The following is a 137,648-nucleotide window of genomic DNA, read 5'->3' on the forward strand; positions in this document are numbered from 1 at the left end:
ATGGAGCCAAAACCTTCTTCCAATGCCTGCAAAAAAGGAAAGAGAGATTTTGGTGGAGAAAACACCAGTGGGGTGTCCTTAAAACCCTCCAATGGTAAAGTTAGGATTATAGCTCAATTACGTAATAATTAAGTAATCAATGCTTCTCTGGTTTTCTAGAGTTTTTTGTGTACCTTTCCTCCATTTGTGATTTCTCATATTTAAAGAACCACAAGCAAACTAACCCCAAATTAAGGGATTAAAATCCAGGGAAAAAAATGCAAGTAAAAAATGGGTGGATGACATTAAATTTTTTAAAAATAGACAGAGAAATTATATAGAAGGTATTAAAATTAAGGGAAAATAATGGAATAGAAATATAGAACCCATATTTGAGGGACCAAAAATACAATTTACTCTCTCTCTCCCTCTGTTGCATACTATTTTTTATTGTTATTGAAGGTTTAAAAAAAAATGAATAGGATGAAATTCAAGTCTAAAAAAAAAAAGAATGCAATTTCTATTGTAGTAGTGGGTTATCCAATTGACTTAATTGAGTTAATTAGATAACTCAACTGCAAAATAAGAGTATTTCATTAATAAATTGAAAACAAATTAGGAATGTTATTGCTTCAAAAAATCCAAAGACAACTTTTTTTTTTTTGAGAATGAATCCAAAGACAACTTAAGATAAGTTAAGGTTAAAATAGGATTATGACGTATATGTTAAGTTTATCACAAAATACAAGAAGAATTTATTTTTTTTATAGGAAAAGTACAGAAGATTGACCTCAAAATTTGGAGGTCACGATCGTTTTTTATGAGACAAATAGAAATGGACAAAGATTTCCTGCACACAAGGCTGCAGCAGTTGCTGCATACAGGGACAGATGTCAAACTAAAAGAGAGACACATGTGCAAGGTCATGTGCGATGCACATGACCAATTCTAAGAGAAAACTTCTGTCAACTCTAACGTTAATAGGTTCTCTCTCTCTAGTCTTTCTCCCTCAAGTACACGGCAACAATTAAATCACTCTCTCTTCAAAACCCCTCCAACACCTCTATCTTCAAAATCATCAACGCCTCTTTCCTCTCTCTTTCTCATCCTCCTTCTCCTTTGGGTCGGATTTTGACACGATAATCAGGCGAAGAAGAGCCGAATCCGAGGACGAGTATGACAGACCTGTGGGCGAGGGTGAGGGCCACGAGCCAACCCTCCTTCCCGGCTCATCCAAGCTCAGCTCCTCTCACGCAATGCAACCCAGATTCGTAATATTGGTGCTCTAGTTCTGCCGCCTCAATATTTCAGTTTCATTTTCCCCTTTTCTAGATTCTAGACTATATAAACTTATCAATCCTTCTTTAAAACTTGTTAGAGATATATACTAAAAAAACTAAAACTATATCCCACACATTGATTGGATCGAATTGGAGCAATATTGCTAAGAAGAAAAGGGGGAAAGTAGAGAATATTGTTTCAAGGCTTTTGCTTCTTGTTGAAATAATCAATACGCTCATTTTTAAGTTCTGGGACAATTTTTCATTTTATGGGAAAGGTACACTTCATTTGCTTTACTATGGTTTTTTTTTTCTTTTTTCTTTTTTGGAGATTGAAGCTGAGAATTTTATCTAGAGAAGGTCTTCATATTGGCTAAGGGGAAGGAACAGTGGAGACATGGTTAGTGGGATCGGCCACCTAAGCATGTGGCAGTGGTTTTTTGGCTGGAGTTTCTGATAAGAACGAAGGTCAAGATGAGAGAGAGAGTGATTTGTTACTGTGTACTTGAGAGAGATCGTTAACGTTGAGAGTTGACAGAAGTTTTCTCTTGTGCGTTGCACATGACCTTGCACACGTGTCTCTCTTTTTGTTTGAAATCTGTCCCTCTATGCAGTAACTGCTGCAGTCTTGTGTGCAGGAAATCCTTGTCCGAAATAATAGAAAGGACATTGGTGTATTTTTAATAATAATAATATACTAGTAAAAATATAGTGTGCTGCAGGACTTTAGTTATGAATTAATAATAACATATTAGTAAAAGTCTAGTGCGTTGCATGACTTTAGTCATGAATTTTATTATATCTTTTTGGTTGAGTATTTTAGAACTCGTTTCTAACTAAATAAGTTATTATTATTATATAAAATGCATAATTTTGTATATTTTTCCTTATATATAATATCTCTAATTAAAATGATCAATACAAACTTTTTAAATTTTTTTTATAACTCCTTGTTTGTATGAAGATGGTGATTTGAACTCAAATAGTTAAATCTTTTTTAATACTTGCATAAATAAGGTTATCCTAAAATAACTAACTCTAATTTTTTTTTTTTTTTTTTTTGAGAAACAACTAACTCCAAACTTAAGATTAAAAAATCAATTGTATTTATACACCTAAAAGAAATTTCATTTATAAGTTTTATTTTGATATTTAAATTATCTGTTTTAGTGTTGATTTTATTCAAATGGTTAACATCATAACTTAAGCAACTTGAGTAATGTCTCTAATTATATTGTGCTTTAACCTCTAAGAATACATATATTACTATTACAAATGAAAAAAATAATAATTTAACAATTAAAACATTTGAAAAAAAAATTAAGCCAAAAATCCCAATTCATTAATGAAAAACAATCTGAATTTCCAAACTTTAAAAAAAAAAAAAGTTAACTAAAGATAGACTTACATAGGAATTTGGACCGACAGATCTAGTTTAGCCAAATATTGTCTATGATCTAAAAGGATATAGGAGGAATTCTAAATTGAATTTAGTTAGACTTTTGAAGAAATACAATCATGAAAAAGTTCACAAGAACCTTAAATTATATGATCTAAAAGGATATGGTAGGAATTCCGCATACTAAGAAATTAATACAAAGCACAAAAAAATAATTAATATAAAAATAGATGAATATTGATAAAGTCTTAACAATCAATAAGTAAAAGTAACTTGAAATCAGATTGCACTAAAGCACATGAAAGAAATGTTTTGAACTAGATTTTTCATAGTGATAGTCAATTGAAAAAAATCAAAACACTTACAAACTAAATACATAGAAAAACCTATAACACAAAAAATAGTTCAAAAGTTGAGAGTTGAAAAAAAAAAAAAAACTTACCTAAGAGAAGCAAAGAACTTAAATGGGTGCCTCTTATTTTGCTTCTTTATAGTAGAGTTCCTTTAACATAATATCCATACATGAAAATTTAGAAACAAATAACAATAAGTAAGATTAGTTTATTTAATCAAAACTATTATATACAAATGCATATGCACAAGTTGCAACTTGAAAAGAAAAAAAAACAAAAAAAAACAAAAATGTGGGGTGTAAGAAGGATTCTATGGAAAAACCACTAGTGAGTGTATATAAGTTTTGAAATTTGATAATAGATTTTTAGTTGGAGTAGGATTTAAATTTTTGAGACTTAGATGATAAAGTTTTAGCTAAACTAAATTATAATTGAATCTTATCCCTTGATTTAAGAAAATATATCATAACAATTAATAAAATAATTTTAAAAAAATAATTAATAAAATATAAGATCAACTTATGGGGAAAAAGTGTGTGGGTGTTGTGTAGGATTCCAAATTTCAGTTTATAATTTATTTATTTATTATTTTTTCCTAGGGAAGGAAATTAAAAAAAAATTATAATAAACTTTTAGTTTGAATAAAATTTAAATGATAAAGTTTTACGTAAAGTAAACTATTGTTAATTTTATCCCTAAATTTGATTAAACATATCCTAACAATTAATAAAAAATTAATTTAATAATTAATGATAGTAAGTGTTTATTAGGAAAAAAATTGTTAGAGAGAGAGAGAGAGTGTGTGTGTCATATAAATTTATTAACTCCTATTAATTTATACAATATGTATATCATTCCAATACAAATACATATGCATAAGTTGTAACTCGAAAAAACAAAAAAAGTGTGGGGTGCAAGAGAGATTCTATGGAAAGAACATTGGTGAAAATATATAAGTTTTGAAATTTTGATAATAGATTTTTAGTTTGAGTAGAATTTAAATTTTGAAATTTAGATGCATGTTGCATGTTTTATTAAAACACTTATTGTTACTTTATCTAATGAAATTGATAAGAACAAATAAGTTGTTGTTGCTTTCAAATGAAACTTAGATGCAAGTTACATGTTTTGTTAAAAAATTATTGTTATTTTATCTAAAATGCAAGTTGCATATTAACTGAGGATGTTTGTGAGCTTTGCAAACAAGATCCCGAAGAGGCGAAGACTCGCTCCATGTTCTTTGGCTTTGCCTAGAAATTTCAGGGGTATGGGGTTTTGGATTCTAAGTGGAATTTTTGCCACACAACAAACTTAACTAGATTCTTGGACCTAGTCCAATATGTGATAGAAGAACAGAAGGGTTTAGAAGAGTTTGGTATGTTCATATGGGCTTTATGGTTCCGTAAAAACAGATTGCGGATTGGAGACAAGCCCTTTTCGATTGGAGATGTCCCTTTGATGGCCAAACAAACTTTAGCTAATTTTGTCTAAACTAATCCCGTGGTTGCTTTGAGTGTAAGGGAGTACGCCTCGGCCAAGTAAACCATGGCGGAGAATAATGGAGTCGCCACTTAAATTAGGTCTAGGAATTATATTGGGCATTTTGGGCCAATCACTTACATGCATGGGTCTACATACTAGATTATGGGTCTGAAGTTTGGGTACGGCTTGGGAACGTGTTAAGCACCCAAGACTGCCCCGCTTGTGGGCCGGCTTCCATTATGTGTTGCTAGGCCATATTTAATTAAAAAGTTTATTAAGAGAGCCCTAATCCTTAACCTAAACATACATCATGCACTTAAGGAAATAACACACACAATATATTAAAGATCACATCACAAAATAAAAAGAAACAAATAAAATACAATCAAACATATACTAAAAAGATAAAGATAACAATTAAATCACACACATAAGGAAAGATTATAAAATAAACCAAACATGGCAAAAAGATTCAAACAAACATGGAAAATAATTATATACAATTAATTAACCTAAACATAGTCAAACAAAATCAAATATCATGTGAAAAATATCTATAAAAAAAAAAAAGAATTTTTCCCTAATCTGGGTTCGGGGTGCGCACGTAAACTCATCTATGTGTATGCATGGTTGAACCATACGCATGCATACTCGATGGATGCTTACGCATTCTTTAGTACAGATCCGAAAAATTACATTTTAGAGATTAATCAAACAAAGATATAACATGTGAATTCAAGCAAGTATGTCAGAACCCTAAACACTAAACTAACATGAAGTAAATAAAACAAACATCAACATAAACAAATAATTAAGAAACGCAAAATCAAACAATTAAACTAAACTACATTAAATAAATAAACATGTTAAACTTTACATAAAACTAAAATAAAAATAAAAAACAAGAAAAACAAGAACAAACTATAGACAACCTAAAATCAGATTAGAACATATCAAAAAGATCATAACATCAATCAAACATGATAAGAACACTTATGATAACATCAAACAAAGAACCATGTGAATCCTATGTAGCAAAGTGAGAAATCATGGAAAAGAGACTCACCTTGCTTTAGAATCACATGTTTGAGATAGTTTAACGAACCCCTCAGTGCCTACAACATAAATATTAGATTAAGGGAACAAGAATAATTAAAGAACACAACAATAGTTAGTCAAGAACAAAAGATTTTGAAAAGGTTTAAAAAACAAAATTGGGAAACAAACTTTTTGCCTTAGAACTAACTAAAGAGAGCTTTTTTATTTTTAAAAAACGTGCAAAGGTGAGTGTTTGGAAAAGAGAACTAGGGTTTTAAAGAAGATGATGGCCAAAAAATACTCTCTCTCTCGCTTGGGTTTTGATTGGAGATATAAAATGAATATTTATAAGTTAAAATTAGGATTTTCAGAGCTTTTTAATGATTTTTGGACGTTCTCAAGGGTCTAAGGACCGGCCCACATCAAAGAATGATGTGTTGGGCCCTTAAAAATGAAGTTTCACTGCCCATAAAATTAGCTTGCGTACGCATCTTTCGAGAATTCTTGATACTTTTTATGGTCCACCTTTCCAATGAAACAAATGGAACTCAAAAATTCTTTGTAGATAAAATTTTATGATCAAAACAGTAAGCAAATGTCATTTTTTTCAAAATCGTTTTCAACGCGATTTGAGCACTTTTGTATTGTGATTACTTCTAAACTATTGTGAACTCTTTAAATACCCTTGGTTGACATATGCCAAGCTCGTCATTAGGGCCAAGGTCCAAAATTTATTAACGGGTACAAAATGAGGTGTCTATAGTTGCATCTTCACCTTCTGCTGTCCAATGAAGCCAAATTCAATGGTCAAAGCTAGCTCCCCCTTGGATTAAAGTTAACTTTGATGGCACCATATTCAAGGAATTAGGAACTGTAAGTGTCGGAGTGGTTACCCATGATTCTTAGGGGTTGGTTCTAGCATCCATGTCTGAACAAATTCTCCTACCTCAATCTATTATTGAAGTGGAAGCCATTGCTGCAGTGAAAGCAGTACAATTTGCTCAAGAACTTGGCCTTCCTTTGGTAATTTTTGAGGGTGATTTTGAGATAATCATCAAAGCTCTCTGCAGTGAAGATGATTCTTTCTCTTCTTATGGTCACCTTATTACTGAGGCTAAAGTTAGTCTGGATTCTTTTCTTAGTTGTTGCTATTCTCATATTCATAAACAAGGTAATTATGTTGCTCATAACCTTGTGAGAAATGCTAGACATGTTAGCGGCATTTCGGTGTGGATGGAAGATGTTCCACCACCCATCAACTCTATTCTTTTTGCTGATTTTGGCTAGTTTACTTCTCTAAATGCAAGTATTTTCTGCTCAAAAAAGTTGTTGTCTCTATCAACTGAAGTTAGATGCATGTTGCATGTTTTGTTAATGTTTAAATTAGTAAGAACAAATAAATTGTTGTCTCTATCAAATGAAACTTAGATGCAAGTTGTACGTTTTGTTAAAACAATTATTGTTATTTTATCTAAAATGCATGTTGCATATCTTATTAAAACACTTATTGTTATCTATACTATTATTTAAGTGGTTTCGCTAGTTTGGGATCCTTATTTTTTTGTTCAAAAATGCCCTTACACCCTATAAATAAGTAGAGATAAAATTAAAGGATAATCCAGTAAAAATACAACTCTAACTCCTACTAAAACATTGCCTAAAAAATATGGTCACTTTTCTATTGATTTTCAAATTTTTTTATCTACTTATAAATTAGATTCTCAAAATAGAAATTATATATATAAAATAGAGCACATTTTTTTGCAAAAAAAAAAATAGCCTTATCTTATGCATAAAGCGTGTGTGATGAGGCTAGTTTTATCTAAAGAAATTGATAAGAACAAATAAGTTGTTGTCTTTATCAACTAAAATTTAAATGCATGTTGCATGTTTTATTAAAACACTTATTGTTATTTTTATCTAAAATGCATGTTGTATGTTTTGTTTAAACACTTATGTGGCGTTTGGTACGGGGAATCCACATTACTCCTGGCATCTAGATTCCCAGGAATGTGATTCCTAGGAATCACTTTCCTAGGAATGTAGTTATTCCTATGTTTGGTTTTATTGGGAGATTCCCAGGAATGTGAAATGATAATGTTTGGTGTATTCCTAGGAATCTTAAATGAATTATTTGTTTTTCCTATTTTGTCCTTAGATTTGAATGTGAAGTACCAAGCCCATTAAAAAAAAAAAATCTTCCTTTAAATAAATAATGAAAAAATATATATAAACTATTAATTAGTCCTTTAAAAAAATATCTTACTCTAAATAGATAGATAAAAAACATTATATAAACTATCAATTAGTAACACATTCATTAAAACTGTGATCTAACATTTCAAAATGACAAGAATAATACAAAAATAACTATTAGCAGAGTTATTTATCCTGCTTATGTTGTTTTGGCGGGAAAAGATAAAGACAAGAGAGAAGATATTGATAATTTGTTTTATACTTTATCTTAATTGCTTAAATGATAAGGAAAAAGGGTTAAAATTGTCAATTTATAAAAAATACAATTTTTTTTAAGTTTGAGAATTTGGATTCCCACCTGTTTTAAAGGGAATCCACATTCCTACTGAGAGGGGTTTAAGGATTCCCCTGGCATCTGATTCCCTAGCGTAATTTGCAACCAAACATGGGAATCTTTAAACATTCATAAGAATCCTAAAACATTACCCCGTACCAAACGCCACCTTATCGTTACTTTATCAAAAATATTGATATGAACAAATAAGTTATTGTCTCTATCAACTGAAACTTAGATGCATGTTGCATGTTTTGTTAAAACACTTATTATTATTTTATAAAAAAAATTGATAAGAACAGATAAATTGTTGTCTTTATCTAAATTTTTTTTTTATCCAAAATATTGCTGTAATTTGGTGAGCCACAGCTTACAAAAAATTGCTTCAATTTAGTAAAGCCGTAATCACGGTTTCTAAACCCAACTTTTATTATATAACTAGTATTATGCATGTGCGATGCATGGTTTAATAAAATAGTAAAAATATTTTTAAAAATTAAGTTACATGGAGAATGTATATTATGTAAGTTTTTTTTAAAAAGATATTCTAAAATATTTTTAAAAATTATGGCAAGTTTTAAATTTCTAAAAGCTCTTGTAGTAAAATTGTAATTTAATTATATCTATCTGTGTGTGTGTGTGTGCCACTTAAAAATATTTTCATTATACTTGCTAACATGTATAGTAGCAGAAGTGCTAATGATATATAAATTTCTGGTATATATGACCAAAACAAATTTCATAAATTACAAAAATGTAAGTATTTAAATTGCAATGTAAATATTTACCTATAAATTATCAATCATAGTCATTTTAATGTTGCTATAAGTGAGAAAATAAATTTTTTTTTTAGAAGGGGAAATAATTTGCTTAATCAATTAAGAACATCAAATAAATAAAAAAATCAATAATCAAGATGAATTGCATTATCTAAAGTTTTTTTTTTTAAATCATATAATTTAAGCAATAATTGAACTACATTAATAGAAAAATAGATATTCATAAAAAAAAAATGAAAATAGTTCTTCTTACATAAATCTCCTAATTTCATATGGTAGATGAGTTCCATCCCAACTAGATTCAGTGATAAAATTTTGACTGAAATAAAAATTCCATAATATATATATATATATATATATATATATATATATATATATATATATATATATATATATATATATGTGGGGGGTAAAAAGATCCTGATGGGAACATGGGCCTTTTGGGCCGTGTTAAGGAAGGCCGACCTGACCCTGGGTTTGGAAATTGTTAATACTATGGGTCGGCCCATGCGCCGAGGGTCCGAGGACCCAGCCGAGGGTGAACTTACCCTCGGACTGACACCAGAGAACCCGGGACTTCATGGTACAGGTTAGGGAATGACACGGTCAAGACCAATGGTTAAAAGGGGTGAACCCTTGAATGCCCCAGAAGCACCAGTGTTGAAGAAATGTCAAAGACAAAGGCTGCTACCTCCACATTAAAGACCCTGCACCTACCACCCTGGCCGCATTAATGGGGAGGTGACACTTAAACAGTGGAAGGGGAACTTCTAGTTACTGTTCAAAGGCACTAAGAAAAGAAATATCTATACTAAGGGAGGAGTTGGGGGCAACACGTGTATAAAGTATTAAGAAGAAGAGTATTTAAGAAAGGACCTAGAACAGAAATGAGGACGGAACTTTTTGTAACCTAAAAAGAAAAAAATACAAAGAGAGAGATAATATAAGAACAGTTCTCGGCTTACGTCTGAGGAGACCTATTTACATTACTCTTTGCTGTTTCCTAATACTGGCAATCTTTAGTTTGTCATTTAATCTTCACTCACTTCTAACCTGGGTTTCAAGCCCACTCTCTACAAATTTTCATTGTTTAAGGCTCATTGGGCCTGAGCCCATAACTGTTCTTGGGTCCAGGTGCAATTGTGCACTTACAATATATATATATATAATTATCTAAACCTTCTAGGGTACCACAATCCAAATAATTTCAAAAATAGATAAATAAAAGTGCATAAAGAGAAACAAAAATTGTATTGCAATGTAAATTTAAAAGTTTACATATAAATTACTTGTCTAGCCATTTTGATATTGCCATAAGTGAGGAAATAATCTGCACAATCTATTAAGAACACCAAATCAAAAAATACATCAATAATTAAGATGAATTTCATTGTGTAAAATATTTTTTAAAACATAATAAATTCAAGTAATAATTGAACTATGTTAATAGAAAAATAGAAACCCAAAAAATAAAAAATAAAAAGAAGATAGCTATTCTCACCAAGAAAAATCCAAATCTTTCTTTCCTTCTGAAGTTCTTCACTTACTTTTGGTTTTTTATTGATTGATTTTAGCATTCTTAACTAGTAGAGTAGAGTAGACTTACAAAGTTTTAGTTCAACTCACATTGTTTTTTTTTTTTAATCCAAAAAAATTGTAGCTAATAGGTGTAGTAATATAATTTAAATGAAAAAAAGATTAGATGAAGATGAAGATTTTGGATTGTAATCAAATTAAGAAGAAATAGACGAAGAAAAGAATTTGGATTGTAATTAAATTAAATATTTTATCAACTTAGAAATTATGGGAGAAGAAGATAAGAAAAAAAATTATATCTATTTTTTTTTACGTGTAGTAATTTGGTATTTTTTTTAATGGGTTATTTTAGCATTCTTAAATAGATTTAGTTCAACTCAATTTCTCTTGGATTCAAATTTAAATTTTGGAGGTGTGAAAAATAATCACCTTAACTCAATCATATATCACGTTGCTTTTTTTTTTTTTTAATCTAGAAGAAGATAAGAAAAAAAATTATAAATATTGCTGCAATTTAATATGTATTAGACCTCTTTAATTGCAAGTTGAAACCTTATACACTGTTTTTTTGGGAAACAAAAATCTCACAGCCCAATCCATAGAAGCAAGTGTTTGGATACAGAGGAAGTCGGAGTAAAGATAGCATACTTTTGGCGATCATCAAAAAGTTGTCCAACCAATCAAGTCTAAAGTTAATCTAATTTTATTTCAATTCAAATACATAATCCTTAAAGAAAATTGCATAGAGACATATTAAGCACAACAAATGCAATTCAACTGTAATCAGATTAAGATTTGTATCATGTGAAGCAAATTTATCCCCAATTTATTTAATTATATCTTTCCCAATTCTAAAATCTCTCACACCTCCACTTAAAAAAAAAAGTAAAAATTACATGAATTATAAAAGAAGTAGTTGATATGAAAATAAAACTACTGCTTTATCAAAAAAAAAAAAGTTGATAAGAGCGAAATTTAAGATATATTTTATCAACTTAGAAATTATAGGAGTAGAAAAATTATATATATATATATATATATATTTTTTAAATCTAAATTTTTTTTGCAATATGGTGAAGTCACTTGGCGCAACTATGACGTCTAAAAAAAAGTAAAAATTACATGAATTATAAAAGAAGTAGTTGATATAAAAATACAATTGCTACTTTATCTAAAAAAAGAAAAAAGTTGAGAAGAACGAAATTTAAGATATATTTTATCAACTTAGAAATTATAGGAGTAGAAAAATTATACATATTTTTTAAAATCTAAAAATATAAATATTTTTTACAATATAGTGAAGCCACTTGGTGCAACCACGACGTTTAAAAAAAAAAAAGTAAAAATTACATGAATTATAAAAGAAGTAGTTGATATGAAAATACAACTGCTACTTTATCCAAACAAAAAATTGATAAGAATGAAATTTAAGATATATTTTATCAACTTATAAATTATAGCAGTAGAAAAATTATATATTTTTAAAATCCAAAAATCTAAAAATTTTCTGCAATATGGTGAAACCACTTGGTGCAACCACGACATCTAAAAAAAAGAAGTAGAAATTACATAATTATAAAAGTAGTTGATATGAAAATACAACTGTTACTTTATCCAAAAAGAAAAGTTGATAAGAACAAAATTTAAGATATATTTTATCAACTTAAAAATTATAGGAGTAGAAAGATTGTATATATTTTTAAAATCTAAAAATCTAAAAAATTTCTACAATATGGTGAAGCTACTTGGCGTAACTATGACATCTAAGCCCAACTTTTATTATAGAAGTAGTTGATATGAAAATACAATTGTTACTTTATCCAAAAGAAAAGTTGATAAGAATTAAATTTAAGATATATTTTATCAACTTAAAAATGATAGGAGTAGAAAAATTATATATATTTTTAAAATCTAAAAATCTAATTTTTTTTTGCAATATGGTGAAGCCACTTGGCGTAACTACGATATCTAAGCCCAACTTTTATTATTTAGTATATGATATAATATGATATGATATAGGCGTAAATGCACATTTAGTCCTTACATTTTGATTTTTTTCCATTTTGGTTCCTACATTTTAAATTTCACCACTTTTAGTTCCTAAACCAATTAACGCGTGGCATTTAAGTTCTTTCTATCAGCCAACAAACGGAAAAGCATATGTGGCTGATGGAAAAATAAAATAATGATATTTTTTTACACATGGCATAACCCACTTCAACACATGGCTTTCTTGCCCCAAACCCAATCACGTGTATGTCACATGAGGCACTCAGCAACCAATCTGGCACGTAGGCAAAGAAAAATCCCCAAATCAGACTTAAAACCCTAAATTTGCCTCTCTCGAACCGTCAACCTCTCTCTCAAACCACCATTATCATCAACCATCTTTCAAAACCACCATCTCTATCACTTAATACCCATACTTTTCAAATAGTGGAGAAAATGAAAGCTGGGAGACCTTTGTCTTTGTGAAAATGTCTTCTCTCTCTTCTATCTGTCATTATTTATACCCACACTTTTCAACAATATGCTTGTTGGCTTAAAATGAATTTTCATAGTAGGGCCATAATGTTTTTGTATATTTTGACTTTTTGACTGTTTGTTGGTCCTTGTATGCATGTGTTTGTTTGTGGTTTACATTGTGGTCCATGTGTTCCTCGTGTGCTTTTGTTGAAGAGAGTTATTGTATGAGGGTTTGTTTTGTGTAATTCAAGTGTTGATAACTATGCATATATTTCTTTTAGTATGACAAAACTATTAAATTAAGTGTTGCATTGTTACTTAAATATTTGATTAAGTGTTGTAATTACCTAATACTTTATTAAGTGTTGTGTTGTCTGCATGCAGAATGGAACATTTTATTAAATATAATATATATTTTGTTCTAAATAACATATATTTTGTTATGTAATTAGCATTGTTTAATTGGTTTTAGGGGTATGTTGCATGTAGAGTGAACTATTTTAATAAGTGCTGTGTTGGTAAATGAGTGCTGTTTAATAAATGGTTTTAGGGTTATGTTGCATGCACAATGGATGAGCTATTTAGTATATCTGTGCATCATGGTGGCCATTTTACTGAGAATGGCCGAAAATATGTGGGAGGTGCAATAGATGTAGTTGATAATTGTGACCCTGAAAGGTGGTCCAAGGTTGAGATAGAGAGTATATGTAGAGACTTTGGGTACACATCTGTTAGTAAGCTGTGGTATAAAATGCCTGGAGTGGACCAAGAACTAGCAGACTTCCATTTGATTGTTGATGATTATGATGCCATGTACCTGACAAAATTAGTGAGGGGTCATGAAGATATTCATGTGTATGTAGAGCACCTAATACATGACCCTATATTAGTTGATGAAGGAGAGGATGTTGGTGAGGGTGTACAACCATTGACATTGGAGCAAGACTTTACAAGTTATTATGAAAATGATGATAGTAGTTATAGTGATGGCAGTGAACATGATGACCATGATGGGGATGATTTTTACAATTTTTGTGATAGTGATGACATGTATGCTAATGATCAAACTTTTAACAATGAGGATGAGCCAATTGAGGTAGATGCTAGGAGAATAGGTGAAGGACCTGTTATTGAGGAGGTTAATGTTGATGTTCCTACTAATGTGGCTCCTTCTCAAGTGGGTTCAAGGAGAGTAGGTAATGAACCTATCATTGAGCACCCACCTGAGGTCTTTCATATAAGTGATAGCAGTGATAGTGTGGGAAGTGATGGTGGAGGAAGTGGCCTAGAAGATGATGTAGAGTTGAACCATGGTGTTAGGGACTTTGTTGAAGATAGTAGTGACAGTTGGGATGGTAAGGATGATGCTGATGTTAATGAACCGGGCCAAATGGGTGCTGGTGTAATGCACTTTGATTATGAGAGCGAGAAATTGCATAGTCTTCTGGAATCATCATCTAATGATGAGCTTGGGTATGATAGTGATGATAAATCTGAGGATGATAATAGGACACATGTGGGAGATGAAAGGGAACGGAAAAAAGAGCAAGTGAGGAAGTTCCCTGTGCTTAAGCCAATGGCTAAGGCTGAGCATATTTCTTTTGAGAAAGATATGTTGTTTACTACACCTAAGCAATTCAAGGAAGTTATAACAGATTATACAGTTCATGGTGGATAGGGGATCAGATTTGCTAAAAGTCATCTGCAAAGGGTAAGAACTGTCTGCCAAGAAGGGTGCAAATTTTTTGCCTATCTAACAAAGTTGCCAAGGGAGAGGAGCTACCAACTAAGGACATTGACATTGGAACACACCTGCTCTAGAAGTTATAAGAATCTTAGGTATACTTCATCATACATTAGAAAGAAGTTAATGAAGAAGGTGAAAAGATAGCCTAATATCAAGCTGAGAGATATCCAAGAGGCTGTCTATGACAAGTATACCCTAAACATAAGTGTAAAAAAAGCAAGTAGGGCTAGGGATAAGGCTTGAGAATATGTTGATGGGGTTTATACACAACAGTACAACCAGCTGTGAGAGTACTGTAAGGAATTAAGGAGGGTCAGTCCTTGTAGTACCATACTTATGAAGGTACATACCTTCCATGATAGAGATTTAGCAACTGAGATGGATTTGGTGTGTGGTTGCCTTATTTTGAGAGGCTATACATATGTTTGGAGGGCTACAAGAAGGGGGTTTTGGCTGGATGCAGGCCATTCATTGGTTTGGATGCCTGCCATTTGAAGAACAAGTGAGGGGGGCAATTGATTACTGTAGTATGCAGAGATCCTAATGAGGAGTATTTCTTACTTGCATATGTAGTGGTAGAGGCTGAAACCAAGGACTCTTGAACTTGGTTCATCAATCTGTTACTTGCAAACATAGGTCAAAATAGGAGATGAGTGTTTATGTCAGACCAGCAGAAGGTGTGTAGTTTATTCTCTAAGACATAGGTCAAACATTGGTTGTTTTTTTCTTCATTTACTCATTGTATCTATCTCTAAGACACATTTTCCTTTGATACTGTTTGTGACAAGGATTGGTGCAAACTTTCATTGATAACTAGCCATAGTATGAACATAGGATTTGCTACAGGCACTCTACAACAACTTCAGGAAGAATCATCCTAGTGTTCTGATCAGAGAATTGTTTTGGAAGGCAACCAAGGCAACTTATAAAGAAGAGTTTGATAGGGTGATGGATGAGCTGAAGGGTATTGATGCTAATGCACATAGTTGGTTGGATGCTTATTCAACAACAAAATGGGCGAGACGCATGTTTGGTGAGGATGACTTGACTGACACTATATTGAACAATATGTGTGAGAGTTTCAACAGCAAGATTCTTACATTTAGGTCTAAGCCTATAATTATCATGGTATGAGTCTTTGTGATCACCTACAGTTAATTAGGTTCATTGTTTGGTACTGTTTTTAGCAGGTGTTGCAATTAATATCTAATGTTTCATTGTACTTGTATGTGCTTATAGCTTAAGTTTATCAGGCTATATCTCATGACTAGGTTTTAAGAAAATAGAGAGAAGATTCTAAGAGTAGAGTCAGATATTTGTGCCAAGGTTCTAAAGAGGTTGCACAAGGAAAAATTGGCAGCCTGTAGGTGGTTAGCTTCTTGGGCAGGGCAGACCTAGTTTGAAGTAAAAAATGGTTTGCAAAGTTTCACTGTTGACTTGGCCACAACACACTACAGTTGTAGGAAGTGGGATATAAGTGGCATACCTTGTGCTCATGCAATCACCTGCATATTTTTTAACAGACAAGATGCTGAGCAGTATGTTCACCCATGTTACCATGTCTCTACATACAAGGCATGCTATGAACCAATCATATCACCAATCAATGGACATAATATGTAGAGACCTAGTGGTGTGACCCCAGTTCAGCCTCCCATCAAAAGAAGACCACCAGGCAGACCTAAGAAGAAGAGAGCAAGGGAACCTAATGAGCCAACAAGTAGGAGAGTTGGCATCTCTAAGCAATGCAAGGCCTGTGGTAAGTTAGGGCATAATAAAAGAAGTTGCAAATATAAGATTGGAAGGAATTCCTTACTGCCAGGCACCGCAAACAGAACCAATACATCTAATAAGGTAATATATGGACATGTGTGCGAAATAGTTGCTTTTCAAAATTCAATATTAATGTGTGTGAATTTTGTAGACCAGCAAAACCAGAACCAGAACCAGGGTAGCCTCAGCCATACTAGGTGCACCATACTAGGCTAGTATGCATAGCTTCAGCTCCAATCCAAGTGCACCACCTCAGTCCAGCATGCATAGCCCATCCCCTCCAAGTGCACCATACCAGTCTAGCACGCCCAACTTCAGGCTAGGTGCACCACCTCAGTCCAGCATGCATAGCCCAGCCACTCCAAGTGCACCATACCAGTCCAGCAAGCCCAGCTTCAGGCCAAGTGCACCATCTTAGGCCAAGACAAGCTCAGCCACTCAATTTACATCATCTCAGACCATGATGCACCAATCCAGTCCAAATGTAACACCTCATGCCAGGACAAGCTCATCCAATCCATTTCAGGCCAGCAGAAGCACATTCATCCACTCTTATACACAGCAGCACAACTCCACTCCAGCTGCACCACACCAGTCAGGCAGCACCACACAAAATCCAGGTGCACATCAGAACTCCAATTGCAGCAACCCAAATCCAAGGCAGAAAAAGACAAGGGTGGTCACATCAGAGACTCTAAAGGCTTCTAAGAATGCATCCATACATGGAAGTAATAGACATGGTGGGAATCAATCATCTGAGCATGGTCCAAGGAAATGAAGAGAGCACAAGTTCATTTTTCCTTTGTAACATGCTAACCAAACATACACTTCCACCACCCACCTAACCAAACATAAACACTTCCACACTCCCCACTTGTTGCCTAACCAAACTTCCACTACTTGTCTAACTACACATACAATTATAGAGACAAATCCCACATATCACCAATAAGAATGCCAAAGCCATAGTATAAAACTTCTCTCTCTTGTAGCATCTTGCAACCTCGGCCTTTAGTTTGATAATCCATTGCCTTTGCTCTGGGATGAGCACCTTACCACATTCACATATCTCATCATCACGCCATTGGAAGAATTTACACTTTCGCTCAACCTGAAATGCAAACCAAGCACTTAATAATGAAACACAAGAAAATTGAAAAATAAAATTCCACCACCAAAGAAGAATTTAAACAAAAAAACTGAAACCCAATAAAACGAAATACTCAAATTGAAATACCTAGTAGTTTGGACAACCATAAAACCTTCTGCCAGGGTTGTTTGCTGTCCACGAAACGACTAACATTGGTTTTTCAGCATAGTAGCACCTTAATGGAGCTCTCCTCCTCAAGCTTGAACTGGTTGAAGAGTTTGCTTCCATCTGATTAGGGACTTTGAAATGGTTGAAGATCTTGAGAGATGGTTGATGATGATGGTGGCTTCAAGTGACAGAGATGGTTTGAGAGAGAGGCTGATGGTTCGAGAGAGATTAAGAGGGTAATTCTAGGGATTCAAGTCTGATTTGGAGATTTTCAGTGGTAGATTGGTTGGTGAGTGCCTTATGTGACATACACGTGACTGGGTTTGGGGCGGGAAAGCCATGTGTCGAAGTGGGTCATGTCACGTGTAAAAAAATATCATTATTTTATTTCTCGGTTAGCCACATATGCTATCTCCTTTTGTTGGCTGACGATAAAGACTTAAATGTCACGCGTTAATTGGTTTAGGGACTAAAAATGGTGAAATTAAAATGTAGGGATCAAAATAGAAAAAAAGTCAAAATGTAGGAACTAAAAGTGCATTTACGCCTATGATATATAATGATTGTAGGATAACATTTGGACCTAAACATGTTTGGAGTTTTAGGTTTCAACTCCTAATAGAAAGATGATGTGTGCCTGGCATATGACCATTTAACTACATTTAATCCAACCAACTAAATAAACTACGTGCATTGCACATGATATGGTCCCGTGCATTTTTCTATTGGTATTGAAGCCTAATCTTCAAAGCCAAACTTTTTCTTTTCAGTAGTCCAAAATGCTATGGAATTACTAAATAAAAAAATGCTGAGCCATTTATTTATATATACTTTCAAAAAATTGATATTATAAAATAATTAATTTTTTACACCATATTGTTACCTTTTGTTCTCTGCGTTTGTTATTTGGCTTGCACTTTTTTGTCTCTATTGTTTAGTTATATTATATAGGTAGAAAAATGATATGTGCATAATATTTTCACAATATTTTTATAATAAATTTTAAGTGGTAAATTGTTACTGGTTGTTATTGTTGAGACAAAAAAGTAATCTTAGTGTTAGGTTCAAATTTGAACTAATAACAACTAACCACTTATAATTTATTGTGAAAATATTATAGACGTAACATCTCAGAGTATATATTCTACAAGGACCATAATCAACATAACAAACAACTTACTATTATCCAATTTATTTATTAAACGAAATATGTCAATACCGATAAGATCATGTGCGCTGGAGAGAAGGATTGGTAGTAAATTCCAATAGAAATGAAAAAGGGTTTTCTGATTAAGAAAAAAAAAAAAATCAGATTGCGTTGATAAACTGATATTGACATGTGACCATTTTTTTGTTTTTGTTTGAAGTTTTATTAAGAAAATGAAAAAAAATGGTAGAAGATAGATAGAGTTGGTGATGTCATTTAGGTGTGAGTGTGTTCCTCAAAAAAAAAAAAAGAAAAAAAAAAAGGGCGTGAGTGTGAAAGCTAAGCACGTTTGAGAAGAGTATAGTTGATTAAAGTTCAACAAAATGAAGTAATAGGAATTTTAACCCAATCATTGAGAATGCCTCACTGAAATCTCGTTGACATATTCAAAATGCAAAAAAAAGATTTAAAATGTGAGACAGACACCCTGGACTTGAACAGCGTTTCTGAGACAGCTGGGACAATCAAAACTCCTGCAATTATTAAAACTTCTCTGCTTTGGAAGCTGCCACGTTGTGCTCAACCTTAATTACCTCAACAATACTCAATTGCAACACCAATATTAATTATTATTGGGTTTTTTTTGGCGAACAAGTATTTTGCTTTTTTTTTTTTTTGCGAGTAAATGCAGTCCTTTCTTTTTATAAGCATCAAGTTATTATTAGAAGAATTGAGTTAACTGAACAACCACATAGTGAATTGAGTTAACTGAAGACCCCCAATGTTTATGAGTTCTCTAGTCATCCGAATTTACGGCATGGCAGTTACTTACTTCAAGTCTATGGAGCCCTTCAAATCTAACGGAATCCTAACCTAAAAGAATACCGTACTTGACTGACGTCTTCCGTTAGTCTGTCAACTCTGTTTATTTTTCCGCCCCACTCTGTCTCTCTGTCTCTCTCTTTCTCTCACATACACTGCAGCACACAGAAGCAGAAGCCATATCCACCTACTCAACTCTCTCTCTCTCTCTCCAGAAAAAGGAAAACCTTTTTTCTTTGATTTTTAAATTTTTTTTTTATTTTCTAACTCAACTGCCGCGAACTTTTCTCGGGAACCAAACAAGATGGCGTCAGAGTCATCAGCAGCAGAAGAAGAAGGAAAAGCTTGGGAAGATGCTCTGAGAAAGATGCTACCAGCAGGTGCGCCATTGCCAGACGAAGAGCACCTCGATTACTCAATAGCCGTCGAATACCAGGGGCCTCCGGTGCCTTACCAAGTCCCTAAGGTTGATCCCCTTGACCTCAATTCCATTCCTGTTCGCGCTTCTACGGTCCCTACTGTTTCGGACCTTTCCTTAATCCCGGTCGCCATGCCGATCCATCCGAAGCACAACAGGTTCAATCGAATCAGAAATGGAAATGGAAATGGAAATGGAGTAGGAGGTTACAGCAGGGAGCTCAACACTCCCGAAGAAAGACGTAGATTCTCTCCTGCTCCTGCTTCTGCTTCTGCTTCGGCTTCGGCTTCGGCTTCAAGAGCTCAATTCGAGCTACAGAGCAGCAACGAAGAAGGACCGGAATTCACGAACGGAATCAGAGAGGTTGAAGACTCGGAGGAGCCAAACGCGAACGGAGAAGGAAAACGAGCACCGGTGGTGACATTCAACACGCCAAGGGATTCGGAGGAGGACGAATCGGACGCGTACTCCAGCGCTGCCGAATTCCCCGTAGGATCATCGCGAGGCGAGAAGGAGAAGTGGTGGTCAAGGAAGCGAGGAGTGTGTAGTAGGTGTGGGAAAGGGAATAGGTTGAAAGAGAGAGAGCCGTGTATGGTTTGTGATGCTAAGTACTGTAGTAACTGTGTGTTAAAGGCGATGGGATCGATGCCGGAGGGGAGAAAGTGCGTGAGTTGTATCGGGCAGCCGATTGATGAGGCGAGGCGAGGCGGGTTGGGAAAGAGTTCAAGGATTTTGACAAAGGTTTGTAGTCCATTGGAGGTTAAGCAGATAATGAAGGCAGAGAAGGAGTGTGCCTCCAACCAATTGAGGCCTGAACAGTTGGTTGTGAATGGGAGGCCGTTGCGGCAGGAGGAGTTGGCTGAGATTCTCGGGTGTTCTATGGCGCCGCAGAAGTTGAAGCCCGGGAAGTATTGGTATGATAAGGATTCTGGCCTTTGGGGAAAGGTTGGTGAAGTCAAAACACTCTTTCAAGTTACTTTTTTTGTTTCCTCTGTTATTTAGTTCATTCATGCTTGTGTTTTTATGCTTTCAATTTGGATTGCAGGAGGGGGAGAAGCCTGATCGGATGATAAGTTCCAAATTGAATGTTGGGGGTAAGCTTAAGCCCACTGCGAGTAATGGGAACACCAAAGTTTACATTAATGGCCGTGAGATCACCAAGATTGAGCTCAGAGTGTTGAAGGTATGATTTGGTACAATTTATTTTCAGTATCTTGAAAATGGGATTGTTTGAAAAAAGCTACATGAAAAAAAAAAAAATGAAGTTTAAAAAAACTTTACTTTGGGAAAGTGTGATTTGGTAATGCAATACCAGAATTTTTGTTACAATAGAGTCATTCATTAAGAATATAGACCAAATGTCTAGCCATGTGGAGTCCTATCCGTTATCAGGAATATTGTTAAAAGAGATTCATACAGATGCATCAAAAGTGCTAATCATATCACATGTTAATAAGGAACAACCATATTTTTAAAGGTTTTCATACCACTTACTAGATGGAGTTGTTTCCTTGTTTAATATGAGAAAGCTCATCTATAACTTAACTCCTGCCACTATTTGGTCAGCTTGGAATCTATACCTTTTGATTTAGTCCTACCCCTTGAGAATTTGTTGTTACCAATCCCAGCTGTTTTTACTGTGTTGGCCTTTTTGGGTATGAGTTGTAAATAGTTGTTGCATCTGAGGGGCTTAAAAACATGCAAAAGTTACTTATCAAACCCAAAAAAAAAAAAAAAAAATGCAAAAGTTCAAGTTTTTCAAGAGACAGTAGAAACAATGCAAATGAGATACATTTGTTCCAATCCCAATGTCATCAAACCTAATATGAGAGGTTACTTATAAAAAAAGAAAAACTAATATGAGAGGTTTAATGGTCTAGGAGTTCAGAAGACCGAAGGGTCAATGTGGAACAATTGGAAAATTCACTTGGAAAATACTTAGCAAATCAGGTTGACTTGCATTACTTACCAAAAAAGGGACTTGCATTTCTTTGTGGAAGTAATCTTGCCTTTAGAGTGGCATAAAGGGGAATTTGTAGAGTGTTTGACATAGATGTCAGAGGCGAAGTCATATCTGAAGGATGCTACTTGTAATAACTTATTAAAGTTGTGATTAACAACTTGAAGTTGCCACTAGATTATGTTTGGTAGGGAAAGCCTTAAAAGTCCAGCCAATGACCATTTGCCCCCATCTTTTTCCTTAGGTTACTAAGAGAGAGAGAGAGAGATCCAAACACATTCCCATAGGGAACATTAGAATATCAAAGCGAATGCCTATGAAGCATTATCTGCCTTTTGACATGTTTTAAAATGGCAAATTAAACCAATCGACTAGAATATTAAAGTTAAACTCCCTAAGTGCTCTCTGCAACTAGGTACATTAATTATTCTCATGATTTGTTTGGAATCAGTAAGATGTCCATATGCTTGCATTCATCATCTCCTTTTCCAATTGACAAGCTTGACACTATTTGTCAGTTTTCTGCACTTCCATTTTTAAGCAATGGCATATGTTACCTGAATCTCTCTGCTACGTCTCCCATATAATCTGGATGATTCATAGGAAAATAGAGGTCAGTTTCTGCATAAATTTTCTGTAAATCACCGTTTTGATCATTTAAATCAGTAGATCAATGCATGTGGAGGGGCACTTAGAGCCATATGCTGTAAATAAGGGTCTCTCTCTGTCTTCTTGAGAGTATCCAATATTATAAAATCTTACAAATCAAGGGGGCAAACTTGCAAGTTTCTGTTTATATCTACAGGCCATTTCATATTCACTGGAAGTTCAAGACATAGATGACTCAAAATATAAGGTCTATTTGCAGAACTTACTTTTAAAAAAGGTCTATTTGTGGAATCATGTTAAAATTTTATAACATTGTCTTTTCGTCTTTCTGTTCGTTCCAGTTGCATTCTATTCTTGTATACTGTTATGTGGAGCTTTAATTATTTTTTAGTGATCAGGAATTTATGATGCATATTTGCTATTTTTTTTTGAGTCATGCTTTTCCCTCTTGTATTTTGAATCTATCCCCCTTCTAATCTCGCTGGCTCTTAAATATGTTGTACTTATTTCACCCAAGTATATATTATAAATAATTACCTTATATGTCTGATAAATTCAAGCTATCATTCATATTTCCCAGCTGGTAAATCTGTCAAAGCTGATTATACAATAGTCTAACTTAATATCTTCCCCCCCCCCCCTTCTTCTTCTTTTTTTTTTTTTTTTCCTTTTATAAAATTTATTGGAGATTTAAGTACTCTTTGTTGAAGTAGTTTCTTAATATCTTCTCGGTGGAAGTGTTATTGCCCTTTAAGCTTAATTTTGAGTGTTTTGACTTTCATTTCAGCTGGCCAATGTACAATGCCCCCGGGATACCCATTTTTGGGTGTATGATGATGGATCTTATGAGGAAGAAGGTCAAAATAACATAAAGGGGAATATATGGGGAAAGGTTCTCTCATATCCATGAATAATCTATATCTCTTGTCAGGTTCAAGTTTCAATTTCAACAAATGGATTTGAGTTGGTTTTTTATACAGTTGCAGTTTGGTTTTTGGTAGGCAGGCGTCCACTCGTTTCATTTGCTCATTACTTTCATTGCCTTTTCCACCTGGTAATCCTCATGAGACGAAAGAAGATCCAGCCGTTATTTCAGGCAGGTCTGTGCCTGAATATTTGGAGCAGGGAAGAATTCAGAAACTTCTGTTATTTGGGTTGGAAGGATCTGGAACTGGCACCATCTTCAAGCAGGTATATTTACATATATTACTGCTTTTAGGAATAAATGGGGGAAAAAAGTACTGCTTTTGTGCTAACTTTAAGATTGTGCATGTGATAAAATTTGTTCACATATTTTTCCTTTGGTGCTGATGTCAATATGCATATTAACACCCCCCCCCCCCCAAAAAATCAGTCAAATTAGGCACTTGTGAGTGTTGTTTCTTACTTTCCATTCTATTTTTATTCTTCTTTTTCTCTCTCTCTTTCTCCTTACAGACATGCTTCTTAAAGTGATTGTTTCTTAAAATATAGGTATTGGTTGAATTAACTCAAGAATCCATTATTTGATAATTATATTGACGCAACTAAATCAAAAACCATACCAGTTTTCTCTGCTTAAATCCTGAGGTATTGTTTGTTAGGTGGGAAAAAGGGAGGATATAAGAGGGGATGGAAAACTGGGAGTGGAGAGGGGGCTTAGGTGCTGTTGACCACCTGGGGTACCTATTCTCATTTGCCAAATATGGGCAAAAAATTGAGAGAAAATTGGCTATGGAGTAAAGGATGGAAAAAACGTACTATTGGCCCTCATGGTTATATACAGTTTTTCTTATTTTGGCATTCTTTTTTTAATTTTTAAATTTTTAAATTTTAATATTTTGAGTTTGTATTTGTTACCTTTAATTATACAAATTCCATGCAAAAGGGTAGTGGATTTGTTAGATTGTTGGAAAGGAAGGTTTGGAAACTATCATAATAGGAGCATATGGGAGGCAATCCCTTCATGTATCATGCAGTGTGTTGGGAGTTGGAGAGAGAAATGCTTGATGCTTTGAAAATTATGAGTCCTTGGTTTTGGATTTGAAAATGGTGGAAAATGTGGTACTAAAGACATTATGACTATAGCTACCATGGGCTATCTTTTTATAACTTACTTGAAGTACAAGATAGTTTTACGTTTTCTTAATTTGTACTTATTTTTTTCTGTTGGCATATCTCATGTATACTTCCTGTGTACTCGGGTTTCCCTTAGAACTTATTTAATAAAATTATTTTATATAAAAAAAAGGACTGATAAGATCTCAATATATTTTCATGACTTATTTTTTTCTGTTGGCATATTTCATGTATACTTCCTGTGTACTTGGGTTTCCCTTAGAACTTATTTAATAAAATTATTTTATATAAAAAAAAGGACTAATAAGATCTTAATATATTTGGAATGAAGTGAAAATATATTGAGATGCTTTGAATTAAAAGAATGGATGGTTAACATATTTAAAATGACAATATAATTTTAACCCAAATGCAATATTTAGAATTTAGACTTTTGTAGGAAAATATTAGAGAAAATTTATGAATGGTTTAATCATGCCTTTTAGGGAAGCAGTTATGGAGTTTCACTCAGGAGGATGATCATCTATGGAGGTAGTTGGTGGTAGTAAATATGGGGTGGGAAGCAGGCCTTGGACTTTGAATCTAGTCCTCATTACACATGATTTTGGGGCTTTGGAAGGCCATTAGAGGAGGGTGAAACTTTCTCAAGATTTTTTGGATTCAAAGTGGGGATGGTAGAAGAGTTAGATTTGCTTGGTTTTACTGATAGACATCTGGCATCTTTATTTCTTGAGTTATTTCAGTTAGCTGTCAACAAAGACTATGTTGATCACTTGCCTTTGCATTCTCCAGTAGCAAGGGAGTTATCGGATGATATATTTGTAGTCTCTTGAGTTTAATGGGTGAGAAATGTCCTTTGATTTTGGTGACAAAGACCGAATTCTATCAGGAAAAGGGCTTTGAATTTGGTATCAGTGAGTCTGATGTAGTAGATTTGGAGGACGAGGAATAGGACCTGTAAGGGGCAAGAGTTTTCTCTAGATGCAATCTCATCTTATAGCGTCTCTTTTCTTTTGGATGTCTTGGATGAAGGCAGACCAACAAATACCTGTTATTTTATAAATTCATTGGATTCTTGATCTAGAGGTGAACTTATGGGTAAAAACCCAATATACTCTGTTTGTCCCCTTTGTATTTTAGTACCATTTTTTATGAATAGAAATGATTTTACTTGTGTATATATACATGTGTGTGTGTGTGTGTTTTATATACAAGGTTGTCACAATAACTATAAAAAAACAGACATATTCCATTCCATTGTTCCTATTAAACATCTAATATGGAAGATAAGAATCCTCTCTTTCCTCTTACTTTTCCATCCTTCTTCCAAACCGAGTCTTGGATTATTCTAAAATGGACATGCATATGACAAGCCTAATGATTGGCAATCAAAAAGTATTTCTCTTTAACAGAGGGTAAGAAATGAAAAGAGACATTGGAGATTGTGTACTCTCCAACAATTTGTTTATGTGGTAGTGATATTCTGTTGAGCATACACGTGGGTGAAGTCCCACATTGAATAATAATGAGAAGAGTGAATGATTAATATAAACATAGATGAACCCAAACTCATAGGCTTAAGCTTTTGGGTTAAGTGGTGTTCCTATGTGTAATTTTAACCTCTAAATTGGACTTTCCCCTTGGTGTTCAGCAGAGCCCATGGTGGTGTGAGGCAAGGTGGTAAGGTGTTCAAGGTCTCTTCTGTAGTTGGAGCGGGGCCAAAGCAAGCCTAAAAGGCCCACAAAAACAATATTGGAAAAAGGCCCAACAAAGAAGTAATGCTAATGTTGCAAGATCAGGGTATGGTGTGAGACCCATGAACATGGAAATGCAGGTCAGTTCCCATGTATGAGCATGTTGGGTTGACAAGTGGTTCTCATGGATGGTGTATGAGAGACCCATGTATGACATGCTAGTGAATGAAAAAGCCCGTTAAGGCAAGGGAGAGCTAGTAGGACTTGAAGACTCATGTGAGGGGGAGATTTTTGGCTATATACATTTGAGTGGAGTCTCACATTGAATAATAATGAGAAAAATGATTAATAGAACATAGTTGGGCCCAAATTCAAAGGCTTAAGCTTTTGGGTTAAGTGTTGTCGCTATGTTTTATATTATCCTCTCAATTGAAATCTGCCCAACATATTCTTTGATTCTCTCTTTGGTAGAAGTGATTGAAAAAGGAGGGATGAAGGGGAAATTGAGAGGAGGTTATCTTCTCCTCATGTGGCTTAGCAAAATGTTGATCAGCTTTGCTATCTAAATATTTGATTTTTCAATTCAATTGCATGATTTCTTTGCATAGCACTAATTCATTTTTAAATCTTTATTATATTTCTTTCAATGCTCAGAATTTCTGTTCTTTTCATGAACAGGCCAAGTTTTTGTATGGGAACTTCACTCCAGAAGAGAAGCAGAATATCAAGCTGATGATTCAAAGCAATATGTACAAGTATCTTAGTATATTACTTGAGGGCCGAGAGCAATTTGAAGAGGAAGTATTGATGGAGAAAAAAAATACTTCTTTGAACGCTGAAGAGCCTGCCCCAGGTCTAAATTTTACTTTGTGACTCATTTCATGTCCATTTTATGGTGGAGATATTGTTCGTTGATTAAGTTGAAGCATCGCTTACTCTTGTGTGATGTCTTTTTTGTTGAAGCATCGCTTACTCTTGTGTGATGTCTTTTTTGGTGCCCTTCACGCTCTGTCCTTTTCCGATTCAAGATCCTTATGGTTGCTTTAAATTATATTTTTACATGGCATAGGAAATTATAATTTGTTCATTGCTCTATAGGAAAGCCTTTGGGAGAAAACAGATTTGTTCTTTCTCTATTTAGATGGCATAAGTTGAGAATAGCTTAACAAGCAAAGAATGGTACATTGTTTTAACATCCAAGAAACTTATAATGGCATCTCCTCTAATCATAAATAGAGGGAAAAAGAAAAGGAGGGGGTGGGGGGGTTACACAATTAGTTCTTGGGGTCAATGTATTATGCGTCTGTGTATTACCTATCAAAATTAGTTCAACTCAACTCAACTAAGCATGTGTGGTGTGGAGATCGTACACTCCAAGAGGTTTTTCTGGAACTTTATTGTATTAGAAGAACAAAGGATTCTTCAGTAGCGGAGGTTATGTGTTGGTCCGGTGGGAGGATTCATTGGGATGCTAAATTTTGTCATCCTCCACAAGATTGGGAACAAGAATCCTTTGATCTATTTATGGATATGGTCTACTCTTCAACGGTGCGGGGATTGGGTCCGAATCAATTGTATTGGAAGCCAGGAAGGAGTAGAGGTTTTGAGGTTAGAGGATTCTATCCTTCTTTCTACCCTCCTACCATCTTATCCTTCCCTTGGAAGATGATTTGGAAATCGAAGGTTCCTCCAAGGGTAGCTTTCTTTTCATGGTCTGCTTCCTTAGGTAAGATTTTAACAACAGATAACCTTCGCAAACGACGTGTGTAGTTCTTGATTGGTGCTATATGTGTAAGAATTGTGGGGAGTCAGTGAATTATCTTCTTCTTCATTGCCCCATTGCTTGTGAGTTGTGGTTGTTGGTGTTTTGTTTGTTTGGAATTCATTGGGTTATGCCTCAAAAGGTTATTGAGTTGTTTGAGTCTTGGCAGGGTAAGTTTGGACGACATAGAAATATAGAGTTGTGGAGAATTGTGCCTCATTGCTTGTTATGGTGTATTTGGCGCAAAAGGAATGCTAGAAGCTTTGAGGGATGTGAACGCTCTATGTTAGAGATTAAGTCTTTTTTCTTACACACTCTCCTCGATTAGAGTGTGGTCTTTTGTCATTTTTCTTGTTCTTCCCTTCCTGTTTTACTTGATCGTTGTAATCTTGGTTATTGATTTATGCCCCCATAGTACATTCCCAATGTACTCGGGTTGGCTGTTTTTCGTTTTTTAATAAAATTTTCGTTACTTATCAAAAAAAAAAAAAAAAAAAAACTCAACTCAACTAAGACTTAATTCCAATTAAATTTGTGTAGGCTCTATGGATTATTTTGCTAGTAATGGTATTGATTTCATGTATCTTTCCTACCATTTGATCCTATGCAAGATTATGTCCTTGTTTATCAAATCTTTTATCCTTCCCAACTACTTCTAGCCACTTTATTTTAGGCTCCCTTCTACCACATTTGACTGCTCTAGCTTGAATTAAATTGTCACTAATGCATTAAGTTTCATTTGGTAGACTGGAATCTGGTATACTCTCCTAACAAGTATGGTGGATTGGGAATTAGGGAATTGACCACTTTTAACCAAGCTTTGCTTGGTAGGTGGTTATGCATTTTATTGAGGATGATTATCTTTGAAGGCTAGTTATCGTTGTAAAATATAGCAAAGCTAGGGGTGATTGAATTTTTAAAGAGGTAAGGAAGCCTTATGGATGTAGTCCTTGGAGAGGTATTAGAGGGGTTGGGAGGAATTTGCTGCCTTCCTTTTCTTTGTGGTAAGGGATGGTCAGAGAATCTGATTTTGACATGATTTGCAGTGTGGAGAACTGGATTTGAAGAATGTGCTTGTTGATTTTTTTGATAGCTAAGAATAAAGATGCTTATGTGTTCTTGGGCTATAGGGGGATGATAGGTATGTTTTTGGAATCGTGGATTCTTTGAGCTTTCCTGTATTGGAGTTGGAACTGGTTGATTTTTGTATGCACTTATTCTGCTCCAATATTTCAGTTGCTGGTGGAATTGATTGTATGAGATGGAAGTTGAACCATAATGGAAAATTTATGGTTTTCTCTTACAATGAAGCCTTAAAAGGATCTAAGAAATTTCCTTGGAAGAGTATTTGGTGTTAACGCATTTTATTTCCTATAAAAAAACAAAAGTATTTGGTGTAGCAAAGTCCCTAAAAAAAAGTGTTTTGCTTCTTTTTTTCTTAATGTATTATTAACCTTGTAAATTGGTGTTGAAGAGCCTTGTACCTTAACTGGTCGACACCTCTCGGTGTTTCCAATACATCAAAGTTTCAAATATTCCCTCCCCTGTTGCAACTATAAAAAAAAAAAATAAAAAAAAAAGAAGAAAAAAACCTTGTAAATTGGTGTTGGTTGTCTGTGTAATATTGAATCCATTGATAAACTATTGCTACACTGCTATTTTGCAAGTGAATTATGGTCTTTTGTAGTTTCTGCCTTTGGAAGTTTTTGGGTGATGCCATAGAAGGTGATAAATATCTACCTCAGTTTCCAATGGTTTTTTGGTCAGCATAAAAATACCAATGGGATGTGACTTCCATTTGCCTTATATGGACCTACTGAAAGACACTGACTTGTTTGGTTCAAAATTAAGCAAGACTCAAATCCTAGTTTCAGGTTAGTAAGTACAGTTGGTGAGGTTCTAAAATGCCCAGTCAATATAAAAAGGTTACGAAAAGGATAATTTCTCAAAGTATACCTTGGACCTACTGAAAGAGACCGGCATCTGAGGTGCAAAATAAGTAAGATTCACATCAAGTGTCAGGTTTAGTAATTATGATTGTGAACCTGATGATCCAAGAAGATATAGGAGACTGGGTGGGAAGATGATATCTGATTTAGTGACAAAGTTTTTGATATATCAATTTTTTTTCCCTTTCAAACCTTCATTCTTGGTGTTAAAGACTGTGCGGAGTTAGCTTGATATGGTCTCAGTTTTATGTCTAACATGTCATAAATTTAATGGAAGCTCTTGATACCTTCTTCTTTGTTCTTGATGTCAAAGAAGTCCTCTTTTTATTGAAAGAAAAATAAATAAAGGCTACATGTACCTAGAAGTTTTATGGCTCTTTGGGAAGAATGAACGAAGCAGTTAACTGTGTTATGAATTTACGTGAAACAGGACCTGATGAAAGAAATGCATGCATCTATTCAATCAACCAAAGGTTCAGGCATTTTTCTGATTGGTTACTGGATACTGTGGCTACGGGAGACTTGGATACTTTCTTCCCAGCTGCTACACGTGAATATGCTCCAATTGTAGATGAAGTTTGGAGGGATCCTGCCATTCAGGAAACATTCAAGAGAAGAGAGGAATTGCATTGTCTTCCTGATGTTGCTAAATATTTCTTAGATCAGGTATGCCTCAACTATGTTTTCTTCACTTGTTTTGCTGTGAAGCATATACCAGTTAATTCGGGATGTTTCTGTGGCATTCTCCTGACTTTTTCTATGCTCCACTAATAGATACTTAGGCAGCCTCTATTTTATCCTTCTTTGTGTTTCTGTTTGCAGTTAATTCATTGCTAAAGTCAATTCTTTTATGTCTTTCTTTTCTCATTTTGATTTGTCATGTTTCCTTGATCACATAGAATTAAATTAGTGCCATGCATGGATTAATAAGAAAAATCATCTGTAAACTAAGAAAATATTTCAAAGATATAATTGAAATTGGACAATAAAATAGATAATAAAAATAAAAGAACAAAAATTGTTTTATGTTAAAAACATAAAGTAAAAAACAAATTTTTATAAAAATAAAAATTATAAATGTTATTACTGTGATAAAGACGAAACTCCTTTTATAAATTTTGTGAAGATTTTGGTATATAGTTTAATATATTTATTTTAAATTTCTTGGAACTTTGATTAGAGTTCTAATTAGAGCAAACTATGTTAATAAATTTATACTTATAGCGCATCAAATAGTGAAAGCACATCTGCGGTGTGTAGCTCTTAAATTGAGCTACATAGTGCAAGCCCGATGCGTAAGACTCAAAGTTTTAATTTCAAAAAAAAAAAAAATACTATGGGTAGATAATTGAAATAATATAAAATAAATAATGAAAATTCTCTTAAATTTTTAGAGACTTTGAGTTAAGCGGAGTAGTTTTTCTAAATTTCGCTAAACTCTAGCTCAACACTTTCACTTCAAGCAAACTGTGTTAATAATTTTAATTTACTTATGTTATGATACTCTATATGTCAAAAGCATGTTGTACCACATCTAACACTAGTATTGAGCCACTTGGTGGAACCACAATTTAGAGGATGCAATATTTATTCTCTATTGTTACATCGTAAGATGCACAACTTAATTTATAACCATATGTAAATTAAAGAAAGTATTTCAATCATGGAATTAATATTGAATAATAAAATAGATACTAAAAATAAAAAAACAAAAATGACTTAAATTTACACGACAAAAGTAAAATGTGTAAGGCCAAGTTTTTATAAAAAATCAAAAAATTATTTTGATTATAAAATAATTAAACATTAATTATGAAGCTCTTTATAAATTTATTGAAATATTTTTAGAATTTAGTTTTAATTGGATGGTATTTTATATTTTTTAAAGAACTTTGGTGCTAGAGTTGCAGCAGAAACTCTTTTACTTATAAATAAAAAATAAAAATTTGGTAATAGAGTTTCATGTGAAGTAAATTATGTTAAAAATTTTGATGTGAATATAATGAGTTTCATGGTGAATGTATATTGTACAATTTGTAATACTTATATTGAGTCACATAGTGTAAGTATAACATATAAAAACCAACTTATATTATTATAATAATAAAAATTATGGTAGATTGTTAAAATAATACAAAATAAATAATGATATATATATATATATATATTTGTTGTATTTCTAGAATCTTTGATTGTTTGTAGAATTTTAACTGCAGTGGTATTTTTTAAACCTTTTGATGCATTTAAAGTGCATCACAGTACATAAGGAGAAACAATGAAAAAAGAAAAGAAAAAAAGATAGGCATCCACTTATGATATGATATTTTTTGGACATGAACCTATATAATACATAATTTTATTGTGAATTTTTTGGCGGAAATCACTATTATAATATAATTTCACAACTATCATATAGTGTATCAGAGGTCTTATAATTTTACATGGAAGGCTTTTATTTGTGTTTACAGGGATGGAGTAAAATTACACTTGCCCCACTTAACAATATCATTGATCATTTTAAAGGCCATAAAAAAATTTATGAATCTAAAATCTAAAACAAAATTAACAAGCCCAAAAAAATTAGTTCAACATTAAAAATTACCAATAGCAAAACTAAAAAAAATTAAACCCAATCAACAAATTTTATGCAAAACCAACAACCAAGACCTTTAAAATGTTGAGTTCCCTTTTCATGAGTGACTGCATTATAATCTAGTAAGAAACAACGATTTTGTGCTTTTGTCTTTGTTGGCAGTTTTTTAGTACTAAATGGATCCTTAATTGGAGTTTCATAATGATTTTTCCCTAACTCCATGTCTTGGCTGGTGTTAATTGAAATGAGTTAAAAGGTTTACGATTTTAGTTGGGTAAATTACAAAAATCCCTATAGTTTGTAATTTACCCAAGTCCTAATAAAAGGTAACCACTTGATGCAAGAAGAGTATAGCCATTTGGCACAACTACGGGATTCTCGGACCTAGCTTATATATATATATATATATATATATATATATATAATATTGCAATTCTGGTGCAGCTTGTTAAAGGTTCATAGCTTTCCTGAATTGGTTTTTCTCCTAATCATTTTTTTACTTTGTCTCTCATGTGATGCAAATGTGATGAACTTAAAAAGTCGTCCTTTATAATATAGTCTGTGATCAAATTGCATCTCTTTTCCTCATAAACAAGGGACAAAGGATGAGGTCTTAGCTTCATTTTTATATGGCACATGAGTTTTCTGTTTACACGTCAGGAAAAACTATTTTTCATTGAAAGAAAAAAAATTCTAAAGCATATTTGGTGAGGGTGTGGTTATCTCTGAAGACGGGTTATTAGCATAAAGTATGGAGAAGCCTGAGGACAGTGGACTTTATAGTCAATGAGAAGTACCTGTAGATGTAATGTACTGAGTAGTAAGGGTGGGTTCAGAGATGTTGTCAGGTTTCATACTTCTTGTGGTTGGGGATGGTAGAAGAGTACATTTTTGACATGATGCATGGTGTAGAGACTGGATTTTGTTTTGAAGAACATTGTTCCAGATTACACTTGATAGTAGAAGACAAAGATTCTTTTGTGCACTCTTATTTGAATTTTATGGAAGATGTAGGGGGGGGGGGGGGGGAAGGTGTGTGGGGACCCATTCGTGGAACCATCATTTGGTTTGTGCTTGGCATGCTTTGCAAAAGTTATGATCTTTCATGTCCTGTTTCTGGGTGATTGATCTGCTTTCTGGTTCCTTTGGGGATTTTTGTACCTTATATTCCTTCATTGTCAAGTAATTAGGAATGGTTTTAGATTTCATTGTTTTTCAAAATTGCAATTACTAGTTTTGGCCAGGCAATCAGGAAATATACATAAGACTCTGGCAACATAATATATTTAGAATTAATTATAATCATAAAAATTGTTTATGATATATTAGTGATGAAGATAGCTTAATAAGTCTGTTGGCATTGTGGTTGAAAGTGAGGTACATGCCATTTGGTTTAGGGTTCAAAGTGTGCTCATGTTGACATTTCTCATAATTTTTGTTTAATTTGGCTAGTATACGTACATATACACATCATATGTGCGTATATATTGTTTAATAGACAGATTGATGTAAACAATGGCATTAGCTTAGTGCCTTTAGCAATTAGACACATGGGCCAGGTTCAGGTTGTATGTTGACAATATGTCAGTATCATGAACCTATTGATTCACAAAAACCATTCCCGTTCAATGCTTTTCTGGTGGGTTGAAGAGCACAAACTAAAATAGCCCAAGAAAGACAATTGGTTAACAAACAGTTGGCAGGGTTTAGGGTATAGGTGATACAGACCAATGAGTTCTAATGCCAAAATTGATGCAAGACAAATCAAAAAAAGATGCAAAAAAATTGAAGGAAAAAAAAAAAAACCTAGGAATACCTAAGCTTGCTTGGAGTCAACACTATTTAAGAAAGAACAATCTAGTAAGAACCTAGGGTTGGATGGAGTTGGTGCCAAACCCTTGGATAAGCTCCAAGAGAAATTTTGTTCATCATAAACTTGCCTCCATAGGAGAACAATAGCAAACTTATTTTACTAGTAAAGTTAAACCCTAATTCCAATGAACCTATAACAATACAATTGAGTTTAAACCAAGCTAAATTAAAATAAAATTTCCTTCATGCTTCCCACATCATTAGGACTAGGGAAAAAAAGTGTGCTGTAAAAGCAAAGAGGCAGCTTATCTTAAGTAGTAATTGAAAATTTGTAGAAAGGATTTAGCAATAATTTCTATGTTGGAATTACAGATTCATACATACTATAATATATATTGTAAATATATTAATTTAGGATGCTCTAAGCCTTAGCATGTAACCAGATTACTGTATTTTGATGTAATCAGACTAGACTATATTATCAGGTTACATCTGTCATAACATTTATATTTTGGTTTGTCATGGAAATCAATAGATTGGATAAGGTTCTTCTCTCTCATGCCTCCAGATGAGGCAATTGCTTTCGATCTGATTTTTAGTTTTTATTTATTATTTATTATCTATGTTATGGTCTAGGATGTGTGGTCCCTCTCACCAATTGACTAAGATGATTTAATGAAAGTTGAGCCTGCTTGAATTGCCTAATGTTTCTTTGTTCACATGCCTAGTTTTTAATATCTCAATGGACATTACTGTTTTTCTGTTTACAGGTTATAGAGATATCAAGCAATGAGTATGAACCTTCAGACAAGGACATTTTATATGCAGAGGGAGTCACTCAGAGCAATGGTCTTACCTTCATGGAATTCTCATTTGATGATAGAAGCCCCATGTCTGAGATATACAATGATAACTTCGAATGCGCACCTCCCTTGACCAAGTAAAACCTCCATTCTTTTCTCCTACTGCATACTGTTGCATCTGTTTGTACAAATTTTCTTGCAGTGCTAAAACTACTTTCTATTGTCTCTTCTCTTTTGGGTCACAGATACCAACTAATTCGCATAAATTGTAAGGGACTGCATGATGGTTGCAAATGGTTGGAGATGTTTGAAGATGTGAGGGCAGTGATATTTTGTGTTTCCTTGAGTGACTATGATCAGATGTGGGCCCATGGTACTGGTCCTTCTCATAATAAAATGCTTGCAAGCAGAGATTTGTTTGAGAGTTTGGTGAGGCACCCTTGTTTCAAAGACACCCCTTTTGTGCTCCTGCTGAACAAATACGATGCCTTTGAAGACAAGATAAACCAGGTTCCTTTGTCAACTTGTGAATGGTTCAGAGACTTCAGCCCTGTGAAGCCTCATCACAATAGTCAGTCCCTGGCACATCAGGCATACTACTATGTGGCAGTCAAATTTAAGGAGCTGTATACTTCCATAAGCGGGCGGAAGTTATTCGCGTGGCAGACACGAGGTTGGGATCGTACATCAGTTGATGAGGCATTCAAGTATATAAGGGAGGTCCTCAAGTGGGATGAAGAAAAGGATGAAAATATGTATGGAATTTCTGGGGAGGATTCATTTTACAGTACAGAAATGAGTTCCTCTCCATATATTAGGCAGGAATGAATCCCTTTTTTGTTTAGCTTGGGTGAGCCAGCAGTTTGAAATGAATGATCGAGGACCTACTTCCCATTTCCCATACTTTTATCTGCTCTGAATATTTGGTAGATATTTAGTGCTTAACATGACATGATGGAGTAAAGGAAGTGAGGTCCGTATGGCTGGAAATGTGCCGTGAGCTGGTAAGTTCAGGATTGTTGAGTACTTCAAAATTAGCTTGATCTGATTTGCAAGAATGTAAATTTTTGGCATAATTTGCTTTCCTGTATAGTATAGATTGTTCAACATGAATAAGTTTTCCTAGGTAAATTTGTTATATTTGTTGTAAATGAAGAAATTCCCTTTTCTCATATCACCTTCATTCTGGAACTCACCAACAATAAATTTCAATGATATGCTTGGCAACTCTCCTTTGAGTCGTCTTAGTGGACTGGATGAGATATATTTTTGGTTTTCGTAAATTATAATTATATTATTACAAATGTTAAACTCGGGTTAGTTATGTATGTTCAAAAATTTTGAGAACCGGTTAAAGTGAAGTGAAGCCGTGCTTGATTTCTTACCTCAATTTTGTATCCAATGCAAAAGACTTGCTTTTAAGGTGTCTGTGAGAGGTCGTTGGTATGTAGCCTTGTCTCAATTTTGGAGAGGCCAATTGCTGAACCTGAACTGAGACACAGCATGGGTGGAGGGCAATTGTCATCATATAGGTCTAACCTCTCTATTTCTAAATAGATTACCACATGAAATCAGTTGTATTGGCTACTTCTGTTTGGATGTGGAGTAAATATTATTACTCTAGCATGACTTCTATTATATCTTGTTGTAAGCCCGGATGACGTAGTATTGATTTGCTCGATTTTGCACGATACTGTATTTGGAGATTGATGCAAACGTGCGTGCAGAGTTATTGAGTGGCGAACGCAGGCAGACACAGATTTTCTAATTTCTAGCAATTCGGCTGGTTAACCAAATGATCTCGCAACAGCTATTGGCCTGGCTCAGCTTGATGAAGCTCATGATACTTCTTTATGACCAACTCTCGTGCCAATTCCACCGCCAAGCTAAGGGGTCCTCCAAATGGTAGGGATAAAGATCTGAAAAGCCCTCCCATGATGGTTTGGCGAATGTCTCTTGCACAATAATTAGAAGAAAGACGCAACAAGGCCTTTGCTACAGTTGCAATGAAAAGTTTTAACGCATGCCCACTTTTCAAAAATCTCTTACTTATAAAAGCATGTTGCAAGGAAGATGATACTAATAGCTAGAGATGTGATCGTGGAAACTGAGACCATGGAAACAGGAAACTATTCAAAATCGAGAGATACCAGACATCTTCTTGGTTGCCATTCGTGATACCCATACACTTGAAACCATGCGGAAGAGAGACACTTTCAGCATCGTACCGACTATTGTATTGCTTGACTCTGGAAGTACTTGCAATTTCACAAGGAAGAAACTAGCCTAATACTGATACTCACAGGGGAGGGAAAGAGGTCATCTTAAGGAGGCATTCAATTCCAGTTCCAAGCTAATCGCATAATGGAGGACCATGAGTACTTACACAAAACTTCAAGCTGAACCTCGGTAAAATTCTTAGCATTCAGGACACCATGATCTCAACAAGAAATAAGATACAGGTGTTAAATAGTAATGACTCTTGAATGAGTTTCAGACCATTTGTAAGAGTCTACCTCCTAAATGAGCCCACGACCATCACATTCCCCTTTAGCTTGGACGTAATCCAGTAGCCTCCAATCCTTACCGCTACCCCTGCCCCTACTACTAAAAGTCTCAGATTGAGAGATCGGTAATTTACATGCAAAACACAGGCATCATCCACCCAAACAATAGTCCCTTTTCATCACCGGTGGTTTTGCGAAGAAGATGGTTCGTGACTTGTGTGTATAATATCACTGTGTGTCTTTCTGGGTTAGCTGTTTGTAAAAGTGCGTTTTTTTTAAAACAATCAATTTTAAATGCCTGTTTTGAAAAAAACAATTTTATAAAATCACAATTAAGTATTTGAAACAGCATGCAGAAAAAGTGTTGCTTTTATTTATTATTATTTTTTTTATACAAAATAAAAATTTTACTTTAACTCAATTTATGTGTATATGTATGAAAAATGTGTATATGTATGTGAAACTTCTATATAGAGACATGAATTCTGGCCCTTGCTCTCTCACATCTTACAAGAACTTTGTACTTATGGAGTGACTATTATATTAACGGGGTGCAGTGGTGAAAAAGTATTGTTCCTATTGATCAGCATTTGGATAGCTTTATCTAAAATTGTTGTTTCAAGTCAACCTACCAAAAAGGACTTAATTAATTAACTCGTTGATAGTCCAAACTTACAAGCATCAAATTTTTGATCATCCTTTCTTAGAGTTAGATGAATGAATACAAAAGGTTGGTGAAGTCAGTTGAATGAAAAAGGTTAATGTATTTTTCTTATGTATCCATCTAAATATCCAAAGTTGGAGGAATCGCAACTGATATCAAAAGAGATTTATACTTCTACTAGCGCCAAACTTGTTCTAGTCCCATTAAATTCTCATTTAGCACCAACCAAGCACACATAATTTTCCCTTTTTTATTGAATGAAGGCCACGAGTAAATTAGTAAGAATAAACAATGTGACTAATGACAAATCAAAACAACCTGGAAATCTGTTTTGGTTTTATTTATTTATTTATTTTTATGAAAACTTCAATATATGATCATAAACCACAACCTGAAAGTCTGTATTGCTTGAACTTTTTGCATGCAAGATGTTATCACAAAGAATCCAAAAGATCTTTGAGCAAGAATACCGAGAAAAAAAAAAATCATCAATAACTCATTTCACTGCATGTTGGAACGAGATCAGACTTCTTCCAACATCCCTTTAACCAATGAATTCTTGTAGGGTCGTACACTTCGCCACATACTTTGTCACAACCCGTATAAATATCAAATTGTAATTAGAATGCACCAATTACACATGGGCTTAACATTAGTGCTTAGTGAAAAGTAATACAATTACGGTTTATCATATGGTTAAGTTGTAGAAACGTGTGTGATCTTAGACTTTTTGCTTTAAGCTTGTCAATTTTGAGAACTGATTCATATTTTCTTTTTGAGAGTAAATCCAAATTTGAGATGGGAAAGGGCAGGTCACAAAAAATTTTTGCATCCAAAAAATTTCAAAATTTGTTTTATATAATATCACAATACATCTTCCTAGGACTAGGGTAATTTTTCCCCAATGCCAAACGCCATCATCTCTAAACTTCCCACTCGTAGTCACAACAAACAGGGCGCTGTTCTTCTCATCGCCGCACACCTCCTCTGCATTCCTCCCTTGTAATCTCTTGCCCCCTTGTCTTCGATAGGCAAATACTTTGAAGGGCAATCCAAACATTATTGATCTAAGAGGTATGTTGTTCCTTCAGTAAAGGATGGTAATGCTTGCTCCAAGATTTAAGAAATCACAAATCCTTTCAAGCAATGAATGGGATGAATCCACTTTCCCTGTCTTTCGGTTGGATTAGATTCCTAAATTTTCTTGTCCCATATAAATTTTTATTTTCTGCCATAGCTGACTAAAATCTCACTCCTTTCTCAAGTCACACATTCATATAGTGTCCAATAGTTCACCACTTATATCAACATGGGTATCAAATTAAGGAAATCAAAGAAAAAAAATCATCAGGAAAACCTATGGCAGAAATATTCTATGGGCCAAGAAAATCCGGGAATTTGATTTGACCAAAAGAAAGGGAAAGTGGACTCATCCCATTCATTGCTTAAAAGGATTTGTGACTGCTTGAATCTTGAAGCAAGCATTATCATCCTTTGTTGGAGATTCTTAATCTTTCTCTGGAATATGGAAAATGAAGTATACTGATTCAAAAATGTTGATTTCATCTCATCATTGTATCCAATGGAACCAAAAACCCAAAAAGAGGGAATATCTTTGCATGCTAAGGTGAAAAAGTTCATCGATAGCCGAGTCCAAAGCCAAGCTATCCTCCTCTCTCAGGTTTTGCATTTATCTATTATGTATAAATTGTATTGTGTGCGTGTTAAAATTATGCATATGGAGAGCTTTTACGTTAGTATGTGTAAAATTTTTTTCATTTTGTATATTTAAAATTTATTTTTTATTTTTATTTTATACACTTATTTTTACAAAATACTCACATCAGTTTGTCTATTATACACATTTATTCAAATAAAATATTCATTTCTTTAATACTGTGAACAGTAACAGTGAAAGTGAGGTAAAAAAGAAATGAGAAAAAGAGATTGAGGAGAGAGAAAAAAAGAATAAAAAAATTATTTACATAGTAAACAGTAACTGTGTATATATGCACGGTTACTGTTCATTTACAAAACCATGGTGTATATTTAGACATTTTTACAAAAACTGATGTGGGAAGGTTTGGGTTAAAATGTGCAAAATTAAGCACTTTTTTGTATTTTAGAAGACTATCCACGAGTTGGTGTGGTTGCTCATGTGAAAGTAAGAAAAATATTTGGGATTTAAAATGAAAAATTTGTTCAATTTTGCAAGAAGTAATTAAATATTGGTTTATAAGAGAAATATTTCTTTTTATTATTGCAATTTGAAAATTTTAGTATCAGCATTTTACAAAACGTTGTAGAGTACTTATTGCAGTAGCTCTTAAAACACTATAATATATTATGGTGTTTTTTTTTAGAATCGATGCATGAGTTTTAAATTTTAAGTAGGTGAATTTAGGGTTTATTAAAATGTTTTTTAGATCATTGCAAAGAAAACTTGAAAAAAAAAAAAAAAATTGCAGCATTCTCAATAAATGTTGCAATGGGGATATGCTATGCAATGGTCCGAAAATCGTTGCAAAACATTTGTAGTGCTCTTTTTGGGTGCGCAGCAGCAAAAAAAAAAAAAAAAAACAAGAAGAAAAAAAAGGCAATGACAAGCAATTGAAGACTTGAAATATAAGGAATTGAATAAGGGGTCTATTTCAGCTTTAAAGTTTGTCCTTAATGAAATCCAATTAACGTTGTCATGACTAGTAATTAGTAACACAAATTCTTGAACTAAAATGGCATTTGTCGCATAGTAAAAAAGAAAAAGAAAATACAAGAATATGCCAATAAGTTGAACACAAATAAGAAATATAAGAGGGAGAGAGATGGCGACTACCAAAAATTTCAAAGAAAAAGTTTTTTAGTATTCCTGATTTCTCAAAGCTACCACTTCATATCACTAGGATTTCTGACTATCAATGTTAAAGCTTTATTTGTATACTAACTTTAATAAGATTCATTCCTATCATTTTGAATTGAACTTTCTTGGAAGCAACTATCAAAACATTTAGGGACAACATAGGAAACCTACAGTGAGGCAATATAACCTTGCCATATTCTTCCATACAACCAAAAGAAAGGAAAAATGTGAGGTTATTGCTTCTTGTCACCAATATAATAAAAAAATGACTCTTGAAAGCTCTCTCTCTCTCGTGAAGAAAAGGATGAACTTGCCCGCGGCAAGAAGAAGGTTAAAGACGTCTCTCATGCTGGATTCAGTGAAGGTCCTAGCTCAAGCCCTTCATCTCCAAGCAATGCCGTTGGCTCTTGGAAACAAGGTTTGTCTTTCAAAGACAAGCTAGTAGGTGAAATACCAGGGGCTTATACTCAAGCTTTTAACATTGGGGCTGTTATGGAAGATGATGTTGACTCTGATGCTGATTCTGATGAAGAAGTGGAGACACTTAGACAAGGGCTGGTTGCTGTAAAATTTTCTAAGGAGTTCAAGCAGCGTATTAGAAGGCCATGGTCTAGAGCTCTCATTGTTAATGCGTATGGAAGGACTGTGGGACTAAATTTCCTTCAGGCTAAGCTTCTTGCAATGTGGAAACCAGCAGGAAGATTGGATTGTGTGGACCTTGGGCATGGTTTCCTCACAAGATTGTCACTGAAAGAAGATGAAAATATCTTGAGGAAGGGTCCGTGGTTTATTGGAGACCACTTCTTGTCTTTTAGGCCGTGGGAGCCAAACTTCAGACTAGTCTCAGCCAATGTGTCCTCCATAGCAGTTTGGATTAGGCTCTATGAATTACCGATTGAGTACTATAATGTGGATGCTCTACAACACATTGGAAAAGCTATTGGTAATGTTTTAAGGGTTGATACATTCACAACAATGGAGACCAGAGGGAGGTTTGCTAGATTATGTGTGCAAATCGATGTAGAAAAGCCGTTGGTCACCGCTATCATGATTGGAAGATTAGAGCAAACTTTGAGTTATGAAGGCATTCAAAAGCTTTGCTTTAAGTGCGGTAGAATGGGGCATAGCAAGGAGAGCTGCCCATACACCATTCGGCAAGAGCCGCTGGCCAGAGAGGTGTTGCGGGAAGACGGTATGGAGGAGGGTGAAGGAGCACACGAAAAGCGTAAGGCCAATAGTCCAAAGAATGGAGTGGGGCCCAATAGTCAAGTGCATGATGCGGTTCAGGAGGTAGTGCATGTAGGTACATACGGTCTGTGGGTTGTCGTAGCATGTAGGAGGAGTGGAACAAAATCTCAGAGAGGTGGAGGGTCCCCACCTAGCCAAAGGAATGTTAGGAACGGGTTTCTAACGGCCACATTATGCTGGATGCACCAGGCATGCAAGGCAGTGACAGGGCCGAGGTTGCTTTTGGTCTAGCAAAGGAAAATAAAAGGAAGCTTTCCCCAACACGGGTATTAGAGGGGGCCCAAGTCGAGAGTTCCATTCAAAAAATTAGGAATGAGGATTTAAAACAGGCCCAACCCAATTCAACCCAGGATCAAGAGCCCAATTTGCTAAGATCCCAGACAGCACTAAAATACAGCTCAGTGAAGGGCAAAAAGGTCTTAGAGAGACAAAGGGTTTCCCAACATTCTTCACTCAGTGCCCTTGATAGTGTTATTGGAAGGAAATTTCTTGGTGAGCACGTGAAGGGCAATACAGAAGAGTTAGTGAAGGATGGTGGGATCTGTGATGGAGATGCAAGCAAGGGATTTCAGTTCAATGCTGCTGTTTGGTCCGAGATGGGTTGTCAATTTAGAGGGGGTAATTGTGGAGATTCTCGAGGTAGTGTTGGCGAAGATAAGAGAAAATCCAACTCGAGTGTTGGGGTGGTTCAGTGGGGAGTTGAAGACAGTATGGAAGTTTGCGGTTCTTTCGACAAAGATGAGTGTGAGGAATGGGTGGGTCCTTCGAACAAATCCGGCTTGGGAGAAAGCTTTAAACCCGTGGTGGAATTTTCTGTAGCAAGGGTGAGAAAGTCTACTTTAGGTACCTCAGACGGTTGCTTTGTGCAGTGTGAATCAAATGGAGTGCTTGGCAGAAAGGAGGTTGCTAGAGAGGCAACTAATTCTCACTTACATTATGGGAAAGGGACAAATGCGGAAGGTGCTAAAGCAGACCGGATGGATTTTGAGGGAGGAGGCGAAGCTGATGCAACCTTTTGTTGAGTACCTAATTCCTACCCACTGTTTCCTCATGAATATAATCGTTTGGAATTGTAGGGTGCCCGTAAGCCCTCTTTTCATAATCGTGTTAGAGAGCTGGTTCAGAATCACAATCTAGCTGTTTTAGTTGTGATGAAGACCCGGGTTGGAGGGGAAAGAGCTAGGGAGCTAACTGATAAGCTTCCTTTTGATAAGGCGATTCATACTGATACCATTGGGTTTGCTGGTGGTCTTTGGGTTCTCTGGATTCGGATAGGGTGGAGGTGTCTTCACTTTCTAACACTGAGCAGGAAATACATGTCATGGTTAAGGTACGGTTTTCTAACGCTACCTGGTTATTGTCAACTATGTATGCCAGCCCTAGGAATGCTGAGAGACAAGTGTTATGGAATAATCTCATGAAACTGGCTGAGCTTCATAGTTTGCCGTGGGTCATAGCAGGGGATTTCAATGAACCTCTATTGGATGAGGATAAGTTTGGTGGTAGGGCAGTGAGTGTTAATAGGTCCCTATTGTTCAAGGAGTGTCTTGATAAGTGCGATATGGTAGATATTGGGTTTTCGGGCCCTCGTTTCACTTGGACGAATAAGAGGGAAGTCCAAGCTTTAATTCAAGAAAGAATAGATAGATTTTTTGTTAATCCTAAGTAGTGCTTGTTATATCTAGAAGCTAGGGTCACCCATCTCACTAGAAGTCATTCCAATCATTGTCTTGTTCTATTGGAGATGCTACCTAGGGCTAATGCGATTAAAAAGTGACCGTTTAGGTTTCAAACTTGCTGGCTTTTGGATGCGTCCTTCCCAAGCATTGTTTCTGAAGCTTGGGAAGGGGGTAGTGGGTTAGCTGATGCCTTAGAAAGTTTTTCTAGGATAGTTGCTACCTGGAACAAGGATCAGTTTGGCAACATCTTTACTAGGAAAAAGAATTTGATGGCTCGGATTAATGGCATTTAGAGGGCTGTTGCAAATAGGCCTTCTAATTTCCTTCTTAATTTGGAGAAAGGTCTTTTGAAGGAGCTTGATTTAGTGCTAAATCAGGAGGAGGAACTTTGGGCTTTGAAGTCTAGGGTTAATTGGATGATGCAGGGTGACCGTAATACGGCATTTTATCATGTTTCGACTCTTGTTAGAAGGAAAAGGAACCAGATTTTGGCAATCAAGAATGTCATGGGTGATTGGATTTATGAAGAGGAAGAGATTAAGAACTTCATTAGGAGTGGGTTTGAAGGGATTAATTCTACATCGCTAACTTGTGCTATTAGAGCTGATCCTCCTATTTCTCAATGGCAGCCTAGACTTACTAAGAAGGAAAAGAAGAATATTAGTGGTGGTGCTTCTAAAGATGAAATTAAAAGTGCTTTGTGGTCTTTAAAACCATTTAAAGCACCTGGTCCGGATGGCATGCATGCAGGTTTTTTTCAAAGGTTTTGGCCAATTGTGGGGAGATCGGTTGTTAGTGAGGTACAAAAGATTTTTGATGACAGGAGGGTTCCTGACTATTTGAATAGAACTCATATTACCCTAATTTCAAAGATTCAAGGACCAGAAACGTTGGGTAACTATAGACCCATTAGTTTATGCAACACGGTGTACAAAGTGGTGACAAAGATTATTGTGACTAGGCTGAGGCCTTATCGGGATAAACTCATCTCTCCTCTCCAAGCGGCTTTTGTGCCAGGAAGAAAGGGAGTAGACAATGCTATTATTGCCCAGGAGATGATCCACTCCCTTGGGAAGAAGAGAGGTAGAGTGGGGTATATGGCTCTAAAAATTGATTTGGAAAAGGCTTATGACAAGCTAGAGTGGAACTTCATTAGAGAAGCTCTTCTTAGGGCCAACCTTCCAGCTGATCTTATTGACATAATCATGAGCCCTGTCTCCACAGTTTCCACATCCATCTTGATTAATGGTGAAGCTACGGATCCTATATTTCCTTCAAGAGGGATAAGGCAAGGCGATCCGCTATCTCTTTACCTTTTTATCCTTTGCATGGACTATTTGGGTCAGCTTATTGAGGAGAAGTGTAGTGCCAAGCGGTGTCTTGTGAAAGTCTCCTAAAGTGGCCCTACCTTTTCTCATCTCATGTTTGCAAATGATCTTCTCTTTTTTGCTAGAGCTGATTGTACAAATTGTTTAGCCATTAGAGATGTTCTTGATGAATTTTGTTTATTATCCGGGCAGACAATTAGTGAGGCTAAATTCAGAGTTTATTTTTCCCCAAATGTGGATAGGGATACTAGGGAGTTGCTGTGTGATATCCTTGGCTTTAGCTCTACCCCTTTTCTTGGTAAGTACCTTGGGTTTCCCCTTAGGCACCTTGGATCTTCATCTCAAGATTACAACTTTATCCTTGAAAGGGTGAAGAAAAAGCTTTCAGGGTGGAAAGCCAATCTGCTTTCTTTGGCTGGCCGGGCCAGACTGTTTTGATTCAAGCTTCTTTAGCTACTATACCCTCCTACGTTATGCAATGCTCCCACCTTCCTAGCAAAATCTTGGAGGGGTTGGATAGGGTAAATCAAAATTTCTTATGGGGGTCTTCTAACACTATTAGAAGAATTCATTGGGTTGGTTGGGATAAGGTCACAAAACCAAAGGAGGAAGGGGGGCTTGGGTTGCAGTCAGCTAAGGGAAGGAATGTTGCCCTCCTTTCTAAGCTAAATTGGAGGTTCAATATTGAAAGAGAAGCACCTTGGGCCTAAGTTTTGAAGAAGAAGTATTGTAGCCCAAGGAGAAGTAGTGCCTCTAATGCGAATAAGCTTCCTTGCTCGTCTGTTTGGACTGCTATGAAAAAAGGTATGGATACCTTTAATAGGGGTAGTAGATGGCTGGTTGGTAGGACAGTGGGTTGAGTGTTTGGGATAGCAATTGGACTCATAGATGTCCTCTTAGGCAACTCATTCAAGGTCCCATTACTCAGGAAGCAAGCTCCTTGGAGATTAAGGACTTCATGTTGGACACGGGTTGGGATTGGGGAAAAATTCCCTTTGAATTTCCTCAAGAGATTAAGATGATGATTCAAGCCACTCCCACTGCCTTTATGAGTAGAGGCATTGATAAATTAGCTTGGGCAGGATCTTCTAAAGGCACTTTTGAGCTAAAGAGTGCTTACAAGATTGCTATAGGTCTCATGGAAGCTTCCCCTTTTTTGGCCAATTGAATTTGGAAAGCAGACACGCTTCCAAGAATCAAGACTTTCCTATGGTTGTATGCTCATAATAGTATTGGGGTCAAGGTGTGCCTTGGGAAAAGAGGGGTAGTTAATGATAACATTTGTCCTAATTGTCAAAGAGGTTCGGAAACTATTTTGCATGCTCTCCGCGACTGTCCTCATATCAAGCATGTTTGGAATCAGCTGGGCATTACATCCATAAATCATGGTTTTTGGAGAAGTGATTTACAGACTTGGCTGTCTATTATTGGTAGGAATAATTGTTCCTTGCTTGCTGCCAACCCCCCATGGAGGATTATGTTTCCTTTTGCTATGTGGAATATATGGAAAAGTAGGAATGGTTTTGTTTTCAGCAATAAGAGTAGCAATCCGAAGCTGGCTGGGGTTATTTTGAACCAAGCTTGGGAGTTTATCCACTGTGTGTCATCTCTGAGAGTTTCAACACGGAAGGTAATGAGAAGCTTTTGTTGGGAGAAGCCGCCTGAAGGATGGTTAAAGCTCAACACAGATGGCTTGGCAGAGGAAGGTAGCGGGTTAGCTTGCTGTGGAGAGGTTATTAGAGATGCTAATGGGCATTGGATTAGCGATTTCAACAAGAGAATTGGCACCACCAACAGTTTTGCAGTTGAGTTGTTGGGCTTAAGGGAGGGCCTTCTGCTCTGTAGAAGGTTGAATATAGCAGCCCTTGTGATTGAGCTTGATGCTGAGTCCATTGTAAATGTCCTAAATAATCCTTCTTATGCTAATAATTCTATCTCCCCTATCTTGGATGATTGTAGAGTTTTGGTTTCTCTCATGCAGCAAATTCAGATTATGCATTATTTCTGCTAAGCTAATTGTTATGCTGATAGACTTGCTAGGTTGGGCTTTAGCCAGGTTTCTGAATTTTCTTTATTTGATAGTCCGCTTGTGGACATGTTGATGTGTATGAGGATGACCTCAATGGGATGTATTTTAACAGGATATGTCTTGAACCTCTTGTTTCTTTTGAGTTTGTTTAATGAATCGTCCTTTACCAAAAAAAAAAAAAAAAAGAAAGGAAAATAGGGATATGAGCATTTGTTGGCTTTAATGTGACACCTTAAGATAGTGCATATATTTATAAATATCCAATCTTGCACATTAAGTCTATGAAGTGGATGATGCTTAAGGAGTTCAAAAACCACACATACACCTAAACCATTCTATTTTTTCATTTTTACATAAAGGAACTTGTAGATTTATTAAAGGTTCCAAACTTTTATGGCTAAAGTGTTAGGATTAGTGCCCTTAAATCCTATTGTATGATGCTATGTATGATATTATGTATGACATTATGTAAGACATGATGTATGACTTAATATTGTGATTGATAAAGTTATTTTATTATTATCTAAAATAATGGTAACATGAATATAGGACATTATCATATAGTCCATGAGATGCATTGTATGTGATTTATGTGAAAAGTCACAGAAGATGTAAATCACAAGTTCTTTGTAAACTCAGAATTTATAGTTCGTAGTCGGTGATGAAATTGGGCATTTCATCTGCGAAGACTATAACGTGTCAACTACGATGATTTGTCTTGATCATGGAAGTGGAAACTTCTAGTTGATATGTTGATATGTTTTAAGAGTTAAAACATATTGAACAGGACCGTTGTGAGATTTATTATTCTTGTAACGACTGTCAAATGAATAATAAATCTCACGACTTCTATTTGCATGAACTCTTAATCCTGAGAGAATAATGGACCTGATCATGAAGTGTAGGTTGTTTTGATATATCAGGAGTGAGATCTGAAGTGACGGTCAAAACCTCAGTATGTTGGGCAGCCACATTTAGTGTTGATGGAACATATATTCTCAAGATGGAATTCATAGTCTCTTGATAGAGATATAAAATATTCCATTGAGATAAGTTTAATGGTTTCAGTTATTCAGAGAGTTAGGCCTAACCACTTTAGTAAGAAATTACTAAAGTATATATTTATGAAATTGGATTTCATAAATATATAATGAATAACTTTAAAGAATTAAACCGGGTACTCAAGGATAAGATGTAGTAATTTACAAAGTGGCAGTTTATATTTATGACTTTGTGTTACTACGAATATTTTATGAAAGGGTTACGTGTATAATAAAGTCTTGGGATATAATTTATTAATAAGGCCTAGAGTGCAATTATATTTATATAGTGGTATTAAATATAATTAATGGTAACTTTGGACTTGTCAAGAGTTGACGGAAAAGCCCAAGGCCCATTGGAGCTAGTGTCTTATTGGTCCCTTTTGGTCCCACTCCAAGCCACACACTAAAGCCCAATTGGAAAGGCCCAATAGGCCAACCCAATTAGATAATCAGTTAGTTATAAAGGGAGAAACATACAGAATTTTTATAAGAAGAGATTAGGAAAAAAAAAAGAAACGGTGTATGAGAGAGTGTGAGACACACTTTCATTCTCCCTTGAAAACTGATTGAGAGACCACACATCTTGGGCGTAAAGTGGAATTAGAGTGAAGATTAAAAGTGTTCCCAAGTGCTTCTAATCTTTGTTTTGAATTTCTCTACACCAAGGTACGCCATCTTGTTCTTAAATTCTGAAATTTACATTGTGCACGTTATCAATCATGAATGAAATAGATCCTAGTTCGTCGCTTCCGCTGTGGGTTTTGCATGAGATGCAAAACCAGAATTTTTCATAAAGCAATTCAAGACTTCACTTTTAGGAATGATAAGGTCAAATCTCTTTGTTTTACAACCATGATGTTAAAAACTATGAGAGAGAGAGCTAAAAATGTTGTCTTAGCATTGTTGAGAATATGTCTTGATTGTTATCAAATTGAAGGCAATTGAGAAACATTAGAAAGACATGGGGATACTTTGTTGTAATTGGTAATGTTGGTTCTAGTGAGTTACAACCATTTGCAACAACTTCAATTGTTTTCTCTTTCAAAAACCGAAACTTTGGCAATAATTGAATAGGCGTGCAATTCTCTACACAAAAACTTATCAAATTAGAAAGCTTATTAATACATTAAAAAAGATAAACAAATTTATTTCCAATTAGATTTAATCCTTCTATGTAGACAATGAGTTAATGTTATAGGGGATTGCTTGAAGATTGTAGTGACTTAATTAAGTTCAATTTGGTTAATGCACAAAAACTTAACAAATCCAATTAGGAAGCTTATTTCATATCCATGATTTAGATGAAGACCCTTACACCCCTACAAAGAAAGTATTTTGAGATTTTTTAAGAGAAGAATCAATAAAGGTAGCTCTCTTATTGCAGTTTCCCTCATATCGAGTTCCTTTAGGTCTTCAAGATTTTTGAAATTTTCTAGCATTTTGTCAAGTTTTGAGCAACAAGATAGAGTGAGAGTATTTAGAGATGTCATATTACAAATGACGCTTAGAAGACTTGAAAGCTTTTTGTAGTTTGTTAGATCCAATTTAAGAAGCTCGGTTAAAAGCTCCATTGATAATGGCAAATTTACTATTATAATCTCGTTCAAATAAATTTCTGACAAACATGACATATGTCCATTACAAGTTTTTGCAATGAAATTTTTTGTTGCAATAAAATCAAAATTGTTGCAATAAGATCTTATTGAAACGGAAACAAAAAAGTTATTTTGCACATTGTTGCAATAAAGTCTGTCACAATAAGTTATTGCTACAAAAAAGTTTTGTTGCAATAACTTTCTTCGTGATATTTTAAAAATAATTTTATTCAAAAGGTTTCATGGCAATAAGTACAATCTTTTAATGATATTTCAATGAAAAAATCATTGCCATATTGTATTAAAATGAATCTAGTTGTTACGACAACATATTGCAACTGACCATGTCATTGCAATGCGTTATGTGCAATTAATTGAATCTTATAAAGTAAAGACGCGTGGAAGTAAGGAAATGAACATAATTTTGGGCTATTGCAATAAAACCAATATATGTGATAGACTTGTTTTATCTACGACAACAACTCATTTAGTTGTGATATAGGTGATGGAAATTTTGAGATTTGTAGTTATCATTCTCTCCAAAAACAATGTGAGTTGGTCTTGGTGCTTAAATGAACTTATGAAGATTGTCGAGTGTAGGAATGTGACTAAGGAAAAAGTTTTTCCCATTTTCTTTGTGAATCCCTTTGATGCACGAAGATAAAGGAACACTTTTGTGAAGACATTTTCCAAACATGAAGAACATATAAGAATAAAGAGAATGTGCAAATGTGGAGAGTTGTTGTATGGCATTTACAAAATTAGGCTTTCATATTGAAAATCTAAGATCATGGATGAAGCTCTAAATCAATTACAATGGGGGTAGGTTTATCTGCAAAGAAGAAGAAGCTAAACCATAGTCACTCTCTTCCGTTCTTGTTAATCAAAAGTCCCTTTCAACTAGAGAGAGAGAGAGCCAATATGCAAATATTGCCTCAAAATGATTTTGAGATTTCAAATTTGAATCCACCATAAAATTTCCGAAGAAAGAAAACTTAGATTTATAGCAGCAAATTTATGATTTCAATTACATGGCATCAAAGGCTTATGCAATCAATTTTATTAATGTGACATTCTTTTATAGGGATGTAGTACGAGGTCAAAATGTTGGCCCTATAGTCACAAGTTACTTTATAATTTCTTGGCATCAAAAGAATTTTTCTTAAAAAGCAACCTCGATCCTGCAACTTCAAATTGTGGTTTAATTGTGTTTTTTAGAATGCGGGTTTGAAGAAATTGCAAAGCCAAATGAAATTTATTTTTTTTGGTGATATCATCTAAGATTGCGCATTTTCCCCTTATAATCCACCAGGTAAAACATACTCTTAGACAAGATCACCATTAAAGAAAAATTTCCCAAAGCTAGTTGTTGATGAGTAGTTGATAGATGAACTATATCAAGCAAATGTTTTTTCGGAGTTGGACCTTTCCTCAAGCTACCATTTGATCTGATCGATAATTTTCCAAATTTGTCATTCCACACTTATATGAAACCTTTTATTTTTTAGTGATGCCTTATAGCCTCACTAATGCACCTTTAACATTTCAAGCCTGGATGAATGTGATCTTCCATATATTGTTCAGTAAGTTTGTTCTAGTATTATTATTTTTTAATAATCATTATTATTTTATGATATCTTAGTATATAATGGATCTTGGTGGGAACAACTTCATCATGTGGAGCTAAATCTATGGAGAGAGAGAGAGAGAGAGAGAGAGAGAGAGAGAGAGAGGTGCTAATTTGGATCGCAAAAAATCAAACACTTAGGTCAACCAACTCATGGATGCTATAATTACGGTTATGATCTATTGTGAGATGAGAATAATTTAAGTAAACAACTACTAGCATGGACTTATTGAGGAGGATACCAATTTTAGTCGAGGCTCTTTCTGTGAATAATAATTCAATCAAAAAATTCATGAATGTTAGTTCTAGAGCCCACTTGGTTTTAGAAATCAACCAAGCTGATTAATCAAGCAAATTTTGCAAAAGTTCAATTTAGCATGTGATAAGTACAACCATATCACAATAATAAAGTACAGTAGAAAAAAAATAAATATGGACATAGTGATACGGTTATGATAGGAAAACTCTAACGAAAAATACACAAAAGATGGTCAGTAGCTTATTGTCAACTAAAAAATTCACTAAAATAGAATTGAATTAAAGTTTACAATATAGAATATAACCTGATTCTATCATTGCTACTTATAGAACTTACTCAAGTGAGCACAAGCAACACTAACCCAGTTGGAATTTTTTACCTCGTAAATCTATTCAATCTCATGAATCTATTCAATGCACGAACGCCCAATCTGTGTCTTACACTACAACAATAGTTTGATGGATGTAGGTTTGTGCAATAACTTCACATAATACAAAAATAGAATCATCAATAGTTGGTGTCGAAGATGATGCTTGGTATGAAATTCTTGGTGCACAACAGCTGCAATAAAATCTCATTCTCTTGTGTTTCTAAACTCATGGGTTCAATAGTTGGAAGTTAAGGTTTTCTCTACGACTATCTAGGGGATTCTACTTCTACGACATTTTTGAAAGACATGCATAATGAACCTTTCTAAGGCTCTCTATTAAGGTTACAAAAACCCACTGATATAACTCACTTTAAAAAAATATGTAAAACAACAAAAAAAAGAATTTTCGAATCTTGATTGATTGAGGCTAGTATAGAAAATAAGTCATCCTTGATTAGTCGAGATGCAGTGAAGCTTGCAGTAGTGATATATAGTAGACTCTTGAGTAATCTCTCATGTCTTCAAACATACTTCTAGATACTATGAACCAATTACAACTCAAAATATAATTGGACATGTTTTGGATATAGGTTGCTAATGACCCTAACAAATGCAAGTTTAAAATCATGAACCGGTAAAGCTAGATTTTAAATTTTGAGGGAAGTTCATAAACTTACTTTTTTTTTTGGTAAAATTACAAGGATTAATTTTTAAGAGCCAGCCCCCTCCATCCCTCAACCAGTGACACCAGGTTATACATTCCCCCTTTAAAACCGAAAATGATAGAAGCTTTTATTTTTTATTTTATTGAGAAAATAAATAAGTTCAAAAGAAACTAAAAAAAGGGAAGGTTTTATGCAGCAATTGCTGCATAATGGATTATTTGGCAGCAAAAAGATAGTGACAAGTGTCTAAGGGTCCACCTGATCATATGCATATTGTATATGACCTTTAGACACATGTTGCTTTCTTTTTGCTACCACATAACCTATTATGTAGTAAAACCTTTGCCAAATTTTTTAAAAAAAAAAATCTAAGAACTTTAATTTTACCTTCAAATCAGTTCAAGAAATAAACGAACTAAGTTTACATTTAACGCTCTGTTTATTTCAATGTAAAATATTTTCAAATGTAAAATATTTTACACCGAAAATATTTTACCAAAAGTATTTTCTTTTTACAGTGTTTGAGTTTGAACTTGAAAATTCATTTGCAAGTGTAAAATGAAAAAAAGAAAATCTTCAATTAGAAACAACCAAACTCAAAATTCTCACCATCCTAAGTTGAAATTATCAAATTTTAATAAGAAACACAGCCATGAATCAAACCACCCAAACTCATATTAGCTATAAAAAAAAAAAAAACAGATTTGCAACCCAAAAAAAAAATCAGATCTGCAAAAGCCAAAAAACATAGTTTTGCATACCAGAAAAAAAAAAAAAAAAAAAACCCAAATTTGCATGACACAAGTGGAGATCTACAAAATTTTTGTATGACAGGGCCTAGCGGTAGAGATTTGTATAAAACGTACCCAGATCTAAAGGGCTTAGGAAAAAAAAAAGAAAAAACCAGATCAGCAAACACAAATTGCAATTTCGATGCTTGACTTGCAGCGAAGAGATGCCATCTCTGGCATTGAAGATTGTATTGCTAGTGGGTGCTCTCCCTGTCAAGCTTGGGAGAGAGTTAGGAGTGGCGGTCTGTCAATGTGATCTCTACGCGTGAGAGATTGTAAAATGTAAAATGTTTTACCGAAATTTCAAGCGTAAAATATTTTACTTTTTTTTGCTTTAATTTTACAGTTTGACCGAAAAATATTTTACAGTTGACTAAATTTTACAACAAAACGAACATGATAAATATGTAAAATATTTTCTTAAAAAAGTTTTACTTCGAAACAAACGAAGCGTTAATTAGTTAATCTAGCTTAATGATAAAGCACAAACTCATATATATATATATATATATATATATATTTTTTTTTTTTTTTGGTATAAATGCATAAGTTTTGAATACTAAACCTCTTATTTAACGAGAAGGTAATTTGCCAAAAACTCAAGTTTGAAATACAATTAACCAAATCAATTTTGAACTTTTCAAACTTACTCAACTCTATCACCGGCCTACAAACCAAAGTTTAAATAGAACCTCGATCCAACCACTCTTTCTTTTTCATCTTTTTAAGTTTTTTTTTTAAATTTTTTTCTTTACTTTTCTTTCAAGGAAAAGTATGAAGAGTACGTTGAACTCCTTTCTACAATGACGACTACGTAATACAATACGTGACTTACATAGGTCTAATTAGATATAATACGTGATTGAGACCGTGGAGAATTGATATAATAATGGTTCATGCCAACTAAATTCTTTTACAAAGTGACGTGACTGCTGAACATGTACAGTTACGTGACACACATTACACAGTTATATAGATATATGTAAATTTGAAATTCCAGATAATTGCTCTAGTAGCAGATAAAACTGAAACATTGTCAGCATTTCTGTCACATACGGGGTTACCTTTTTTATAGTCCCAAATTTACGTGATTCTTACCTGTAGTTTATATATATATATATATATATAAAAGCAAGCAACATATACAAATTTTCACATCTTTCGAAGCAGGTGAGTTAGTGGGCTTTTATTAATTAGTCCTCATTTGAGTTCCTTATTAACGTATTTTGAAAAATTTTAAGATCATAGTCAATTTCTTATCTATTTTCTCAATTATATGATGTAATTGATTGTAAGTGGTGGTAAAAAAAATTGGTGAGATCATATGAAAATAACAATTAACTAATTACAGTTTATCACATAAAATAATTGTGAAAATAGGTGTTATAATTGACTACATATTTTTTTTATCTATCATTAATAATTTGTCGTAGGTAAAATTTTGACAAATTATTTTGTCTATAGACGTTGATTTTATAGAATTCTTCAAACCTATATAACGTGTTCAGTCAAGGAAATTAATTAGCACATAAGTTATAAGGTCCCTTGATGCAATTAGATGGCTATGACTTTGATAACACATATTCATTAATTAAGCTTTGGGGTGCATATTTGGACTAGGATTATGGAGTCTTGGTCAATGCGTCAAAACTATAAAACCCCAGCTCATGTCCTTCGTTTACTTGGTGGCTTTGAACTCAAAGGGCTTACTTTTACTCTTTCCCCCCTTTGACGGTTGGGTTTCATGTATATTTTTCAAACCTTCAACGGTCAATATTCAAGACCTCATAAATCCTAAACAAAAACTCATGCTTTCTCTATTATTCTTTGAATGCTTCTCTATTGAATTATTTTCTATGCTACGAGGTCCGAACTTTGAAGTTGAACACCGTGTTTAAAAGCCTCAAAGCTAAACACAACACGCACATAAAGTTTATATAAACCCCATTTAGACCCACAAGTTTTCCACCAAAAAAAAAAAAAAAACCAGGAAGAAAATTAAATTAGTAAATTCTTTTGCTTCTTTGTGTTCTTAGTTGGTATTCTCAGATTTGTAGGAATGGTTTTAGGTTGGAGAAGAAGAAGAGTCGCTCACCATGCTGGTAAAAAGCAACCTGACGTAGAGCTCGTGGTCCCGAATCATTTTCGGTGCCCGATATCACTTGAATTAATGAAGGATCCTGTCACATTGTCTTCCGGGATAACATATGATCGTGAAAGCATTGAAACCTGGCTTGAAGCCGGGAATTTTACGTGCCCGGCAACGAATCAGATTCTGAGGAATTTTGATCAGATTCCTAACCACACACTTAGGAAAATGATCCAAGATTGGTGCGTGGAGAAACAGAATTTTGGAGTTGAACGCATTCCAACACCGAGAATCCCAGTCTCCCCAGTTGAGATCTCAGAGATTCTTTTCAGTGTTGTAGCTTCAGCGCGGCGATTGGATCAATACAGGTGCTTGGAATTGGTGCAGACAATTGAGAAATGGGGTGGGGAGAGTGAACGAAATAGGAGGTGCATCGTTGCGAATGGGGCAGCTGCTGTACTTGCTGCTGCCTTTGATGCATTTGCAAATGACTCTGTTGAGAGAAATGCAACTGTGTTGGAAGAGATTTTGTGTGCACTGAATTGGATGTTTCCATTTGATGTTGAAACCCAAATATCCTTAGGAACACAAGCTTCTTTACGTTGCATGGTTTCGTTTTTGAGGTGCAAAGATCTTTCACCAAAGCAAAATTCCATAGTAGCATTGAAAGAGCTTGTTTCTTGTGATCAGCACATTGTGGAAAAGCTTTCAGACATAGAGGGGGTGATTGAAATACTAGTTGAATTCATTAGAAAGCAAATTTGTCCAGTTATTACAAAAGCTTCCCTCACGATAATTTTCCACCTGATCTCTTTTCCTTGTTCTAGTGAGAAGATCAAATTAACATTTGTTAAGACCGGTTTGGTTTCTTTATTGTTAGAGATTCTTGTTGACTCAGACAAAAGCATATGCGAGAAGGCTTTGGGTGCTTTTGATGGACTTTGTGGCTGCAAAGAGGGGAGAGAAGAGGCTCAAAGTAATGCCTTAACCGTACCGGTCTTGGTGAAGAAGATTTTGCGGGTATCGGACTTGGCGACTGAGTATTCAATTTCTGCTCTTTTGAAGCTCTGCAAATATGGAGGAAGGGATGAAGGAAGAGTTCTGGTAGAAGCTCTTCAAGTTGGTGCCTTTCAGAAGCTGTTGTTAGTATTACAGGTTGGTTGTGGTGATGAGGCAAAGGAGAAAGCAACTGTGCTTATGAAATTGTTGAATCCTTACAGGGCTGGTTTGGAATGCATTGACTCTGTAGATTTCAAGAATCTCAAACGGTCATTTTGAAATTGTGAAGAAAAATTCTTTATTTGTTGTATTTGCTGATTCGTTTCTAGTTTTTTCAAAGTGCATAATTATTGGTAATAATTTGTTGTGGACCATGTACCAAATTGGTGCAAATATGCCATGCAGGAGTCGAGTCTAGGTTTAATTCTTTCCATATAACACAAAACTTGTATTTATATTTTCGGCCTATATGTTTCAAATCTCAAATTTGAGGTTTCAAGCTTTCCTACAACTAATTAATGAAACTGTAAAGATTATTCACCAATATTGGATCAAAGCACAATCCTGTTTCTCATAAGCTGCTATGGTAATGTTTTGATCCGCTGAATAGCTCAGCGAAGGAATTAATTCATTTAACGGGTAAATTTGGAAGCCTTTATGTTCCTAACATTTCAAAATCTATTCATAAAGTCTCTCATTCTATGAACTAATAGTAGAATCACATTTGCACATCCTCATCTGTTCTAATAACAATTCTACAAACACAACAAATTTCATAACTTGATAAGGTGACAGATTGTGAATCACTATTACTGAATTATCATTAACATTACTTTTATTATACACCAATCACAATTAGTCATCTTAACAGTTGTGAAATTTGTTGTGTCATTAGACATTTTGCTGTTCAAAATTTCTAATTGATTGAGCAATCTCTATTAATATCAGTTGAATTATCAATTGAACGGTTATTTAAATCCAATTAGACTTAGGGAAATGGAAGAACTTGTAACAATCGTTTTAGAAAACTCTTGAGTTACATGTGTATCTTGAGTAAAGCACCATGCTTCCCCATAAGGTATGTAATTTTCTTGCCAAATTAAGAAAATAATGCCACACCATATTGACATGGCTATTATTATCATTTGAAAGTGATCAAGCACTGATTGATTTTGAGTTTCTAACGTGGCTTAGAGAGGAATTGTGGGGGATGCATTGAATGTGAGCCCTTTCGAACGACAGCTTGAACATCACATGTTTTAAACTCATACACCGAAGCTCCTTTTAGGTGTACATGATGATTGGAAGATCATACTTTAGTTTAGTTCTAACTTCCCAATAACGTGTCTATCCTTATCTATCATGGTATGGTAGTGGATCCTTCATTTTCCGTCCATCATGTTTACAGTCACCATTATCACACGCCATCCTTCGCATCAAAGGTAAAAGGCTAATGAAGATGGACCTACCAATGATCAATGTTGAATTATATTAATTATATGTCTTATTATGTTATTTAGGTTTAAGTATGTGGCAGCTCCAAATTTGTTTTTTCAGAGGGTTGGTTAAGAAACCTAAATTAAACCAAATTTAATAAAAGGAGAATTTGAATATATCAAGTTATTGATATTAGAAAAAAAAAAAACACACATACACAAATACATGAAGTTTTACAATTTTTTTTTTCTATAGGTTTTCATATTTTGAAATCGTTACATGATAGTTCATTATCAGATGTCATTATCTATTGTCAATATAGGTAAGTGTGACCATTTTTTTTTTGGTTAAGTTTGTATAACATTTTAATTTTTATGCAGTTGTCATTATCTATTTGTCATTATTTTTTTTTAAACTAGATGACAAAACTCAACTTACTGGCACTGTATTAATTATTGACATACATGGTTACACTCATCCATACATAAATAATATACTAAATGTCTACTTAACAAATCAAATGCTTAAACAGTCACTAACTTTACTATAGTTTTCTAACTTTATAACAAAAAGTTATTATAACATGATAACATGATACACATACATGTAATAGACACACTCGCACACATATAATTTAAATTTATATAAAGAGAGATACTCACAACTCGTCACCCACTATTTACCCTTAGAGTCAAAGATACCGAGAGAGAGAGAGAGAGAGAGAGAGAGAGAGAGAGAGAGAGAGAGAGAGAGAGAGAGAGAGAGAGAGAGAGAGAGAGAGAGCTCTGTCATTTGTGTTGTTTAGTTTCGGGATGAACTGATATGTGTTTTTTTTTTTTTTATAAGAAACTTAAACTTCATTAACAAGAACGAAAAGAAATTACATCATTTGAGAGAACATGTTCTAATAAAGGTTCTCCTCAATCCAAGTAATATATGAGCATGTTTTGTTAACAAATAAGCTACATAATTACCATTCCTACATACATGTAAAACTTTAAAACTATGAAAAGCATATGAAAGGGAAAGCATGGGCTAGTATGTGTTGTTGTTCAGTTTTGAGCTGGGTTGATCTGTTATCAGGGTGTGCAAAAATGTTTTTAAAGGTAAAGTAAAGTAAGATATATATATATATATATATATATATATATATATAATTTTTGGTTTTAGTAATAGTCTAATGATAATGATATCCTTTGTGGTATTTCATATACATGGTTTGAAACTTTGAATCCCACCCCCCTCCCCCACTATCAGTTCCTAAATTAATTGATTGAGTTTATTCTTTTAGAGGTTTTAAATACCCTTGTTTTAATTCCATACAATCATTAAAAGTTTCATTACTAATATAATAAATAAAAACATTCAAAGCCAATAAGTATAATCAGAAATCATTTTATTGAGATTAAGGGAGTTTTGAACAGACTTGACACTAGCAGACTTAATTGGAATGGACATATATACTAGCAGAATGATCTATCTTATTTCATCAAAAGGAATCCTAAAAACAATATAATTGAGAATTTAGAATAATTTCTATGCTAAATGTTTTTTTTCTCTACTAATCTCTTAAATAAACATTTTCAAAGTCCAAATAAATTTCAAAGAAGCAGAAAATCCTAAATTTTCCTAGTCTTGTGCTCTTGTGTTGATCACCTTTGCTGTCTTTTCGTTTCTCACTCTTGCTATCATCTTTGCTTCTATCATCGCGCTTGCTTTCTCCATCATCACCTTTGTTCTTGCTATCTCTCCTTTTCTTGTTATATATAAATATATGTGTGTGTGTGGGTGTGGGTTGGGTTCAAGTTACCCTTGGTGTGATTCTAAACAATGTTACACCACCTAATAACTTATTATAGAATTCATATTTTGGAAATCCCATCGTTGAATTACATGTTTTATATGTTTTTAACATTCTTGCCAATTTTTATGTCAATTGGATGTTTTTTACTATTCAATCCATAACCTCATATTTTATGCATTATTTTAAACTACAAAAATTTGAATTTAAACAATTAATTGATGACATGGCTATTAATTTTTTATTACCATGAAAATTTGCAAATATCAAGAATATACAAAGATAATGTAATCTAATGGTAGAATTGTTAAAACTCGCATTTAATTAAAAAATATTGAGTGATGTAATATTACTTAGAGTTACACTAGGGATAACTTAAACCCACAATATATATATATATATATAATATTTATGAAAAAAGATGATTGAATTTTCTAAAAAGTACTTGGTTTCGAGGCTTCAAGAAAATAAATAATATGCTACTAATCTGTAGGTAAATACTAAAAGACACCACTAGAGACTTTATTTATTTATTTTTATAAAAGATTACAAAAGCACTAAAGACTATATTATTTTATATGCATTTTGATTTCATAATAAAATATCCTTGCTAGGAAAAACTCGGCAGATTTTTTTTTTTTGGTAGGATAAGAGGAAATATCAATCTCTCACATGACCCTTTTTGGCTTTACAGTCTATTATCATATGATAAAGATGTTGGTAACGAAATTTAAATTTGTATGAAATGAATAGACTGCACCATATAGTTTAGAATTGTGGCAGAATGTGACTTTTGAGTCTTCTGACACATTGGAAGTGTGCCAAATGTTTGAAGAATGTCACTTGTTTGTTTAGATGGGCGATTGCTTTCAATCGCTCATTGATTTGGAGAGAAAGAGACTTTTTTTTCTTTCTATTTCTTTTTTGGCACACTTTTTGGTTGAGGGGAGGGGAGGAAGAAAATTGAAATAGAAATATTATAAATAAAACGCATTTACATGTATTGTATATAGGTTTATATAGTGTCACCTAGAAAAACTAACAAAACACAGAAAAAAACAGACAATACATAGAGGAAAGGACAAGCTAACTCTAACCCGGTCCAAAGCCAACCACTAAAGCAAAGCTGCCCTCAAAACCAATTTTTTTAATGTCCTTTGCCCGAATCATATAAGAGTACTTTTGAAAAAAGCACTTCTTGCTGGATTTTAAAGAGCATGTTTAATTTTGTTGGTTAATTGTAATCATCAAGTTGCTTTAATTTTATTGGTTAATTGTTAGCAGCCGACATCCCCAAGTTGATAACCATTTACTCCTATTAGTATGTAACCCATGCTTATGCATGAAAATGATGAATTGTAGTGGTGCTATTGATATTATTTTGGTTTGTTAAACATATAGAACATAATTTGACTAGTATGCATTTGCAGGTACTAAAATAGTTTTTTCTTACAATTTTCATAATATTCCAAGTTTCTCATTACATTATTATTACGTATATAATTTTGAAAATCACTATTGAATCTACATATACAATATCAATTCACAATTATTGTTTGTGAAATTCTACTAAATACAACACAAAATAAATTAATAAATTGGTCAAATAATATCTCTTAAATTGAATGGGGATAGGTGTATGAGATCGTTCAGCTTAATTATAGTTTGTTACGTTCAATATCCTCGTATACAAATATCTGAATAAAAACTGTACAAAAAAAATATATTCATTAGTTTAGAGAAAAAATAATAACAAAAATCTAAACAATTTAATTCTATGGAAAACTAACAAAAGTAAAATCCAATTTTAATTATAATTGAACTTTCTCTAAATTATGGTTTCACACACACACACACACACACACACACACACACACATTAACCTAGTTAGTAATGGACTGTAACTATATATAGTCATGGTATATTACATAAATTACTTTTAAATTTAAATTGTTTTTAGTTATATGATTAGGTTTTTTATGATTTATTTATATTGGAATCCTCGTTTTTTACACTAAATTAACTCATTTGGCACAAACTTTTTTTTTATAAAAAAAAAACTTAGGTTAGATGGGACACATGGGGCAAAATTAAAATCTAATTAAATCCAATTTTTATACTAAATTAACTCACTTGACACAAAAATTTAAAACTTAGATTATATGGGACACATGATACAAAATTATACTCTAATTGAATTCTAATTGGATTTTCTCTCAGTTTCACATAATATTATATATATATATATATATATATATATATAGATATATAGATTACTCAAAAGAAAAGAAAATTAAAAAATAATAATAATGATTTACCCCTCTTCTTTCCCAAATGAGGTATTCATTAATATTTTAAAGAATAAAAATTTATATATATATATATATATATATGTGTGTGTGTGTGTACTACTAATAAGATGATTCACCTATTTTGTCTTCAACTTTGGCGTATCAACATATCTTTATACAAATTCCGAATAACATACTCTTTGGTTTACTTTTATTTCCTATAAAAAAAGCAAAAAAGGTTAAAAGAGTAATACTATCTCATGTACAAAAGAAAAAAAAAATCAAATATCTAATTCCTATCTGTATTTGTTATCTATTTGAATTCAAATGCTTCAATTATGTTTTATAAAAAAATAAAAATAAAAACTTCAATTATGTATACACAAGGAAAAAAAAAAAAAAGTTTTTCTCTCCACTCATTTGTATTCAAATATCTTATTCCTATCTATATTTGTTATCTATTTGAATTCAAATACTTCAATTATGTTTATAAAAAAAATACAAAATTACTTCTTTAAAAAAAAAAAAACCACTACTTCTCGCGTGCTAAAGAAAAAAAAAACCTTATTCTCACCACCTATTTGTATTCAAATGTATGATTCCTATATGTATTTGTTATCTACTTGAATTCAAATACTTCAATTATGTTTATAAAATAAATTACAAAATTACTTCTTCAAAAAAAAAATCCACTACCTCACGTAAAAACTACTCATTCTTATCCTGAAATTTTTATGTTTTTTTGTTTAAATTCTTTAAAACATTCCAAAATTTTTGTTATCCAAATTCTATACAGTTATCACAAATCTTCATCCATCCACGCTAACGTATATCATATTTCTTTTGTTCAAATCTCAAATTTTTTTTACCTATCACAATTCTTATCCTAATCAATAAATTCAAATGTCTCATTAGGTTTTAACTTCTTGCGGTACAAAATTGCCCTCATTTGAACACGTTAAAATTGCATCTACCCACTGTATCTCAACTCCCTTTAGCCACTATCAAGCATATCATGTCTCTCACATTCCTACTTCACAGATTCATTCTAATTTAACAAACCCAACAGTTTCATGACAAAATCAAATGCAGCATCCTTTGAAATCCGCTGAATTTCAATATTTAATGGTACATTATATCTAATTTATATGGAGAAAAGAATTTTTATTGAGTTATGTATTTAAAGGTGTTTGTTGTTAAAGGAGAGCTTGGCAAGAGAGACAGAGATCGTCGACTACAAGCTCGGTCTTAATTTCTATTGAGGTATGTATTTGATTCCTTTGAAATGTTTTGTAACGTTGAGCCTATTTTGATCGATTTTTGGTTTTGCCTTGAGCCTAATTGCACGGGCAAAGTGCGTGTGATGAGTCTAATACTATTAATAACATGATTCTTTATTTGAGTTTCATCATTTTGCGTACTAAAATATTCTCATATAAATTCTTAAATTTCCTAAAATACCCTAATATTTTAGTTGAATAATTTTAAATTTAAAAAAAGCGTTAAAAGAGTAATTTACTTTTCCTAAGTTTTAGACTTTTTCTTCTCTTCTCCAATTTGAATTACCACTTTTTATTTTAAACTCAAAATTTCAAACTTTTATCAACTCTCACCTATAGAAAAATTTTAAAAATTAGGATACTATCCCTATCTCATTTTTAAACATTATTTCACGTTACCTTACTTCTTTCTTAAATTAAAAAAAAAAAAATACTCATAGTTATTTTATATATATATATAGACAAATAACTTGTTCTATTTGAATTCCAATGCTTTTGCATGAGTTTAAAAATAATAATAATAATAATAATAATAATAATAACTCACGTTGAGAAAGATTCTAAGAATTGGCATATGGTAAATAGAACAAGTGTTTGTTTCTGTTCAAGATTTCATGAAACTTGGCCGCTCAATCAAACTGTAAATGAATTGTAATAAAGTTTGTAGCAAACCCGAGTATTTGTTTCTTTCTAAACTGCTTCGCAATTTTGGAAGTTCAAAAACCATTATAAAAGTCACAGGTCTAGGATCTTCCCTGCAAATCAATAATTGAATTATCTTAGGAGTAATTATAGTAACCCCACTTGTAGTTAGGCTTATTTCAATAGTGTCTATCATTGTTTGAATTTTGTTGCTAACTCACTCGAGGGAGCCCACCTTATCATTTCACCGTTAAAAACAGAATAAACATAAAAATAAAGATCTAAAAGTTAGGGTTTGATAAAAATTAATAACCCCAATTCCAAACATAAACTGCAGATCACAAAAACCTAAAACTCAAAGAAAAAGTGTAGCGAGGAGAAACGAGAGAATCATTCAAGGTTCCAAGAAATCAATGTTATAAATTTTAGGCAGTCCTCAAGCCAAGTCAAAATTTAGATACAAATTTTAATGGTCTGTTCTACAATAGACCTTATTTGTATACCAATTTCCCACCTAATCTGTCCACTGAAGCCACCAAAAGATTATTTCTAAGATAAAAAATCAAAATGAAATTAACATCTTGCTTTGAAAGTAAACATAAAATAAAAAATGAAATCGCACCTGGGAGTGAACAAAAATAAGAAATTATTAAATTTGGGTAGGCAAATTCTAAAGACCATTGACCAACGCCTATCCCACCTCACTTTACCAAATAAACCCATATCAACCCATATTAAAATAGGTAGTGACGTAGGTCTCATTACAGTTGAATTTACTGTAATTTCCCCAATTTATCTTACCAGTGCTAAACCAACCCCAATGCCATTCTAAATCCTTGACCTACAAATCCTTTCATGACCGCGGAAGAGAATTGAGAACTCCCATGTGTCAAACCGCTGTGCATCTTCCTCTCTTAACACTTTAAGCAAATTTTCAATGACATGAACCTCATCCAAGACTGATCACTGATCTAACATTAGAGAACTTGAGGTAAACGAAGTCTCCAAAAGCTCAAGGTGAAAAAATAGTTTTCTATGCAAGGCAACAAGTAGCAAGAACAAAAAGAACAAAACAGAAACTGAATTACTTAGTAATTTAGTATCAATTAATAATGCATAGCAAGAAGCTTACAACTACAAAAGAACATGCCACAAGCACATAGTACATGGCCACAATTGAAAATACATGAAGTTCATGACATGATTTAGAGGCAATGTCACTTTTTCATACAATGTGGACAAGTATAAACTCATTCATCTCCAACTAATATCATATAAAAGCACAGATAAGAAAGTTACTGCTCCTTAAACCTCTTCTCCACTGCCTCCAAGCTCTGAATCTCCTTGTAATACTTACAAATGCGGTACACAGACCTGCACCCACGTTCAAAGACATAAGAACCACAAATGACAATGAATTGCAGACTCCTAATAAAGGATCTGATGACTTATGTTGAATGTAGCCTTATCACAAAAAAAAAGATCTGATCACAAGAATATCATTGATTGACAATTACCAATACAGAAGAATTGCTGCAGCACACAGAATGACATTCCTTTGAGCTTTGTATATCTGCATAAGACAACTCCAAGGTAAGCTTATTGAAATATTACAGAGTCATTCTAGCCCAGTCAACTTAACTTACAAAGTACGAACACACATCCATACACAGGAAATAATGTTGACATGGGAGACTGCCAAATCTTGAAAAGATGGAACCAAAACAGGGACAGAATTGAACAGATATTTTTGTTGTTAATGTTTTTTTCCTTGAAAAGATGCTATTCTTTTAAAATCACATGAAAAACAACATTCTGAAAATCATATATCCTTGTCATTTATAAATCTCAAAGAATACAAAAACCACCATACTTCCTAAAATTACAGAAGAAAAACCCTTTAAAATTAGATATTACAAAGTAGGCCAACACGTCATGCGTGTATCCAAGGCCCATGGGCTATGTACCATGTACCTTGTACTCCAATGGCTAAGTAATAAGGTTACTGGGTGAATAAACCCCAGGTCTTGGGTTCAAGAGATGTCTAACACATTCCAAACACTTGACACCTTGTCCCTGAGCATGCTCATTCTTCACAGAACCTGACTACAATGTAGATCCATGTCCTAACTTTTTTAATTGGTAAGTTACGTATGCACCCAATGGGTCTTGAACCCATGACCTCACCCTTTAGAACTTATAAGGGGAGGATTTAGGAAGTGCCAGTTGAGTAAAAGCTCATTAATTAGATCCATGTGCTTACTTGAACCAATATTTGGGTATTCCATTTAAAACCTGGCAATAGTGAAGGCGTTTGTGCATTGGCAGATGCAATCCCATAATTGCTAAACCATAATTAACTCACTGCTTATTGTAGTCAAATTGTTTTGAAATTTTCATTCTTTGAGTTTATTTTAAGGGGAAAAAGAAAGACCCAATTAGGTTCTGTTTGTTTCAAATTCCCTATCAGTAGAAAATCAACAGTATTCTTAATTTTCCTAGACATAGGAGATTGTATCATAGTAGATTCTCTATTGCATACATCTAAAATGCATTTTCCTATCCAAGTTGGGGAAATAAGCCAACAGAAAGTGCAGTATACCACTGTGATAACTCCTTCCTGTTATATTTTAGCTTGATAATAGATTTCTTTGTTGTCTCTTCAAAAATATATATAGTGACAAGAATATTCTCAAAATGTTGAATACGTCTCTTTCTAAACATATTATTGCAATACCAGACCCCTCTGCAGTCTGCACCCCATACCCAAAAACAATAACACTGAGCATGTCCAAAAAAAAATATAGAAGGCATAAAATCCTACATTATGTAAAGAAATTTGACACCACAGGTTTGGAGACAACCCTACTAATTAATGCACAGAGAACTCAAAAAGACTAACTGTTTTATAGTATTAAGGTATGAAACCACACTTGTGGAAAGAGTAATAGTCACAGTTGATCACCTAATTAGTAGGCTTCACATTTACAATAATGGGTACCAGTGCTTCTAAAATACAAAGAGTGACAATTTACACAATTTTCCCTCAAAACTACCCACATCAGTGAGTGTAAAAATGTGTATATTTACTGTAGCTGTGTATAATAATACTTTATTCTTTTCTTTTTTTGGTCTCTCCTCTGTCAGACTACTTCTCGTGCCCAATGTCCACAACAGCAAAGCAGCAGCAGAACATAAGAAGAAGAAGGAGGAAGAAGAAGAAGAGGAGAACCACCCAACCACCAACCCACCACCACGCAACCACCACCAACACAACCCATTTGAACAATTGATAATCCACCACAAAATCGAGCCAAAATCAATAGAAAATTAAACCAAAATCAACACAAGCAATTAGAAAACTCAACTCAAAATCAAGCCAAACCCACCAGAAAACACAACTCAAAATTAATCCAAACTCATCGGAAACCCAACTCAAAAATAGTCCAAACCCACCAGGAAACCCAACTCAAAAAATCAATTCAAACCCACCGGAAAATCCATCCCAAACCCAACAAAAGACCCATGTGAAAAACCCAACTTTCACGGATCCGGATCCGGATCCGCTGTTGGATTTGCTGCCGCTGGATCTTCCACTGCTGCTGCAGCAGCCGGATCTGCCACAGCAGCCGGATCTGCCACCATGTGTGAGTGTTTGGGTTTTGGATATGAGAGAGGAAGAGAGTTGAGGGAGGGCTGGAGATTTGGAATTGAGATTTGAGAGAGAGACAGTTCAGATGAGAGAGAGAAAGCGATATAAATGAAATAGATAGATATTAATAAGTAATATTATTTAACTAAAATAGAGTATAATAGATAATCTGACGTGAGTATTTTGAAAAAGCGACTGTGTAAAATAGAAACATTAGGTTTTTATGGTAAAATAGACGGAAAATTTTAGACGGACTGATGCGAATGCTCTTACTCAGCATTATATGAGAAATACAGACATCAATCTCAAGGTCTAGAATGGAAGCATAGTTGTCTGCATCATCCCCATTATAATTTTCTTTTGATTAGTGCATCATCCCCATTATAATAAACACCCACATATGCAACTAACAAGATATCCAAGATAAATCCCACCATGTTTTCATTGTATGTGTGTCATTGTTACTAAAAATTCATAGTGCAGCAAAGCTCTCATGAAGCACAATTTTTTGTTGAGGGAACACATGAAGCACTTAAGTATGTCCTAGGCAAAAAGCCTAAAATCAGGCACAGCTTAAAGTGCAATGGTGCACACTGTCTTGCAAGGTATGAAATATGTTGAACTATGATATTAATCAACGTCTTCATGAGTTACCTGCCAGTGGGTTTGAACCCCAATACCAAAGCACCACAAGAAGGGCTGGAACAATTGGGGTATCCTTCACTTCATTATGTCTTATACAATTCATGCTCTCTCAGCTGGTATGCTAAATGACTGTTTTTGAGTGGTTGAAATCCTATCATACTAATAATTTAGTTGATTGCATCGTTTCTCATAGTGATAAAATATTTTTAATTTCTATGTGCAACTACAGTTATTACTCTGGGATATGTTTTTTTTTATTCACTCAATCTTGCTTTGGATTTGTGCCTAGGATCTTAGATAACTAGTGGTGGAGGTAGCATACAACTATGGGCTACTCCCTTATGCACGAAGCCCCCTTATAAACATGTCCATATTTGGAAACTCTAGCATTTTTATATCTTGAACTTACCAATGGGTCTAGTGAATATGAATATCTCTCTCCTAGATATATTATGTACAATTCAAGAATGAGAGAGTATGTGTGCACATGCATGTGCATGCCTTTGATAGTTCTTAGTACATTTTACTCCATACATTAATCAATCAATTCCTGCTAGAATTAATTTCTCACTTCCCCCCATAAGTGTCACTTTTTCAATGCAACTTGAGCCTTTGACATCAATCCAACTGAGGACATCAAAATTAGGGGCCGTTTGGTACGGTAGTTTAAACAACACTTTTCAGTTTTTAAATAATATTACACATATTTCTACACACTTTTTCACCCACACATATTTCCAAAAAATACAAATAACATTACTAGAACAACATTACCAAACGGTCCCTTAATATCAATAGAATACATAAAACTACCATATATTTCTCATGTCCTAGTCCCCCAAAAGATTTGAGAAGCTTAAGCAAGGTTAAAACATCCTTGAATGCTATTCTCAAGCAGCTTAATTTTTATTCTTTGATAATTCGATAATTACAATAGGGGTGGGGGGATTTTAAACTTGGATGGCTTCATTGGAAACACCAGGAGATGCCAAAGCTAACAAACTCTTGGTAAAAAAAACCGAGAAAACAAAAAAATAAAAATAAAAACAAAACACAAATCAAAAAACAAAAAACTAGAGAAAACACACACACACACATACAAACAAAAACAAAAACAAAAACAAAAGAACCCAAATTAAGGGGATGATCAAGATGCAGTTCAATGACTACTAAGTCTCCACTCCACATCTTCAAGAAAGATCTTTCATCCAAATTCAAGCAAATAAGAGGAGTACGCCAAGAGACTGCTATAAAATCTCGTCAGACTCTTCACATTGTCAACATTGGAAAGGAACTCTAGAATGAAAATTGTCTCTATTTCTAGAAGCCTTTACAAAGGAGTAGCTTTGACACCAGCTTCCATACCTGAGTATTTTCAAGGTTGCCTTTTGACCTATAAATTCTTTTTGGAAAAAAACATATAATCCAGGCTATCAAATTTTGGTTTTTAGATTTGAGAGGTTTCGACCATATAGACTGGTTCCTAATCTAGGAAATACAAGGATTCTTGGCTACAATAAATAATGGGGCTCCAAAAGTGGTATTAAAGCAAATAGGAGGTACTCCTAGATAGCTCAAAAGTTTACTAATGGGCTCACATGATGATACTTTTACCTTTGATGAGAGATCAATAAAATCTAGATACCAGTCCAAGTATGATGTCAAGGTTGACTCAACCTAAGGTTCCCTTATAAAGAATCTCTCTAGCGCAAATGGGGGAATGAAAAAAAAAGGAATTGTGCTTTAAATGCACCAACAAATGACACAGCTGCAAAACACAAAAGCTGTTGATGGAAGGAGTTCAATCCATTCCAAAGGCGCAAGCAGAGAGTTTTTCAGAAGAATAAATTTAGGAAATAGTTGTTGCCCAACAAGAAGAGTAAGGAGCGGAAATATTGGAGATTTTTCTCCATGCCATAATAGGGAACTCTAGCCTGCAAGCAATGAGAATCTTGGGTCAAATTAAAGGCATTGGTGGTGATCCTCATTGACATGAGGAGTACTCACAATTTCTGGGACGACTCCAACTTGTCCAAGATGCATCTCCCTCTGTCCACAGGTCAAGGCTTTGAATCTAAAATTGATTAATGGAAGAATTCATTGAGTGCTTATAAAGTATCTACATATGCTTCATAGATTTAAACTTGATTAATGGAATATTGAGTGACATGAGAGGCAAGAGTGCCTAGAGTAATGCAGATAGTAAAGAGTTTGAGGAAAAACTAGATTAAATACTAAAAGATTCAAAAATTGTGGTCTAGTTTTGATGTGGGGCCTTCTTGGCACCTTTCATAGACTACTTTATTTACTAGTGAATCTTAGTATTCGGTAAGTTTAGGTGTTGCTGGTTCAATTTAATAAAGTTCTGCTAAAAATAGGGGTAGTTTGGTAAGTTCTAGATTTTCTAGAATAAGCTGTACTAGAGGCCCATGAGTACTATTTTATGTTTTGAGTCGTTTTTCTATTTGAGTTAGTAGTCCATAATTACTTTTCTTTGTTACTAGGAATTCTAGTCTTTCTAAGAATAAATTAATTTTGGAGTCCTAATCCTTCTAGTAGTGATTGCCCTCTCCTACTTAAGTGTGAGTACTTAGAAAATTTTGGCGTTATACCTAGGGTTTATCTTATTGTTTCTTGTTCTATTCATCGTCTTACCTTACAAGATCTCATTGCGAACCCTAATTTAGTACTAAGTCCTAAAAGTCCAACATCAAAATTGTTATAAAAATCATTAAGGCTTATGTCCTGTATCCATATGGTATCAAAGCCCACTAAAGCTATTGTAGTGGACTTTTTTATATTGGTAAGTTATACACACACTAGGTGGGTCCTGAACCCACAAACTTGCCCGTCATTTGGCAAGCACTTGTAAGGGGAGGATGTGCCAGCTGAGCTAGAGCTCATTGGCAACAGATTTTGTACTGCATTATAGAGTGTTCTACTCTTTTCTCTCTTTCTCTCCTCCCCATCCCCCCAATCTCTTCATTGGTGTACTATTACTGCTCACAACACCATCCACAAAGCCCATAAACGGCAATACAAGTCCATCTTTTCTTGTCTCTTAGCAACCCAAATTAAGCCCTTCTCCTTGACTATCAAAACCCTAAAACCCCACATATTTCCCCTATAAATTCACGAATACAGCTTCTGTCCAGACATTTCTGACACCTGTTTGCTTCAAGAAACAATACTCTTTTCCCCGTTCCCCATCATTTCAAAACCTTGGTGAATCTTTGAACCCTAACCTTCTAAAATTCTAAGGTTAACCCACCACAGGCAAATGTAAACAGCCGCCTTATCTATCCTACATCACATTCCCTAGTAGAGCTTCAAAAGAGAAGGTACACACTACACACATAAGACATACATCAACTTTCTGCTAGGTCCTCATAAATCATAACTAACCAATTGTTTGAAAATATGCCAAATGATAACAGAGTATAATAAATACCACGTAAATTTCATCCCTAGCAGACAAAGAAAATTTAGCACTGATTCATTATTATGCATAACCAAAACATACAAAATCCAAATAGCAAATCTGCAGTTAAGCAATTAAAAAACTTCAGTGCAAACTAAACATCCTGAATCTAGTGAAAAGTTGGTATCAGGCCAAATCTTCCCAAACTTAGAAAAGGGAAAATATACATTTATCAATGAAAAAATAAACTGAAAGCATAACTAGAAATTGTTTGGTTTGGATAATAACTATTATTGGGCAAGCTTGCCCAAACCTACTTAATTTATATTAGGATACCAACCATTACCATTGGTGGACAAGAAACCAACTTCATTACAGAATACACACACCTACTTTCAGTGAAACTTTTTTTTTTTTTTGATAAGTAATCAGAAAGCTTATATAGAAAAGAAAAAGAAAGACATACAAGAAGTTCATGATGATGAACAACAAGAGAATGAGAAAAACTACTAGGGAACAAAGCTAAGAGAGGACATAAACACTGAGAGAGAAGAACAATTAGTAAACCCCCAACACCGAGACCATTCTAATAGATTACGCTGGCATAAAAGCTTTAGCTCAAACAAGGTCTTCTCTTTGTCCTCAAAGGAACGGCGATTCCGCTCCAACCACACAGTCCACATTAAGCACCCTGGAATCAAATTCCATATGTCCGACTTATCCTTTCCATGCCACCGATGCCGCAAGAGATCAATTCCGCCACCGATCCTGGCATAACCCAAGGAATCCCAAAGGCCTGAAGCATCGAATACCATAGAGAGTGGGTAACAGGACAGTGCAGGAGAAGGTGGTTAACCGACTCCCCATCCATGCAACACAAACAACACCTATTAACCAAAGGCCTACCCTTAAGCATGAGGTTATCCAGGGTGAGAATCCGGCTATGAGCAGCAGACCACAGAAAGAACGCCACCCGCTTAGGGATCTTAGGTTTCCAAACCCCCTTCCAAGGAAGCCAAGAATCCGAAGCACCCCGGATCGCTAGGTAATAAGACCGAGCATCAAACATACCATCCCCTTTGAGCCTCCAATAAAGGATGTCTCTCCTACTACCCTGAGGGATACGAGCTTGGATAAGCCGGAGAAGAGAATACGAAGCCGCCAACTCCCAATCCTCAAAAGCTCTATAAAACGTTATATTCCACACTCTAACGCACTTTCTCGGAATCCACAAAACTTCGAAATACGTGCATCCTTGACCGATGAACACTCGTAAAGCTCGTGATAGAGAACTTTTAGAGTAGCATCACCAACCCAATTCGTCATGCCAAAAGCGGATACGAGTGCCTTCCCCCACTACAAATGAAAGATGCTTAGAAAAATTCTCCCAACCTTCATTAATGCTTCTCCAAAGGCCGCACCCATGGGACCTCCCGCAAGCCTTAGTCCTCCACCCCCTAGCCCCTCTCCATATTTAGAAGAAATAACACGACGCCACAAAGTGAGTATCTTCGTGGCCATATCTCCACAACCACTTCCCTAATAAAGCCCGATTAAACGACACCACCTTTCTTAACCCCAATCCACCCTTCTCGACGGGAATACACACCTTCTCCTGTGCCACCAAAGGATATTTGAATCCCCCTCCGAAGACCCCCAAAGGAACTTCCTCCTCGAATATATTCCAATCTAGCCGCCACAGCTTTAGGAATAGTAAAGAGTGATAGAAAGTAAGTCGGGAGACATGAGAGAGTGCTCTTAATTAACATGAGCCTCCCACCCTTAGATAAATAGAGACACTTCCACCCAGAGAGCCTCTTCTCCATTTTTTCCAAAATAGGATTCCAGATCAAGGGGGACTTAAAAGAAGAACCCAATGGCATCCCCAAATACTTCATAGGCAATTTGCCTACTCTACATTGTAGCACATTAGCCAAAGCATCAAGATTAGTCACCTCCCCACCTGGGACAATCTCGCTTTTCCCCACATTGACCTTCAAACCCGTGAACGCCCGAAAACAAGACAACACCAGCCTTAATTGATTTAAGCCGCTCCCTAGAGGCCTCACAAAAAATGATGGTGTCATCCGCAAATAAAAGATGGGAAATACTCACCCCAGGAATTTCACATGCTCCCACCGGAAACCCCGAATAAGATTACACTCCTCTGCCTTCTCGCAACACCTCACTTAAAACCTCCATTATCAAAAAGAAATAACAACGGAGATAGCGGATCCCCTTGTCTCAACCCACGAGAGCTACCAAAAAATCCCTCGGGGAACCATTTACAAGGACCGAGAATCGAACGTACGTAACGCAAGCTTTAATCCACCTCCTCCATTTCTCCCCAAAACCCATCCGGCCCAAATAAAACAAGGCCTCCCAGCTTAACGTGATCATAAGCTTTCTCAATATCCAGCTTGCAAACCACACCCGGAATTTTGCTCTTCAACCTCGCTATCCAAACATTCATTAGCAATAAGCAATGTAATCCGGGACCGCCTTCCGCCAACAAACGAATTCGAGTCTCGTAAATGAGATTATCCAAAACCCTTCTCATCCTATTGGCCAAAGACCTTAGACAATGTATAAACACTACCCACCAAACTAATGGGGCGATAGTCTTTAATGTTAACTAAGCACCGCACTTCTTAGGAATTAAAGTGAGGAACGAAGCATTTAAAGACCTTTCAAACGAAGCATGCCGATGAAAATCTTCAAAAAAATCCATTACATCCCTTTCCACGACACTCCAACAATTCCAAAAAAGGCCATGGTAAAGCCGTCAGACCCGGGCTTTATCCCCCTCCATCTCCTTTAGAACCTGGAATACTTCCTCCTTTGTAAACTCCTTCTCTAAAGACTCCCGATCCCCCTCTTCAATACGGGCAAATTCTAACCCATCCATAGAAGACGCCCCACCGCTTCCTTATACAACTCTTGGTAAAAGAGGACTATTCGAGAGCGAACATCATTCTCTTCCTCATAAAGGATACCGTTCACCTCCATCCTTTTAATTTGATTAGCATTTCTATGGGAGTTTGCTAATCTATGGAAAAACCGAGTATTATTATCTCCCTCTTTCACGAATAAGGCTCTCGACTTTTGCCTCCATGAAGTCTCCTCAAGAATAGCCAAGTGCTCAAAGTCCCCTTTGAGATGGAGACGCCGAATCCGATCCTCACTAGAAAGACCCACTAGCTCCTCTCTCGATCTAACCCCATCAACCTGGCCAACAATTTCTTCTTTCTAAAAGCCAAATCACCAAACTCCTCTCTCGTTCCACTTTTTTTAAGTCCGCTTTTAGAGCCTTCAACTTTTGGGCCAAGATGAAGCTTGGAAGAGCCCTCAAACCGTAGCTACCCCACCAATCGCTTAACTCTATCAACAAAGCCCTCTTCCTTTAACCACATGTTCTCAAATTTAAATGCACTTCGCCCACGCCGAACAACACCAGTTGTATGGGGCAAAGTGGTCCGAAAGAATACGGGGAAGCACCCGTTGGGATACATTCTCGAAGTGCTCCTCCCAATCAGAGAGACCAAGGCCCCGTCGATTCTTGACATGCAGGGAAGACCGGAATCTCTAAACCAAGTGAACGAAGCCCCTCTAAAGGTAAATCAACTAAGGAATTATTCTCTATGAAATCTCGAGAATGCGTGCATAGCGGGGCCGAAAGTCTCACAAACCCAAGTCTCTCACTTGGATATCGATAATATTAAAATCACCTACCGTACACCACGCCACAGCCACCTAGCGCGAACTCCGAGACGCCTCCCCCACAAATTAGGCCGTTGCCCATTGTCATTAGGTCCATACACACCCGAACAAGCCCACACAAAATCATCCACCACTCCTCTCGCAATACACCGATGAGAACCGACCCACACTAAAATCCAACTTCTCAAAAACCCTCTTATCCCAAATCAAGAAGACCCCACCTCGAGGACCGTACAAGATCCAAAGCACCCCAATCGTGAACGGGCTACCCCATAAACTCCGAACAAAGACCCCATCAATAGACGAAACTTTCGTTTCTTGAATACACACAAAATCGCACTTCCACTCTTTTAGGAGGTTCTTACACACCTCTCTCTTCCGGGATTATTAAGCCCCCTTACATTCCAAGAAAGCAACGTATCGTCATTTAAAACTACTAGCACCCCCCAAATCAGTCAAAGAGTCTCGCTCTTACTCCTAGCAATGGCCCCTCATAATTGACATCTCGAAATCAGCCCCTTAAGCTCCCTAAGGCCTCGTGTCCCCGACTTAACAGTGTCTCTTAGCCACCTCTTTGTCGTTCACCTTGAGGTACCCGTTCTAGAATGCTAAAAAGGGCCAAACATTGATCTTCATGTTTCACAATAGGGAACCCCACCAATTTACAGAATTTTTTCATCGCCTTGGATACCCAATCCGAGTGTGACCGTATACATTCCTCTCGTGCTCCCTCTACAAATTCCCGAGTCAAAGTACCCACGTTTGGATCAAAAGGAACCCAAAGAGACAGAGGTTCACGATTCCAACACACAATTATCGTTCTCTCCACTGCCACCACCACCGACCACCCCCCATTGGACTCCCTAGGAAGAATGGAGAGCCCAGAATCTACCGAAAATCCCCAATCGAAACCACCTCTTCCACAATTGTTTCCCTTCCCCAAGCCGAACCTCCAACATATTACCCAAATCTACAAAAGGCATCGACCACCGCTCACCGGCCCATTCCTAACCAAGTCCGAGCGCCCACCAAGTCGCCGTGACACCTGCCTCCAAAAACCCCATTCGATGAGGCGGACCGGAATCCGGGCTCGAAAGCCCAGTCAGCTCCTTGCCGGCGTCGATAAAAGCTTTATCGGCGCCGCTAGGGGCCTCACCAACAGTTCCGGTCACTGGGTCTTCGCCACACTTCGTCGCCGGCCACGTCTCTTCCTCCCTTGAACACGAGCCCACTAGACCCACTCTCGGAACCCGATCCTCCATCATCATCTTCATTCTGGATCCCGAAACTACATCAGTTCTCTGGCAGTGGGCTGGGTTCAACATTTTTGGACTTTGACATGGCCTCCACTCTCTACTGGGCTTGGCTGGAACTTTGGGGCTGGAGGGAATATGTTTAATGGGCTTTGAGGGTTTAAATGATTTTGGGCCCACTTCATTTACCTCAGACCACACAATGGCCCAACTCCCGTCAAACCCACGTTCCAATCGCATAAAGAGGTCCAATGCTAACTCAGATTTCTTCCCATCACTATCTATATCCTTTACCGTTGACAAAATCTTCACCCCTAGAAGCTCCCTCTGCCCGAGAGTACTAGCCTTGCAAGAATCATGGTAAGCACATCTTGAATCTGACACAATCTTCTTTCCAACCTGCTCCCTCTGTCCTAGGACACTATTCTTGCTGAGATTGCGACTGCCTTCTGACCAAATCTTCACCCCTCCCAACGCAGCTTTCTTCTTCCCTTCAACCCCTCTGATGGTGGTATTATTCCTCTGCCCCACCACCACTGATGCATAGGATGAGATATCTGTGTTTGGTTTCCCTTGGTTTATCTCGCCACCATGCAAAAGGGATCTGTCACCCTCCGCCGGCGCCTCCACCTCTGTAGCCCCCTTTGTTCTCCGAGAAGATCCCTGGCTGACCAGAGAGGCTGGTCTCAATATTTTCCTCAGATTAATGCCGAAATAGTGCCAACCACAACCCAATCTTCCTTCTGGTATCACTATAGTACCCTTCCGGCGACCATGAAGAAGTTCTGATACCATAAGAAACTTACCATGTGCATTTGACCCCAGTTGAAGGATGTACACCAAGTTACCTTCTCTAAATGTTCTAACATATTGATCAGGTGATTTCTTAGAGTATAAATCCTCCAGAAGGATCATGAGTCGAAGTGCACTCTCCTTCCCCATAAACACAGAACGCATTGAGGAATGTCCTCTCTCAAAAATCCGTAAAGAGAAAAAAGAACCCCCCTCCACAATGGAAATCTCAAAAGTTTTGGATTCAATGAAGAAAAAGGTGGAACCACCCATAACTCAATTCCCCACACAGATAACTAAAAAATCAAAAGGTAAAGTAATTCGAGGACTAGAAGAGTGCTAGAAAATTGTACAAAGTGCTATGCCCTCAGTGAAACTTTTGTTCAAAATTTCATCATGAACTCACTTAAAATGTTCATATCAAATATTTTTGTACTCTGCTTGGAATCCCCAATTCACAATTTCAGTTATCACAGACACTCTAAAATTAAGTCCTAAACATTTGTAAGCTTAAAAAAAATAAAATAAAAAATTGCAATCTTCTCCTAGTTGTCCAAGAGGGAAAATACACACAAAAAGAAACCACATTTCTAATCTCCCATCTAAAATTCGAAGCTCAAATCCATCTTTAACTTAGTTTTATTTTATAATTATTTATAAGTATTCATCTTAAACTTAGTAATGCCACAGAAACTTTCGAAGTTAGCATCGCAATTACAACATCTCGGTTAATCAATTACACTTTCGAAAAGAATCAAAACTTAATTAACAATAATTATATTATATAAATTTCACAAACTTTCAGCATGGTTATTGCTATATATATATATGGAAAACATAGAATTCATTCAAAAAAAAAAAAAAAAAAAATTCAATTTCAAAGCCAACAAAAGAGTAAGAGAAAAGAAGAAAAAGATTACGGTTTTCTCATAGCGATCTCTCTCAGAAGAAGTGCAGATCTCAGAGTTGCACATCAAGCGATGCTCGTTCTTCCAATAAATATCTAGAAACAAAATCACAAAACCATTACAATCTCTAAAAGTCAAAATCACAGGAAAAAAAAAAAGGAAAGAAAGCAAGAGGAGAGACCTAGGAGCTGGAAGCCAGCGAAGGGGACAATGAAGAGAGCAGGTTGGAGAATGAGGGAAACGAAAGAGACGATAGTAGACTTTATGGCCTTCGGTGATGGCAGAGTCAAGAGTAGAGCTATGACCGCCTCCGCTGCCACCACGTACGTCAGTATCATCCACTGCAACGCCATTTTTCTCTTCTTTCTTCTTCCTAGTCTCTCTTTTGTGATTTCTTTCTTCCTTTCGGCTTTGATTTGATAAGATTTGGGTTTTGTTCTTCTTCTTGTTGATGCTTTTCTTAATGACCAAGAGTGTGACAATGTGGACCGTGGGCGTGGGTGTTGCTGTGTGTCTAGAGCCATACTTTCCAAACCGGTTGGGCCGGGTTTGGTTTTGGTCCCGGGCTAGAACAGAGTCATTTTCCATCCCTACTTGTGTAAAAATTGATGTCTATTTTAATATAAGAATTTATTTTTTCTATTTTATATAATTTTTTTTCATAAATTTTGTCACTGTTAGTATAAAGATTTTACTTTTTTTATTTTTTACACAACTATTTTTGAGAAACATCTTCATCAAATTATCTATTTTATACTACATTTTAATCAAATATAATTTTTTTTACCAATTTTTTTATTACCCTTTCAAACCATTTCTCTATTTGTGTATATGAGTAAAGAGATATTAAAAAATAGATCTGCACGTGATAGTAATCATATATATTTACACGGTTATTAGAGTAATAATCTAAATTTTTCATAAGTTTAAATAGATTAATGTGGATGATTTTTAGAATTGAGTGTGTAAAATTTATCATTTATGCTATTATATATTGACTGATGTGAGTACTTTAATAAGTCGGACTAACTTAATAAAGCCCGTATTTTTTCACATAAAAAAATGTTTATACTTCTTTTTTTAATTTTTAATTTTGTGATAATTCAATAATTACAACGAGAAAGAAGATATTTGCTTTTTTTTTAATTTTTAATTTTGTGATAATTCAATAATTACAACGAGAAAGAAGATATTTGCTTTTTTTTTAATTTTTAATTTTGTGATAATTCAATAATTACAATGAGAAAGAAGATATTTGCTTTTTTTTTTAATTTTTAATTTTGTGATAATTCAATAATTACAACGAGAAAGAAGATATTTGAATTATAAATTTCACTACTGAAATTACTTAAAGCTGCCAGATAAGTTACAAATCTCTTAGTATAAATATATACTTCAAATAGAGAAAACAAATAAAATAGATAAATTTATAAAAGTTGAATAATGTATATATATACTTAAAATTTATTGTTTAATAATTAATTTTGAAATCCTACTAGGGGTGTGCATGGAGGTGACAAATTTTACTTAAATTTATTAAGCCATCTATGTATCCATCTAATTTGGATAAGTCTTGATCTAACCTAATTAAACATTTAGGTTAGATTGGTAAAGACCCATTAGGTAATATAATTAAATGGGTTTTAATGGTTAAATCCCTTGGGTACCCACTAACCCATGTAAAATTTAAAGTTTAATAAATTAAAATAAAATAAACGATAAAACCCTAAGTTAACCCAGCCACAAACCTAGCCGTCAGACACCTCTGCTTTTCTTTATCATTGATTTTTTTGGGGTTTCTTTACATTTCTTAGCTACCAAATGTAAATGCTCTCTCTCTCTCTCTCTCTTTCTCTCTCATATTTTCAACCAAGAGACTTTCAGAATCTCCAAGCCCTTGGGTTCCATGTCTCAATTTCTCCAAAAAATTTCGATTACCTTTCAATTCAATTGGGAAAAAAGAGAAAAATTCGGTGAAGCTAAGAGATAGAGAGTTCTTTAGAAGAAAAGCACAGATCAATCAACATGGTCAAAGCCTTCTCAACCTTTTCAAGAGGTTATGAATTTTGTTTTTTATTGGCTTGTTTGGTTTTAGGGAAAATGTAGGAAACAGTGAGAAAAGTGTGAAACTTAGTCAAATCTGAGAAAAAATGTCAAAATAAAGCCTACTTTAAATTTATTTTGCTTATTTGAGTGATTTTCACTCTTAAATCAAAAGGAGAATTTTCCTTTTGTTTAGTTTTTGAGAAAATTAAGAAAAAACAAAAGGAAAATTCGCCCAATGTGTGAGAAAATTGAGAAAACAAAAGGAAGATTTGCCCACTGTTTGGTTTCTAAGAAAATTGAGAAAAACATAAGGAAAATTCACTTTTTGGCTCCTAATTTGACGCATAGTTCCAATTTAAGAGTGAAAATCACTTAAATAAGAAAAATAAATTTAGAGGAGGCTTTATTTTGACCAAACAGTTTAGGAGTGGCATAACTATTCGTCTATTCCTATGTTAAGATTGTGGAATGTAATTATATTTTTGTCAAATTTCCTAAAATACCATTTTAAAAAAGATATATATTTTACAATATGGCTTAATATCTATCATTTTATAAATTGAATATATATATATATGATTAATTGATTAGTATTATTTTTATTAATTAATCTTAATAAATATAAAAAAAATTGATAACATCATATTATTGTAATATAGTTATTTTTATCACAACATATAGATACCAATTAATAAATACAAAAAACATAAAACAAAATACAATTTATGCTTTTCAAAATTTTATTACCAAATCATGACAAAGAACATGCTAGCATAGTGGATTTTTTGGCTCTTTTCACATCATTGAGCTTTGAATGTAGAACCAACCGTGAGAATAATAGTAGAAAAAAAATTAACACGGAGAATAATGAAGCAAAAAAAAAAAAGTAAAAAGATTATTAATTCATTCTTGAGAGAGAGAGAGTTATTAGTGTTGGGGGCCTTTTAGTAATTTTTATTTTTGTATTTATTATACAAGTTAAAGAATAGATATTACAATCATTTTGGTAAGGAATAGTTATTCTTCATTTTAAAGAATAATTATTCCTAAGGAATGACTATTACTTATAATAAAAACACAACTAAATGGTTATTCGCAAGAAATAGTTATTATATTACAGAGTCTATTACAGCGTACTTAACATACCCTAAGTGTGCATGGGTTGGATTGGGTTAAGTTGATAGGGTTTTCAATCCAACCCAAGATGGTTGGGTTGAAAAAAACTCAATCCAATCCAATCCAATCCATTACAGGAGCTTAACCCAATCCAGGTGGATCGGATTGGACGCATGGGTTGAGCATTTTTTTTTTCTTTAAAGATGAGAATTAGAACAACAAATTTATAAGATGACCAATACAAATAACAACATATTTACTAAATAAACCTGAGCATAGCACCAAACTAACACAAGCTATTTAATTAGTATTTCAAACCAACATAAATAAAAGCATATTAATAGATTATAATTTTTTTGGCCAAAAGAGTAAATAATAAAGCTATATAATATATATTTTAAATATAAGTAGGCTAGGTTAGGTTGGGTGAATTTATGATTCAGCTAACTAGCAATGCACTCAACCCAATACAACCCAATGTAAAAAAAAGCAACCTAACCCAACCCATCAACCCCTAAAAAATGAACAAATCTAGTAGGTTGGGTTGGATTTGATCAGTGTTGACAGATCAGTGGGTTAGCTGCACACCCCTAAACCCTATTGATTTAATAATTTTTTTTTAAAAAAAGGAACACAAATGTTACATCTATCAAATATTAAACACAAAATAAAGTGAAATCACCAACAACAAAAAAAAAAAAAACTAAATATTTAGAGTTTTAAGAATAAAACATAATATACTAGGTAAAAAAAAAAATTCTATATTAAACATAATACCATAGGGAAACTTTTGTGTTTTTTGTTTGGTTTTTTTATTTGTCTTACTGTACCATTCAGGGATGAGTTATGCTGATGCCACATAAAGTGGCACTAATCGTCCACGTGATGAGTTGTGAGTGGTAGAGGGGTAATGGTGGGTTCATGTGGGGATATTCCTCTACCACTCATAACTCGCCACATGGGCAAGTTGTGGTACAAGTTGTGCCACCTTATGTGGCACCAGCATAACTCTTTAGGGACAGTTTAGTTTAGTTTGTTTTAGTTTTAGTTTTAGTTTTTTTTTTTTTTTTTGGCTGTGGATATTAGTTGGTTAAGTGGGGTCACAACTCACAAGTAATGCAGATGCATCACTTTTCTTTCAAAGTTAAGCCCAATTTAAACCATAGGGTGTTGATATCGTCCAATTTTGAGACAAAAATTGTAGTACAGTTAAGGTTGGCATTCCACTATTTTTTTGGGAGAAATAGTTCAAAGATTCATTGCTTAGAGAATAGGCTTGTTAGCCAATACAAGACAACTAATGTCTAGTGGAACACATTAAAAGCACTAATACTGTATAGAAAAATATGATTGAAATTAGCATAAAGAAAACTTGGTAAAATTCAATAATTAAAATCACTAATGAATTAGGGTTTGTCCATCAATAACGTTAGCATCCACTACTAATCCAATTTTAGTACAAAAGCGGGTATCTCAACTTATAAATTATATAATTGGAAGATTTAGAAATAAATTTGGTTAGTAAAACTCTCTTTGGTTGATTCTATTCATCGGTTATTCCAACAATTTAGTTTAGAAAAGAATAACTCTGTTAGAAAAACCCAAGAACATCACATACCCTAGAGATAATGCTATGACAAAGGTAATACCTAACAATATTATTGTGTTTCACAAGAGATACTATAAATCTTTATTCTAACAATAAGAAGATGTAAGAATAGACTTATGAAAGAATTAAGAACTAAACATCAATCTAACAAAAAAATTATGACAATAAAACAATTAATTTCAATAATCAAAATATTAAAAATATTCTTAGATCAATAAGTAGATAGCTTACGATATTGAGGATTCACCCTTAATGCCAACTTAAGGTTTTAAGCTTCCATAGAAAGAAAAACTCTGAAAATTAATATATAATTTCTTTTTCTAGCAACCCAAAAATGTGGCTGCATTTCTATTTTCTCCAAATTTACAACCTCCAAAACCCCAAAACACTAGCCTGTAGAAAAAGGAAAATAACACCGCGTCAAATTCTAGGTCACTTTTTACCTATAAGGGCATAGTCAGTTTTTTATTTTGCTTATTAGAATTAGACTCTTGAATTTTACATCATGATATTTATATGGGTAATGCTTTATGTGGACCTTTTTTGCAAATGTTGGGCTGGGCCGCCTCCTGCTGCACTTGGCCACAAAGTTTTCTGGATCAGGGAGTTGGGACCAGTCTAATAGCAACCCTCCTTGGTCCGGCTTGTACATAAACAATGAGTCCAAGCCCAAGGGAAGACGCTGCAAAGTGGGCATATCCTCTGTTTCATCCGCAGAAAGAATATTTCTCTAGTTTCGGCCGTAGGTCTTACTTTTCTACTATGCAGTAAAACTATCTGTCGTGGGCTTTGTTTCTACCGCAAAAGGAACCTTTCTCCAATTTCTGCTGCAAGTCTAACTTTTCTGCTGTGCAATAAAACCGTCTGCGGTGCAGTAAAACTATCTGCTGCGCGATAAAACTTTCTGCTATGCAATTAAGCTTTCTGCTGCGCTAATAAAGCTGTTTGCCGTGCGGTTAAGCTTTTTGCTATGCAATGAAGCTTTCTGCTGTGCAGTTAAGCTGTCTGTTGTGCTAACAAAATTGTTTGCTGTGCTAATAAAGTTGTCTGCCGTGCATTAAAGCCTTTTGCAATGTGAATGATTACTCTTCATTTTTTGCAAAAATACTTTTCTACTTCCTGCACATAAACAAATCTAAAACCCAAAGAAAATACCAATCAAGCAAGTGTTAGCTTACATGAGTTAGCATATTCTCAAATATATACATACATATATTCACAAATATATTTATATGTATACATATATACATCTATAAAATACATTCTGCAGAACATGAGAAATAAGTTATATGTATATATATACTTATGGCAGGATAATGGGTCAAAAGTAAAACACGTAATTACAAAAATAAAGAAGAAAGTTTCGGCCGGAAAGCTGTAGCTAGTATAATAGCTAACACGGTAAATACAATAAAAATGTGCTACAGCAGAATAACTAATACAACAAGTAAAAATACCACAACAGCACAACTAATGCGGCAGACATGATAAAAAATGTGCTACAGCAAGATGACTAAATGCAGCAGATATAAATTCTAATAGGTGAAATCAAATATATTTGCGATCAAAATCAAATATTGAGTCTTCCCATAGAATAACTAAACCAAGAAAGAACCCAAACCCTAACTTGAACAACCTTGTTATAGGCTCTTGCCATCAAAGTCGTGCATTTTGAAAAATAGACCTAAATGGCTACTAGTTATTACTTTTTGAAGACTTCAAAGAATGAGTTTGCTAAGAGGGAGGGAAAAGATGGTCTATTGATGCGTGCCCCTATTCCTGCCGCGTTTTCTCTCTTCTTTTTACCACTTTCTTTCTTTCCCTTCGTTTTTTTTTTACTCTTAGTTTCCTCACTACTCTCTTGCCGTAAGTTTTTTTTTTTTTTTTTACTTGGGTCTTTTCCTTTAGGTGCTTCCTCTCTTGGGTCCTCTTCTCCCTTAAGTCTCCCGTGCTTACTCCCCCCTTTTCTCATCCATGGCTACCTCCTTTTATAGTGAGATAATTCAATGGAATTTCTCCCTTTTATCCCTAGGGCTTCACTAATTGTTTTTGGTTCGTTGTGGGCATCCATTCAAGACTACCCACTGACCCATTGGTTGCCCCGACCACTGCCATTGCTCAATTTGTTTGTTGCAACCTTACTCATTTCACGACAAAATCCCCTTTTGTTTGTTCTTGCTGTATACCTCTATCTCTAGGTTCATTGGGCTAACTCACTACCTAGTTCTATGGCATGCATCAGATGGTCCCAACCATCTATTACTTCTTTTGTGTAAGATACCATCCCAACAAGGTATACTCCCAAAAGAAATTATGGTAAGAAACTAAATATAGACCCCATTTTCCCCCCACCATCAAACCACACCCTCTGAATCTCCTTGACTGTGGGCCCACCTCCCTTGTATTGGCTGGGTACAAGTTGGTGGTGGCCCGGCCCTTCTGTGCTTGCTCTATTATCTTCTGTTTTCGTTCCCACGCCGTTTCTGCCGTAGCAGATTAGCTCTGTTTCGTTCTGCTGCACGTTTTTTGTCTTATTTCTTCATGCGTTCCTACTGCATTTGTCATTTTCTTTGGTTTGACTTTTCTTTCCTTCATGTGATTCCTACAGCTGACACTTCCTACCGTTCCTTATTTCTTTTCATCGTGCTTCTTCATATTAGCTTTCACCCCTATCTCTTTTATACAAAAGAATTTAGGCCTTTGTGGGCCAAATAATGATGAATGGATCAAAAAGGTCTTGGGCCTAATTTATCTTTATCTGCCGAAGCCATTCTGCTGAAGAACTATATTCTGCGGCAGATCTGTATTCTACGGCAGATTCGTATCCTGCGGCAGATTCGTATTATGCGGCAGATTTGTATTGTTGCAGCTCACTTTCCCATGCATTTCTTCCTTTGGACCTCTTTTGCTCTTTGGTCTTCTTGGTAGGCCTTTGGGCCTTGCTTTTCGTCTTGCAACTTATTGAGCTTTCTTCCTCATAGGCTTTTGGGTATGGATTTGCAAAAATGGGCATCAACATGCTTCTTTCCTGAATTAGGGATGAATTAGGCTTAGAGGATTGTATGGATAGGATTTAAACAACACTCTACTTTGAAAGTTTGTCTTTAGGGGGCTGTCCAAAACAGTCTAGAGGGAAGAGGGTTGCTTTAATGGCACTATTGATAGACAACAAGGTAGATATTAAAGTTATTCAAAGAGCTTCCTAGGTTCTTCACTGGCTATGATTAAATGATTAGCATATTTGAGAAATATAAAAAATTGACTAAATTTACCAATTAAAGATTTGTTAAATGTGGAAATCTGTTCACTAAATTCAATAGAAATGTTTTCTTATAGTTTTGAATTTTTATAAATTTGATTTCTGATTGTGTTGAGTAAAATTGGAGTACATATGTTCTGTATCCGTATTTCCTCAAAACGATAAGTGAGCATTTGCAGTTTAGAGGCCTTGACAGCCTTATTACCCTCACGTGTAATTTTAGGAATGAACCATGTTGTCTTAGGCTTGGCTACCTCTACACTTGATATTCTCCTAAACTCCTTAGGAGAGACACCTTTGAATTTCAAGCTATTAAAATTTCCTGCATTCCATTGATGACGTGATCATTTGGCAGAAGCAGTGGTTGGTTTGGTCCAACGAGCCTCAACGGATAGCCACACTTGTTCATCTAAGGACTTAAGAAAAGCCTTCATTCTAACTTTCATAATTTTCCTGTGTATAGAGGAACCACAAGAGAGTGACCACAATCTACGACAACAGAGGTCTAAGATCAATTTAAGGTAAAAATTATCTAGCAGGAGCTAACCCGCTCTGATACCATTGTTGGTTTGTTTTACACAATATTGATGTGTTTCACATCAATCAAACCTAAATCATAAGTAAAAACTCAGCTAAAATTGGTTAACAGGTGTTTTTGGCGTCTAAACAAACTAACAGAAGTCTTATTGGTTGAGAAGTCCAAGAATCATTCACAATGAAATTAAGCTATCCTTAAAAGCAGGTAGTACTTTTAGTGGTAACACCAAGCTATGGCCTTCATCAATGATAGCCTATGATAATAAATTTTGAGAAATGAAAAAGAGAATAAGTGAGTGAAGTAATAAGTTTCCTACCATTATGAAAAATAGAAAAAGTTTTGAGACGAAAAAAATAATTAAAGAGATAATAAGTAATAAAATAAAATTTGACTTAAAAAAAAAGTTTTCTACCATATGGCAAGAATTTTTTTTTTCAAAAATTCAAGGCAAACCTATGAGGAAAGATTTAAATAAGCAATGAATAGAATAAAAATCCTCTAACTTTATGTTCCACCAATCATTATTTGTCACTTTATTTTTTTCCTTATAAATAGCCAAAGTTTAAAATGGAAAAAAAAAATCACATACAAGGCATGTCCTATTAATGGAGCATAAAGTAAAACAAAAAATGTGGGACAAAGGATTTTTGTTTGTCTAGAAAAACATACACTCTTAAATTCATGCATGCTTTTAGTATTCAGTTTTCTTCAGGCTTTTGAATATAGAATTCAATAACTGATAAACTTATCAAACCTGAAATTAAAGAAAAAAAAAAGGAGTTAATAGAGAACTAGATTGGAATTTGATAAATTTGGAGGGAAATGAGAGGAGATGTTTGAACTAATAAATCCTTTCAAAAGAAATTTTATAATTGGGATGTGAGCATCTTGGTACACTCATCACCTATTTCCACCTGCATTTGTTTTTTAATAAGTGAGAAAAGATGTACAGAAAAGTTTCCAATAATAACTTTCATATTATTTTGGTTCACAGGAATTAAATAGTTAAATTTCCCCTCTCTAGTAAGAATTCATTAGGATTTTGTGTTCTCCACTAGACAAATATTTCATCTCCCTCCCTTTCCTATTCAACAGATATGGCTAAAATGTCTTTGAACAAGTACCATGACTCATGCATATCTCTTTAGCTACTACAGATTGAAGAAATAAATTACTAAGGGAAGGGTCTTTGGATATTTAGAGAAGAAAAGACATAATATACATACATATATATACCTACACACACAGACACTTAAAAACAGTTCCAAACAGGAGAAGTGAAAGTTGCAAATCCAAAATACTAATACAAAAGTAGCAGTAAAAGCTTACAATTTTAGACGCATAGGCTTACCTCTCACAGGAGTAATAAGGCTATCAACACATTATTTTAAAGAGATTGTCCCTGTATCTCAACGTACTTTGAGATTAGAACCACTATATCACTTTATATATGGTTCCTATTTACTCTCCACTTCATATCTTATGCCAATAAAACAAGAATTGATATTAGTATGTAAATGGACAGCATCAAATGATAGACAATCTACATGTCAATCACACTCACATCTTGAAGGTGTGAAGGAAGAAACAAAAGAAGAAAAAAAAAAGGACAAAGATGCACCAACAGAAAGACAATGGAGAGGGAGGTCAGAATATTGTTTGACTTACCTCCATGGATTATCTGCCACATGGCCCACATATTGTTGCCAAAAGCTGTGTATATAAATATACATGATGAAAACTTGAATCACATACAATTTGAGAATTGCAGATATGATTAGTACAACCTGAATCCACACACCAGGAATCCGTGGGATTCTATACCAAACATATTTCAAGAAGAAAGGAACTTTTCATACCCTTGTTCTTAGCAGCTTTAAACTTTGGACAATTCCTCTTCCAATGTCCTTTCTCACCACAATGGAAACACTTTCCTTTGTTCTTCTTTCCTTTGTCGGCAACCCCTAAGGCAATTTGCTTACCTTCTCGCTTAGTGAAGTCCTTCTTCTTCTTCTTCTTACCCTTGCCTTTCGACTTAGGTTGAGAAGTAGAAGCTTCACCCACATTGACTTCAACACTAGAAGTACCAAGGATGCCTTCTGCTGCCACTAACTCATTCATTAATTCAGACAAAGAATAAATCTTTTTGTTCATGTTATAATTAAGTCTGAATTCCTTGAATAATTCCGATAGTGACTAGAGTATCATATCCACTTGGGATTCTCCATCAATGTCGGCATCTAAAACCTCTAATGTATTCAGATTAGAGATCGTTGTAAGACAATGCTCCCTTATTGAAGTACCTTCAACCATTTTGGTATTATAAACTTGCCTCATGGTTTCTTGCCTTGCTGAACAGCCTTGCTCACCAAACATCTCCTTCAGACTTTGCATAATGTCCGAAACTAGTTCTACATCTTGCATTTGATACTGTAGAACATTTAAGATAGATGCTAGGATATAGCACTTGGCCATCTCATTAGATTTCTGCCAACGATCATATCGTTGTTTTTCCTCAAAAGGAGCATCTAATGAAGGAAAGTTAGGACATGATTGAGTAAGCACATATTTGTGCTCTTCAGCAATCAAAACAATGTCCAAATTTCTTTTCCAATCAACATAGTTGGATCCAGTCAGTTTGTTTTGATTAAGAATAGCAATAAGTGGGCTAAAAGATGCCATGACAAAATCTGAGAACAATAAATATGAATATAATAAGTAAATTAGACATTATCAATTTAGCATATAAGCATATAATATGAAACTTTAATAAAACCATAAAATAATATATGCAACAACAACCCAATCCCATGTTTAAAATTCCTTGGAAGTAAGTAAATTATAAACAGTACGATTGATTGAGAACATTCTCATTATTAGTGCTATCATGATAACTCTTATCAAACACTAATAATATGTCGTTTTTCCTTTAGCCTCTAAGTAATAATGACATAGCTCCGAAGGGAGGTTAACATTAAACTTAGTCTAGTGTACACCATTGACTGAATTCTATATGAGTCATTAAGTAACTCCACGGTAGCGCGGTCGTTCTTAATGTATAAACACATATTATTCGTCATTAAGATGTTTAACCTGTAGTACCATGAATTAAACACCCTCCGAAGGGAGTAAGGCATATACGCCAATGTGAGGTGCTTAATTATACTACTATAAACCGTTAATAGAGGCCGTGAGATCCAACCATTGTATCTCTCTCCCACTAGATGTTTTAAAATAAAGGTTTTTATTTGGAAATCATGTGTAATCTAATCACACATATCCTTGCACTTTTAAAACTTGAAAACACTTAGAAAAATTCAAAATTTCCTTCTTTCGATCGATCAAATGTGCCCCCTCGATCAGTCGAAAAAATTAAACAATTCGAACCTGACTGTCTGCCTTGCTCGATCGGTACTCAATCGTTTCTCGATCGGTCTAAAAATTAAATTCGATTGATCGACTAGCAATCGGGTATCAATCGAATCAAGCAGAATGGCCACCAATTCACTCGATTGATCGAAATTAATTTTTGATCGATCGAAACTCGTGAACTTCAAATTTTCAGAATTTTTTCTGAAGCGTTTTCAACGGTTTTTCATGAACAAACAATCATCATATGAACATAAGAGATAGAGATTGATATCTAAACTGATTTCCATTGATGTTAAAGCCTTAAAGTTCAATTTAACATACTTAAATTCAAATTTAAACAACATCATAACATCAATATCAGTTTTTATCAAACCATAGTTTCAATCAACCAAGTAGAAAATCAATTTCATAACTTTCTAACATCATGAAACATCATTCTTGATTCTAAAACTCACAAAACATGTTACACAAAATGGAAATTGAAGACCGCTCTGATACCAATTGTAGGATTAAACATGGTTTGTATTTCTTACAAAACATACGCAATGGAAATTTAACGGATCTACTTCATTCACAATCGATAACATGCACTATGTAAGTTTCAGAATTCCAGAAAAAGAGAGCGTACCTTGATGTGGTGAATTTTAAAAACAAAGATCGAAAGCACTTGGGAATACTTTTGATCTTCACTCCAATTCCAGTTTACGCCCAAGATGTGTGGTCTCTCAATTAGTTTACAAATGGAGAATGTCAAAGTGTCTAACACTTACATACACACCACTTCTCAATGATGTTCTTGTAATTCTTTACAGAAAATTATGTATATTTCTCCCTTTGTATTTAACTGATTATCTAATTAGGCTGGCCTTTGGGTCTTTCCAATTGGGTTTAAGTGTGTGGCTTGGAGTGGGACCAATAGGGACCAATATGACACTAGCTCCAATGAGCCTTGGGTTTTTCTGTCAACTCTTGATAAGTCCAAAGTTACCATTAATTGTATTTAATACTACTATATAAATATAATTGCAATCTAGGCCTTATTTATAAATTATATCTCAAGACTTTATTGTACATGCAACCCCTTCATAAAATATTCGTAGTAATACAAAGTCATGAATATAAACTACCACTTTGTAGATTACTACATCTTAATTCCTTGAGTACCTGGATTGATCCTTTAAAATTATTCATTATATATTTATGAAATCCAATTCCATAAATATATTCTTTAGTAACTCCTTACTAAAGTGGTTAAGCCTAACTCTCTAAATAACTGAACCCATTAAACTTATCTCAAGAGAATATTTTATATCTCCGTTAAGAGACTATGAATTCCATCTTGAGAATATATGTTTCATCAACACTAAATGTGGTTGCCCAACATACTGAGGTTTTGACCGTTAGGATATATCTCACTCCTGATATATCAAAGCAATCTACACTTCATGATTAAGTCCATTATCCTCTTAGGATTAAGAGTTCACGTAAATAGAAGTTGTGAGATTTATTATTCATTTGGCAGTCATTAGGAGAATAATAAATCTCACAGCGGTCCAGTTCAATATGTCTTAACTCTTAAAAAATATCAACACATCAACTAGAAGTCTCCACTTCCATGATCAAGACAAATCATCTTAGTTGATATCTTATAGTCTTCGCAGATAAAACGTCCAATTTCATCATCGACTACGAACTAAAATTCTGAGTTTACAAAGAACTTGTGACTTATATCTTCTGTGACTAACGCTCCGTTTGTTTCGATATAAAATATTTACAGGAAAATATTTTTTTATTTTACGGTGTTTGTTTTGCAGTAAAATATTTAGTCAAAAGTAAAATATTTTCAGTCAACCAAATCAACCTAAGCAAATTTATGTAAAATATTTTACACTTAAAATTTTGGTAAAACATTTTACATTTGCTCACTAACTCTAGTCCCGATAACACTTACGCTATCTCTCCCTGTCATGGTATCTCTCCTTCTCAGTTTTCTCTCACAACTTTCACAAGTTACAACCCAACTTATTCCTTCTCTCACCCACCAATCCATCTCTACCAAAACCCACCGGCACCACCCACAGACCAGCGCCACCCACTAGCTTTGCCACCCACCTACGGTGCCACCCATAGATTTCACAGCTCCTCCTTCCTCTCATCTCTCTCATAAATCCATCGGGATCTAGATGCTGAGCAGCGGCTTGGGTTTTTGGTAGCTGCTCTGATCTTGTTGGTGACTGTTCTGATCTTGCGGCTGCTGATTTACTGGGTTGTTGGATTTTTAGCTAAGATTCTTTGTTCGTGGGTTTTCTTTTCAGGTTTTTGATCTGGTTTTGTGGGTGCTTTTGCCTTATGTATTTTTGGGTTGCTTGTGGTTGTTTTTTTGGTAGTTGGTGGCGGTTTTTTGAATCTTTGGTGGTGGCTGGTGGTGGTTTTGATGGCTGTCTTTCGAATGGTTGGTGGTGATTTTGGTGGCTCTTGGGTGTTTGGGTAGGTGGATGACAGTGGCTGATTGGATGGGATTACAATGGGTGTTTTTTCAATGGTTGGTGGTGGTTGAGTATGCGGTGGCTAGTAGTGACCGATTTATATTTGCAATGTTTAGTTCGGAACACTAACCAAACACTTGCAAGTATTTTACGGTAAAATATTTTACAAGTAAAATATTTACATGTAAAAGATTTTACATTTGAAAATATTTTACGTCGAAAAAAATGGAACGTAAATCACATAAATTACATACTATGCATCTCATGGACTATATGATAATGTTCGAATATTCATGTTACTATTATTTTAGATTATAATAAAATAAATTTATTAATCACAACATTAAGTCATACATAATGTCATACATAATAACATACATAGCATCTTACAATAGGATTTAAGGGCACTAATCCTAACATTAGATGCTTCAATTTCTTGATAGAACTTGGAATTGTTTTAATCCCCATGTTATGGAAATCCAACACGCGCACAAACTTAAGACTTGCAACAATTGTACCATAAGTTGACTCATTTGATCTTAGAGTATCAAATTTTGGTTGACTTGGCAATAGAAATGTTTTTATCATTCTTGCTTTATTTAATGAGATTGGAATTTGCAATGATGATTGCAACATTCCAACAAATGACACGTGATGATTTTTCTCATTAATATCTTTCTCTTTTGAATAAAAGGTGGTGCATTTAGATCCTGCTGTTAGTTTTGCTATATCATGCAAAAGGTCATATATTTTGAATTGTGATACATTACCTAAATCATTTTCTTCAACCACTTGAAAGAACGATAGCCAAAGCAAATCTACAAAATACTCATGACCAACATCTTCTAGACATTGCTTTTGATCATACAATGTGATGAACCCCTGTGCCATCCACATTTTAATTAAACATAATTTCTTGATCTCGTAATCATTTGGAAATAGACTACAACAAGAAAAACATTGTTTCAAATGCGACGGGAGATGATTGTAACTTAAGTGTTGGTAGAATGTCACTTTCTTTTTGAGGTATTTTTGAAAGTTCATTGTTCTTGAATGATAAGCACTCTATTTCAAAAAATTTAAAGTACAATAGACTTTCTATTGTTCTAATGGCAAGAGGAATCCCTGCACATATTTTCAAAATCTCCTTCCCAATTTCTACAAAGCATGCATTCTTTGACTCTTCCCCCTTTACAAACGCCATCTTCTTAAATAAGGACCAAGATTGTTGTGCATCTAAACCCTTTGAAAAGTGTGGTAAAATAGTTTGTGTGATCTTAGCCACTATTTTACTATGTGTAGTCATTAATATTCTACTGCCTCTTGCACCACCCATTAAAAGATTTTTCAAGCTAAACCATTTTTCACAATCTTCATTCCACACGTCGTCCAACACAAGTAAGTATATTTTTCCACTAATTTCTATTTGGAGATTATTGACTAATGTGTTCATTTCAAGGTTTTCGGGTTTCCTATTTTTTACACACTAAGATTTTCTTAACAATTATTTTTACTTCAAAATTCTCAGAGGCACAAACCCACAATTTTTCTTCAAAATGTTTCTTAATTACTTCATCATTGAAGACAAGTTGAGCAACTATGGTCTTCCCTAATCCTCCAATTCCAACTATTGGAAGGATCCAACAGAATGATTTCCTTTAACATTGGGATTCAACAGGAATCCCAATGATTTCCTTCTTATCATCCTCCCTCCCAATAGCATCTTCAACATGTACAAGAGAATGAGTTAGCTCTCTTGCCTTATACTTGAGTTATGTCTCCTCACAACGTTCTTCCAAGTGAAACCGCCTGTCTGTTGCAATAGCAACCAACCTCTCCCTTATTGCCCTAACCTTATGACCCATTTTAAGACCATATAGAAGCTAGTTAGATTTAGAAAAGAAAATATCCACCTCTTTTGCCTTCTTGTCCTGTGTTATCACTTCCCGTCATAAGGCCCCAGTAGACATGTCATCCAGTAAGTTATCCGCATCAAACATGAAAGCTCGAATTTGTGTTAAAAACACAAGAGCTATTTAGACCCCAAATTAATAAATTACGGCTCGGTTGATTTTACTCTAACTTATCTAAGTGCGGAACAAGAGTAAATGAAGCACAATCAACCAATACTACTCTAGTGCATAAACATGAACAACAAACAATAAAAGTAAAGCACAAGAGTAAGGGAAGAGAGATGCAAACACAGGATAACACGGCGATGTGTTATCGAAGAGGAAATCGAAGATCTCGATGAAAAACCTCTCCGCCGCCCTCCAAGTGGTAAATTGATCCATTAGACAATAAGTTAGGATACATGAATAGTAAAAGACCCTCCAAGCCTAATCTACCCAATGTACCTAAGCCCTTCAAGCTCCTACTCCAACAAGGCTTCTTGGAACCGTATCTTGTCTAGCTTTCCGGATCCCAAGCTCCGGCTTCTTTTGGCAAATCCCCAAAACTTCCCAAGCTCCAAAACACTCTTTACAACCTGAAAAGGTGTGGGTTGTGTTTGGGTACAAATCTCCTCTTAATGTATGACAATGGGAGAGGGAAGGAGAAGAGGCTAGGATGATTTCTCACTAAGGATTAGTAACTCTCTTTCTAAAAGATGGGTGCGTGTGTTGTTGAAAACCTATCTAGGGTTTTTCTCTTTGAATGACCTCTCATACTTTTGTGGGTAATGAGGATATATATAGTATGGGTGAAGGGTAAGAAAGTCACACTTAAAAATCCTCAAGTTAGAGAGCTTCACGGATATCTCGTGGAAAGGCCTTACCTGCGAGACACTAGCGAAATCCTCCAGGCTGGCACGACTTTTCAGCTTCTAGCATGTGCTTCTCACGTGGCTCTTTCGCGGGTTAGCTTCTAGCGAAACAATCACGAAATCCACTAATTCTTCATTTTATGCTTGATTCTTTACCAACTTAATACTAAACCAAATACAATAAAAATCCCACAAAATACAAGGAACATATTAAAGCAAATACAACACTTTTTGTCATGGAATAAAACCAACATAAAACATAGTTGTAAATCATAACTTTACAATCTCCCCCTTTGGCTATGACAAAACACCCTATAATAGACTTTAGACTTAAACGTGAGTTTGAGAACAATTGCAAAACTCACTCACACATAAATCTAGAAGCTGTGAAGCACTTGGAACATATTTATCTGTAACCGGAAACACTTGCACAAAACACATTAGACCCTCAAGGTAAAACAAGTAATAAAAGAACAAGTATAATGTAACAAGTAAAATGCAAATCAAGTAAACAAGATGTGAAACATGTGAGCAACTTGATCATACACCAAACAGTCATATGATAATGACTACAATGATCATATAACAAAGCAAATGATCATCTAAACATGCAATCATTAAAGCACAAAGACATAAGGATATATGCATGTCCAACACATAACCAATGCAAAACACCAAAGTATTTGCATTAAGGATACAAGATCCAACAAAGGTACAAGGGTGTTCCAACACAAAAACACGATGCAATGAGAGCAACAAAGCATAGATACTAAAGTAACTCAAAGCACCGAGAAAACAAGCAAAAAGTAAAACAAACAAAAACAAGGTTTTCTCATAAAAGATGTCTTCTCCACTTTGGTATATGCATCTCCCCTATGACTTTCTCCCTCTACGAATGTGCATGAGATAGAATATCTCCCCCTGAGAATGTGCACATAAGTCATATAGAAATGAAAAAACAAACACACTGGTGTACTCTCCCCATTTTTGTCATGAATAGACGAATGAAGCAAGAGGAAGGAAGGAAAGAAAAGAAGATATGAACAAGGATAAGATGCATGAGGGGTGCAAGATGAATGAGACCATGAAGCGCAAACGAAAGACAAAGACATAAAAAAAATGCTACAAAGCATAAAGTTAAACATGACATGCTAAGGATGATGGAACATGATATAGACCTAGGCATGACATAGACACAAGAACATGTTATATGTGCTAAAAGGTCTAAAAAGACTTAACTAGCATGAGTGAATGCAAACATGTCAAGTGTTAGAGTGTGTGTAGCAAGGTGCATCTAGTATGCATGTGAGATACATGACTAATGCATGAATAAGCATTCACGGAGAAAAGTGTATAAAACACACCACCAATGGTCAAAACATGATAAACATGAATAATTATAGTGATCCCCAAAAATTAGTACTCATCGAAGTTCAAAACAACGAGAAAATGCCATTTGGGCATTTTATCAAACACTTAGAGTGCACATACTACACATGTATGTTAAACAATGCATGAACATATGAAAATCTTGCCTAAACACATGTTATTTTTGCCACAAAGGGTCAACATCCAAGGCATATCAACATTTAAAACAAAATCCAATAAAAAAGATTGACAAAAATTAAGTTTTCCAACTCCCATTTGAGAAAATCCTAACTATGAACATAAAACCCCCCCAAAACATAATCTAAGGATTAAAATCAATGAAAAGAATTAAAGATTACTTTATAGATGTTAATGGAATGAAAAAAACTTGAATTTAGTTGGGTTTTGATGTAGAAACATTAAAACATGGGTTTGGGAGAAGATGAGAGACGTTTAAAACAAATGACCCACGAAATGCCCTTTAAAAGCTAATCTGAAAATTTTCGTGGGAAGTTTCTCTGGTTACATACCTGCAACATTTCGCTGGTATCTCGCTAGTATTTCACTGGTGTCTCGCTAGTATTTCGCTGGTAAGCTTTACTCGTGAAACAATCGCGAAACTCTCTGTCCAAAGTTGAAAAACTTGAGGATTACACCATTTAACTCATGGCTGAACTTACACAAGAAATAAGTCACAAAAACACCCAGTAAACATGTTTTTCACACAAAAACAACTTGAAAAACTTTGAAAAACATGGGTGATACAAATCACTTTCAAAAGCAAACAAAAAGAACAAAAATATTTTTGGTTTGCTTCACATATGGTTGAGCACACACACATCACATTTGAACACGTACAATCACACAAATGAAATAAGCATTCATTGAACAAAGTCTTATGTGTTGTGTGTGAGTATCAAAAGCGGAATAATCCTTAGTCTGGAGTGAAGCTTCAATGATCAATTCTAGGCGTGTGCAAACCATGACCGAAGCCGACAACACCGACCAGCACCGACCCTCCCGCACCGCCATTGGCACCGACCGATGGAGCTGATGCCGGCGATCGGAACGCAAACGAAGCTCCGATGCCGGTGCGGTGAGGACATCGGAGATGCAAAGCAAGCACCGAGTAGAGCCGAACCGAACCGAAAAAAAAATAGAAATAGAGAAACATTTTTCAGATCAGGGATACGGCATCGTTTAGGTGTGAATCTGTTTTAAATTTTTTTACTAAAACATCGTCGTATTGGGTTATTATAATAAAAAAAAAAACACAGACAAAAACGGCACCGTTTTATCTTTTATGTAGGTTTTCAGACTTACCCTACTATAAATTCAATCTTTTGCACCTGGGACCCTTAACTCTCTCTCTCGCTCTCGCCTCGCCACTCACCTCTAGCGGTCTCGTCGACCTGAGTCACGCCTCACAACAGGAGCAGCAACAGCTCACCACGGTAAGCCATCAACCCCTCTTTTTTGGTTTTAATGGAAATGGAGTGAGAGAGATTGTGTTTGTAGTTGTAGCCTTGTACGTACTAAGATTGGACAAAAGCCATCTGCCATTAACGTGTTTGTGCTTTGAGATTCTGACTCTGAGAAGATACTAGAGAGTAGAGAGTGTTTGTCTTTTGGAACTTTGGATAAGAACTAAAAAGTAAGAAGTGGGGAGTGGCCAATGGGGACTCTTATGTCTTATATGATATTGGAGAGTGTTTGTCTTTTATATGATTCCTCTTGCCTCTTGGGCCTTGGCTGCCGGCTGGACACTTGGACATTGGACACACATGACATAAGTACAAAACACATTGAGTTAATTTATTGGGTTGCCACTTGACAGTGGACTATTTTGCTTTTTCATATTCTATTATAACTTTATAAGATTTTATATATTTCATTCACTTTCATGCTTAGAGGTAGGATTGGTGAAAGCTTTTCTTAACTTTAATTTGTCCACTGCTATCATTAATTCATATCATCAACAACCATTCATTCGTTAATTTCATTAGTTAATTTATTTCGTTAGTTTTTAGTTAATTTATTTAGTTAGTTTTTAGTTATTTATTTATTTAGTCAATTTAGTTAATTTATACCTGCTTAATGCTTATAGTTAATGCTTGTCAGTTATAATGCTTGTCACTTGTCAGTTTAGTTGTTATCAATTTTTTAGCATTTATTTGTCATAGTCTACTAAGTAGTAAGTAGTAAGCACTAACGTTTTTTTTTTCTTTCTTCATTCTTCAGCATTTTAATTTTTGAGAGAGACGAGATTGAAAGAGTTCGCGCTTTCAATCCTTCACCGAGAGGTAATCACTAAACACTCACTATATTCAACATTATGATTTTAAATTTTTAGTACATAGTAACAACTGCTTTAAGTTTATATATAATTATATATAAAATTAGCTTTTATTTTATATTTATTTAATTGTGAATTGTTGTTAATATTAGTGACATGAATTGTTTAGTAATGATTAATGATTGTTAGTCTCTTATTGTTGCATTTTTGTAACTAAATTGATTAGTTATTGCTATTATTGAATCTGGTTGTGACATTCATTGATTGAGAGTGAGTTATTTGATACTGCATTTGTTGGAAAAATTATAATCTAATATTGTTGTGGAAACTTTGTTTTTTTGTTGGTTGGAAATTTTTTTATTAGATGGATGTCGATACTCCACTTGGATTTGGTGCACCTGGGGACCATAACCCACCTCCTCCTAGTCCTGGTAGTGCTAACCTTAACCCACCTGAACCTGCAGCACCAATTGGACTTGGTGCATCACTTCCCCCACTATCACCTAAACAAGGTGGTAAAGACCCGTCTATAATATGGCAGCACTTCATTAAGTTGGCTGGTTTTGATCCCAATAATCCCAAGTCTCAATGCAAGTATTGTAAAAATCAATATGAATGTCATGGTAAGAAAAATGGTACTTCAGGCATGTTGCAACACATGAAGGCGTGTAAGAAGTGGCATTTTCCCCGTGATGATAAGCAAAAAACTTTGTCTTTCCAAGCGAAGAGAGAAGGGGAAAGTGGTTCAAATGTGTTAGTGGTTGCAAACTATAGTGAAGAGAAGATAAGGTTGGCTTTGGCAAGGATGATCATCATTGATGAATTGCCTTTTAAATTTGTGGAGCGACAAGGCTTTCAAGAATTTATGGAAATAGTTGAGCCTAGGTTTCCTATTCCCCATCGCACTACTATTGCAAGGGCTTGTATGAAGATTTATTCTAGTGAGGTGGATATTTTGAGAGGAGCTTTTGTTGGGCAACGGGTTTGTGTGACAATGGATACTTGGACATCCAAACAAAACTTGAACTACATGGTAGTTACCGCACACTTCATTGATGGGGATTGGAATTACCAAAAGAAAATCTTAAACTTTTGCCCTATAGCTAATCACAAAGGGGACACCATAGGTAGAGCGGTTGAGTCATGTTTGTTGAAATGGGGTATAGACCGATTGTTTACAATCACCGCGGACAATGCTAGTTCTAATGATGTGGCAATTGATAATGTGAAGAAGAAAACAAAAGAAAGAGATAGTAGCATATTGGGTGGTGAGTTCATGCATATGCGTTGTTGTGCGCATATCTTGAATTTGATAGTGCAAAGTGGGTTGAAGTCCATTCATGAATCAATTGCCAAAGTTAGGAATGCGGTGCGATATGTGAGAGCTTCTCCCGCAAGGTTGGAGAAGTTTCAAGAATGTGTTGAAAATGAGAAAATCAAAGCCAAATGTTTGTTGTCCCTTGATGTGCCAACAAGGTGGAATTCCACTTATCTCATGTTAGATTGTGCTTTGAAATTTGTGAGAGCATTTGATAGGTTGGAAGAGGAGGATGGGCATTACAAACTTTATTTTTGTGAATTGGATGGGAATGGGAAAAAACCCATTGGTCCTCCTAACTATCTTGATTGGGAAAATGTCAAGACCTTTATGAAATTTCTTGGCATATTTTATGAGGCGACACTTAGATTTTTTGGGTATTTGTTTGTCACTTCTAATACATACTTCCATGAGCTAATTAGCATTGAAGATCAATTGCAATAATTGTGTAGTGTTGATGGGGATCCACTTTTGAAGAGTATGGCGGTAGAAATGAAAAAAAAGTATGATAAGTATTGGGGAAGTATGGATAATATCAATTTGATGCTTTTTCTTGCTGTTGTTCTTGACCCAAGGTATAGATTGAAGTATGTAAAGTTTTGGTTTAGGGAGTGGTATGGAAAGGACAAGGGGGATGAGATGAGCTTTAAGGTTCGGGATGCATTGAAGAGGTTGTATGTGGAGAGAGTGGGTCAAAATGGAGCTTCGAGTTCTAGTGGTAGTGGTGCTTCATTGTCTAGAGACTCCATGCCAAGTGTTGGTAATGCTTCATTGTCTGATCGCATTAAAAGTTATAATAATAGGTTTAAGCAACACTTGGCGGACGAGGACAGTGTGGAAAGCAAATCTGAGTTGGATAGGTATTTGTTGGAATCTTCTGAGGACCCTAATGTGGAAGATTTTGACATCTTGATGTGGTGAAAAATGAATTCTTCTAGATATCGAGTCTTTTCCCAAATTGCCTGTGATGTGTTGGCTATTCCTATCTCTACAGTTGCATCCGAGTCTGCTTTTAGTATAGGGGGGCGTGTTTTGGATTCGTTCCGTAGTTCACTATCTCCTAATACAGTTAAAGCCCTTATTTGTACCCAAAATTGGTTGAAGGATGCAAAGAAAAAAAGACCAATAAAGCTTCGGGAGTGCATGGATAATGTGGAGGATATGGATGGTTTTGAGATTGACACTGGTAAATATATGTTCATTTTGTTTGTTGTATACATCAATTGTTTATTTATTTGCTCAATGCTTACGAATCATTTTATTTTGAATGGGATTGTAGAAATTGCATCGATTTGCCCAATGCCTATGGAGGAGGATCCAAGCACCGTTGTGTTGGATGATGATGAGTGATGTGCTACTCTTTGCTTGGAGTTAGTTAGTAGTTAGTATTATGTAAGTATACATTTGTTTGTGTTAATTATAAATATTCTATTGTTCATAAACGTTTTATTGTTATTAACACATGATTATTTTGATTTGTTTAGTATTTTGTAGGAGTTCTAGAATGATGCATAGTGCACAGACTTACTGTACAAAGGACTTACAAGAATTAGCATTCTTTTGCCTATATGCTAATTATATCTGTACATGTTATTGGTAGTGGACTTTTCACTAATGGTAGTTATTTAGGTATTCATGGGTGGGATTATTATTGGGGATACAAGCAATTAACATTCTTTTGCCTAAATGCTAATTTAATTTGTATATCTTTCTTTTGGCATTTGTGGACAGTGATAAATGGTTTTGTAATACGTTATTAAGTGGATACATTAATGCTTATTGTTATTGACACTGACACACAAAGTGACACTAATGATATTATATGCTACATGATAGTATTTTGGGAGTTGAACTCTTATTGAGGCAATTTCAAAATATTTTTGCATGGTGAATTAAATGAAAAAATTTGGATCATTATGTGAACAGATTTTTTGCACAGGTTTTGGAATATGTTTTTCTTGAACAGGTTGATATATTGATATTGGGCTTAAAAGCCCAAATTTTTTTTTAAAAAAAAATGGTTTTTTTTAATATTTCAAACCGACCAAACCGACTAAACCGCACCGCAAAAAACCGCACCACTATAGGTCAAAAAACCGACCTTAGGCGGTATGCATCGGTACCAATTATGAAAAAACCGATCTCTATCGGTTCGGTAATAAACTTGGAAAAAAATCGTCATTACCGAACTGCGCACACCCATTCAATTCAATCAAGTCATGCACAACTAGTACTAAGTCAAGTGAACTATCTCAATTATAGAAATGAACATATATGATCTTCCATAAGAAAATGATTACATTTCTTTGAAACTTTTCATTTGGCTTCTTTATAAATCATAACATTTGATCATTTTTGAACAATAATACATTTCATTTTGAGATCAATGCTTGAACTTTTTGATATTTCAACTTTGAGAATGAGCCTTTGGCTTTTTGAGGCACCATACATTTCAATACAAGTTGCTTTCTCTTTTTCCTAGTCAAATACTAGTATGTGTGACGGCTTTTGCAACTTAGTATCTCTTTTCATTTTGAGATTTACATTTGTTGAGCTTTTTAAGCAAAAACATAAAAACGTGGAAAAAGATATAGGCACAAATCTATGCATGTATCAAAACCAACAAGACTATTGACTAATTATTCACGACAAGCTTGAAGATCGATTTACAACAATCACACATAAATTTCAATATTTTTTCCACAAAAATAGATGTGCATACAAAACAAGCTAAGCTCGTAAATGCACTACGCCATTAGTATGAAGGCACTAGGCCAAACTCAAATGTGATATGTGCTCAAACATATACAATCAAACTTTTTGAATTTTCCACTTTTTATGTGTTTTTGAATTTTTACGCACACAAAAACAAAAGCATAAAAGTAAGATCAAATGCAAAACAACAAAAAAAATGCATATAAAGAGATGCATGATGCACAAATGCATGACAATGAAGCATCTAAAGCATGAAGGGTCCTACAAAGATCAAAAGAATTATATCAAGAACCAAAAGAACAAAAGCTCAACCATAGGAGCCCTTCTTCATCCAAATGGAATGATTGTTTGGAATGATTGTCTCATGAGAAGTGAGACGAGGGTTGGAAGAATGACAACCGGGGATGCACATAGGCAAGGAGGTAAGAATATCAAAAACTTTCTTCAACAACTTATTATTTTCCCCCAAAATTGGTTTAGCTTTCATAGCACAACTTCCAAGAAGCTCAAATTTCTCTTTTCTTTTGATTCTTTTAAGAGCTTGAAACTTAAAGCAATGTAGTCTAAGATGACCAAAGGCACCACAATGGTGACAAACAATGAGTCTAGGTCCACTAGGCTTTTTAGAGAGGGATCTAGCAACATGGTTTTGTTCTCTTTTCAACTTGGGACATTGAGGTCTTATATGACCGATCACACCGTAATGGTGGTAAGTTGGAACAAATTTAGATCCATCCAAAACCTTAGGTTGAGACCTAAACGGAGGCTTTGGCTTAAGAGCCTTTCTCTCCACCTTTTGATTTCTTTTATGTGGAGGAATGTACATCGATTTGTCATTTGAGGTAGAACACACAATAGACACAAAATCGAGTACCACAACATGATTGCAACAAATATTTTCATCCTTTTTAGCAATAGGTTCAGCAATCAAACACTTGGCATGCATCTTAAGAGATTCATTTTCACATTTTAGCTCATTAACAAGTTTGTTAGACAAAACAAGTTTAGCATCCAAGTCCATATTCAAACATTCAAACTCTTTCAACTTTTCAAGAGAATTTTCAACAAGCTTCTTATAATTTTCAACGGATTCATTGAGCTTAGCAATCAAATCATCATTTTCACTAGTGAACTTGCTCAAATTCTCATGAAACTTCTTAACATTTTTCTTCAAGAGTTTGACATTTGGAATATCAACAACAACACCTATAGATTCATGTAACATGTCATCAAAATTTTGTGGATCAACACTTATAGAGACATTTTCACAAACACATGGCATATTACAATCAACAACATCCATAGACGTATACAAAACACTATCCATGGCAAAACACAAAAGGGGCCACACTTAGGTAATGAAACCGCAACAAGTGTACTCGCTCTGAAAGCTCGGATTTGTGTTAAAAACATAAGAGCTGTTTAGACTCCAAATTAATAAATTACGGCTCGGTTGATTTTACTCTAACTTATCTAAGTGTGGAAACAAGAATAAATGAAGCGCAATTAACCGATACTACTCTTGTGCATAAACATGAACAACAAATAATAAAAGTAAAGTACAAGAGTAAGGGAAGAGAGATGCAAACACAAGATAACACGGCGATGTGTTATAGAAGAGGAAACAAGAGATCTCGGTGAAAAACCTCTCCGCCGCCTTCCAAGCAGTAAATCGATCCACTAGACAATAAATTAGGATACACGAATAGTAAGAGACCCTCCCAGCCTAATCTACCTAATGTACTTAAGTCCTTCACGCTCCTACTCCAACAAGGCTTCTCAGAATCGTGTCTTGTCTAATTTTTCAGATCCCACAATACGTCCGATTGCATCCGCCAAGCCTCACCGGCTTCTTTTGGCAAATCCCTAAAACTTCCCAAGCTCCAAAATACTCTCTACACTTTGAAAATGTGTGAGTTGTGTTCGGGTACAAATCTCCTCTCAAGGTATGACAATATAAAAGGGAAGGAGAAGAGGCTAGGATGATTTCTTACTAAGGATTAGTAGCTCTCTCTCTAAAATATGGGTGTGTGTGTTGTTGAAAACCTATCTAGGGTTTTTCTCTTTGAATGACCTCTCATACTTTTGTGGGTAATGAGAGTATATATAGTATGGGTGAAGGGTAAAAAAGTCACACTTAAAAATCCTCAAGTCAGAAAGTTTCGCAGGCATCTCGCGGGAAGGCCTTACCCGTGAGACACTCGCGAAATCCTCCAAGCTGGCACGACTTTTCAGCTTCCAACATGTACTTCTCACGTGGTTCTTTCGTGGGTTATCTTCTAGCGAGACAGTCGCGAAATCCACTAATTTTTTATTTTATGCTCGATTCTTCACCAACTTAATACGAAATCCAGTACAATAAAAATCCCACAAAATAAAATGAACAAATTAAAGCAAATACAACACTTTTTATCATGAAATAAAGCCAATATAAAATATAGTTGTAAATCACAACTTTACAAAACATAACATCCTTAAGTCTTTTCAGCCATAGTTTGACTTCATCGTTGTGTTTCTTCACCTCTGCATCAACAAGTACAACACTAATTGTCGAAACTGTCTCCCCGAGTTTTTTAATCTCGTCTTTGACACCCCAGATGAGCACAATCTCTTGGGAGTGCTAGGTTGCCCAATTTCTAGATGATTCCATTAGCAACGTCAAATAGAATTGCTTCTGCCATTTCTTACTGAGAATTGGATGAATGCTATTTTTTTTTTTTTTTGTTGTCAGAACTGTAGAGTAAGGACTAAGGTGAGAACGATGTGTGATAGTGGGATGGGCGTATATGGACTTGAGTGATTGGATGATAACAAAACATGTAGATGTATTAGGTAGTTCAACTACCGTAGTTGCATCTATAGCCAAATGGAGAATGTTAAGGATTCCATACCATTTCTTCTCCTATGACTATCGATGCCATGCTTCTCCTTTGGTAGGCTCTTGACAAATCTCTCAAATGCAGATTTAAGTGGTCCAAGTAGTTGTTAGGAATTTAGCCCAATTCTTGAACATGTGTTAAACGAAAATAAAGGGGAAAAAAGTGCAAAGAATAATCATACTACATAGATATTTACATGGTTCAATAATGCGGTTACATCTACGAAATTGCAATAATCTATAAATACTATATAACCGAAGCTTTGACTATTTTTTAACCTCCTGAGAGTGTGCCACCTCATCTTTGAAGCCTCTACCATTTCACACATCATTTTAAATTTTAATATTATTTAAATTTAGCTGAATACACACGAAATCTTTGAAAAAAGAAACCCAACTCTCTTCACTGTTTTCAGGTACGCTTCTTCCATGGCTCTTTCTCTTTTGCTTTCTCAAGCCCCTAACACAACCTCCTCTATCCCTCTCCACTTCTATCTTAGCCAACTTCTTCTTCTCTGACAATATCAACCCTGAAAATTTTCAAGTCCGCCGAACATGTCGAGCACTCAGCCTCTAAGGTCGCCCTCAACTTCTTCTCCAACTGCAGCCCCTATCACTCCCTTATCACTAGGATTCTGGTCAGTTCTCCAACTGCTTTCTTTTAGCTTCAATCCTTTATTTATTTATTTGTTTTGTTGGCTTCAAGTACTAAATAGTTAGTAGTATCATCTTCACTGCTATCGGAAGTGAAATTTAGTGGCGTGATTGATTGTATTAAAGTTTGTTTATTTTTCTATATGGTTAACCAAATTTGGTTCAATAGTTGGAGTTAAAATTCAGTTTCGATTATTTATTTGTTTATTTTTTACAGTTTGATGTTGTTTTCATCATTTAATGGATTGCCTAAAATGTGTTTTGATTATAGTTGTTAGTAAGACAATAACACTCACTCTGTACTGTTTCAAAAGAAATCCTCTTAAAAGCAACCAATCTTTAGGATATGGAACACTTCAAGTCTCGAAGGATGGGGTTTCAAGTTAGTTGAAGGCGATTGAAATGCAAGGAATTAGTGGAGGAAGGTATTGCTATTGATAATGCTTTTTCCTACATTTAAATTTATGGGAATTGTTTATAACTGCAATGTGTTCCATTCCTCAGTAGACCATCTTGACATCAGTATAATACTTACATTTAAATTTATGGGAATTGTTTTTGATGTCTGTATATGCATTGTTGTTGTTGTGGAGGAAGATGTGGACATTGGCAACGAGATGTCAATGGTCTCCATGGTATAACAATGGTGGGGCTTGAATCATTTGAAACTTTTGTTGTGAAAAATGACTTGTAGTGAAGTTTGTTGTAGATTTGAATTCAGGATTGAGGTCAATCCCGATGCCATGGTTAGTTTTCTATATCGTATGTACTTTGTGTATAGTTTATTGTTTATAACGCTTTGTTTACTCACCTATTTAAAGTAACGTTCATGTTACAGACACATCTAGAATTTCCAAGCCCATTTTGAAGAATGCTAGCACTCTAGTAGAGAAGTTCTCCATGGAGGTCACACAAGATCTATGTCTATCTAAATCTGTACTCCCTCAAACATCCCTCAAACTGCAGCATAATTAAATATATCGATTTTGTTGCTAGGTTGAAAGAATTCAATTATATATATATATATATATATATATCAATTTTGTTATTTGCAGTACTTACAAGCTGATTGCTGATTAATTAGTAAGCCTACAAGTTGCGTGAGAACTTATTTGGAAATACATGGTAATAGTGGAAGCTTCTTTTAGATAGAAATTATGGGAAAATTTTGCAAATAATAGAAAACTTTCTGCTGTGATTGTTTAAAGCAAATTGTTGGGATGGGTTGCAGGGCCAGGAAAGTTGTGAGTTATGAACACGAACATGAGTTATGCAGGGTTACATGCATTGGTAGAATTGGTGTTTAAGTTTGGAATAGGGGTGTATCATAGTGTTTACTAATTGAATTTGAGACTCTAACATTAACTTGGCATTTGTTTAGAGAAATTAAACAACTACACAGAAGATTATGTGTTTGTATGTTTGCTTTTGTTTATTGTGTGTCTTAATATGCATGCAGGTGGGATACTAAATTTGTGCAATCCTACTAGGCAAGAAGTAATGGCAACCATGAATTTTCTAAGGGTGATTGGAGATGATATTTTACATGGAAGTGTTAGGTAGATGACATGACTTAACAATTCCTATTAAGAAAAGTATTTACTAGTTCCATTGGTTTTATTATAGTCACTTTTTTTTTTTTTATAATAACAATGTATATAACTTTTCAATCAGCCCGTGCATTGTACTGGTTAGTGACTAGTTTTTACTCTATTAGGGAGAGATAGTAGTAATTCTAAATCAAAAAATATATATCCAAAAATGGGCCAAAAAAGGGGCCAAAAATTGGCTTGACAAGCCCAATCCTCTGCTCCATTGGTTTGTATGTTTGCTTTTGTATATTGTGTTAATATGCATGCAGGTGGGATACTAAATTTGTGCAATCCTACTAGGCAAGAAGCAATGGCAACCATGAAATTTCTAAGGGTGATTGGAGATGATATTTTACATGGAAGTGTTAGCTAGATGACATGACTTAACAATTCCTATTAAGAAAAGTATTTACTAGTTCCATTGGTTTTATTATAGTCATTGTTTTTTTTTTTTTTTAATAACAATGTATATATCTTTTCAATTAGCCCGTGCATCATACTGGTTAGCGACTAGTTTTTACTTTATTAGGAAGAGATAGTAGTAATTCTAAATCAAAAAATATATATCCAAAAATGGGCCAAAAAAGGGGCCAAAAATTGGCTTGACAAGCCCAATCCTCTGCTCCATTGATTAAGTCTCAAAAAAATCCCATTTAAAATTGAATATCAATTTTTGCACTAATAATTTGTGTGTTGCGCATATTTTTAATAAGATGAATATGTGAACTTAAATTGGCTTTGTTATATAGGCATTCACCCTCATTTGTCTTTGACCATTAGATAATAATTTCAAAGGATTGTAATAGCTGGGAAGACAAATTATTTATCTCTAATTAATGTCTAACAACACTTTCAAAAAAATAATTAATGTCTAACAACTTTTCTAATCCGTAATTAAAAAAAAAAATGTCTTACAACTTTTCAACGACACAAAACTAATTTCATACATATTATATCACAAATATAGGCCATTACACCAAATCTTAACCATTAGATTTCAATTTTTTAAAGATATATTATTTCGATGTCTAGAATTGAACGAAAGGTTTTTTTCTTATATTGTATTTTTATTTTTTAAGAGATTAGAGAATGGAGAAATATAAGTATATACTATACACATCTAAGTTGGCAAGCATAAGTTCATTGCTTTGTTCCTTCTCAAAAAACAAAACGAAAAAGAAAAAGAAATCCTTGCTTTCTTGTATATAGAAGGCAAGTATAAGCTTTTCTTTTTCTTTCTCTAATTTGTTTTCTTTTGTATTGGAGATTCTTTTCTTTTTTGGCACAATAGCATAATAATTGTTTTGATGAAATCGTGAGAAATATGCTTTATCATTTAAAGGGGAACAACAACTAGTCTAGAGCTCCACATTAAAAAAATTGACAGTAGGGTTATCTTGGAAGTTTACTTAGGGGTGTTTTGAAGCCAAGATTAGACACTTGTTCCTGTAAGTAGTGATGTATGCTTCTCCAACTTTGTTTGCATGTCTATGATTTTCTATTGCAATTCATAAACAAAGTTTGCTTTGCTTTCTTAATTTGTCATATAAATGATAAAAATGCAATGAATTCTCAGCCCATTTAGAGTATAATTGCACTTGAATAAATAATATTTATTGCTATATGAGTTTGGTCATGTTACATCTAATGCTACTTTGGTTAAAAAGGTGAGCCACACAATTAATTTTTATGAATCCTTATTTTGTGGAATCTACATTTTTATTAAATATTTTATTTTTATTTTTTATAGAGATTTTCAACCTATAACGTCCTTTTTTAATAATTACTTTTTATTATCAGACTAAGACACCAATTAGTTTTTAGTCTAGATGGAGATTATACCCCGAATATCTTATTTAGCAACAATAGATTTTACCAGTTGAGCTAATTAGATCCCACTTTATCAAACATCTATTATAACCAGGTTAATCACGTGCAAATTAACAATTGGATGCATTTTACTATTAAATCTATAAACTCATTTGTTTGATATATTTATGAAAAAAAAAACCATATAATTTTTTTAGCTCTATAACGAAGTTTTTAATTGATAATCTTGAAAAGCATGATGGATCAACTTATTATTTGGTAACCATAAGAAGAGAGCAGACAACACCAAATCCCCACCTCCATTTTAAATTTCAATTTATGCCCACACCTTTATTCCCTCTCTCTCAACCTCTTCTTTTTCAGTGTTTTGAGTCTCACTTTTGCAGACCAAAGTGACTAGCTAGCGCGAGAGAGTTGAGAATGGAGACGTAGCGCTAGAGGAGGCGAGGATTTTGATTTTGAGAGCATAGTTTGAGTTGCAGTGTTATATTAAATATAAATAGATCTATAAAGGTATCTATTAGTCTCTAATAATTTTTGAAAAAAGTTTACCTTCAAAATGGTTTGGAGGGAAATTCCTCCAACTTATTACGTGAAAATTAATAAAATTCTCTGCATGTACTTTTAGTCACATGGTTTATAAGTCATATGATTTTCTTAAATAATCCACATAGACAGATTTATGAGCCACCACATACGTAATGGGTTGGAGAAGATTTCTTCAAAATGGTTTGAAGATAAATTTTGTCAATAATTTTTTTGTCTATGGTTTAGATTTGAATTCAGAAAACATAACTTGACCCTATTCTATAAATTCATTTTCCGAACATATTGGAACACAAATTGTTGATAGACTTCATAATGAAATCATAAAATATTGTATGAAAGAATTGTATACAAAAAGAAGGTATTATAATTGATTTTCAAAAATAATTAAATAGATTTTGAGAAAACATTAAAAAAAAGTATATTTCCTTAAAGTTTATTGGTTTCTAAATGTCATTTATCATGAAAAAAAAATCACAAGAGATCTAAATATCTTGTCAGTAAATGGAAATATGATCGTAATTGGAATATAGAAAAAGACAAAGTAACTTGAGGAGAGTAGCATCTAAATTAAGGTTGCTTGGCAGTGCTCATTACCTTTCTTTTACTATCGTTTTCTTGTTTTTTCTTGTCAATTAATGAAAGGAAATGTTAAGGTAATATAAATACAGAAAAGGAATACGTAACAAATTAGAGAGAGAAGCATTTTACTCTAGATATTTATTTATTTTTAGCAAATACTCTAGGTTGTTTAGCAAGCCCTATTGCCTTTATTTTACTTTTTCTCTTGTTTCAAAATTTTCATATGATGGTGGTATCGTAGACTTATTATTATAAGACTTTGCTTGATGCTGACAATAGAATCTTCTTCTTTGTTTTCTTTTTCTTTTTTATTTATTTATTTTTTGGAAAATAGGGAGAGAGTTGATGTTAAATTATCGATTGTTCTAAAAGTTTAAACTATTAATAAATTGTTAATTTAATTATTTAACCATAGTTCTTAAAAAAAAGCTTAAATTATTTGAAAATTGTAAATTTAATTATTTAACCATAGTTCTTAAAAAAAAGCTTAAATTATTTGAAAATTGTAAATTTAATTATTTAACCATAGTTTTAATAGTTGGGTGTCTACGCCCACCCGATTCCTACTTTGATTTAAAGATATATTTATTTTTCTTTTCAAAGCAACATGTTAAAAGAAATCCTACTAAAGAAGACTGAAAAATGTATGATAACTTGAAGAGAGATGGGCAAAGAAATCTCATAAGTGAATGACAAATTGAAATGTTAATTTGGAAATAAATATAAAATAAAATAGATTTGATAAAAGAGAAAATGAAGTATGTAAATCTTAGTAGACGAGTGTACGCGTCTTACTTATTTGTTTTTCTTTTTCGTTTCTTTTGTGTTTGAGAATGTTTTTTTTTTTAGGCACAATAATGTAATCATAATCTGACAAAATGCAGTTTTATCCATGAAAAGCAACACCTTCTAGTCTTACATATGGTAGATGTTATAAAGGAACCCTGATGAACTTAACTTTAATAGAAACAAAGACATGGGTGAACTTAGAAGTTTTCTTAGCGGTGTTCCAAAGCCAAAATTCAAATCTTGTTAATGTAAGTATTTAAATTTTAAAGCTGCAATCGCAAGGTTAGTTTGCACTTCAATTCAAGGGAGTCAATCTCATACTGGAGGCTGTACCGGTTTGATCAGTGGAACGATATATTTCAGTACTGATTATTATAGATTACCGTTTCGGGTTTACTGTTAATTTTTATATTTATAAATATATATATATATATATATATGTATATGTATATGTGTGTGTGTGTATATATATATATTATAATAAATATAAAAGGTTACCATAAAACATTACCTCAATTTAGAACAAATTATTCATGGTTTTAGACTTTAGCATCAATTAAAAGAAAAAAAAAAACACAATATAAAAAATAGAAAATTTAATTGTTTATTACATACTAAGAAAAAAAATAATACTAATAAGTTATCATTCTGCCTTTACAAAAATTCAAAAATTACAAAACTAAAAAAAAAAAAGGCTTTTTTCTATACCAGGGCCGGTATTGCCCAAAATTGACCGGTATGGCCGGTATGGCCGGTATTAAAACCGGTACGAAACATTGGTGTTTCGATACTGGTATACATACCGGTACGGTACATATCGGCCAGTACAGCCGGTACTGGTACGGTATCGACTACACTGCTTCAATTAATAATTAATTTTTGTGAAACATATTATTGCCAAACGAATTTCGTTATCAGAAAAGTTAACATCAATTTATTACTTTTTATCAAATCACAATTTTTGTTGAGACCATTGTTTGATTGAATATCTTTCATATGTTACTCATGGACAAAAAATTTCACAATAAATTGATTGTCATCGTGCGCGTGTGTGTGTGGTCAAAACTAAGGAAAAATCCCATTAGAATTTCAAATTTGATTTTAATTTTGTGTTATATATCTTAAATTTGCTTTTATTTTATTTTATTAATTTTAATGCCACATGTGAGGACAACACCATAAATATCCACCGTCCATTGTGAATAAATCAAGTTTAAATTTCTCATGGAAAAGCATACAAGAATTGTAGAGTTATTTTCCATCTGTTTATCCATCCGCAGCCATATAAGTATTAGAATTTCAAATTAGATTTCAATTTTGTGCCATGTGTCCTAAATTATTTCTTAATTTTGGTGCTAAATGTGGGGAATTATTTCTTAATTCTAGGTATTCTTACTCCTTTCTTTCTTTGAGGGAGTAAATATTAATAGGTATATGAGAAATAGAACTTAGGCCATGTTTGTGTTGCCGTTCAATGTGTGTTTGATTGTCGTGTAAGTTCCCCCTCTCCCCACCTTTTTTTTCTTTTTTCTTTTTACCCAATTCTGCAAATTTCAATCTGGGGGCAAATTTGCTTAATAGGTTGGTTCAATTTTGCTGGAATAATCGTTAAATGTCATTTTGGAAATTAAATATTAGTGGGTAACTGAGAACTAGAGCTAAAGCCATCTTTATTTTTCATTTCAGCATGTATTTGGTTGTCAGTGTGTGTGTGGGTTATTGTGCTTTCTTTGCTTCCTTAGCAAATGCATAGTGTCTGCATGAAACATACAATTTCATCGATTTTTTACTTCAAAAAAAAGATAATAATTATTTACTTATATTTGTATTATTATTAGGTCTTTATTAATGATAAGAAATTTTCTTTTGTTTAAGTTCAGATTTAGTGATTTTTTCCTCTCTCTCTTCCCTTTTGTTGTTAGACTAAATGGTATATTTGTTATAGAAAAGTTCAAACATACTCTTTACGAAAATGGGTTTTTTGGTTTATGCTTTTATATTATTTTATTTTTTAAATGTAATAAATCTGGATATTGGTTTCGATTTAGATATTTTAAAGTCCTTACAATCTACATTTTCAGTTTCTACCGACAAAAAAAAAAAAAAAATCTACATTTTCAGTACGTACCATTCAAATTTATTCTTGCATTTTGATATACTAATTACTCCTGACTCGGTGTGTCATACTATTAAGACTTGTAGGTGTTATATAAGTGTTACATTGGCTAGCGGTGGCTTTGAAGAAGAGAGGGAGGTCAGCCTGGTCAGGGAGGTTCACTATTGGATTGCATCGGTGGAACTCAATTGGTAAGGTTTCCTATTTAATTTCTTGCCTTATTGATGCTTAAGTATTGATTAGCTTTTGTCTTTCCTTGGAAACCATGAAACGATAGATTTCAAATCAAGGGGTCATGAGAAAATGTTAATATGTCATGAAACTAAATGGCATATATTTTGGTCAAGATAATTCCTTCTAACAAGCTTTTCCTATGGTTTTGGCCATTCTTGCACTTTCATAGTTTTTCTTGATCTTTTACTTAATTACTCCTGCATTTTTTCAACTATACTTTCATGTAAAAGGCTAAGTAAAAAATCTCATGATATTTTCAACCGTCCTATATGTTTAATAGCTCATGCTTAATATCTATAGTACTACAAAAATTAAACATGTTCGTGCGTAAGCATAGATTACAAGCTTGTTTGTTATTAAATCAACAATTTTATTTATTTTTAGTATATTTAAAAATCTATAATTTTGAGTTCTTCATAAATAAGTGAGTTTGTAATATCCAATCACCTTGATATTTGGTGAGCATTATAGAAAAAAAAACCTAAAGGTAGGTTTAGAAGAATATTACAATATTATAAAAATAAAAAAAAATTATTGAGTTACCCCAACTATATCTTGAACATAATGCCTATCTAATATTCATATTTTCTCATAATAATAGCCTTACTAAAAAAAATAAAAACAGTATAATATCTTTTTATGATAATTAAATTAAATAAATGATATAATTTAGGGATAATTGTAAGAGAAAATGTGAATTATGTTTTAAGGAAAGAAGATAGAATATTGTTTTGTAAAATTTTCATGTATGATAACAAAATTGCTACCAGATCAATAAAAGGACTTTTGTGTATTTTAATAATAATTATTTAAATTGAAGTTGTTTTGGAACTACATGGGAATTTAACTTTTGATTTATAAAGGTGTTTTGAAAACATAATTTAAGTGTTGAAATTTTGTTTTCAAACCTAAATTTTACTTCAAGATCTTTCTCTATAATAGGATCTTCATTATTCTCCTCCCCAATAATCTTGATTTAAGGATCTTCTTCCATAACAAGAATTTCTTCAGAAATCTCTATATTTTATTCTTTGACTTCTACATAATCTTCAAGAACAATATTTTTTTCAACATGCAATTCCCCCCTTATTGGTAGAATATATGGTTTTTCAAAATAATTCAAGTATGAATTTATTGGCCAATAATAATCTTGTTTTGTATATAACAAAATTTCATTAGAATCCAACAAATAAAATCTAATAGCAAGCATCTTTTTCATCCTTGGTCATGAATGAATTTTGTCTTTACCTTGTCAAATTCTATCAAATTGTACTTGTTCCCACCAACATAAGGCATACTTACTAGGTTTATATAAAGCAAGTCCAACTTTTCTCTCATAACAAATATTCTCGTAGTCAAATAAATCCTCTAGATCGAGTAACCAATCAAGAAAATATTCTTTTAAAAAATAACCATTAAAACTTGAAATTCTCTTATAAGGACTATATGAGATTTGCTTACCAATAGGTTGCTCGTGAGTTACGTCTCCGCTGCAGTTATCTCTATTGTTTCCATTCTTCAACGGCACCATCCTAGCATAGATATTTGTGAGTGATTTTTGTATGTCGCGTAATGCTCGCAATGTTATTCTTCGTTGTTGTGGTGGTGGTTACTGTCTTGTTGGTTAGTAATTAGACCAGGGTAAGTCAAGGCTCTGATACCAACTAATATCGCGGAAGCGTCAAGAAGCAAAACACGTCTACTTCTAGAAAACAAGAAACAAAATGGTCTGGAATCTACCAAAAAATAATTAAGAAGACAAAAGTCTGAATTTTAATTGATTGAATAATTGTTAAAAAACTTAGGGGTCTATATAAAGGTTTCGTAAAACTTGACAGACAATAAAATATATTCTAAAATAACTCCTAATTGATGCTTAACCATAACAGGAACCAAATTTGACCTAAAAAAAATTAAATGCACCTAAAAACAAGGAAATAATCACCTAAACCTAAAATAACATTTTTAAAACAAAAATACCAAAAATAATAAATTACAATAATTAAATAGTAAATTTTGTCTTAAGTCAAAAATTCAGTCAAGTCAATTAAATCGTGTTTCTAAATTATGATTTTAGAAAACAGACTAGATCCTCAAATAACTTCAAAACAATATCAATTTAAACAATTAATATTAAAAAGATGAGGTTTCGTTTACGTGTAACTTTAAAAAAGTTGCACCATTTTTAAACTGTTAATTTTTATTAAATCTAGGAGTGAAAAAACACTATATATATATATATATATATATATATATATATATATATATATATATGCCATATCGCCATATATTTAAAAATTAGTGATGTAACAATAATATTAATTCTGTGGGTTTCAGTTAACTCAATTGACAAAGTTTCTTATTGTTAAATTAAAACTTTAGGGTTCACGCTAAAAAAAAAATTGGTGTTTTGATGTGATGATAAAAAACAAATATTATGAAGATAATACCATAAGTTGAAATTCAATGATCATATTTATAAAATAATAATAATAATAATAACTCTCTCTCCGTACTCTGTTGCCTTCTCTCTCTCTCCTACACACACATAAGTAGAAATGGCTTGCATCAACCAACATATCTCTCTCTGGGAAAGGCTACATCCGCGAGTAGAAATGCGATTAATAAGTGAGAAAAAAAGAAAAAAGAAAAGAATATGTCATTAACTACCTGAGTTTGAAAGCAATAAATATTTCAAGAGATAAGTACAGTTTATTTATTATTATTATCAATCATTAAGATCTATCAGAAAGAAATCTATGGTGTAAAGATGGTGAAAGTAACCCATGTCTAAAAAGATATATATAATTTAACCATCAAACACTCACTAATGCCCACAATACACCAACCATTCCAAAATGCCTTCCCCCATCTTTCTTAAAATCTCAGAATCAACAAGCCGCCACCTCAATCTTACAAGCAAACATCAATTTAGTCTTTCTCATTGAACTTGAGCAAGCCCACCATGCGGAATCGAGATCGCAAATACCCAAATAGTGACGAGCATCATCATTTAAGCTTAGATCTATTCGTATTTGTGTTTATAAAAACTATGAGAAAAAAATGCTACCGAACTTAAATCAAACATCTCATGTGCACCTCTTTCTTTGTTTGTTACTTTTTTTTCCTCTATGATCTACATTTTAGATTCATTTGACCAACCCTAATCTATTAGCTCTTAAGTCTTTTCCTATTTCTAAACAATTATATATATATAAAATAATTTTTTTTTTCTAAACAAATTGGATGTTGTTTGTTATTGTGCATGTGATAGAAAATGGAGCTGCAACATTTTTGCCATCCAGAGCATCCATTGATCTTCAATGAAAAGAGAATTTATGACACAGATTGTTATGGATGTTACAAGCCAATATTGGGTCCTAACTACAATTGTACAAAATGCGATCATTTCTACCATCATAAATCATGTGCAGAATTACCCCTTGGGTTGCACCATCCCTTGCACCCTAAACATCCTCTTATTATCTTTCACTCATGGAGATATTATGACAATAAAGATTATGAATGCGAAATTTGCACAGAAAATCAAGGGGAATATGCTTATCGTTGTTCCCATTGCAACTTTAACCTTCACATCACATGTGCTTCTTTAGCGCCCACCATGGAAGCTGAAGTCCACGACCACCCATTGACCCCCTTTTGGAAGTGGATCACATTCACATGCGACCTTTGTGGCAAAAAAGGTGAGGGTATGCCCTATCAATGTAACCCATGTGGTTTCGGGATTCATAGAGAATGTGCCTCTTTCCTACATAGAGTCAAAGTTGTACGTCACAAGCACCCCCTCAACCTCATCCATTCTCTTGATGTCCATCAATTAGACTCCCCATTTTGTCAACTTTGTGTTCAACAAGTGGACACAAACTATGGAATTTACTATTGTTATAGATGTGATTTTGTTGCCCACATCCATTGTGCTATGGATAGGAGAAACATGGAAGATATAAATTTATTGGAACTTAAAGATGATGAGAATGAAGATCTAGAGCTTGATCAGTTTGTTCATTTTGCAACTTACAAAGTAAAAAAAACCACAGTAGGGGAAGACGGGATTGAAATAGCTACAGAAATCGAACATTTCAGTCACGAGCATGATTTAAAGTATACATACGAGGTTCTAAATAATGAAAAATGCAATGGGTGTGTACGAGCTATTCTCCCTCCATTTTATAGTTGTGCAAAGTGTAGCTTCTTTCTTCATAAATCTTGTGTTGATTTACCTAGAAAAAAGCGACACCCACTTCATCAACACCCACTCACCCTCTTCCCAAAGAAACCCTCTAGAAGAAAGTGGTTTTTTTGCAATGCATGTTCGCAATATTGCAATGGCTTCACTTATAGATGTGAGGATTGCGATTTCGAACTTGATGTTCAATGTTTTTTGACGTTAGACATCCTTACCCATGAAAGTCATAAGCATCAACTTATCCTCTCAAACACAGGTGATCGACAAAGTTGCAGTGGTTGTGGTTCTAAAAGTTTACTAGTATTTAGATGTACCATTTGTGAATTTGCACTAGACTTTAACTGTGTAGAACTACCACATACCACAAGGTACAAAGAACATGAACATCCCTTCACTCTCTTTTATATTGCTGAAGATAACTCTGGTGAATATTATTGTGATATTTGTGAAGAAGAACGAGATCCAAACCATTGGTTCTACTACTGTTTAGATTGCAGTTATCCTACTCATCCCAAATGTATTCTTGGAAAATACCCAAAATGCAAGTTTGAAGGTGTTTACACATTTTCTCGTCACCCACACCCCCTTACTTTCGTTGAGGAACCTAAAGACCATCCTCCATGTGACACTTGTGAAGATCCTTGTGATGAGTTCATCTATCAATGTGTTCAGTGTAATTTCAACATACATTGTTTTTGTCTATAGAAAGGACAAATGTAGTTTTAATTTTTATTTCTCTTATATCCATTTGAGTTGAGCTTTAATTCTTTATTGTTGAATCTGATATGTTATTACAATTGTCAATTAGTGTAGTTTAGGGGGACTTTCTTTCTTGTTTTCCTTGTGAGATGAAGCTTATTAAGATTATTGTTTTGAACCTCTTTAAACCATTAACATGTTGTCACCTTTATTAAAATTGGATTTTAATTCTACAATTAACTTAATAAATTTTTCATTATATCTATGAATCGTGACATTAGCAACGACCTTGAGGTTAGATATGGCAAAACAGGTCAACATTCACTGACCTGCCCCGAAAATACCTAATCCAAACCCTTTTGTTATAGAATAAAAAAGGGTTGACCCGTGACCTAATCCATTTTTGAAGGTCAACCCGTCCCGACCTGACTAATTTATTTTTAAAACTTTTTTTTTTTGGTAAAAAATAAAAGTAAGACATGGTTGGTTTACTTGTTTGATGTTGTACTTTATAGTGCACAACTCAAACTCAGTTAACGTATATGATGCATGTGATTATTATTATTATTATTATTATTATTATTATTATTATTATTATTTAAAAAATCAAAATTTAAACATTTTTGGGATAAAGTCCTTCAAATATATATTTAACGTCAAATACAGTGAACTCAAGAAAACAATTAAGACCTTTATCTTTGAATGATGAATGATTGAGATATTCTTCTTGTTTGAATAACACGATACGTAAAGGTTTTTAAATATCAAATGACAAAATACATGCCAAGACAATATAGTTGAAGTATATTTAAAAATATATATTTGAAATTAAAAACATATACGAGAAACATTCCTAAGTGTGAAAAGACCGAAACTAAAGTATATCAATGAAATTGACATAAATTATGAATCTAAGGCCTATTTTTTAATAGTTCATAACCAAAATGAACAGCTTTTCAAAATAACATAGATATCTCATTGAGTATGTATTGCTTAATAATGACATGATATTTATAAAAGAGACCATTTTTTTTAATAACAAATTTAAATTTAGAGTTTTTATATAAGTATGTAAAAGAGACCATGTACAAATAAGTTAACAATCAAACTTTGATGTACATTTTCAAATTAAAACACAGTGCCAACAATAGCATATCTAAAATTAACAGTTTAACACAACTATTAGATTATTTTCCAAGATATTATATTATGACATTAGCTTTCAAGATTGTAAATTTCTTATATGTTTTTATTTTTTTATCAAATTAATTATCCAATAAAGCATTTGTAATTTTGTTTTATGTTTTGGGATGTTGTTATTGTGTAGAAGTGAAACTTGTGTATTTATTTTAATTAGATTTTCAAAAGATAGACTACATTCCTTTGTTTTTGTGTTATTTTGTTTTGGTTAGCAATGTTGGGATTTGTATCATTTTCTAATTATTAAACAAGTATCAATTTGTTGAGCTGTTCTTTTTCTTCATATGGGTGGCAAATATATGTTATTTTATATTAAAAAACCCAACCCAAAACAATATTGACCCAACCCGTTTCTAACCCACTTAAAATGACCGGTTTTCAACCTAAACCTGATTGACCCGACCCGATTCGCTCGTTTTTCCATGTCTGCCTAAGGTGAGTTTTCTTCCCATTATATTTGGAGGACTTGTGATGTTTTGCTTCTGATTTGCGGGTTGGTTTAGGTGTTTCGAACAAAATTTGAGCTGAATGTGCAAGTGTGTTTGGGCGTTGGGACATTGGTCAGTTATCGGTGCTCTAACCATTTTTGGATTGTGGGAGTCATTTGGGTGTATATTACCTATTTGACAAAAAGTCTTAGTAACCTCAAGTCTCAAGTTGCCTCGATTACATAATATACAAGTAGGTGAGGTTCAAAACCTTAAAATTTATACTAAAATTACAAATTCTTTGAAGGTATATGAAATTTCTTAGAAGTAATTGTTAGTAAATTGTCAAGCTGGACTTTCTTTCTAATACATGTACTATTTCTCTTATACAATAGTTGGGTTTTGTTTGAATACCGCTTATTTTGCTGAAACTGAAAATTTATTACTGAAAATACTATATATAAAGGAAAAAGTTAGCTGAAATAGTACAGTGAAGCTCATGAATAGTATCAAAAAGTGCAGTGGAGCTTATGAATAGTAGTAAAAATAACTAAATAGTGAAATAATTTTTATTTTTCATTGGTATCCAAATGGAGGCTTAGTGTGCATTTGCCCAGCACTGAAATTATATTTAAGCTGCGTTTTGTGTTTTTTTGGGGTCCCATAACACTGTTCATGGACCACCAAAGTTCTAGGTAAATTTGGGCTCCACAGCACTATTTACAACTTTAAAAATTATTTTGCTACAATATTTTCAGCAATAAGTTTTCAGTTTTTAACAAATAAGCGATATCTAAACAGACCTTTGATATACCAAAAATATCAACTTTGCTGCATTCATAGTATGGAGAAATTATCTTAAATGGAAGGGGAAAGTTGTGACCATAAAAAGAGCCCAGGAGCAACTATGAATTATTAGAGAAGATAAGAATCTAAAAAAGTAGACAACCAAACCACCAAAAATAGAAAATATTGGTTTCCCTGTGATTTTTAATCAACTCGGTCATTTGTTTTAGAAAAAAGTGTGCATATTTTCCCATAAAAAAAAAAAGAAAAAAAAGGTGTGCATCTTTGAGTTTGGCAGTGGATCCACTCGACCATTGGAGATATGACATCACTTGCTTGATATCCCTTCATCTATCTATTGAACTGAGTAACATTGTAAAAGTTTCAATATTATATTTTCTTTAAACAACTATATTCCGATTATGATTATATTCTGTTTCTGAATTTCATCTTTTAGGAGCTCATAAGTTATGGCCACTTCCTTTAATATGATTTATGCATCTGACAATAGTGGAATTTGTGAAGTTCGTATATTTTGGTGCAAATATTCTATTGAATGTCAGTCTTTAGCAAAGGAATCAAAAGTAGGCAACTATTTTATTTAACCTCAGAGAAGGAGGGGAGTAACAATTATATAATGGTGAAATTTCTATACTACCTTTAATGGTCTGTTGCATATGTAACCCAAAATTTCTTTTATCGTTCGAAATGATGATTGCATATATTTCTGTGATTTTTTAGTTTTCCACATTATATCTAAGTAGCGAGCTCGGTGCCAAAGCTTATTAAAATTGAGATAGTAGTGCAACTCATGGATTCATTTTAAAACCGTGTTTCATCGCAACAATCATGGCAAAAATTGGAGAGTGCTTCAGTCGACAATTCTGGTTTTTCAAATCGAATGCTTATGGACTAAAATGATGGGTCATACACTATCCATTAATCCAGCTATGAATGTTGGCACTTACAAGAAGATGGGTTTGTCTTTAATGAAAAGGTTTAAGATAGAAAATTAGATAAAAAATGGAAGAAGCATGGGAGATCATTATAGCATGAAGTGGAATGCTTGGACGAGAGAACATAAAAAGCTTTATTTAGATCTTATTAATGTCATTGATTAGCAGATGAATATCTTTTGAGTCAATCATATGTCTTGCGATCAGCACAAACGAGTTCCAAGTTCCAAGTTCCAAGCTTCTTCTTCATTTAGAAAATCTGCCCTGACATCTTGATTGGTCAGCATTTGCCTACACACTTCTGATGATTGTCCTCTTAGTAGGATTGTAGTTGGATTGGTCATCGCCTTTTAGAATACCCACAAGGTCTAAATGAATTTTCCCAATAACAGTGAATGGATTGATTAGATGCCTATAGAAGCGAAGGGCTTTCTAAGTAATAATTACAGTCCAAAACAAAGATCGGCATGAGATTGTAAATAATAAAGAGCTTAAGAATGGACGTTTAACTCAAGTCCGTAATTAGTAACAAAGAAGACTTGGAAACGGAGAATAATTTGAAGATGAAGGTGGTGTTCTTCATTAGGGTATGTTCTATTTCTAGTTTAAATAGTTTATGGATACTGTAAATGAAGTTACTAGACTTATTAGTATAATAGGCTTGGTATCGAGAAAAAATGTCAAACTTAACAAAGTTGGTATATATTTATGTAGGGGTGTTTATCAAACTGCTTCAAACCACATAATTGCACCTAAATCGACTAAAACCGACTATAAAATAAAGTAACCGCACCGCAAGTGACAGTGACAAAACCACACCACATCGTGTAGTGTGTGGTTCTATGTTAAGAAAACCACACCACACTGCACCTATAATATATATATATATATATATATATATATATATATATATATATATTATAAAAGAATAATATTTTCACACCTAAAAACTTGTTGGGCTATTTTTAATCGGCCCAAAATAAAGAAAAAACAACTCAACATTTTAAAATTGGCCTAAAACAAAGGAAAAATAGCTTTGGGCTCGGTCAATCCAACCCAAAATTTTGAAAAATGTCCCAATTCAAAACCGACCAAACTGCACCGTGATGTACCACACTAAATCACATCACACTGCACATGTGACAGCAAAATTGAGGTGTAGGGTGGTGATTTTTTTGGCCAAACCGCACCATGTAGTGCTGTGATAAAAATGGAGGCAAAACCGCATCATGAACACTCCTATATTTAGGTTATGAGTAAGCACTTTAAAAATTGATACTATAGTTGCCTGGCACATATAATACTTATAGTTTTATGCTTTTGTCCAAGGTTAGCACAAGAATGTTAGTTGCAAAGTTTGTTGTGCACCTATTTTTTACACTGGACATTTAGATCTTCGCTTACAATTTATATAAAAATTATATTTTGATGAAAGGAGCACCAAAATCATTTATGATTTACTTTTATATTTGAATTTTTGTTTTCAATTTGAATTTGGTTATTAATGTTTAGAACCATTATTAATGTTAAGGGTTCTAAGGGATTTAATTAGGTATTTTCTATATTGGTGTAATCACTGAACCTTATTAAACTAGTGCTCTTGTAACCATGAAAGACAATAATATTTGAAATAAGAATTAGGGTAATTTACAAAGTTGATCCCTATCCATTACATTATATTTCAATTTAGTTCATAACCCTTTTAATATTGTGTTAATATAGTCCATAACGTTATCCCTGAGACGAAAATTACAAACTTGCAAACGGTCCAAATAAAAATTTGTTTTTTTGGCACATCAATGGACACCTTTACAGCCATGTCATATTACATTTAAAAAAAAAAAAAAACAACAACAACAACAACAATAACGACAAAAGAAACTTATGAATTTAATCATGTCTATTTGACTGTGAGTGCTAAGAGCAACCACATCAGTTCTTTCATTTTACACATTCATTTTTATACTAAAAATCTAATTTTTCTATTTTACACATCTACTTTTACAAAACACCCACATCAGTTCATCTATTTTACACATATTTTAATTAAATAATCAATTTCCTCACATTTTTTATTATTTCCCTAACTACCCGGATATATATACCCGCGTCTCTCTCTCTCTACCCATTTCTGTTTATTACTCTCTCTCTCTCTCTCTCTATACTCTCCCTCTCCTCAGAAAAATTCTCCCTCTCCCCTAAGCTCTCGATCAACTCTCCCTCTCCCTGAAAAACTCTCCCTCTCCCCTGAGCTCTCGATCAACTCTCCCTCTACCCTGAAAAACTCTCCCGCTCGATCAACTCTCCCTATCTCCGATCTGCTCCGATCCACGAGCTCTGAACTCCGAGCTTCGATCCACGATCCACGAGCCATGAGCTTCGATCCGAGGTCCGATCCACGAGCTCCAATCCAGTCAAGCACCGATCGTTCCGATCAAGCACCGATCTGTGTTTGTGTATCTCTTTTTTTTTTTTTTTTTTAGCAAGTGTATCTCTGTGTTGTGTTGATTTATCTGTGTGGATGTGTTTGTGTGTGGGTGTGTTTGTGTGCATCTGAGGAAAAAGAAGAAGATGAGCAGTTAACTGTTTGTTGAGCACGGAGAAGAGAGAAAAAAAAACGAGCGAACGGAAATTAATAAACTAATGTATAAACGAGCTACAGTACCCGTGTATATTTACACGGGTACTGTAGCTCGTGTATGGATTTCCACATTTTTGCCCATTTATGCACCCACTGATCTGGGTGTTTTTTGCATAAAATGTGTAAAAGTTGTACTTTCTTTTATTTTAGAAGACTTTACCTAAGCTGGTGTGGATGCTCTAACTCTTTAGATAATCACACACAGTTCCAATAAGCATGCTCTCTAGCTCTCTCTCTCTCTCTCTCTCTCTCTCTCTCTCTTCCTCTTGTGATTTCTCTCTCGGTTGAAATGGGTTTTACGTTTAGGGATTTGGTGATTTGGGTTTGGGGGGGGGGGGGGGGGTTTGGAAATGGGATTTAATTTGGTTTTGGGTTTGTTTCAAGCTATACATATTTTATGGCTTTGGTTGGGTTTGAAAAATGAGGGGTCATGTTTGATATGGATGTGTGTGTATGTTTTGTTTGGCCATGGGTTTGGTCATTGCTATTCTTGTGGGTATGTGGTCATGTATGTAGATGTGAATGAGTGTAATGTGTGCTATGTTTGTATATTTTTTATTTGGGATTTTGGGGATTTAGGGAATACTGTGGCTATGGTTTCGTATTGCAAAGCAGAGGTTGTGAAAATAGATTTGCAGGAAGTTAAGGCTTGATGAAAATGTTAAAGCATTGAGGAATGAAATTGACACAATTAATAGTCGAGGTAAGGGATAAGTACAAAATTGAAACTTACCTATGTGACCAAAAGTATAGTTAGCGCTGTTAGATTAAAACCACCAAAGCCTACATTGATAGTCTGCAACTAGCATCAAGTCCCCCATAGCATAATTTTGAAAAATATTCTTTTTAAAATGGGGCGTGTTTATTCTTGCTCAGTCTTCCTTGAGGAAAAGAGTGACCTTTGTTCCTCTACCTAAGGGATCGCCATTGACATCCCTAGTGATATTGAAAGAGCCACCAACATGAGACTCTGAGATGTACTCTTTGTCATCATTGTGCTTACTAGTCACAATAACCTTGTTAGCAACAAGGTAAGCCAAGTAGAACCCAGCACCAAACTGCTTGATGAAAGTAAATGAATGACTTGGATGGTTTGGAGTGATGAATGCTGATCTAAAGAGTTGGGAATTTTTCCCTAGAGACTCACTTGAGAAACATGCTGATGTAGCGTGGATGTGTAGAAGCAGAATCTATAACAGACAATTACTACAACTCTTCCACGAAACTTAAGTTCTACAAAAACATTAGGCTAGCAGGCAAAATAATAGAGAAAACCCTTTATAACAAGCTTTTATTAATCAACACATAACCATAATCAACCTCTTTATAAAGAGTATATATAGTAATAGAATTTCTCCTACTCCTTTTAGGAAAAGAAATAATAAACCTACTTCTTCTTGAGAAATGAAAGATAATTTAACTAGGAAAAGAAAAACAATTAAAATCCTAATTCAACTAAGAAAAAGAAAATAACATAAAATATTTTATTCTTTCTTAACCAATCTACATCACAAACGTGATGAAGATTTTGTTTTTTTTTTTTAATTTTTAAAAATGTAATATGACGTGACAGGACATAGTTGATGTTGTATGAAAAATAATTTTTTTTATTATTCTGTTTGACACATCAATTTTTTCCATCAAAGAGATAACAACAGTGACTAAATTGACAAAACTTTGAAAATGTGTGTGCAATTTATAATTGTTTTTTTTTTTATGATGAACAAATTAGTAATAAATTTTTAAAACAGTTATGCTATATTACATATATAACATTCTCCAAAATAATCTTACATAAAATATTACAATATTATCCGTGCATCGCACGGGTAACTTACTAATTTAGTATTAAAAGATCAATTTACCCTTCTTTCCAAAATAGACAACTAAAAAGTAAATTGGTCTTTCAATACTAAATTCTATTATAGTTAACAGCAAAACAAACAGTAAGGGGTTCAGTATAACGTATATTTGAACACAAGGGGTTGATCAAGCGTTTTGATAATTTAGGGGGTTAAGTATGATGGAGGTGATAGTTTAGGATGAAAAATAGTAATTTTCTTTATAATTCACTATTTGTGTAGTTATATTTAGGTTTTGAGAGTCTTAGGGGCTGTTTGGTAAGAGTATTTAAATATAGTTTTTTTGTTTTACAATATATAAAATGGTGGGTCCCTCACTTGAATTTATTGTTTGGCTAATATTTTTTTAAATACAGTTTTTAAAACTTGTATCCTATTTTCTTTATTTAAAATAGGATTTTGAAAACGGCTCAGGGGGTGTTTTCAGGATACAAAAAATGTTTTTAATGACATATTTGTAAATAAATTGAAAATAGTAGACCCTACATATTTGTCCAAACTCTTTTATCTTTTAAATTTAGGGGTTTATCTTTATCACAAAAAGAATTCTCACACTTTAAATTTAAAAATTATCATTAAAAAAAAAATGATGAGCTCTATTCCCTTATCATTATCCAAAAAAAAAAAAAAATGTAATTTACAGATTCTAAACGTTACTTTTTTGTAAATATATATTTTTTTAAATCTCAAAAATAGAAATGGTCTCACAAACAATTATTTTTGTTTTTAGTATTTTGAAAATCAATATATATATAAAAGTAGAGACCTCATGTTGGAGAGCATTGGGTTGTGCCAAGTGGCGCATTCCTTGAAATTCTTTTTATTTAGGCTTCTACTTCAAAGAGATTGCATTTATATCAAATTATTAGTTCATTAAATTAGCTAATAGAGTAAATGTATATACTAATTATCTATAGTTGTTCATTAATTATTTATTTTAAATGAATTTATAAGATTATTTTTATAAACTTTATTTAAGAAATAATTTTTTTTTGGAATAAGAATATTAGATTTACAATATGACATTATTCCTCATATTTAGTTGATTTGACAATATTTTTTTTTTTTTGAGAAAGTGCTTTGACAAAAATTGACACAAAAATTAAAAAAATATTAAATATTTGTGAATTCACTAAAAATTAATCTTAACCCTTTAAATTTCTTGATTCCTTTTAGTGACATGTGATACACACACACACACGTGTGTGTGTGTGTGTGTGTAACTGACATTGTAGTATTTATTCTTTGTAATTAGAAAGATAACATTGATTTTTTTTTTATGTGAGGAACAATTGATTGGAAATATGGTATTCTTACTAAAATTTTAGTTGTCTTTGCAATTATTGAAACGATGTCCAACAAAAAGGGGAAGAAAAAAACTTTACTAACACAAAATCCAGAATGTAAAAAACATAATTGAAGGATATTTGCATTTTTTGTAGGCATGAAACATGCCTATTTATATGACCTAATATATCATGCAATTTTAAATTTAAAAACACATATATATACTATGATCAAATCACTACACTATTCTTAGTGTCTTTCTATTTTGTTTATAAAAAAAAAACTAAAGATTACCTTTTTTTTTTTACAAGGAAAGTTATTGAAATTTTTTTTTTTTATACATTGATAGTTGAAAGTGAGGGATCTGAATCTGAATGTCTCTATTAGAAATTGAGATGCCAACTAATTAAACTAAATCTTATTGAAATATTGGAAAAAACTAATAATGAGTTGTACCGCACATCGTGCGGGAACTCAGCTAGTTGTTCTTAAAAGTGGGAGCCAAACACCTAAAATATAAAAATTATTATATGAAAACTAGTTTCAAGTTCAATTTTTTGAAAATTGTTTTTATACTGTTTTGAAAACAAAACTAAAAATCCTCATACCAATCAAGTCCTTAATCAATTAACTTTCTTGTTTTCATCTTTTATGTTAATTTATCTATAAATATTTATGTCATTTTAACTAGTTTCTTTCTGAAAAGTAGATTGGTAGCCATAGTTGGTAGCTTGAACTCTTCAGGATCATAATTCCTTGCTTTAAAGTCGATAGCCATTGTCATTTCAAAGACAGCATATGTATTGAGTACTTAAAAGTTAAAGCATGGATTTCTCAAAAAAAAAGTTAAAACATGCTTTCCATTAGTTTTTCCCGCTTTCCATTTTCTTTCTCTTGACGATCATATAACTATATAAGCATCAAATTATATTTTTTATAAATGAAAAAATAAAAGGGGAATGGAAAGAGGCTTACCCGCACCTGTAGTAAAAGACGAAAGGAAAAACCTACACTTTAAAGGAGGAAAGGCAAGAGCATTCATATGAATCATGAATGCTCGGATTTGTGTTAAAACACAAGACCTTGTTTAGACCCCAAAATTATAAAAAAAAAAATGGCTCGGTTGATTTTACTCTAACTTAAACTAAGTGCAGAATAAAGTAAATGCGAGCAAACAAACTATATAACTACTCTAAGCCATATTCATTAAAACACAGCAGTAAAATGAAAGCTAAAAGAGTAGGGAAGAAGAATGCAAACACAAGATAACACGCCAATGTGTTATCGAAGAGGAAACCGAAGAACTCGGCGAAAAACCTCTCCACCGCCCTCCAAGCGGTAAATCGATTCACTAGAGAATAAGTTGGAGTACACGAATAACAAAAGACCCTCCAAGCCTAGTCTACCACATGTACTTGAGCCCTCCAAGCTCCTGCTACCAACTGACTTCGCCAAGCCTTGTTTTCTCTAGCTCTCTGGATCATGCAATTCAGTCTTATTGCATCCGCCAAACATATGGCTTCTTCCAACGCTTCCCAGCAGTACCGAAACCTCACTTTACACTCAGTATGGGTGTGGTAAATGTTTGGGCTATCAACCTCTCAAGGATTTGGATATGAAAAGGTAGGAGGTAAGGAAAACCACAATGGATTGTGTAGAGGATTGTGGGTATGACATTCTCTAACTCTCAAGGGTTTGTGGCTAGGGTTTTCTCTCTGAAAAACACTCCTCTTAATATGTGGGTAATGATGGTATATATATTGTGTGTGTGTGAGGATGTAGTGAAGCAGATATGACAAAATAGCAAAACAAATTGTTTTGTGGGTATCTCGCGAGAAAACCTTACCCGCGAGACACTCGCGAAAACCAGTTGTCACCATCTATCATGACTCTTCGCATTCTAGTCATGTACTGAGCACATGCTTCACTTTGCGGGAAGGCTACTCGCGAGCTACCCGCGAAAACTTCTTTAGTGTTCAATGTTGCCTTAAGTCTTCAACCTCTCTCTCACACATAATCCTTACAAATAAATCCTACATAAAATACAGGGTACAAAATATTAAACAAAATTACAATCAAATTTGACACAGAATTAAAGTCAACACAAAATAGTTGTAAATCACAACTTTACAAATCACATCCAGTCTTTTCATGTAAACCCATTAATAGCCAAAAATAGAGAGCATTGTACATAAAATATTGTAAAATAGAGATATAGGTTAATTCTTTTCATGTAAATTTATTTATTTAAAATGTTACTAGGAGATGAAGCTGTGTAATTTTAATTTCTTAGCTTGTATTTCGCAACAAAGCATTGTAATTTATTTTGTTTTAACATCTCATATAATTTTTATGATTTATCAATAAAGTTTATTTTTGTAAGGTTTTCTTAATTTTACTTTAAATTAATTAAATGGTGATTCAATAATGTAAATCCCTAAACCATGAGAATTATTCTTGTAGAATCTTTATCTTGGGATGCACAATTGAAAGTTTCACTAATGGCTAAAGAGAATGATGTTTGTTTTAACATGAAGCTATCCAATTGACAAATTAGGCTCTTGGTGGTTCTATTGAAGTGAGATATTGATTTTGAGGAATTATGTTTGTATAGTTGGAAGTGAGATTTTGGCTTTAAGAGCGGGATTCATCTGAAGGACTAGTTTGTCAGATTTTTACTACGGGATTTGTATTGATTACGAGAGAGTGGATTCAGTTTTTAAAAATTTTGGTGACGAAAGTGTTGTACAAATCCAAAACTGAGGAAAATAAAGCTACCCAATGCCATTTGTCATACTCATACCTATGGATGTCGTATATTACCGACATTTCTAACCATTGCACAATGAGAGAGAGAGAGAGAGAGAGAGAGAGAGAGATGAGAAATTTGGAGAGTTAACCGGGAAGAAAAGAAAGAAAAAGTGAAAAACAATAGAAGAAAGAGAAGAGATAGATGATAGAAGGGGAAAAAAATTATGTAACTAGTACCACGCAAGATAAAAAAAAATTAAAAAATAAAATGCCATGTCAATATGTTGCTAGCCACATCAAATTTAAATGAAAAAATAAATTATTATCTTTTAAAACCTTGAGGGACTAAATTCAAACATTTTAAATTTAAGAGACAAAAAACGAAATAATAAATAAATTTAATGGAGCAAAGACATGGTTTACCCTAAAAAATTAATAGAAATTATTTTATGGCACATAAGTATACCAAACAAAGGGTACCATTAGGTTGGGAAGGGCCTGTGTCCAGTGGAAGTTTCCACTGGACACGTCGGGATTCGGACACATGTCCTAGAGTGGACATGTGTCCGCAATCCAATGTGTCCAGTGGAAACTTCCACTGGACACAAGCCGCACCCCATTAGGCTGCCCTTAACTATAATAGAAGGGTGGCCAAAAGCCGAGCTCAAAGGCCACCATCCCCATGGACTCATGTGTGCCTTTCCATTTTGTCTTTTCTTTAAAAAAAATAAATTATAGTAATTACTTATCAACTCCAAAATATTAACCAATTAACTCGGATCAAGAGAGGAAATAGAGCGCAATTGGTTCACCATGGGTGCTGGTCAATCAGCCAGGTGCACGTGAAGGTTGTTGAACCTTGGTTCATCTTCAACCTCCAATGATGAAGCCCTAGGCTAGGTATTGAAGATATTTCAGAATCACAGAGACAGAGCCATGCATCAAGCATACGTTCCTTGAATCAAGCAATCACACCAAAGAGCCAAAGTCAAATACGTAACAATAAGGAAATGCCTCATTAGGATATTTACATTTAATATAGATATTATAATCCGGAGCCATGCATCAAGCATACGTGAATTAAGCTCCTTGAATCAACCAATCACACCAAAGAGCCAAAGTCAAATATGTAACAATAAGGAAATGCCTCATTAGGATATTTACATTTAATATAGATATTATAATCCCTCAATAGGATATTTACATTTAATGTAAATATTATAATGGCTGATTTGTTGCCTTGTATTGTGTACAAACTCAATATATATATATGAAAGCCCCAGCACACATAGGTAGTGCGTGGGAATTCAAAACTACTCTGTTTTCTTTACTACTCTGTTTCTATATGGTATCAGAGCCATAAAGGCTTTAACGCCATCTTTTTTTTTTTTCAAATATTCCTCACTAGCCAACCTTCCCTCTACTTTTATCAATGGCCTCTTCGAGTGTGTCGACAGTTCCTACCCAGCCCTCACAATCAGAGCCTACTACTCCTGTAACTGTTCTTAATCATCGTATCACCATCAGACTTTCTGACGACAACTTTCTACTTTGGAAAGCCCAACTCACTCCCTTTCTCAGAGGACATAATTTTTTCGGCTATGTGGATGGCTCTATCCCTCCACCACCTTACTTTTATCATACTACCTCCACTGATTCATCTGAACAGCAAATGCTACCCAATCCAGCCTTTGATTTATGGCTTCAACAAGACCAAATGATCTTGTCTACTCTGCTCTCGTCCCTTTCAGAAAAAGTTATGGCTCATGTGGTGGGCCTTGCCACTTCCCATGAAGTATGGACCACTCTAGATCGTCTTTTTTCATCTCAATCTCAGGCTCGTATTCTTAGAATTCGATATCAACTCTCCACCTTGCAGAGAGGCAACCTCTCCATTTCCGACTATTACCAAAGGGCCAAAACACTTGCGTCGATACCTTAGCCGCCATTGGCCAACCTCTACAGACTCGAGGTGGTTTCTTACATCTTGGGTGGCCTAGATTCCACCTATGACTCCTTGGTCACATCAATTACCACCCGAGTCGACCCCATCTCATTGGAAGACCTTTTCAGTCATCTTCTCAGCCATGAACAACGCATTGAGCGAAACCATGCTGCCCTAGATATCCCATTCCCCTCAGCAAATGCTACCACCCGCTCCTCTAATTCTTGTGGACGCAGTACTCGATCTCCACCACACTCTCAGTCCTCTCATCAAGGACCATCTTATCATGGACATAACCATAATCGTGGTCGGGGGCGTGGACGTAATCCAGGTAATGGCAACTCACGTCCGATCCGTCGTGTGTGCAAGAAACTCCGGACATATTGCTCTCACTTGCTACCATCGCTTTGATCATTCCTTTCAAGGTGTATCTCCCAATATGGCTGCCTTTGTTGCTAGTCCTCCATCTCAATTTGATGCTAATTGGTATCCAGATTCGGGGTCCACCAATCATCTGACACCTGATCTGCATAATCTCAATTTACATGCTGAAGAATATCAAGGACCAGACCAAATTCGCGTTGGGGATGGAACAGGTTTGGATATCAAACATATTGGTTCTTCAAAATTGCTTACTTCCTCCACCTCTTTCCCTTTAAAGCATGTTCTCCATGTTCCTGACATTCAAAAAAATTTAGTTTCTGTCAGTCAATTTACTCGTGACCATGATGTTTTCATTGAATTTCATGCTAACTATTTTTGTGTTAAGGACGAAACCACGGGGAGACTTCTTCTTCGCGGTCGATGTGAACATGGACTCTACCCATTCCCTTCCTCACTTCCATCTCGCCGATCCCCTCAAGCCTTTCTTGGAGTACGTGTTCCTCCTGATGTGTGGCACTGTCGCTTTGGACATCCTGCTCATCGCACTGTTCAACACATTATCTCCCGTTTCTCATTACCAGTTGTCAAGAATAAAACTCATGCTGTTTGTGGTGCTTGTCAACAAGCTAAAAGCCAGCAACTTCCCTTTCATGATTCTACTTTTCATTCCAAGGCTCCTTTAGATTTAATATTCTCTGATGTTTGGGGACCTTCTCCCCTTTTCTCAATTAATGGACATCGATATTATGTTAGCTTTGTGGATCATTTTTCCAAATTTACTTGGTTGTTTCCTATTAAGCTTAAATCTGATGTTATGAATGTATTCAAAGTTTTTCAGTTGCATGTTGAGCGTTTATTTGACAGAAAAATAAAAGCCATTCAAACTGATTGGGGTGGTGAATATCGCTCCCTTCAGAAGTATTTCTCCTCCCTTGGTATTCTTCATCGCTTATCATGTCCTCATACCCATGAACAAAATGGTACCGTTGAACGAAAACATCGCCATTTGGTTGAGACTGGTTTATCTTTATTGGCCAAAGCTTCACTACCTCAATGTTATTGGGATGAAGCATTTACTACTGCATGTTTTCTAGTAAATCGTTTACCTTCTCCAGTCTTGAACAATGTTTCTCCATTTGAAAAATTGTTTAAGGTTCAACCTGATTACTCTTTTTTACGAACATTTGGATGTGCTTGTTGGCCATATCTTCGGCCTTATAATACCCACAAAATGGACTTTCGCTCAAAATTGTGTGTCTTTTTAGGCTATAGTTCTTCTCATCGAGGCTACAAATGCCTCCATGTTCCTTCCGGCCGTCTCTACATATCTAAGCATGTTATATTTGATGAGAATCTTTTTCCCTTTGCATCTAATATTTTTTCTCCCGTTGTTGGACAGGATGCCCTTCGTACACATGTGCCCACATCTATCTCTCCTTCGCCATCTCGTCCATCTTCCTCACCCAAGGTGTCTCATCATCCTTCCCGTGGTTCTCTCCCTTGTGTCCCACCATCTCCATTAGTGCCTTCTCATGTGCCTCACTCTCCTCCTCCACATACTCACTCCTCTACCTCACCATCTGCTCCTTCCTCCTCTCCTCCATTGCCCGAGGCTGAACAAACCACTAGCACCATTGGCATGGCACCATCTTCCAATGCATCTCCTCCTCCTCCTTCTCCTGTGCGCACACACCCTATGGTCACTCGGCTACAACACAATATCACTAAACCAAAAGTGTTCTCTGATGGTACTGTCAAATACCCTCTTTCTAAAGCTCTTATTGCTGTGTGTTCAAGCAAGAATGATGAACCAACTTGTTTTTCTGAAGTTGTTAAACATGCCCCATGGCGTACAGCCATGAATGTCGAATTTGATGCTCTTTTACGTAATGGCACTTGGTCCCTAGTTCCTGCCCATCCTTCCATGAATATTGTGGGCTGTAAATGAGTTTTTAAACTCAAACACAAGCCTGATGGCTCTATTGATCGCCACAAAGCCCGCCTTGTTGCTAAAGGCTTCAATCAACTGCCTGGCATCGACTATGCGGATACCTTCAGCCCTGTGGTTAAGCCCATCACAATTCGCACCATTCTTGCTCTTGCCGTGTATTGCAGATGGTCCATTAAACAAATTGATATCCAAAATGCATTCCTACATGGGTTTTTAGATAAAGAAGTCTACATGAAACAACCACTGTGCTTTGTTCATCCTCAATATCCTCATCATGTTTGCAAGCTACACAAAGCACTATATTGGCCGAAGCAAGCCCCTCGCGCTTGGTTTTCTCGCTTAGTTCGAAATTGCTTGAGTTGGGTTTTCATGGCTCTCTCTCAGACACATCGTTGTTCATTTCTCACTAGGAAAAGTTTCATTTATATGTTCTCATTTATGTCGATGACATCATCATCACTGGGTCCTCCTCTCAAGCCGTTGACTCTCTCATATTAGCTCTTGGCTCCGACTTTGCTGTCAAAAATTTGGGTGACTTACACTATTTTTTGGGCATTGAGGCCCACCGTTCACAAGATGGGCTATTTTTATGTCAAAAGAGGTATGTTCTTTCTCTACTCAAAAGGACCAACATGCTCCATGCCAAACCAATCAGTTCGCCTTTATGTCTACGCCCCACGCTCTCATTATTTGAAGGCAGTCCACTCTCTGATGTCACTCAATACCGCAGCACCGTTGGGGCTCTCCAATATCTATCTCTCACAAGACCTGACATCTCTTTTGCTGTTAATAAAGTTTGTCAATTCATACATAAGCCAACAGATCTTCATTGGACTGCTGTCAAACGCATCTTGCACTACCTTAAACATTCCTTGGATTATGGTCTTCTTCTTTGGTGCAACCCCTCTCCTCAACTTAGCGCCTACTCTGATGCTGATTGGGTTGGTTGCCCCGATGATCGACGCTCTACTAGCGCATTTTGTATCTTTTTAGGGCCTAATCTCATCTCCTGGAATTCAAGGAAACAACCCACTGTGGCTCGTTCTAGCACTGAGGCGGAGTACAAAGCCTTGGCCAATACTACTGCAGAATTGATTTGGCTTCAATCTCTACTCCGGGAACTTGGTCTTTTCCTTCCCAACTCGCCCATTCTCTGGTGCGACAACATTGGTGCCACTTACCTCTCCGCTAATCCCATGTTTCATGCGCGCACCAAACATGTGGAAATTGATTATCATTTTGTCCATGAAAAAGTTGCTCGTCCTGATCTTGATGTTCGCTTCTTATCTAGTAAAGACCAACTTGCAGATGCTCTCACAAAGCCCCTGCCTTCCATCCGGTTCTCCTTTCTTCGCTCCAAGCTTAACGTCCAGCCCCTCCCGTTGAGCTTGCGGGGGAGTATTGAAGATATTTTAGAATCACAGAGACAGGGCCATGGATCAAGCATACATTCCTTGAATCAAGCAATCACACCAAAGAGCCAAAGTCAAATACGTAACAATAAGAAAATGCCTCATTAGGATATTTACATTTAATATAGATATTATAATCCGGAGCCATGCATCAAGCATACGTGAATTAAGCTCCTTGAATCAAGCAATCAC

At 34.4% G+C, this 137,648-nt stretch overlaps 5 protein-coding genes across 5 annotated transcripts; 4 read left to right on the plus strand and 1 right to left on the minus strand.

Annotated features, from left to right (window-relative positions):
- The first annotated feature begins 19,692 nt into the window (after window positions 1-19,692).
- LOC142631528 (extra-large guanine nucleotide-binding protein 3-like) lies at window positions 19,693-36,509 on the plus strand. The gene is made up of 8 exons (XM_075805695.1): window positions 19,693-20,952; window positions 21,053-21,190; window positions 23,364-23,468; window positions 23,582-23,767; window positions 27,007-27,181; window positions 30,470-30,705; window positions 35,215-35,384; window positions 35,493-36,509. The coding sequence occupies exons 1-8, from the start codon at window positions 19,894-19,896 to the stop codon at window positions 36,073-36,075; spliced, it is 2,652 nt and encodes an 883-aa protein (XP_075661810.1). The 5' UTR covers window positions 19,693-19,893; the 3' UTR covers window positions 36,076-36,509.
- Window positions 36,510-40,000: 3,491 nt separating this feature from the next.
- LOC142632618 (uncharacterized) lies at window positions 40,001-47,541 on the plus strand. The gene is made up of 8 exons (XM_075806991.1): window positions 40,001-40,099; window positions 41,555-42,578; window positions 42,713-43,530; window positions 43,600-43,805; window positions 43,901-44,033; window positions 44,496-45,590; window positions 46,459-46,663; window positions 46,712-47,541. The coding sequence occupies exons 1-8, from the start codon at window positions 40,001-40,003 to the stop codon at window positions 47,539-47,541; spliced, it is 4,410 nt and encodes a 1,469-aa protein (XP_075663106.1).
- An 8,280-nt stretch (window positions 47,542-55,821) lies between these two features.
- Window positions 55,822-57,538, plus strand: LOC142631768 (U-box domain-containing protein 21-like). Its single transcript, XM_075806080.1, has one exon. It carries the CDS (start codon window positions 55,969-55,971, stop codon window positions 57,274-57,276), a length of 1,308 nt encoding a protein of 435 aa, XP_075662195.1. The 5' UTR covers window positions 55,822-55,968; the 3' UTR covers window positions 57,277-57,538.
- Window positions 57,539-65,512: 7,974 nt separating this feature from the next.
- On the minus strand, window positions 65,513-79,321 carry LOC142632282 (uncharacterized). The gene is made up of 4 exons (XM_075806717.1): window positions 79,021-79,321; window positions 78,852-78,934; window positions 65,966-66,021; window positions 65,513-65,822 (listed from the first exon to the last, which is right to left on the minus strand). Exons 1-4 carry the CDS (start codon window positions 79,190-79,192, stop codon window positions 65,744-65,746), a joined length of 390 nt encoding a protein of 129 aa, XP_075662832.1. The 5' UTR covers window positions 79,193-79,321; the 3' UTR covers window positions 65,513-65,743.
- Window positions 79,322-101,491: 22,170 nt separating this feature from the next.
- Window positions 101,492-101,932, plus strand: LOC142632620 (zinc finger BED domain-containing protein RICESLEEPER 1-like). The gene has a single exon (XM_075806992.1). It carries the CDS (start codon window positions 101,492-101,494, stop codon window positions 101,930-101,932), a length of 441 nt encoding a protein of 146 aa, XP_075663107.1.
- Window positions 101,933-137,648: the final 35,716 nt, after the last annotated feature.

This window comes from Castanea sativa, chromosome 4 (genome assembly GCF_040712315.1).
Source record: "Castanea sativa cultivar Marrone di Chiusa Pesio chromosome 4, ASM4071231v1".
Taxonomy (NCBI): domain Eukaryota; kingdom Viridiplantae; phylum Streptophyta; class Magnoliopsida; order Fagales; family Fagaceae; genus Castanea; species Castanea sativa.

Excerpts from the sequence above, each read along its gene's own strand:
- LOC142631768 (XM_075806080.1), top strand. The coding sequence starts at position 55,969 with ATGGTTTTAGGTTGGAGAAGAAGAAGAGTCGCTCACCATGCTGGTAAA.
- LOC142632282 (XM_075806717.1), bottom strand. The coding sequence starts at position 79,192 with ATGGCGTTGCAGTGGATGATACTGACGTACGTGGTGGCAGCGGAGGCG. Across the intron at positions 78,935-79,020 it reads CGCTGGCTTCCAGCTCCTAG|ATATTTATTGGAAGAACGAG; the intron begins GTCTCTCCTCTT and ends TTTTGTTTCTAG. Across the intron at positions 66,022-78,851 it reads GAGATCGCTATGAGAAAACC|ATATACAAAGCTCAAAGGAA; the intron begins GTAATCTTTTTC and ends TGTCTTATGCAG.
- LOC142631528 (XM_075805695.1), top strand. The coding sequence starts at position 19,894 with ATGGCGTCAGAGTCATCAGCAGCAGAAGAAGAAGGAAAAGCTTGGGAA. Across the intron at positions 21,191-23,363 it reads TTGAGCTCAGAGTGTTGAAG|CTGGCCAATGTACAATGCCC; the intron begins GTATGATTTGGT and ends CTTTCATTTCAG. Across the intron at positions 23,469-23,581 it reads AGGGGAATATATGGGGAAAG|GCGTCCACTCGTTTCATTTG; the intron begins GTTCTCTCATAT and ends TTTGGTAGGCAG.
- LOC142632620 (XM_075806992.1), top strand. The coding sequence starts at position 101,492 with ATGGCGGTAGAAATGAAAAAAAAGTATGATAAGTATTGGGGAAGTATG.
- LOC142632618 (XM_075806991.1), top strand. The coding sequence starts at position 40,001 with ATGGAACCAAAAACCCAAAAAGAGGGAATATCTTTGCATGCTAAGGTG. Across the intron at positions 40,100-41,554 it reads AAGCTATCCTCCTCTCTCAG|CTCTCTCTCTCTCGTGAAGA; the intron begins GTTTTGCATTTA and ends GACTCTTGAAAG. Across the intron at positions 42,579-42,712 it reads TCAGGAGGTAGTGCATGTAG|GCATGCAAGGCAGTGACAGG; the intron begins GTACATACGGTC and ends TGGATGCACCAG.